Below are 144,179 nucleotides of genomic sequence, written 5' to 3' on the forward strand. Positions count from 1 at the left end.
CTTTGAAAGATTGTAGGTACTTGTATGGAATATCACACATATAAATGAAACAATTTTCATTAAATTGCCATAATTGATTTTGTTTCATTATAACAGAACCGCAATTGAATCCGAATTTATTTTAACATGTATATCTTAATATAGAATACTAAAATTATGTAGGGGACTATACAAATATTCTGATACTTACGCGGAATACTATATGCCAACACAGTGTCCTGAGATCCTGACATTAGTTAACATCTCGCACTAGTAGTGTTATTCATACCATTATATGTGTCTTGTTCTGAGAAAATTGGGCTTATTGCATGTGCGAAAAGTGTCGTCCCAGATTAGCCTGTGCAGTCTGCACAGGCTAATCAGGGACGACACTTTTCGCCTAAACTTGATTTTCGGTAAGGAGGGAATTCCTTGAAACTTAAAATACCATATAAGCGGAAAGTGTCGTCTCTGATTAGCCTGTGCGGACTGCACAGGCTAATCCGGGACGACACTTTACGCACATGCATTATGCCAAGTTTTCTCAGAACAAGACACATATTATCATACCATTACTAGATCTTAAATAAATACAGTGTTTTTAAATAATGTCAAGGTTGACACACACACACATGTAATTAATATTCACTGCGTATCAAGTCTGTCCTCGAGGATTCTGGGGCCGGAACTGCTCGCAGCAATGTCAGTGTTCCGGAAGTGGAAATTGTGACCCGTTCTCGGGCCAGTGCAACTGCCAGGCGGGGTACAAAGGGTCCAGATGCGAATTACGTAAGTGGCTGTTAAATACTTCATATTACTTGGTAAAGATGTATACTTTTGTATAATATTGAAAAATCCCATATAATGAATAGTATTGTCAAGTACACTGTAAGTTATTAAACCGTTTGTTAACCTAAAGAATTTGTTCCTTGTGTCTAAAAAAGATATTGTTATGTTTATATTGACGAAAGGGCGTCATGTATACGGTTCCCCAGACTCGAGTCCCGATGATAGATAGTTCTCATGATCTTTCAAAAACACACTTTTCCCAAACAATGTCTGTACAAGCCTAAGGCTTTGAGAAAATCGAGCTTGTTTTAACTGATATCCATGTTTTGCCATTTAGAATGTGACCAGGATATTTACTGGGGCCAAAACTGTGCCAACCTGTGCTCCTGTAACGGCGCCCACTGCGACCACCGAGACGGAACCTGCAGGTGTCCGCCTGGCAAGATGGGGCATCAATGCGAAATGGGTATGTAACAGTCTAGCTGGTGTCCACGGGACATATATTGGGTAACTGTCATATGGGTAAGTTGTTCTTACGTCCAACAGGACGGGACTAGCAGGTGTCCACCGCGCCGGGCGACCACCGAGACGGCACCTGGAGGCAAGATAGGGCAAAACTGTTGCATGGGGAATTAACAGTTGCCCATAACGACCATCTGGACGGAAACTGCAAGGTCCGTCTCGCAAGATACGGCACAACTGTGCGATGGGTAAGTAACAGTCTCTCAGTTTTCCACATGGAATGATAGGTCATCACTGTGATATGGGTAGGTGGGCGACTTACAGGGCGTGACCAGCAGGTTTCCCCCCCCCCCCCCCCGCCGTGCAAGATGGGGCATCACTGTGTGATGGGTGTGTAGCACTCGCCCACTGCGATCAACGGGACAGGACCTGAAGGTTTCCGCTGGGCAAGAAAGGGCACCACTGTGCGATGTGTTAGTAAGGGTCGAACAACGGTATGTTGTTCGTTCACAAGCATAATACTTCAATGATGGGTGAACAGGAGTCGGAACATGATTCAATAAGTTTCAAATCGTTACGTGAAATGTCTATGCATGGTAAACAATTGTGGTAAAACGTCCTTCCCTTCATTCTTACCAACACGTATTACCAGTATTTCAAGTCATATGAACATTCTTTTGGGACCAAATGGGCCACTTCGTATAGAATGATAAGATAAAATATTAAACTATATAATTGTATAGAAAATGCCACAGAAATTCAAATATATTTATGTGCATAATGTAGCAATTATACAAAATGGACAAAGCTGGATGTGCACTAGTGACGGTGTATATATATATATACATGTATATATTAAACACAATTTACGAAGACGGAATCACGATACCAGTCTAAACACGAATCTGTATTGCAGGTTGTCAGAGGAACTACTTTGGGTACCTATGCGCACAACCTTGCTCATGCAAAAACGACGCCGTGTGTGACCCGGTCACTGGCGCGTGCAGGTGTCAGCCGGGATGGGCCGGGAACCAATGTGACCAAAGTGAGCACAATGTTCAAATATGAGCCTCGCTCTGGGAAAAACGGTGTTTAATGCATGCGCGTTAATAAGTCCAAAAAGGCTTATCCGGGACGACACTTTCCGGTTTGATCAAATGTTTTGTTTAAATGGCGGACCTTGTTAACGAAGATTCAGTTAAGGCGTGAAGTTTCGTTCCTGTTTAGCCTGTGCGGAATGCACATGTATCTGGGATGACGCTTGACGCGCATGCATTTAGTCCACACTTTAATGAACGAGGCACATACAGTATCGTCGAACCATAATTCGTTATCACTTCATTAATTAGCATAGCTTATTTGAACGAACTATGGTTCCGACGATAATTATAAATGTGGGTGTCAAGTAATACTACACTGCTGTTTTATGTTTTAATTACTCTTTGAATTTTTAAAACATGAGTATAAACCCATATGATTGAACGGATAACATAGCATTTTTAAGTCTTCTTCTAACAACACAAAAGTAAGGGCGAATCACTGTTCTAGAAAAGACACGTTTTTTAGAAAAGAATGGCAAAATACGACGTAAATTATTATCTATTTTGCTAGACAGATTTGTTAATGGCTTGTAGTGGTAAAACCAATAAGTATGGCATTACTTTATTGACGTTAGTTGGCTAAATAGCACATTCGTGTACATGTACATTAATCGAAGTATACTATTTGTCTATAAGCATGTTAATCATATCATGCGGTCATCCATATATTACGTATTTATAATAAAGTCTACTTAGAAACAAATCTTTGATTTCAACAAATATTTGATAGACGAGCAACTTATTGGCAACATATTGCTTTATTGTAGTTTGTTACACGATTCTATATTAGAGATTTCAAGGTGGTAGACTTATGGTGGTCCATGCCATATCCGTATCGCCTATGACCCGTCTATGATACCTGTAACGGAAAATCGTACCTATAATGGAAACTATTGTCTTCTTGTGGACAAATAACAAAAAATGACGGAGAAAACAGTTTAAAAAATCAATTACGTCTTTAAATTAAGCATATGGCGAAAATATATTTTCCTGTGCGTGACTGATATATCGCGGCGATGCAGCAATAAAGCTTTATTTATTTCTACCTGATAAAGCTGCCATGCGCAGAACACGTACGTTATTTTGTGTATTTGTATGACGTCTTTGATGTTTATCGTATTTTCCAGACAAAGTCGGTCGTTAACTTTTGTTTGTTTTCAAAATAAAGACTGGAGTGGGATGAATAGAATACAAGGTACGTGTCCAAATAAATAAGTTAATTTACTTGGCTCGTGGCTTAGGTTTGCTAAGCCTCGCTAAATAAACTTATTTTTTCTACACTTACCCAATATTTTTTTTAGCTATGACTTTTCATTTCATGATACTTATTGCTTCGTTCTCGCATGTCGGTTCTAGCATGCCCTAATGGTTACTTCGGCGCCGACTGTGCCCAGGTGTGTCAAAACTGCTACAACGATGGCACTTGTGACTCGTTCAGTGGCACGTGCTTGTGCGCCCCGGACTTCACGGGTTCCCAGTGTAACACCTCCCTGACCCTGGCGGTAGGGTCGCCACAGAAACTGCAGCAACAAGGTGCGATAGAGTGCAGATATGATTGATGAATATGATGTGAGCTGTGGGAAAACGGGTCTTAATGCACGTCCGCACTGGCAAATCAGGGACGACGATTTTCGACTTGAATGGACTTTCTTTTATAAGTGACTTAAATTCCATTTAGGCGAATAGTTTTGTCCTTTACCAATTTTTGCGGATTGCACATATTATTCTTTGACTTTACACCTGCAGTAAGCAAATTTTTATCAGAGTGTGGCTCAATTATGCGAAACTTTTTAAGCGAATAAGGTTCTTGTATTTTAATCATTGTGCAAAATCCATTCATGTCTGGAGCAGAAAGCAGCAAACCACAATTAAAGGGGAATGCTTATGCAAGAACACAATTTTACCAATCATCAAATGTTGAATATAATACGTAACTGGAGACCAATAATTTGAATTATTAATTTGTAATGATAAAACCATGCACATTTGCCAAAAAAATCAACACATTTTTTTTGGTAATCAAACAAATTTATAATGGCGTCATAATGACAAGCATTTGCATGCATAAGACTGTATTCGAAATGTTAAAAGGTAAATGATAAATATTTGTACATTTCGTTTGAAGGAAGTCTATTCGAAGGGAAAATATAGTCTAGGCGAAAGGCGTCGTCTCTGATTAGCCTGTTCTAACTACATAGGATAATCTGTGACGACACTTTACGCACATGCAGTAAGCACGATTTTCACAGAGCGCGACTCCATTAACCGATTAATATTTGTACGAAATTTGAGTGAACATTTATCGGTGCATAATCACCTAGGGAAACATCTGGTGATAGGTGAAATGCAATTTGTAATGAGGTATATATAGTATTGTGTGACATAGTATTATCATCCCGATGTTAGAACTTATTTTAGATACCACCTATAAATATATACAACAATACGAAAATGCCATAACGCAAACAAACAGGAAACACTCACACACGCAGACATTCTATCAATAAAAGGTAATACCATTTAAGAAATGACCCAAACTTACAGTCTCATTTCAAAGTGTGGCTTATTTTCCAACGCTCGATCTTTCCAGGCAGCCAGTCAGGCGTGAATATGTCCTCGGGCCATTTTGCGGGCATGCTGGTTGGTATATCAATACTGTTCGTCATCGGTATCGTAGCAACAGTATTTATTACCCGGAAATTCGCGGAGGGAAGATTTGGGAGTAATCCCGGGGCCCAGAAATTCAGTGAAGAAGTGAGTATCCACTTGTTTGTTTAGATTAAAATTCAAATATCTGGACTTACGTAAAGTTGCAGAAATTTTATTTGGTTATTTTACACGTGTGATAACATTTTAGCCCGATCAAGCACGTTTGTATTCTGCCAGTAATATTTTCATTATTCTTGCGATTTTACATAATTGTTATTTGATTCTTTTTTTATGACATAAACCTTTTAAACAGACAATATTAGTACATGAAAACTACAATGAAAACAAAGTACTTATTTTAGTATCTTTATATTCACATTTGTACAATAAAAAAATATCAAAGTTGTCATCAATACGCATGTATACATTTCTTAGACGCCGTTACATATTAGAAGGTGAATAAATACAAATAAAATCACCAAAGTTTCAATACATCCACGTGTTTGTATTTATCAGATACTCGCGACGCACATGCCCACAGGGACCGGTTTCGTGAATCCCGTGCACCATGGATACGACGATGTTGCCATGGAAACTAGGAGCACTAGATCAGACGCCACCAGCGGGGTTCACTCCGCGAAGATGGACTCAGATGAGGACGAGGAAGATGATAACAATGGCTTCTTTAAAGACAGCGATTCTTGAAAGACCAATTCGATTAAGCGACGCGTCTTATCTGCTCATTTATTTTCATAAAATGATATTAGCGTACACTGATGTTTTATTTAAAAAGAGATAATCGTTTTTGTGTACGTGGTGCTTATATTGTGCTTACTTTGTTTGTTTTAGGGAATAGTTTTTCCTTATTTTACATGTATAATACAAAATGTATACATAAGTAGGATTTAAAGCGACTTAATCACTTTGCAGTTGCAGAAACGTAGGTCATGTTAGTAAAAGTTCAATCATACATTTGATATCAATATTTCCAACCATTTTCCGTAAAATATACTATTTTGAACTGTTTTATGTATCAGCCTCACTTAGCCCAGGGACCTATAGTATACGTCATTGCTTAGCCTCATGTATGCATTTTATTAAGACACACGCAGCAAGAATTAAACGCATCCGAAAAGCAGCCAATCATTTTGTGTTATTGAATACAAACTGCATTGTACATATATCCGCATCTTTTAGTATATAATTGAACACTTCACTATGGGTTTTACTAATAACGCTTTTTTGTTATTCCCCGCCGAAAGACTGAGGGACATAGAAATTGTAGCGTCAATTCATCTGTTTGAGCGTCCGTCAGAGACAGTCTTTTGTGCGTTATTTGTACGCAGTTCACATATAAGGGATTCAGTATACTTGGGTAAAAATAATCAGTGTTTAATCTTCTTAATTTTTTTGGTTAACAATTTCTCCGAGATACGTGTGAGAAAATCGTTGAAAGTCATTTTATTCTGTTAAAATTGCCAAATACACGTGTGAGAAAATCGTTGAAAGTCATTTTATTCTGTTAAAATTGCCAGATACACGTGTGAGAAAATCGTTGAAAGTCATTTTATTCTGTTAAAATTGCCAGATACACGTGTGAGAAAATCGTTGAAAGTCATTTTATTCTGTTAAACTTGCCAGATACACGTTTGAGAAAATCGTTGACAGTTATTTTATTCTGTTTAAATTGTCAGATACACGTGTGAGAACATCTTTGAAAGTCATTTTATTCTGTTTAAATTGCCAATCAACTTAAGCAAATACACACCTTTTTCAGGGGAATCTATTTTTAAGGAACACGTATTTTTTTGTTTTAATACGTGTATTCTGTTGAATAATTGACAAATAAAAATCATTTTTTCCATAGATCGTGCATGTACGAATGAAATGCGCGGTATTTGTTAAATAAGCCTTATTTGAAATGTTTCCGTCTAGTTAAATAATATTCCAGTAAAAATATGATGTAAGCTGATGTTCGTGTATTTATTAATTTTAACTCGACGTTTTGAAGAAAAGGCGAGCAATTTTCTGTACCATAACACATACATAAACGTAGACAATAAACGTTTACAAAGTCCGATTCTGATTGCTTTACGTTTTATTTCTGCTTATTAACACAACACAACGTTTCCAAAATGGTTGTTATATACAAGATACATGCGAAGCCCGCAACGGGCCCATCCCGCGAAAGCCAGCAATAATGCGACTCGTATGTTCGGCCGCTTAAGTAAGACTGTCTTATTACTATATATATATAAACAACGAAAGCATTGATAATTGTTACATGTACAATTCTGATTGGTCATATAAAGTCACTTGTCTGCAACATAAATATAACGTATGCAACGGACACCTAACGAATACATACGGAAATGACCGAAGATTGACACATAAGGTAAGCAAATATTCGTGTCCGGTAATTATAACCCGAGGCTATTGATTTGTTGATCCAGATGGCTGCCTAAGATTTAAGATTGTATGAAATGTGGTACAAATTTTGATCATTATATAAATCCAACAATGCCCCAAATGTGCGTTTTGTGTGCGTTATGTTACATCTCCTTGCCACGATGTGGGCGTCCGATAAGTTTTTCAATAAGTTAGTGGATTTCTTTTTTAACTTACAACATGTATTCCCTGTATTCAAATAACCTACTAGAAAAAATTTCGTTAGCTTATTTCGAAATTTGTCAAAATTAAGGGCAAATTACGATTATGAATTTACAAATACATTCTATTAGCAGTTTAAAGTTTTTCGGTAAGCTTGTTTCTCAGGAATGACTTGTTATTGAGTAATTTCATACAAACTGACAACGTGTAATTTCTATTTTAACCCAACAGGCAAAAGTTAGTTACCCTTGTTTGAAATTTGTCAAAACTTTTGCATATTTATAGTAGTATCTCAGTAATTGCTAAACAATTCTGTCAAACTGTGAACATCTATTCCTCATAATAAAATAAACATATAGGTCAAGTTGGTTACTCTTGTTTTAAATTATCAAAATTAAGGGCGTTTTTATACTAACAAATTACGTACCTGCAAATTCGCAATTATACACAATTTGCAGTTTAAATAGTTTTAGTCTGCCATTTTCTATGGAAATGCTTGAGTGATATCATTTTAACGTATAATATTTATTTGTAATTTTTAACATAGAAGCTATCGAGACTGGTTTCATCAAACTTATATATTTTTCATCAAACTTCATAGGTGGATATCTTGTACCAAGACCAGTCCCATTAGATTGCGGATGTAATGCTTGGTTTTAAAGTCAATATTACTAACAAAAATTAGTTTTTGACATGAGACCTTATACACATTTACCTTGTATATAGACCTAGCTTTGGATTGCATGTATATATCGACTGGGATCAAGGTCATGTTTAGTAAATACATAAAAAAATTACTCAATAACTCAAGAATTAATAAAGCTATGAGTAATTATACATCAAACAATGAAACTCCAGAACATATTATAAGGAATTTTTATTTTCAGTTATCGACTACTTTTAATACAAAAGAACATCAACAACGAGTATAATCATAAACTGATTTAAACAGGGATAACCACCTTGGAGTTGTCAATGCAAAGCATTTCGGTTTGAAACATCTAACATAAACTGATTTTAACTGGGATTACCACCTTTGAGTTGTCAATGCAAAGCATTGGGGTTTTAAACATCTATCATAAACTGATTTTAACTGGGATCACCACCAAGGAGTGGTCAATGCAAGGCATTGTGGGTTTAAACATCTTCGTTGGCCAGACGAAGATTAACATACCACATACTGTGAATAGTGTTTATATCAATATCTAATCCTGGTTATGGATGCATGTTGCACGCAAGGTTCAACGCCAATGTTTCTTAAAATAGAAAGTATTGGTTTCCTTACTAAATCCAAAACATATTGATCTTTTGTAATTCAGGTACATACACATTTGCGATCTATCGAAACTTCATTTTAAATTGCAGATACGATCAATTACAATGTACTAAATATAGATGCATAGTTTTCGTGAATTTCTCAATAACACAATGAGCTATTTTATTTTATGGAATTGGCACACGTACATGAATTATATAAAGATCTTACAAAGGCTTTCAATAAGGGTGTGTGTGTGGTCCAGTTCAAGTTCAATGTTACTTTATATAGAATAATTGCTTGTACTCAAATAAATAAAAACAAATTGTAATGCATTTTATTTTGTAGAATCCTTATGTCCCTGGAATGCATTTGGGATTGATGGGATCAAGGTCAAGGTCCCTGTATCTAAATATATAATAAAAGAGTTGCAGCTTTATATCTCGATAACTAATTGAGCTATTATAATAAACACATACATATTTTGTACAAGTTCATTTGTATTTGCATTTATGGCAAATTTGGTGAAGGTCACAAACAAATGTCACTGCAAGTCAATATAGAAAAATGGTTTCCACTTACACTTAAGATTAATGCGTTTCGAATGATGTTTTGCCCGTTTGAAAAGTACTAAAATACTTGATGGTTAAAATAAATTCTTAACTTTACATACAGCTTGGTCAAGTAAAAGAGCGCCAGAAACTTTGACAAAACAAAAAAGTCGAGCTTGCTGTCCTTCAACAAATTTTGTTTATAAAACTCACGGGAATCGTAATTATTCTCCTGTAGCACAGGATTAATGAACACAGTCAATTTACGCTATTAACTCGCCTACATTTCCCGTAATTATTATGAGAGACCGTTATTCAGAATGAAACAATCTTAATAGGCAAGCATTTAATGCATGGATTATACAGAACGATAAGGACATAACTAATGGATGTCATCATGTTTACCCCGCCTGTAATTCTCATTTATTGCGTTTAACTAGTTAAAGGCCCACCATCATCAGCATACATAGTAGTAATACTATACACTGACACGATGTTTTATAAGCAGTATTTAAAGTCACATCGAAGTATTAAATATGTCCAAGGAAGGTAAATACGGACGGTAAATGTGATAGGTTTTGCAAATTCGTACATCAAATTACGGCAATAGTAAAATTGTATTCACTGGAATTCGAAATAAATAATAACTAAATAAATACATGATTGAAAGCAATGCGTCTCATGTGTTCAAATGAAATACAGCACATTATTGTATGCTTAATTTTGAAAAAACTGTGGTTGTCTATGTATCCAAATTATCTGTTGGACAGGCGACAGGGGAATAAAAATGCTTCAAGCAAAAACAAACAGTATTCACGCTGACAACTGCTGTCTGATAACTTTAAGATTTATGCTTTCATATGTTGTCTTGCATGCTCGATTACCACATGACCTGAAAACAATTGATAAAACTTGACTTAACACGATGGATGATAAAACGCTAAGAGATGATTTGTCATTTTTACAGAATTTCAAAACTCTCGGGGGACGCGTTTGTTGATAAACAGACAAGACGGTGTTTGCTGGTGTTATGTTTTAACTCTCACATTTTAAATAACGTTTATTCACTTAAAACTATTTTTAAGTGGTTTACTAGAAACAACTTGAATTCAACGCACACAAGTATAACTGACCCTAACTCTATTTAGTTCATTGACGTCAACAGGTATTGTGAAACCAATGCAATACAACACCGATCGTTTATCACAACGTTCTGAAACTTACAGGTTTCACGTCGAGACATAACGTGCCGTCAGGAGGTTAAGCACTAAATTTCTGTTAACTTCCACCTTTTAATACCACTTGGAGGTTGCTTCAAATTTTTGACACTTGCGTGCATCAAGTAGGTAAATAGAGGTTGCTATACGTTTCACTTAATATTTGTAGAGTTGAAGAAATGGCAACCGACTTTTACATTGTAATTAGTTTAGCATCATATTTGTTGTGCGTCCGATATCATACAAACTGTAAATGAAAAAATGTTTTGAGAAGAAAATAAGGAAAATTGAAAAGTAAAGCTTTCTCCGTGAGACCGCTATGTTTGTCAACAAAATTACAATCAAGATCATCATCACTTTCTCCATCATTACAAGATCCATCATCAATAATCAGCTTCATTCATTATCATCTGTATCTTCGTCGTCACCGCCATTCTCCTCATCACCATCATCTTCATCACCATCAATTATCATCATCATCGTTTCATTTTCACCATCATAACATCATTATCATTTTCAACTTCAGTTTCATAATCCTTGACTAGTCAGCATCATAATAACCAGCTTTACTTTTAATGCCAATGACTCCTCCTTTCGGGATATAAAGGTTAGGATGCACATCCGATCTAGAAACAGATTTAGTGATATGCAAGCAGTCAAGCATCACAATTAGAGGACTCAAATAATATTGACTCATTATGATTAAGCTTCCAAAACATGACACTTGAAGATATTTTTTATAATGTAACACATTTCCTCTCTTCGAAAAGCTGCTTTTGTGTGTACTTATCAAACGTGTAATTTGTTGGCCTATACAAATCTATTCACAAATAAATACGTAATGTGAAGAATGGAATTGAGAAATATAAATAATGATAATATTATTTTTGTATTACCAATGTTAAACAGATGGACTATACTGCCCCGAATATAAAGTAAAGATGGTATGCTGGAATCTCGATCGACGTTTGTCCGGCAGGCTTTGACAGACCCTAGGCGCAAATTTGCCCTGTTTTGGTAAATTGACAAAAATAAAAAAAGTTGTTTCAGATTCGCAAATTTTCGTTTTAGTTATGCTATTTGTGAGGAAACAGTAAAACTGAACATTTGACATACTTTAAAATATCCATTATATGTGAAACTACGAGGATTGCTTATATAAAGTAAAAAAAAAATCCTCTCATTGCATGAGCAATGATGGCCGAGTGGTCTAAGCGGTAGAGTTTTACTCCAGGACTCCATGGGTCAGTGGTTGGAGCCCAGTTAAGGGTTACTTTTTTTTTAAATTGTATTCTTGTGTTGTTTTTTTTTACTGGATAATTTAAGGTTTAATATTAAAATTGATCAATATAAAGCATTCAATGACAAACTTCAATACATGCCAAAATCTGTGAAAAGGCCCCTTTAAAGTACAGCACTTACTAAAAGTAATTTACACACACCATAGCTTTGAAAGATTATTTTTTCACTGTCTGTTTATTTGTTGGTTTGTTGTTTTGCATCAAACTCGAACGTTTTCCATAACTTTTGCAATATTGAAGATAGCAGCAATATTGAAGATAGCAACATACTATTTGGCATGTATGTGGAGTTGAACATTTTGAGCGATGAAAGGTCAAGGTCATCCTTCAAGGTCAAATATATGGGTCAAAATCACTCATTTATATACACACTTTTCAATATTGAAGATAGAAACTTGATATTTGGCATGCATGTGTATCTCATGGAGCTGCCATTGTTTAATTGTTAAAGGTCAAAGTCAACGTCATCCTTCAAGTTCAAAGGTCAAATATATGGGGGGCATAGTTTTTCACAAACAGATCTTGTTTAATATCATTTTTAGTGTATAATTAGAGCCTATGTTAGTATGCATGGTCGAGAGAAGCATGCATTACAACGAGGGAGATTAAAAGTTACCAAGATATTGAATGTAACACTGAATATATCTATAGTTTCGTATAGCACGAAGCTTTAATATTAACGTGACTTATTCTACCTTTCTTTTGGGTAATTCTTCCACGCAAAAAGTCAGTTATACAGACATTTATTTGGTGATGTTATGCATGAGAAAATAATGTTATTATTTTGTCACGATCTTCTACAGGAATGCTCAAAGTTGTGTTGTTTTATTTTTACTCAACACACACATAAATTGGTCCTAACATTTTAATATCAGTCGAAGCACTCCGTAAAATAATTGCAGTATATAACAATGTGTGACAACTTTTATGTAAAAACACTCGATAAAAAAGTTTGCGTAACTTAATGTTCATTGTAAAAGAAAACAATTCAAACGTACGTTTTTTTGGGTAACTTTGGATGAACATATCGTTTATTTCAAAATTCCTTTTTCGATAAGATCAATGGCTTTACAATAATAAAGGACTATATTGTTTCCATTCTTAAGAATCATGTCATTTAATGCACTGGATTCCAAAATTTCTTGACGATGCGAGTGACTTTACTTTTATCAATAAATTTCTTTGCGATGAAAATTTTTGTAATTAATCACGCAATGAATCTTTTTTCGGGCTTACAAGACGATGCGAGAGATTGGAAGTTCATGTCATACGAGTCATTCTCTGGCCTCCTTGGCGAGTCGTTCTGTATCCAAATACTCCCATTCCGCTCGGTTGCTAAGGACCCCATCTAACATAGGTTGGAATGAAGGATCAAACTTTATTAAGCTCTGAAAAACATGACAATATGAAACCATGAACAGTCGTATCACTCTATTTTACGCATTATACGCATTAATAACGCCCCTTGCAACCACAACGTAAATCAAAGCGGCGGTAAATAGAGAGAGTTCAACTGATGCATGTACATGTTTGAAAAACATTAAACCATAAAACATCCAGAACTTCTTTTTTACACTCGTATTCATATGCTTCATAAATACTGCAATATTGTTTATATTCAATTTATATTAGCAGTTAGTTTCGTTGAAATCAAACTTAATCTCGAAAAAAAGTAAGTTCAATTCTACCATTTAAATACATCTTATATAAGCGCGTGCAACAGGGAGTACATATGCAGTCAAGAGAAAACAAATATACACGTCTAATATCAGATAAATATATATCATTAAAAACCACAAAACAATAGAGTAATTTATTAATATGAACAAAAATATATATAGATACCGCAGACAAAATTTATGGCATAAGCTATTCATTCCATTATCAAAATCGACATACATCATACATACTAAGGGAAATGCATTTTGTCCGATGCTGCCAGACATTCGTTCTTCATTCAAATATATATTTCGACTTAGTTACGCTATGAGAAAAAAACACGAAACATATATTTTCTGGCAAACTGTCAGGTCAGTGATGCAATATCAAAAAACACTAACCAAGAACAATGGCCGACATATTCCGTCTATCCATGCAAGCTGAAGAGACGGTAACTGGTCTTGCTTTTCTCTATCCATATGAGCCTGAAATAAAAGAGAACCATATATATTATACATATATAATCTCTGCTTGATTATTGATTATTTCATGGTAAATTGTAATCCGTCAAATCTAGCTTTAATGTGAACAGGTTAAAAGGTAACTTAACCATTGTTGTACATTTTATACTGTCTTTTAGCAGTTGACATATGATGTGTTCAATATTAGTGAGCGTTCAAGCTTTCTCACACCAAACTTATTAATTCGTTCTTAATTGACTCTAAATATTAACACTGGTTACTCTATGACCATTAAACAACAAGACTTTTAAGCAATATAATCAATTATTTAAAATAAAAATATTAAACTTGCAGTTTGTTTTGAAAACCTATCTGCCATGGTCCGCATGAAGTAAAGGTTCAATAATATGGCAGATACAAAACTCCAAGGCGATATACATGGGAAACCCATGTGTAACATATAGAAATCCATCTCCACGGTGATATACATGGGAAACCCATGTGTAACATATAGAAATCCATCTCCAAGGCGATACACATGGGAAACCCATGTGTAACAAATAGAAATCCATCTCCAAGGCGATATACATGGGAAACCCATGTGTAACATATAGATATCCATCTCCAAGGCGATATACATGGGAAACCCATGTGTAACATATAGAAATCCATCTCCAAGGCGATATACATGGGAAACCCATGTGTAACATATAGAAATCCATCTCCAAGGCGATATACATGGGAAACCCATGTGTAACATATAGAAATCCATCTCCAAGGCGATATACATGGGAAACCCATGTGTAACATATAGAAATCCATCTCCAAGGCGATATACATGGGAAACCCATGTGTAACATATCGAAATCCATCTCCAAGGCGATATACACGGGAAACCCATGTGTAACATAAATAAATCCATCTCCAAGGCGATATACATGGGAAACCCATGTGTTACATATAGAAATCCATCTCCAAGGCGATATACATGGGAAACCCACGTGTAACATATAGAAATCCCTCACATAGAATTGTCAAACTGGTCTTGCACAGATGTTTAAAGGTACCGTCAACCACGACGATGAAGAAAACAAAAGTAGTAAAATACCGTTTTTTTTAACAATTATTAGTTTATATTGGTTAAAATATCACGACTGGTATATTACATTACTTGAAAAAGTTGTTTAGTTGTCATATTTCGGTAATACAATTTTACTGGGGACCGGTACCAGGTAACTTCCACTTAACTTTAAATGACGCAAGTAGATTGATCACAATCGTCATGTGGTGAACCCAGGAATGCGAATTGTGCATGCGTAGTGAATTGTATATATATATTATATATACAAAATGATCAATCTGCTTGCGTTATTTATTGTGTGAATATCGTTATGTCACATATTTTTGCGATGTACTTTCGAGTTCACATCGCGAAATTTTATTACCGAATCTACTGAAAATACGATTTTTTTTCAAGTAATGTAATATACCGGTCATGATATTTTTATAAATATAAACTCATTATTGTAAAAATTACGGTATTTTAGAACTTTTCCTTTTTTGTCGCTGACGGTACCTTTAAAGGATTATTTGACATGTTGTGAATATGACAAATCCCGTACTCGTTTATTGTATCAAAGAAACCAGTGTTTCTACAAAATGGCGTTTGTATAAGCGTTTTTGTGTCATATTAACAGAAACGACTCCATGTGCAATTAATTTGTAATGTATAACAGAATGGAATATGTAGCAACATACAGATATGCTTAAAAGCAAATTTAAATACAATATGGAATACGACAAATATAATAATTTTTCACCATTCAACAATAATTTCGAATACTGTTGGACGGTTATTATTGTGTTACTTACTTGTGGAGTTATTTTTAATTCAGACCTTTCTTTATCTCCCTGATCAAAGAATTCGGCCATTACCAAATCTGCTACCTGTAAAAATTGTGTAGGTACATGTGCGTTTGTAAAAGATCAAAATCAAATATATCAAAATACGAAACAAATGTTGTCATCGTGTAAAGCATGGCTTCAAAAATTAAATACAAGCTCTATATTACTGAGAGTATAAATGCGTTTTAGTTATCAATATAAATGTCATAACATCAGTATAATTACATAGAAGATTGCAAAAGCTATTCAATCATCAAACCTTAAGTTAATATAATAAATGTATATGGAATCTAATAAAATATAAATACAAAACAGAGATTCAACATTTATAATAAGTGTACAGTATTTTCGAATGATATTTATAAGAGATGATACTTTTCTGGAGACCTCCCATGGCTTGGTGATGGCCCCGATGTCGCAGGTGGTCATGAGGATGCTTCTGAAGATCTCCTTGAGACCCTTGTCGTCCCAGTCTATGCGGCCCTCGTCTACCATAGCAAACCACGTCTTGCGAACCCTGTATTAAACTAAATATGTTGAACCACGCCTTTCGTTCTCCGTAATATACAAAATATTGAAAATAATGTCCCGTGTAACCTGCATTTACACACTATTGAAAACCATTTTTTGCGTACTTGCAACAAAATTATGAAACAACTACTTGTTTCTATACACATTGAGTTTACTTCCTATTCTGCTTACAAATATAAGCGCACAAGTATCGAGCCGTGGTAGGTGAATATGTAAAATGACCATTGCCCATTCTTCGTAATACCAATTCATATATATGTATATACTTATATATATATAAGTACGGTAGCTATTCTACGTCGTTTATACTACACCGTTTCTTAAATAGAGTTATGTTGAATATGTTTTCCTATTTGTACTGCAATTGTACACTTGCCTTTCATAAAAGGCTTGTGGATGTTTATTAATTATTTATTAATTTATATATGTTTTAATAGAAATAAAAAGTCCTATTCCAAGAGCAGGATATTCCAATTCATAGTCTACAGTTAACATGTTCCAATTCTACCTGCAAGATGTTCTTTTTACCGCGAGCAAAATGTAAAAGTGGACGTGATCGATGTTCTTATTTTAATCCGAAAATATGTTCATAATGTACATACAGAAAGTTCTTAATCTTACATGTAGTATAATTATATTTAAATGCATGATGTTTCTATTTTATAATCCATAATATTTCAAGGCTACGTCCAAAATGTTACTAGTCAACGCTCGATTATTCCTTTTCCACACACACACACAATGTTAACACTCTATTATAAACATTCTCCAGTTCTACATGCAAAATGACAATATTATTCATTCAAGATGTTCATATTCTACATATAAGATGTTCTTATCAAATATGCAAGGTTTTCCTATTCTATAATCAAGATAATCTTATTCAAAAAGTAAGACGTTACTATTGTGCGTTCACTATTTCCCAGTCCTTGTGCATGATATTCCTTTTCCAAACGAAAGATTGTCCCATTCTCATCGCGAGATTTTCTAATCTTGTCCCATTCTCATCGCGAGATTTTCTAATCTTGTCCCATTCTCATCGCGAGATTTTCTAATCTTGTTCCATTCTCATCGCGAGATTTTCTAATCTTGTCCCATTCTCATCGCGAGATTTTCTAATCTTGTCCCATTCCCATCGCGAGATTTTCTAATCTTGTCCCATTCTCATCGCGAGATTTTTTAATCTTGTCCCATTCTCATCGCAAGATTTTCTAATCTTGTCCCATTCTCAACGCAAGATTTCCTAATCTACGTTCAACGTGTTGATATTCTATCTACAAAATTGTCCTACTACGCGAAAAGAGTTCGTAAGATAGTTACATTCGACGTGCAATCTTATCCTATTTTACTTGCAAAATAATACTTATAGACGTGAAAGATTCTTTTATTTTACGTGTAAGTGGTTCTTATTAATCGTACTGTATATGCAGGGAGAGATCCGTGGCGAGGATAGCGTGCTTCAGTAGGTTGATAACGTTGATGTACTCCTCGGAAGAGAAGTTGGAAAAGATGTTGTTACCCTGCCAATAACACCAAATTCGTCGAATTAGATAATGACATGATAAAATACCTATATTGTACGCAGCAGATAGTGAACTAAAATTTAAGCATTGGCCTTAAACTTAAGCATTCTCATTTGTGTCTTTAATCGTGTTATAAATAATTTAAATAAGATATCTTATAAGCGGATGACCAGTTCAGACTATTTAAGGAATATTTAAAGTCTTCTGGGATAACCAGTTACATGGCAGACGACCGATTGTCCTTTAATCTTCTAAACATCTTTCTCGAAACGAAGAGTGGTCGTAAATAAAGATGCTTTCGAAATTCAATTTACAAACTCATGACCTAAGGGCATGGAATGCATTATTTGAAATTGAAAATGTCGACTTGATGAATGTAGTAATATTCTCATAGCAAAACATCAAACTGTTCTCGAAGTTTTATTAATCCTCAGAGTACACCAATTCTTAACGAAGTGACTCTGACGATGAGACAATCACATTATACAATAGATATAGAATTTTAATAGAGATCAATAAGCATACGACGCACGCTATAACAAAGACATCAATCAGACTACAGTGCACACACCTCGCTGTTCAATATCATGATCGCATGGTTGAAGTGATGATGCTCCAGTGTCGCACGGGTGCCGTAAAGTTGTGCAAGAGCTGAGCTGGTTCTGAAAATGACATCAGTTAAATAATGCCTTGTAGGCAGTGTCGAAAAACTTATTGCAATATCATTTACGTAATAAATAATGAAACAGGCATATGAAACCCATTACACTTGACGACAGTGTCACAGTATTAACTATTGTCGATGCATTAAATTAATTTGTGAAACCCACACACCAGAAAAAAGGAAAAACATAACATAATGTCCGTGTAGCCTTGTATCTAATATTTGGGCTGACATGTTTTATGAAAGTATAAATTAACATGTAAAAGTACTTACAAGACAAATTGATATTCTATATGTCCTATGTTTTGCTTATCAGAAAGTGAACACTTTATTCAAAGGCAGTTTGCTTTGATCTTCGACGACCTAATTGATTTTTGTTGACTATGGGCGTGAACAGTAACATTTCAATATTCGTAAATGGGCATTCGTTAGTTATATTATTATCAGGTTCAATGGTTCTTCATACGTAATTAAGCGTCCTGTTCGATTAAGTGAGAAATTTTGTCCTAAGGAAAAGTTCATCTCTAAACTAAAAAAATAAATAAATGTTTTTAATTCCGACTTGCAAACTTTTTTTGTGTTAATTCAATATTCTATAAAATTATATTTAGGACACAAAATCATGTAAACACATTTGAAGTATAGATTTGGTAATTTAGAAAGTGACTAAAACTTTGGATAATGATGAAAAATGCACAATAGTTAATAAAATTTTGCAATACTGTTTCATCGAGAACACCTCCTTTATAACATATATTTAATCATAAATGCAGGTTATTTAAGATGCATTATTTTGATTCGACATATGAGTTAACAACGTTTAATGTTGTTATAATTGTGAGAAAATATTTTGATAAAATGTTCATCTGCTGAAGATGAAACTGGTTTCCCTTCACTCATTTTACGAACTTTGGTTGAAAAGCTTCGATGTTAATGCGTATATTCATAAACGGAGCTTAATTGACACTGAACAATGTTAACCCACTTAAGTTAAAGGCATTGATGTATATATATAAATATCTCAATGTAACCTTTAGTGACAATGTCGTAAAAAACTAAATTTAGTTTGAAAGCTATTTCGTTTGCATTTATATTAAATATGAAACCTATAGATACCGAATCTTGCGAATTCTCTCTTATTGGACGTTAGTTTTTGGACTTACAATTTAGTAGAACCGTTATTGAAGTTGCTTATGTTAACTCACTTTTGTTGGAAGGCATTGTTGGTTCCTCGGTGGTCAAGGTCGTGGCATATACAGCCTACAATCATCGACAGGCATTCTATGCGGGTTAACAGATGGCGGAGGTTGCATTTCTGTTAAAGATATAAGGATGAATATCATAAACAAGCAGTATGTTTAACAACGACCGCTACGGCGGCAGATGCCGTTGACGTGAAATTGCGCCAAGCCATGCAATTGCTCCATTAGGTACATCATCAAACTGTTTACCGTCATGAAAATAATGAATCGAAATTCATTTGCACAAATACTTGTCTTTAAAAAAAGAATAAAACGCATTAAATAAATTATTGTAGAAAATATATATCTAATCAGGATTCGCATAATAATTTTTCATTTAGACTTATTGATAATTATATTAACCTTGAATGTATGAAACTGACGTGGTACTTAAATTATAGATAAATAGTAATATATAAAACTATAACTACGATTAATATGTAGAATATATATGTACATGTGATAGAAATGGCTCGACTAGATAAAGGAGCAAACGACTAAAATAAAGTTATAATTGAATTTCACTCGTGAAACACTTGCACGAAACACATTATAATTGATTTTTCTTGATGGAGTAACATGGAAATGGTCAGTTATGGTGCATGCATGAGCATTCAAGTATTACACGTATGTTAGTTATTTGATCGCAAATGAATGATTTATCAGTACCAGTTGTGTGTTGACTTCAACACGATTTTATAAATGACTTTAAGCCATACTTTATATTCTAAGAAATTGTACATATATCATATTGAATGCTTTTGTTTCAAACGTTGAACAATTAAATTCACTCTAACGTGCGTAGTCATGAATAAGAGTTGCTACCGTAATGTGCATAGCTTCATAGACACATACTTAAGTCCATAGATGGCGCCTCAAACACAACTTTCTTGCATGTTGCTTATGCCTCAAACAACTTACTTGTATAGTTACTTATGCTTCAAACACAGCTTAATTGCATTGTTGCTAATGCCTCGAACACAACTTTCGTGCATAATTGCAAACGCCTTAAATACGAGTTACTTGCATAGTTGCTAATTCCTCAAACACAACTTATTTGAATAGTTGCTAATGCCTCAAACACAACTTACTTGAAGTTGCTAATGACTCAAACACAACTTACTTGCATAGTTGCGAACGCCTCAAACACAATTTACTTGCATAGTTGCGAACGCCTCAAACACAATTTACTTAAATAGTTGCTTATGCCTTAAACACAACTTACTTGAATAGTTGCTAATGCCTCAAACACAACTTACCTGAATAGTTGATAATGCCTCGAACACAACTTACTTGCATTGTTGCTTTTGCCTCGAACACAACTTTTGTATATAATTGCAAACGCCTCAAATACGACTTACTTGCATAGTTGCTAACGCCTAAAAAACTTACTTGCATAGTTGCAAATGTCTCAAATACAACTTACTTGAAAAGTTGCTAATGCCTCAAATACAACTTACTTGCATAGTTGCTAATGCCTCGAACACGACTTACTTGCATAGTTGCTAAGCCGAAAACAACTTACTTGCATTGTTGCTCATGCCTCAAATACAACTTACTTACATAGTTCTAATACCTTAAACACATCTCACTTGCATAGTTGCGAATGCTTCAAGCACAAGGTACTCTTATAGTTGGGAACGCCTCAAACACAACTTACTTACACAGTTGCGAACGCTTCAAACACAACTTACTCGCATAGTTGCGAACGCCTCAAACACAACGTACTTGAATAGTTGCGAACGCTTCAAGCACAACTTACTCACATAGTTACGAACGCATCAAACTCAACTTGCTTGCATAGATGCGAACGCCTCAAACACTACTTACTTGCATAGTTGCGAACGCCCAAAACACAACTTACTTGCATAGTTGCGAACATTAGCTGGCATACGTTGAAGGCATGTCTCCAGTTGTGGTAGGCGACATTTCTGTAGTTCTTCCTAACTGTCAGAAGGAATCTGCACAATGTCTGCAAAATAGAGAGGTAACTTTACATTGAAATACGGAATTGTCGAGTTTCTCTACGTCTGTTAAATGGTGTTTTTTTTTAACAATGCAATTCGAAAACATTAAGGTCAAGTCAGTTATTGTATGTAAACGGTCTTTTATATAAATGAAATAATATTGGGTTCATTTTATTTGCAATAAACCTATACTCCATAACACAAAAAGAAGACTGTTAAAATGAAATTAGGCTAATTGTGATAATTCACTGAAAGCAATCAAAGAAATACGTTCATTTATATTACATATTCAAACTAGTAAGTGTTTAAATATGCTCGCTTAACTTCTGTATTATTTGTTCTCGTTTATTTTGTTTTGGTTGTAGTGTCTGTCCTTCTCATTAATGCGCATGCTGTGTGACTTAAACACTTACTACCTGAAACACAACACTGGTGTGTTACGTTATCTCTTTTTCTCGGCAGACTTACGTCATATTCAATTCTGCATGTCTTCATTAGCCCCAGATCTGTGAATATTCGTATTCCGGCAAGTACCATTTCGTCATTTGAGAGGGAAAAATCGTTGAAATTAAGCTCATTCAGTCGCCACTCAGGGGCGGGTGGAACGTGATGTTGCTGTAAAAAATAGCAACAAAAAGATTTTCAAGAGATTGCATCATCTTAATTATTTCTAAAACATGTATTCTTTCTAAAGGTTGTGAAAGTGCAAATCGCTCTTGAATAGTTGAAATTAGCAAAATATGGAAACACTTTCATGTTCATTGTGTTCAGCGCAACTTTGCTTCAAGCTTGACACATGTAATTAAGAAAATACTTTCGTTGAGCATCAATAAGAATACAATTGTCGGTTTAATATTAAAAAAATTATTATTCTCATAACTAACGCGTTTTTATAATAGCAAGCCTAAACAATAACCTTTCAAAGTGGAGTACCAATATCTCCTGACGCCCTGTAGTTAAATTTGCCAAGGTGTAACACTGACAAAGTGGACCCTGGGGCGAGGCCAATTTGACTCAAGGACAAATAGTTTAAAAACAGGTTGTATGGATCCACAATACAACGTACAGACACGTTTTAAACCTTTGAAACTTGATGTTTAAAAGGCATGTATATAATTATTTTGTTTTATACTTCAATGTCAATAATTTGACGCCCTGGGTGTTGCAAGTTATGACCGCATGGTGATGTTTTGATAAAACTAGTTACAGGGTAACTATATACATTGTAATATACGAAATTTAACTCATCTGGATGTTGTTGTTCCATCGATGCACATTGCCATATAATAAAATTTACAGTTAAAATATTGATGTTATAGAAATACTTATCAAAAGGGGCATATCGTGTATTATTTCTAACGAAGGACAACATATATCGCACATGACAACTTCCTAGTATTTTAACAATGGTTGCACGTTTGAATAGTGAACGTTGCAAAAGGCCTTTGAACAGACAGACAGACAGACAGACAGACAGACAGACAGACAGACAGACAGACAGACAGACAGACAGACAGACAGACAGACAGACAGACAGACAGACAGACAGACAGACAGACAGACAGACAGACAGACAGACAGACAGACAGACAGACAGACAGACAGACAGACAGACAGACAGACAGACAGACAGACAGACAGACAGACAGACAGACAGACAGACAGACAGACAGACAGACAGACAGACAGACAGACAGACAGACAGACAGACAGACAGACAGACAGACAGACAGACAGACAGACAGACAGACAGACAGACAGACAGACAGACAGACAGACAGACAGACAGACAGACAGACAGACAGACAGACAGACAGACAGACAGACAGACAGACAGACAGACAGACAGACAGACAGACAGACAGACAGACAGACAGACAGACAGACAGACAGACAGACAGACAGACAGACAGACAGACAGACAGACAGACAGACAGACAGACAGACAGACAGACAGACAGACAGACAGACAGACAGACAGACAGACAGACAGGACAGACAGACAGACAGACAGACAGACAGACAGACAGACAGACAGACAGACAGACAGACAGACAGACAGACAGACAGACAGACAGACAGACAGACAGACAGACAGACAGACAGACAGACAGACAGACAGACAGACAGACAGACAGACTGGCAGACAGACAGACAGACAGACAGACAGACAGACAGACAGACAGACAGACAGACAGACAGACAGACAGACAGACAGACAGACAGACAGACAGACAGATAGACAGACAGACAGACGGACAAACGTACATCCACGTCCCTTTTAACTTTCAATTTCGTAACTGGGTTATAATAAATCAAAATAAAAGGTTGAAAGTAGCTTCACAAATCTAAATCTTATATAAGATATGTAGGATATGTCAAAATCTCAATATATACTAACTAATAACCTTGAATTTGTCAGCCTCATCCGTCTCCACGCCAGCATGGTATGACAACACCTACCAAATACAAAAACTTAGATTTGAGTTTATCATTTTAACGAATACAATATCATGCATTAAGTAACGTATTCGATTTTCAATAGGAGATTATCAAATATTAAGTTCGTAAGATCAAACTTACAAACACACGTTTACTTATCGGAATATGAAAAAATGCTTTCTCTGATAAATTAAAATCCTCTAAGATGCCTTAATGCATCGCACATAGAGCACTTTTAGCAAAACATAGTGAATTCACCATCAACAATGAGTTTAAATAGTACTTGCAGTAGCGCTGTTTTATTAAGCTTTGACAGAGTTAAAAAATTAGACTAAGTTTTTATATAGGTACAATGTTTCAATCTTTTTAAAAATAACTATATAATAAACATATATTTTCCTATTTAATCATTAGATCTTGGAATAAAATAAAAAAGCAAACTGTAAATGCATCTCTGTATTAGCTTAAATATTTATATTATGCATTTCTCGTCAAGTTAGAAACCATTGAATCGATCCCCATTGGGTTCTGTTTTACAACAGTGACACGTGTGTCCCAATACTGACTAAATTCTGAATTGTCTTTTTTTTTATCAACCGTACGAAACATAGAAAGCAGTCGATATAACAGTGTTTCCAAACTTTTATTAAATTAAAATAAGAATGATAGCATTAAAGTTGTTAATCAACATGTTCATGATGACTATTAGATCATGAACAGACTTGAGTGTACCTACCTCGAGAGCGACAGTTTGCCTCGCCGAGGAAAGAGCTACTGTACCTACCTCGAGAGCGACAGTTTGCCTCGCCGAGGAAAGAGCTACTGTACCTACCTCGAGAGCGACAGTTTGCCTCGCCGAGGAAAGAGCTACTGTACCTACCTCGAGAGCGACAGTTTGCCTCGCCGAGGAAAGAGCTACTGTACCTACCTCGAGAGCGACAGTTTGCCTCGCCGAGGAAAGAGCTACTGTACCTACCTCGAGAGCGACAGTTTGCCTCGCCGAGGAAAGAGCTACTGTACCTACCTCGAGAGCGACAGTTTGCCTCGCCGAGGAAAGAGCTACTGTACCTACCTCGAGAGCGACAGTTTGCCTCGCCGAGGAAAGAGCTACTGTACCTACCTCGAGAGCGACAGTTTGCCTCGCCGAGGAAAGAGCTACTGTACCTACCTCGAGAGCGACAGTTTGCCTCGCCGAGGAAAGAGCTACTGTACCTACCTCGAGAGCGACAGTTTGCCTCGCCGAGGAAAGAGCTACTGTACCTACCTCGAGAGCGACAGTTTGCCTCGCCGAGGAAAGAGCTACTGTACCTACCTCGAGAGCGACAGTTTGCCTCGCCGAGGAAAGAGCTACTGTACCTACCTCGAGAGCGACAGTTTGCCTCGCCGAGGAAAGAGCTACTGTACCTACCTCGAGAGCGACAGTTTGCCTCGCCGAGGAAAGAGCTACTGTACCTACCTCGAGAGCGACAGTTTGCCTCGCCGAGGAAAGAGCTACTGTACTTACCTCGAGAGCGACAGTTTGCCTCGCCGAGGAAAGAGCTACTGTACCTACCTCGAGAGCGACAGTTTGCCTCGCCGAGGAAAGAGCTACTGTACCTACCTCGAGAGCGACAGTTTGCCTCGCCGAGGAAAGAGCTACTGTACCTACCTCGAGAGCGACAGTTTGCCTCGCCGAGGAAAGAGCTACTGTACCTACCTCGAGAGCGACAGTTTGCCTCGCCGAGGAAAGAGCTACTGTACCTACCTCGAGAGCGACAGTTTGCCTCGCCGAGGAAAGAGCTACTGTACCTACCTCGAGAGCGACAGTTTGCCTCGCCGAGGAAAGAGCTACTGTACCTACCTCGAGAGCGACAGTTTGCCTCGCCGAGGAAAGAGCTACTGTACCTACCTCGAGAGCGACAGTTTGCCTCGCCGAGGAAAGAGCTACTGTACCTACCTCGAGAGCGACAGTTTGCCTCGCCGAGGAAAGAGCTACTGTACCTACCTCGAGAGCGACAGTTTGCCTCGCCGAGGAAAGAGCTACTGTACCTACCTCGAGAGCGACAGTTTGCCTCGCCGAGGAAAGAGCTACTGTACCTACCTCGAGAGCGACAGTTTGCCTCGCCGAGGAAAGAGCTACTGTACCTACCTCGAGAGCGACAGTTTGCCTCGCCGAGGAAAGAGCTACTGTACCTACCTCGAGAGCGACAGTTTGCCTCGCCGAGGAAAGAGCTACTGTACCTACCTCGAGAGCGACAGTTTGCCTCGCCGAGGAAAGAGCTACTGTACCTACCTCGAGAGCGACAGTTTGCCTCGCCGAGGAAAGAGCTACTGTACCTACCTCGAGAGCGACAGTTTGCCTCGCCGAGGAAAGAGCTACTGTACCTACCTCGAGAGCGACAGTTTGCCTCGCCGAGGAAAGAGCTACTGTACCTACCTCGAGAGCGACAGTTTGCCTCGCCGAGGGAAGAGCTACTGTACCTACCTCGAGAGCGACAGTTTGCCTCGCCGAGGAAAGAGCTACTGTACCTACCTCGAGAGCGACAGTTTGCCTCGCCGAGGAAAGAGCTACTGTACCTACCTCGAGAGCGACAGTTTGCCTCGCCGAGGAAAGAGCTACTGTACCTACCTCGAGAGCGACAGTTTGCCTCGCCAAGTACCTACCTCGAGAGCGACAGTTTGCCTCGCCAAGTACCTACCTCGAGAGCGACAGTTTGCCTCGCCAAGTACCTACCTCGAGAGCGACAGTTTGCCTCGCCGAGGAAAGAGCTACTTCTTCGTACAGCTGAGCATTGTTGATGCCGAGTCCACAGAAAATAGTGAATGCCTGTAAACAACAACATAAATCGCTATCGATCCATCAACAGTAATGGCTAGATTAATCGTAATGATCTTGTTAAAATAAACTTAATGTTTTATGTAATTTTATATGTTTTGTCCTATTTTGTATTTGTCTTGGTCAAATGCCGTGAAAAACAGTGCACGAAAAAAATATATTTCGTTACTTCATAATATTTCAGGACTTTTATTTTTATTGAATCATGCAAAGTGTATTTACACAAACAAGTGATTTTTCTGTTATGATTTTAAGTCAAGATACTTTTAAACATATTTTCTTTAAAGGCGTGTTTACTTACATGGAATTCAAGTAATACCATGGCCTTTACATAATTTGTTGAATGTACACATTATTTATCAGGATATCAATTCTTACAATTATGCCCAACATTTCAAGACCGGCGTGATCAGGAAAAATACGAAAAATAGCAGCTCGAAATAAGATTATACTTGTGCTATGGCAACTGTATATGACATTGTAAAAGTATGTCGTTATCTTTTATAAAATCAAATTTATTTGTTCTTAAACATGTAAAAGAAACACACTTTTCATAAAATATGTTGCCACTTTTATAAATCCATATCTTTTATATAATAACCAATACTATTTCTTTAAAAATTCTTAGCAAAATCGAAAAAGTCCATTATTAACAATCTCTAGTTGTTTTCCTATTCACGAGATACAAGATAATTAATTCATTTGTTACCTCAAACAGCTGTTCGTCATGTTCGTCAAAAGGAAGTCCATCTATACGATTGATAATTTCTGCCACTCCTGAAACACGTGATCGTACATTGCAAGTTATTACTGAATCACGCCAATAAAAATGAAAAATGGGATATGCTATTTATATTGAGTAAGAAAGAGGATATCGCGTTTCCGGCTAGAGTTCAACTAAGGAAATTGCCGAGTATTATTACGATTAAAGCGAGTATTACCGTTACGTGCGGTATGCAGTTTTACACAACTGCCCAAAAGGTTAATGAGACTCTGTGGCATTTGTAATTCTTCAGAACTTACCAATAATCTGCCCGTATCGGTTTCTTATAGGCTTGCATAGAATTGAGCGCGTGTGGAAGCCACTAAGAACATCTCTCTGAAATACGTAGTTGGTCTAGTAAAAGTGTTTACTTCACAAATTATTTTAAATCTATTTAAGTGAAATATATGTCGGTTAATATTGAACTTATATAACGATCAGTTCAAAAAACGAATTCGAATGACTGCTGTGCATTTTAAAGGGATCTTTTCACGCTTTGGTAAATTGACAAAATTGAAAAAAATTGTTTCAGATTCGTAAGTTTTCGTTTTAGTTATGATATTTGTGAGGAAACAGTAATACTGAACATTAACCATGCTCTAATAAAGCCATTATATGCATCTTTTGACGATTTTAAAACCTAAAAATTATAAAGCGTTGCAACGCGAAACGATTGAATAATTTGGAGAGTTCTGTTTTTGTCGTTAAATTTTGTGAAACTACGAAGATTGCTTATATGAGGTATAAAATACTTCAAGAATGTGTACTCGGCGGAATAGCTCAGTAGGCTAAAGCGTTTTTACTTCAGGACTCTGGCAGGACTCCAGGGGTCACTGGTTCGAAACCTGCTCCGGGCAATGTTCTTTTCCTTTTTTTAATTTTTTTCTTGATTTTTTACTGGAGCTTTTACGATCCAATGTTTACATTTATCAATAGAAAGCATTTAATGAATAAGTTAAAAAAATGCCAAAATCTGTGAAAAGGCCCCTTTAAAGAGCATAATGTTTATAATATGGTGACTTAATAAGTTCAAATCAAAACTTGGTTAAAAACTTTCCTCGCACCTAAATGACTTAGCAGAACCTGTTTAGCATAGTAAATTACTAATTTCAGATTATATACTATGAAAGATAAATAAATATATCAAGTTAACTAATTAGAAAAAAAATCGTTTAATGTGACCAATCTACTTTTACGCACCTCTTTGTCAAATCGCGGATCGGAATATGCATCCGCTATGTTGATAGTTTCTTCTGTTCTAAGAACCAGTTCAGCGAGTTTGTTGCCAACACGGAGATCGGTGGTTGGGTCTAGGCTTAAAACAAAAGTTATGGAATGTTTAAAGAAAAACTTTGTCTAATTGACATGAAACAAAATATCTTCTATTCCTTACGAAATATCAAGCATAAATGTGTTATTATGTTATTTGCATTTTGCATGTGGTTTATGTTCGGAAAAACAGAAGCATTCGCCATTTATCTATTGGGATAATGTATAATACACATTGATTTGGTCAAATGAATAATATAAAAGATCATCTATTACTAATTTGCAATTTTAATTAAATTGATTTCACTTTATGATTAAAAGAATAAACATTAACGAATACTGTAATAACTAGTTAAGATTTATTATATATCTTAATTACAAATTATTAACATCATGCAGGCAATATTCAAGGTATTGCATGTACGGGTATGTAAACTTATTGTCTTTGAAATGTATAAGTAAATTAAGAAAGCGCTATATAAACACATATAAAAAGGACGTTATAAGTAAACTTTAACCTTGAACAACTCACATTGACCTAAACAATCCCGCTAAGTACTATCACTTACCATGGAAATGTACAGCAAGGTGCGCTATTTGATCGAAACCTTGCACAACCTGCTTCTAGCTTGGCTCGAGAAAACTGCTGGCGTCTTCTAAGTCAAGGAAAGAAACGACCCGATGAAACTCGAATTGTAAGCAAGAAAATGTGTTCAACTGCAAATGTTCAGATATATTGAACTTTTTAGCTAACGTCATTAATACAAATAGAAACAGTCAAGAAATACAATCTTTTCCAATGTAATATATAACCGTTTCTTAATACACTCAAAAACGAATTATGCTATTACAAATACCGCTTGCATTATGTGAAACACAACCTTAGCAACACGTCAATAAAACGTTAATGTTCCCATATCGTGCATTATTTGCAAACCAGAAAACTAATTTTATACTTGTTTATGAACGTTAAATTAGCATAGAAACACAAAAGTGATCGTTTATTCATCAACAGCAACAATCTTCAAAAGAAAATGTAATCTTTGTTTTTAGATATATGGAAAATGAATAGAATATCAATATATTATTACAAATATATCCTAGTTATTTTCTTAATATATATTATATATCATTGATATGCGTTGAGCCAAATGCCTGTTTTACACAGAAAGCGTACATTCCTAACTACCTTCAATACTTCGGTTGGTTCTAACATATATTTAGTGTTTAAGACCTGGTCAAAAGATTTGCGATCGCAGTAAAACCCAAATATGTGTTCTAAATATAAATATAAACAAAACATTTCTGGAAAACTTGACAGCAAAAATAATTACTTGTAAACATTCTTCTGATGCAAATCGTAAATGACGCTATAATGATCTTTTTTTGTGCTGAAATAAAATGAGCATGTACTGACACTGTTTTAGGTCAATGCATGAGACTGTAAATACTGAGATATTAATACCGGTTACAACGGCCATATTTATTTAACTATTAATTACTGTAACTTACCGTAAAGCAGAATGGTTGCTACTTGTCCTGTTGGTCAAGGGATAAGCGAGGTCAAACACCTTGCCGAATGTCTTCTGCAGTGAACGAAAAGGATGTGAAGGATATTAAGCAATGAGATTTTATTCCTCTAATTCGTTTATTAATCATACACATTTTAAAACTAAGAATCAAGTCTACAACTCTAAAACCTTTCAGAAGAAGTCCTACATTTCTTTTCGTTAGGAATTACATGTTGGCATTTTCATATTTTTCAAAACATTTATTTTCTTCTTTTTGTCATGAATTCCATTTTTTTAAACAGCAGTATGTATTAAACACAAACACTCTGCCGGAAAAGGTACAATATTTAGCTTTGGTATGACGCACATATAGGAATATTCCCTCTTTATTAACCTCACCGGTATCAATAGGTCGATCATAAAGTTCATTTCAATATGTTAAGCATTAAAACAAAATTTAGCAAATGTATGAACGTATTATAGTCTATTCACGACATTATGATGATACTAATAATTGCTACTTATATTTTATATCGACCATATACTATAATATATCACGCTTTTACGAATTATTTGGTGTTCATTGCTGTTGCTGTTGTATGGTACAACATCGTTTCTTATGTAATAAATGTTGTGTTTCTTTGCTCCATTTGTATATTTGTTGTCCTCATGTGTAATACATGGCGAATTACATTGAGCTAAAAAAAATTATCATCACAAAGTTTCATTATAGTGTTAACGTTTTCATTAAGAAAGCGCATTCGGAATTTAGTTATTGTTTAAAGGATGTAATTAAGATGTTCTTCAGTCTTTTTGGTAGATGATCTAACATGACAATGATAAAATAGCAAAAACAAGTATCACCTACTTTCGCGATGATGCGATTTTGAACAGTTTGGGCTAGTTTGTCTTGCCAAATTTAAGAGCTGTAATTCAGAAGCGATTCGAGTGTTCTGGATGGTAATCGATTCGGGCAGAAATTGATGCCTAAATCATTGTGGCCAAGTTTAAAGTGATATCATTGGCAATTTTCACCGTTGAATTGAGCTGAAAAGAATTAACAGGTCAAAAGAGTTAGTTAAAATGTGTTTACTGACCAATTATCTGCAACTCATCTTGCTTCCAATTGTTTATAAAAAATGTATATTATATTTGATATTTTACATGACTGGTGAGTCCTCTAAGCCGAAATGATCCGTAAAACAAAATAGTGTCTTTGTGTCGTATGAACGAATCTGTACTAAAACTAAATTAAGATACACATCGTAAATCGAATCGTTTCTGTCGTCAGTTGTCAAAACGAAAGTATGTTGATATTCAAACGCATTATTTTTCTCTTTCCGGGATATTGTTTTAGTAAATTGATGCTGCATTAATAAAAATAAGTGTATATAAAGTGAAAACACTAACAATAAACAACGGTTGAGATAGACACCTATAAACTGTTAGATGCCCATAATATCACTTTAATGTTTAAACCTAATTTTTATTGTTCTCGTTGATGTTTACCGACGTGTTTCCACCTTACGACCCCTTTTAAAACGAATTTATTATAATATTTGTTTTTAACAACTAACCTCTTCGCCTGGTTCCGCCTTCAAAAGGACAGAGCAGCGTTCACATTTCAGGAGAAACTGGGCACGCTGCATGATCTTCGAGATAACTTCCTCAAGTGACGTCTGCTCTTCGAACAAATCGTGGACAACCTCTAGCAGGTGCTGTGTTCAATAGTATACGATAAATTAATTGGTGCAAGACGACATTGACGCACATTTAGGCAAACAAACTAACTCAAATCATTAAAATAAAATATGTAGCTTATAAATTAGAGTTTGCAAATGGTATTGCTTTATTTAGTTACATAACAAATAAACGTTATGATTTTGTGTTTAAGTTGTCTTAATTTTTCTTCTGAAAAATTCAGAATTATTCATGTGTTGTAAAAAAGAAGTTTAAATCTCCCCAAAAAGATAGAATCTCAACATGTAACCGATAGAACTCAAGCCATGTTGCATGGTTTGCGTTTCAATATTTAATAACCGGCTGTCGGTTAGAACCGTAAGTAAGTATAAAAGAAATTTTGAAAATGTTTTAATACAAAAAAGTTATCGAATACAAAGATATAGTGAAACGCAAGAAATATTATCATCAGATACATTTTTAGTAACCTACGCTAGTGTCTTATTTAAGACAAGTTAATGTGTGCCTATACAAAAGAAGTGGATAATACGACACGAAACAGCTGAATGCATGAATCTGTATAATATAATACACATGAGCTGTTCCATACAAATAAGACATAATAAAATGTACTATATTTATTGTTACGTTTATTAACATTTGAATAATGATTCAAAATAAATTCAAATAAATGTATATTGACTAGAAACACGGGAGCCGCTTTCTGAGAAAACTGGGCATAATGCTTGTGCATAAAGTGTCGTAACAGATTAGCCTGTGCAGTCCGCACAGGCTAATCAGGGACGACACTTTCCGCCTAAACTTGATTTTCGGTAAGGAGGGACTTCCTTGGAACTAAAAATACCATAAAAGCGGAAAGTGTCGTCCCTGATTAGCATGTGCGGACTACACAGGCTAATCTGGGACGACACTTTACGCACATGCATTAAGCCCAGTTTTCTCAGAACGCAGCTCAAATATAGTGGGAGTCATTGAATGTGTATTCCACGCAGTTTAACAACGTCATTTTTAAATCGGTGAGACTTAAATCATATTTAATAGGAGATTAATTTTATGTGTTATTACAGATGGAACCGTCCAACTGAGATCAAATTCAATGCGAAGTGTGCGGTGTTGCATTATCATGTGCATGCTCTTTAAAGCGGCACATGCAGCTTCATAGTAATTCCACATACGAGTGCGATTTTCCAGAGTACGGAAAAACATTCAAGTGTAAAAAATCTCTGTAGCGTCACACCCGTTCCCACACCGATGTTCCAAACGTCTGTAGTCAGTGTGGGAAGGAGTTCACAACGACGTATTGGCTTAACAAGCATGAAAATGAGATTCACCGAGGCAGGACATTGAAGTATTCATGTACAGTGTGTGCGAAGCCATGTCAGTTGGGATACGCACTTCAACAACATTTGAGTTCACATTCGGATGAAAACAAATACACCTGTGAAATATGTTCGAAGTCATACAAAACTCCATAAATTATTCGAATACCTCAATGCAGCCCTCCGGACGATGGAGAAGGAAGGCATGCATGTTCAAATGGAAGCATTGCATGAAAAATCATATTAAGCAATGTGGTGTGGAAATTAATTAAGGGTAATTCAAAACCCCCTCTTGTAAAACTACAACTTTTGCCAATGTTTCACTGTTTATTATTTCATTGTTTGAATTGTTTGTTTTAAAGTTGAGTGTCAGTTTTTGCTTAATTAACGAAATTCCTATTCAAACCAAAAAATCACAATGTTTCCTTAAATTAATTTGAGTCGTATCGTCGTATTAATGTTAGAAATCAGGAAATAAACACTGGCAGTCTTTTTGAAGTTATTTTTCTCGAATGTTTTGAAACTTAAAGGCTTGCATTGTATGACATAATTTTAGGTCATAATTTTGACTGTATTACACATCCGTTCTTTTATAAATAGGAAAGGAAAAATAGATTTTAATAATTAAGTTATCACAGTTGATTTTTAAAAAGTTTTTTGTTTACAAGCTGTATGTTCTATATATTAAGAGTAGACATTCTGGAAATGAGTGATTGTTTTTGTATACACGTAGTTGTTTTTGTTCTTATTTTCCAATATGAACATTCCAATAATATGTGATTTTGTAAATTTTTCTGTGATTATAACACAAGGACACATAGATAATAAAAAACATGTATACATTGTGTTCGGATTTCGGCATATTCATTGTTTATATATTTAAAAATATTTTGTGTTGGAATTCATACAAATATTTTATATAGTATGGATTTTGGTACTAGTTAAGTTTCCTATAAGTAACATAAACCATACATTAATAACGTAATACACTTTTCTAGTCGTTTTAAGTTGGCATGGAGTCTGAGTGTGCTCACATTTTATTGTGATAAATATCCCTCCCTTCGAACCGCTGTGATTATCATTACAAATAGTAATGTGATTTTATGTTTCATTATTATTACATTCGTAAATAGTAACACAGTGTGTGTTAATACCGTGAGTCGCAGTCCGCACATCTAATCAGGGAGGACACTTTCCGCCTAAATTGGATTTTTCCTAAGAAGAGACTTCATTTAAACGAAAAATGTCATAAAAGCGGAAAGTGTCGTCCCTGATTAGCTTGTGCGGACTGCACAGGCTAATCTGTTACGACACTTTATGCACAAGCATTATGCCCAGTTTTCTCAGAAAGCGGCTCCCGTGTTTCTAGTCAATTTACATTTATTTGAATTTATTTTGAATCATTATTTAAATGTTAATAAACGTAACAATAAATATAGTACATTTTATTATGTCTTATTTGTATAGAACAGCTCATGTGTATTATATTATACAGATTCATGCATTCATGTAAAACATAAACGTGAACAGTTTTACCAGCAATGCAATTTATAAAGAAAAAAAAACGTTAATATTTATAGTTCGCTGTACTTGTCTCGCGGATTTAAGCCACAAAACGGGTAATACAACTTTTACCGTGTCACACAAATATTAGTTACTTTTAATCTCATACTGATCAACATTCCGAGAACACTTTAAAAAAGAAAACACGGCCTCGTTGAATCTTGTTATTTGTCTCTTATGCACATTATCTGACAAAGCTTTTACATTTTTTCCAGGAGACAAAAATTGTTCCCACATTGGTTTAAAGGGACTATGATAACTAAAGTGTATTCATAGATATAACAATTTAAGGAATAAAATATAGAAATACTCCGTTTTACTTAGACAAGTCTTAACCAAAAAATAACACAAAACCAAATGGTAAATGACTAAATGTTAAATTTAAACAACATAATCACTGAAAATGCTTTTATAAATAAATACAAAACAGATGTCAGCATCATGGTTAATTAACCAAGGACAATTGTGAATTTACCTATAAACACATATATCAAGTGTGGGTTATTCTCCATTTACTATTTGCGGAGATAAGTTGTTTGGAGAAAAAAGGAGGGGTCATATTCCATAATGATATTAAGTCATTATTACTTGTTCAAATCTTCAGGGTTGTACATTTACTTTCTAAATAAGCAAATAACCAATACGTTTGCATTTTATCCCCTAAAATTGTAATGAGGATGAAATTGTAATGTATAACAATTACATGTTCTTACTCGTTTCAGCGTGATACGCATTTTTCCAAGTTAAGATTAAGAATAAAATATAAATCTGTATGCTACTGGTTTACAACCGGCATTGTTCCTGAAGTTTAATCATACCCAATCTGAACCGCACAAAACGATATTGAAGAATGTTGCATTTTTATGAAATATGTATAGCTGTTCTGTTATACAAACACTTGCTTAGCAGTCTTGTGTAAACCCTGGGCAGGTAAGCAACTTACAAAAATATTTTTTAACATAAATATTATTATATTACATTCGACAGTACCTTAACAAACACATATCTGACTATATTACAAGACAATTATTTATAAATTTAGTACGGTTATATAAAATGTTGACATTTCAGAAAAGGGTAAACAACTCGTATTTAAAAAAAGTGTCATGTTCAAATACTGCTAACATGAAATAATTTCTGTTGCATTACTTTTTCTTTGCTTATACAAAATAATTTATTTATGATTAAAACAACATTGTCAATATAAATCCCTTTTTAATGTCGAAGTCACTTAAAATCAGCTATTATGAAAAGAGCATTATTTGTTTTATTTAGAGTTCGTTTAAATCATTAAATGAAATGCCAAGTCTTAAAGGTAGTGTTTTTGATTCATTAACTTTGACGTGTTCCCGAATCGACTGAACGCCTTTCGGAATTCCACCGAGGTTGCTTATCGTTCTCTTCTTTCCTTTGTGCGGAGCCCTTATGTTAAACTCATGGTTTCTGAAACATAAGTGTTAATGGCATAGAGTGAGAGAGAAATCCAAAAACTGCATTTACATTTAAATAATGCGTTATGATGTTCCCGAAGGAAGATATATAGTCTTTGCACCGTCTGTCGGTCTGTACGTCTGTCCATAATTGTGTTTCCGGTCCATATCTTTGTTATTAATCTATGGATTTTAAATCAACTTGGCACACATGTATAGAACAGAGGAATTGTCACGTGCAATTCCCCGGTCCCTATCACAAAGGTCAATGTAACAATTAGCCTGGCTATGTCATAATTAATAATTTTGCATTAATAGGCGCGTCCTGTCTATATCTTTTTCATTATTGGATGGATTTTAAAATAACCTGACTCAAATGCAAAAGAACAGTATAGCGAAATGGCGCGCGGAAGATCCAGGTACGTACGTCATAGGTCAAAATCACACTTAGACTGTCAAGGTTATATATTATGATTGTGCATTTATAGGTATATCAGGTCCATATATTTGGTATTAGTGTATTGATTTAAATAACCTTGTCAGAAATGTCGCTCACAAATTCCCTGTCCCTGCCTCAAAGATCAAGACACGCTTAGAAATTTAAGGAGTGTGCATTAATAGGTATCTCCGGTCCGCATGCTTGTCATTCATCCATGGAATTGAAATAGCTTGGAACAAATTTGAATCACAGAAAGAAAAAAAGTCTTGCGTTACGACTCATGTCCATTTCTCTAATATCATCGGGGCCATGTGTCATCCTCTGGAAACAGTTCTTGTTTTGTTCGTCTTTTTAATTTTAAACTTGATAGATGTGTCATTAAATATAACAATAGAAGCATTTAGAGATAAATAAACAAAAGGTGCGTATTATACCGAACAACAATTCGTGATATCCTCGACGAGTCCAATGCAGCGTGGCTACTGTCAGTTTCAGTCGGACGCATCTCCTCCGTGACGTCATCAGGCGTCTCGTAGCGGCGTGCTCTGGCTGTTTTCATCCGAAACGAACTGGAATTAAAATAATGTTTAATGAAATATTTGCAAAACACTTTTATTTATTGTTCTTTCTCAATTCATTATTCTCATTTTGTAAACTGATTATGAATGTATATACTGAAGCACATATTTATATATAAGTTTGTCACAACCTTCGAACTTGTCATAAATATACGATATACTTGTCAGTTATGTATTGCACATACTATTTCTAGACTTTTGTATAAAAAAAATAATTATTATATATTTCTTAGCAGAAACATTTTTAAATACATAAACTTGTTCAGACACAAAAACGCCTTATGTTCATAAAGATGTTGAATTCACATTAAAAATGTTAATAATGAATTAAAAGTGGTCTTTGTGTAAATCCCTTTATATTAAATGCGATTTTTGTATGATACGAATTGTAGATAAAATGATATTTCGATTCCTTTTTTAAGTCTGAGTCTATAAATCAGACTTAAACGTTGGTGATTTCAAGCCTTGTTTTTATGTACACATACCTAGTGTGCTTTTTGAATAAACACCAGTTACTGAAAGTGGGGGTACTCACCAGTTATTGAAATGGGGGTTTAATTTTCGAATTTTGATGCATATATTGCGATTGCCTGTTGGAAGCATCCTGGTTCTCATATAAGGTAAACTATAATGGTTTTTGATTCCACCTTTCCATAAAAACTGCTGAGAAACCCTTATATATGGCATAAACATGCACATACAATGAACCGTGTCAATCGTAAACAATGAGAATCTTGTGCATAAAGTCTTCAATAACTTTTTTAATATTGATAATTCATCAATAGGATTAATACCGAGATTAAATGGATATCAGTAGATCATCCTGCGCGTAAGTATAATGTCGAATAAGTATCGTAAATGTACAAACCTTTCAAAAACTCCGACGAAAATTCACAATTCACCCGTTTACCGCCATTTTGAACACCAGTTACTATTTTTCTCACTTACGCCACGCCAGTTACTTGCGTACGATCCACCCCCTGAATATTTTACACATGATCATTCCGGACTATTGGTATTAAACACGACAGTATTATATTTAAGAAAAGATATATTATGCATATTCAATACAGGACGAAAATACAACGCGAGCATCAATATAACAATAACTGTTGAGATATCGTATGATATAACAAATGATCCTTCCGGGACATTGTCATTGAAACCGTCTGTGATTACATGTAATATAATCAATGGTGATTATAACAGAATGGTTCATCCATGAAAGTTTTAATATTGTTAGCCTGTATTAATGTCAAACGTATTGGGAGGCACAATGTATTTGCATAATGCACACTAAGTACAAATTTAATGGCATTGAGTAAATAATAACACATCGCGTTGAGTAAGCAATTTACCATTTGTTCATCAAATGAACACAAGGCTATACCGTTTACGTACATATATGAGATTCTTGCAAGAAATTTCAAGATTATAAAACAAAAACATCATCATGAAAACAGGAACACGCTCGTGATGCGTCATAATAACCGCCTTCATGGTAGTAATTTCCCGCAGTTTTAAAACAACTAGTTCAGCTGATTAACAACACACACGTCTCTCTAGGATTGTATGGGAACCGACGTTAAAAAACATGTTGTTCTCAATATTATTTACTAGTAGTTCGTTTTTTTCAACCACACACTTTGCAGTGTAGATACAATTACAATCATGTGTATGCATTCGTATGGTGGTCGGTTTTAGTAATAAAGAAGATGTTAAAATGTTTGGTTTAAGCAAATTGATAAAGAAATCATTAGGGAAGAAAAGTTGGGCTCTTTTTATTTCAAATCGTTTGATTAATACTTTTAAGATCATTGATCGTTTGCTATTAAAATAATTAATTTAATAAAAACTAACACAACGCTTATGAAATACAAAATGTTAATGTTTGAAAAATGTTTTATTAAAGGGAAATCAATTCAACATCGATACAATGTTAAAGAGTTGGGGATGCTGACAGTTAGTTGGAACATCTGACAAAACCACAGTATGAACATCTGACAAAACCATAGAGGTACGCGTTATACGCCCAAATGATTATTCACCGCAGTGCAATATTCTTCGTTTCGAAAAGCTGACAAGATTTCCTGTCAATTATGTTATTTAGGTGATTAGATAATTTCGATTTCTTAAGATCGGTCAACGAATGGAAAGAGATTGATATTTCCTAGAAGTATATTCCGTAATTAGATTGACAGGTTAAGAAGGGGATTTGACAATAGAATTAAGGAAAATCAGACGAAATTAGAAGGATCAAGAATATTTCATGGATTCAGCCCAAAACGTTGTATGTATTCAATTAATACCCACCGGTCTTCGCACATTGACAGTTTTTTGTACTATTTTCAAGAAATATTTGGTATGGTATTTGCTCCTGATTAAATCCATAAAATTAAAAGACACATACTTTACAACTCAAGCTGCATCAGCAAATGAGAACATGTTTGTGTTCCTCTATATAAGGAATGAGACATTTCGCCAATAACATTTTAAAGCTACGCCATAGAAATAATGAAATTGCATATAGTTATACGTAAATATGTAGGCTACACAAGCTATACACATGTACATATGAGAAAATATATAAGATTACTTTAGTACTAAAGAGATCAATACCTTGTTTCGTTCATATTCAAGGCTGTATGCCTCAAAGATCTGGGCGTTGTTGATGGCAATGCCGCAGTAGGACAGATAGGCGGACAGGAGCTTAAATAGAATGTTACACTAGATAGGTTCACAACAACCGCATATTTGATAATAATACATGCTTGAAAATATGTGTACTTTTTGTTGACTTACTTGCGCACTCCAATCAAATATTATAAATGTTATAGGTGTCCATGTGTACTTGCACGAAAGATTAAGCGCTAAGAAAAGTAAACGACATCTTTCTTAACAAAAATTCAAACATATGTGCTTTCCGATATATTATTTTAACTTGCAATATAATTTGATACATCCTAACACTTTACGGAATAGACACGTTGTCAATTAATTAAGCTGTATATTGGATAAACATGTCAAGACATCGTCCACGTGGTTATTTTAAATCGCGATCTCCATAAGGTTTCAATGCTAACAAATCGCTCGGAATTTTCTTATAATAAATTGTCTATTTATTTGCAAAGTAAGTAGGTCCTTGGGAAACATCATCAGAATTAGGACTAAATTCTTTTTTATGGGTATTGACGTAATTATAGCGTTGCTATAGTTACACAAAGTGAATTATACCGACAATGCAATAGAACAAGTAAGGAAATAGATGTTTGTCGTACAAATGAAATTAATAAAGGTCAAGCTATTATGACCTTCAGCAAATCGTGGGTTATTGAAATACAACAAATAGTATTTTTAATTTGTTATAAGATATTATAACAATTGACTTAACATTGTTCCTGATGACGTTTGCTAGACCGTTTTGATAGAGGTCCTTGAAATGTTTGTTGTTTTATAGTTTGCAGATGACGCGACAAAAATCTTATATTGTCATTAAAAATCGAACAATAAAATTGAAATATACGTAGTATTAATTAAAACATATAAAATGTCCATAAACACTTATCTTTTAAAAAGGTTTACGCACTTATGATTATATTCATTAACGTCTTCGCACAGAACATTATTGGTAAAGACAATCCAAATGCCTTCTTTGCGTCACAAAGTCGGTTTATAAAGTTTGCAATCAATCTTACAGATTTAATCCAACAACACAACATAAATAACAAGCGATGTGTTTGTCACAAACACAATGACCCTTCTACACCGCTGCGAAGCAATATATTTGACCTTGAAGGATGACCTTGACATTGACCTTTCACCACTCAAAATGTGCAGCTTCATGAGATACACATGCATACCAAATATAAAGTTGCTATCTTTAATATTGCAAAAGTTATGGGCAATGTTAAAGTTTTCGGAAGGAAGGACAGCCTGACTGACGGACAGTTCAACTGATATATACCACCCTACCGGGGCCATAAAAACAAATGAAAATTAATATTATTACAAAATAGTGTTGTACCTTTTCATCTTCCTTGGTAAACTTCAGATCATTGGACTTGTTGATTACTTGAACCACGGCCACGATGTCGCTGTCAGAGTTCCGGACAGGCATACACAGCAGGGAGCTCGTCATGTAACCAGTGATGCGGTCAACCTCGTCATTGTAGCGCTCATCCTGAAATGTTTGAAGGAGTACTAGTCACGTGATCTAATGATTTATTATATGTCTGCTCTGATATCGCTCTGATACAAAAGTGATTGAGATTATTGTATTATATAACCTTAGTTGATGTTTATATCAATACAAATCTTTAGAGGTTCGACATATTACACGGAATCGATTTTAAAGTTTGCAATTTCGGTAGAAAAAATGTGATTAAAAACAACTGATACAAGATGAAGTACATTTTCGACACAACCATATTCATATAATTAAACCGAAAAAAGTATGATCGTTTTTGTTATTCTATCTAAGCTTCACCAGATATTACAAAACAATATTGCAATAATATGTTTTTCTATATACAAAATCAAAAAACTTAAAAACGCAGTGAGTTTAATCTAGCAATAACTAGTACACATATGTTAATATGCATTTACGAACCGAACAACGTAAATCTTAAATAAGCTGTCTCTAAATATTTTACACTCATTAAATATATGTACATATACACTAACCATCTATTCAATAGAATGTGCATCTGTTTGCGTAAATTGGAACAATCAGGGTTCTATAAACTGGACATATTCGGAATGGGATCAAACATACAAAGGAAACAGTACTGTCACGCGATACTTAAAATCAACAGACATCATTAGGTCGTATAACGACAAAATTTAACAAAATATAAACTCTCGAACCCTTCTTTCTTTAAAAATGCCAGTATTTCTGTTCATGCCGTTCCATGACCAAATTATAATGCAAAACAGGATATAAAATATTTTCACTTACATAGTTTTATTATTATTTTATAAGAATAGTATTTACTATTTTACTCATTTCCGTATTGAATTATATAGAAACATATCCAATATGACCATAATTACCGCAAGTCAACAAAATGAATGCTTATCTCAAACCACATCAATCTTTTTGCATTTGTTTTGCTATTTGATGTTAATACGCCGATAAGGCGTTAAGAAAACATTACCAGATAAGTATAGCTTTTGCTGAGTGTGAATTTGGCCGATCGTGAAACATATAACCACACTTTACTACCTAGAGTGGAATAGACAAATGAGTAAAAATCAAAATCTTTATCATACTAGAATATATGCATTCATCTAAAAATATATAAATCCTATGACAGATCAGGTCTGGTTCAGATTAATTTTGTCAAATGTTGAAAGGATTTTACTATTGGGTTTTCCATTTAAAAAAAAACTTTTAGAATCAAGGGCAAGTAGGGAGATGGACAAATACAACAAAACAATCTTGACGTGATCACAATTTGACTGTATCGCTAAGAAAATCTACAAATTGCTTCCACTAAGCAGTGAGACAGTTATTAGACTCACTGTATAAGGTAATTCGCATTGAAAGTGGCCACAACATGAATAGTATGTACCACAACCGTTTGCATGCACACCTTAGATGTATATTAAGTATCATCTGTTTAATCGTATGTACCGACATTTTATTGATCTGTTTCGGAGATTTTTTATTCCCTTTTATATAAACAGATGTTTTGTTTTCACTTTGGCCTTCGCTTGACTGTTTTACAGCTGTAGAAATGTTGCTATTTTTTAATCTAAATATGTTTTGGAATGCGTGGGTTTATTTGTACATCGAAATTCTGCTCTCAGCACGCTTTTAATTCCCACGGCGATGGTAAACGTCAAACAAAATTGAAAATCCACACTTATAACGTCATACCTCTGTGTTCAGGTGTACCGGAGTGCACATATAGTGGATTCGCTTAAGCTTAATACTTCGTATTCTAATATTTTAATATTCAAAACATGTAATTTACTTGTGCATACTTTTGAAAGGGCGTCTTATATAAAACTAGCTGACAGTATCGTATAACTGTATACAAACATGTATATAAACCAATATATAGTTTATTATAATTTCATTCAGACATATTGTAATTATTCATAAATCTATATATCACCGCATATGACCGCTAAGGTTAATAAGCAGGTAATAAAAAGTCATAGTGCAGACATATAAGCTTGTCTAAATAACAACCTCGAATTTCTCTTAAAGTCAATAGATACGTTATTATTATTTGTTTACCAAAAAATTATGTTGGTGAATAAGATACACGTTCAGAAAGAGTGGCACCAATACACTAACATATAAGAGCTTTATGCAATTGCAAATACCCTTTGTTTGTTCAGTATTTTTTAATGACATGTACATGGTTGGGAAAATCCCATATAATCTGTGCATATTTGTGATACAGTACATAAATACAAGTGTTGGTTCTCTTACACATACTCGTACAAATGTCGATTTGTGCTGAAATTTACATAATCCTTATTTATTTCATTGATGTACTTAGCATTTGAAATATGTGATAATTGATAATTTTCACACACCCCTCAGCAACGCTTATCTGGCCGCCATTTTGTCCGACAAACAAAGCGTGTTATACATATGGAATGGACGCAATTTTTAAGAGTTTACACAGATTTTATTTCAAATGCATGATCATTACTGTTCGATCATTATTCAAAACTGTAGGTGCTATACATACTTTATAAAAGGTTATTATTTTATCTTTATTTCTTGAACATATGAACGAGTAATGAGAAAACAAACACAATAAATAGTTTAACCACACCAGGTGTGTGTTCTATAAAACGTGTTATACCGTTTGATGCACAATATTATTAAGCAGTTTGGGCAACATAATAATTGCCACACGTGCTTATTAATCTCAGCGTAATTGTCGATGATTAATAAATAACAGTATGTTGCGTGGATCTCAGAATGAAGGAACATTACGGCATTGTTAGGTACTGTACACAAGAAAAGAAAACTATTTAATTACTTAAATGATTTCCAATTATATATTTATTTTCTGTGGATCATAAACAAGGGAAATCATTATAAATTGTTAACTTAAATATTGTTTTAACTAAAGTTAAAAACAACAAAAAGGTGATTTCAACGCGGCTTAGCCAGCTTAAAGCGACTTCAAGTGTAAAATGTACGGCTTATATTACAACAACAACATTTCTAATACAACATATATTGATACGGGGAGAAATGTGAAAATTGCAATTAACATATAAGGGCCATCTTGTTATAAATAAGCAAATGCAAATGTAACAGGTTCGCATTAAACATAAATGTAATAAAATGCATATTAGACTATCTGTTAATGAAACCACGAAATCAGGCCTGTATTAAATTATGGTTACAATAAAAATTTAATTTATATCTAAAAAAAATCGGTGTCTTTTTAAAAATAACACAATAAAACAAAGATCTAAACATTTTTAATAAACAAAAAACCCATCATGATATGGATATGTCATTTGAATTTAATAAAAATATTTTCAAAATTATATATGAATAGCCACCGGGTTCACTGTCAGACGGTTGAATACAAGTTCAAAATCAATATAAAATAAATGCTCATTTTTACAACGGATTTTTCATCACCTCCCTATATAATATGTATAAGAAACGTTTCTGATAGTCTGTCTGCCGTTAACTCATTTAGTTTTTATGATTGTATTAACGTTTTACAAAGCAGTTTAGTTTAGTGTGCGGCTTTAATAATTTATTTTATAGAAAAGAGCATAATACATCATTACAAATATAGAATTTCCCTCACGTAATCCGCTATAATTGCGATCTGCTTGTCGGAGTTTTCTAATCACTAGACAACGTGACTATGTGGGCGGAGCGATCGATAATTTGGCGACTGGTCAATTACAAGTGTCAGAAGAGAGATACAGCATACGCCTCGAGTTTTTTCACAATTCTACCTAATTGCAGCCTTGATGTTAAGCATATTGTCAAAAGTAGTATTTATATTTGTATTATATCGCATACATGTGTTTACGAAAAACTTAATAATACTGTTTCAACAAACGATTACTCTTGCTATTATTTTCCGACAAGGTTAATTACAAACGTTTTACTTACAATTCTTTAATTAATAATTTCATGAGTCTATACCGCAAAGTAGTACTTTGGTTATTGCTACGACGAAAGAATCGGATGTTTCACAATATTAACAGTACATATATTAATATGCATGGAGTTAATCTCAATAAATTATTGGCCGTGGTGTCCGAACAGAATTCTCGTTGATATTCATGGAGCGAAAATCGGGTATGTTTCAAGACTCGGAACATATCATTTTTGTCCTGCAGTTGTTTACTAGGGACACAAATGACATCAGTATAATTTTAAACGCCGATTGTCATGCTTACAGAAATTTCTTGTTTAATTTGCGTTTGATTTATTGTTCTAATTTAGTCTTGGTTAAATATTAAAATACAAATTGATGACGCTTATATTATCAGTTTTCATGACATGCTGAACATGAAGCTTTTTATTTGTTTAGTCTGGTTAACCAGTCATGTATATATACATATATTGTTTGAATGTTCTGTAGCAAATATAGTAATCAGCAATTTTAATTTACTGTCGACTTCCTTTCAAACATAGCTAATCACACAATTTTTCCAATTAGCAAATTTGAATGGAAATTATTTATGAAACAACACATTCGTCAAACTTCACACAATATAACGTATATATTATATCGATTTTTGCTTTAACAATGTTTGTTAACATGCATGTCCTGTACTTATATAGATAGCGCTGGTGCATTCACTTCAGATTTCCAGACAAACTCGATGCATATCGTGTACTTATATAGATAGCGCTAGTGCATTTACTTCAGATTTCCAGACAAACTCGATGCATATCGTGTACTTATATAGATAGCGCTGGTGCATTTACTTCAGATTTCCAGACAAACTCGATGCATATCGTGTACTTATATAGATAGCGCTAGTGCATTTACTTCAGATTTCCAGACAAACTCGATGCATATCGTGTACTTATATAGATAGCGCTAGTGCATTTACTTCAGATTTCCAGACAAACTCGATGCATATCGTGTACTTATATAGATAGCGCTAGTGCATTTACTTCAGATTTCCAGACAAACTCGATGCATATCGTGTACTCATATAGATAGCGCTAGTGCATTTACGTCAGATTTCCAGACAAACTCGATGCATATCCTGTACGTATATAGATAGCGCTAGTGCATTTACTTCAGATTTCCAGACAAACTCGAGATGCTAGTGTAGGAAAGAAAACTGTTTTGTGTTTTGTGTTTAATATCTTAATACAATGACGGCATATTTTTTGAAGAGATTAAATAATAAAAATTGAAGTATTTTTTAAGCAGCTAATGTTTTATAATCTGATTTATATTCTCTAATACATCTTTCTATGAAAACCGATACACAGATCATCGGAATAACATAGTTACACATTCCACGTTGACATAACTTCAAGCAATGTACATTAAGAACCATAGATTGTTTCTCGATATAATTTATTATATATGTGCGCCGTATAATTTTCTTTGTCATTGCATACAACTTTGTTTTCATTAAGAACGTAAATGCACGATGTCGAAAACATGGAACGAACGTTACATAGAAAGCAGCCAAGACCAATATCCTTTCAATCCTGAAACGGGCCGATGTCAATTATTTCAAAGCGAAATCAATTTATCTTCTGACAAATGCAAACACCGTTCTGATTTAATACCAGTTCGGTTTAAATTATTAAGTTGTGATGAGCGCACGCGCCACAACTATCTTAGTTGTATTGTGGAGGCTTGTGTGATTGAATAAATATTAAAGTTTGCGCTTTGAAATTGTATTTAATAAAAAAGTACCTCATTTTAAGTTTTTCTACATCAGATCAAAACAGGAATTTTGAAGCTGGAATAATTTTCCTCTCTGTACGCATTATAACAAAAAGAGTCGAATACTTTGGAAATAGGAACTGCCGTCCACGGTAAAAGAGTCTTTTAAACTGATACAATATTTTGTGTCAAATATGCATTTGCAGACGAACAAGATAGCGTCTAATAGAAATGAGACAGATTAACATGTTCATTAATGCGTATAATCTGAAACGTTACAGTAAGAATAATTCGTCGTATGAAAGATATATTCACTGGGAAAGAGAGTTCAATTCGGATGATTAATTTATGCATTCCCCTAAAGCAAATGTCGAAAATAAAATTAATTATTTTACATGCTTGCAGCTTTGTTGTTAGTTAAACTGTACATTTCATTGTTCGCTATACTTTTTTGCCGATATTATAAAAAATTAACTTGTCTCAAAACAATTAATTACCATTACAAAATGAAGATATTTCGTGGTTGCCCGTTAGTATGAGGACGATTCTGTTCCGTTAATTGATGTTTGTGTTTAGGATGTAATTTTTTGTAATGTCGAACTGCTCGGCAATTATGTCGACATTTAATTAAACAACGCCGTGTTTATAAGACATAATTCCAGTCGTGAAATTATTGAAATAGTTAAAAAAAATCCAGTATTTTTAAATGAATAATCCGTGTTTTCTTTAATTGTATTTGAACATAAATCTTCACTGTAACAGAGATATACCGCTGTTTGGAGAAGCGAGAAAAGAAAGGTGTTTTTCTTCGTAACTGATGTTGTATGCTACTTTATTAGGATCAGAGTATCAAACATGAAAAGAGCTATAATATACCACGGCAAAATGAGTAGTATAATGAGTAACAAACGGTTTGTCACACGAATAAAAATAATGGCGTAAACTTACAATTAAAATATGTTTTTTTTACGGGTAATCATTGTAAGAAATTGATGAAGTTATAAAGTGTTGATGTGGTTTTCGTTATATAGTGCGGCATTCGTGCATTTTTATATAACGTATTAAAGATGATAAGTAGTCATAACCCGGATTACAAGATGGTTAATGCGATAGTTCCTTAATGCGCATTAATTAAACGCATTTAATGACAACTTAAAAAAAGCAAAAGTAGGATTAGCCAATAAGATAATTTAATTTTTATACGCATTACATATCCTATTGTCATGGCAACATGTTCATAATTTATGTTGTATGTTAAGGCAACTTCTGCCTACAGCGAAGTATTAATGTACGGACACATGTGTTTTGCCAGAACGATAACTTTTAAAAGCAAAAACAAATCATGTGATACTCCTTGACACGAGTTGAAACAAGGCATATAAGTTGTTGAGACAATCCTGTTGAGGTCTGGATATTATAAGCACCTCAGGGCATCAGAATAAAAACACACGTGTTGCTTCATCCAGAATCAAAACATATATATTTATGTCCCGTAACATGTATGCCTTTCTGAGATATACGACGAAGGAGTGTTCTGAATTACGTAATTATATACATTATTGTCGTCTTTTTTCGTTTAAACCCAGATGTGGCTTTGAAAACAAGATGAAATCATCGATTTATTATGAAATATAAGTCTGCCGATGATATAAGGCGGAACTATATTTTGAAACGGATAATAAAAAGGTATTAATCATTGTATCTTTTTTTTTCGAATGAAAACGAAATTTATTTTGAAATAAGTTGATTTCATTTTATTATTTTAACTTTATATTTATATAACATGTGTTCAATTAAAAGTATCGTGTAAGTACCAAAAACGATGATAAACATATAGCACTCCTCATCCATCAATATATATATATATATTTATATATTATATATATATATATATATATATATATATATATATATATATATATATATATATATATATATATATTTATTTATATATATATATATATATATATATATATATATATATATATATATTTATTTATATATATATATAGCAGGTAAGTACCAAAAACGATGAAACACATATAGCATTCCTCATCAAAGCAATATATATATATATATATATATATATATATATATATATATATATATATATATATATATATATATATATATATATATATATATATATATATATATATATAGCAGCTCAGTAACAATATAATGTTCGATTCTCACGCAACATATTGGCTGGAGTATTGACATCGTTTTATTTTGTGTAAATATTGCGCTCTAATTATTTTAAATACTTGAAATAAGTGCAAATCTCGACCATATGGATCGAAAGAAATAAAAAAACGTAGCAAGAGCATTGTACGGAGACTCCTAGAACAAGCCAATGTCAAATATAGCAGGACGAAGCTTAATTGCCCTTTAACAGGTGCTTTGCTATCAGCGCCTTAATGGAAAGAAAATCCAATCAAAGCGTACAAACGGATATGTTGATTTAGAGAAGAGTAGTTAACAAGCGTTTACGTTATCTCTTTGGTATTTGTGTATGGCGCGCACGTCTGTTCGTAGTTAAATCTGGTTCGTATTACCAAGGTTAATAATTGTTATAATATCACATTTACTGTTGTTTATAATCTGTTAATGTAGGGTTTCGGACACAAGCTGGAATGAATATTATACCAGCAAAAAAAGCCAAGTATGGGATTTTAAATGGGACAATCACATAAAAACAATTCTACAAAAGAGGTCGAAATAACATTTGCAGCAATCAATCTAGATATGATTTAATGTTTCACCCAGCATAATGTGCCATGAATGATACATTATTTCCCCGTGGGTCGCAACCAACTAAAATAGTCATGCTTTTCTAAAACATGGAAAGAGGATTCAGCTTCTAATCTAGTTCATAAATCTAGGAGTTTTGATAAAAAGCTAACTGAGTATTTTGAAATACATGTATTCTTCATTTTTTAGTATTTCATTAGGCATTGATGAAAATCTCAAAGATATTACACCTTTATATAAATGATCTTTATTAAAGCTGACAACGCAGTAAACGATGAAAGTCACGAAACTCTACCGCGAATGAAAATGTTTTTGTATACTACTTTTAAACAGAAAACAAACTATAAATTATATACAACGAGACTATTGCCAAGCAATATATTTCCCCTACCGGCTCCACCATTGTCAGAACTATTTATTTTTATTTGTTGCAATGGAAACCAGAATTTTTGACGTAGGAAGAAAATGAAATGACGTGCATAATTTCCATATTGCCATCTATCCATGTTGCAAGTTTCATGAAAAAATATGAAGAACTTTTAAAGTTATTGCAGGATCCAAAAAAGTGTGACAGACTGACGGACTGACGGACAAACAGAGCGCAAACCATAAGTCCCCTCCGGTGAAACCGGTAGGGGACAATTACTAACTCTGGAATCACCGTCTGGGTGTGGTTATTGCAAAGCACTTGGAATTTTTTATAAACAGGTTTGTTAATGACCAATGAAGATGACACATTCTTTTCGTCGAATGCATCATCAAATTGTTAGAAGTATGATTAGTTAGTCCGTACATGAACAAGTAACATTTAACAGAAAATTACTTTTAGCCAACGTTGTTATTATTTAAAACTGTACGGGTTACTCTTATGAACAGAAAAATGTATGTAAACGGGCTACAATTGCGTTTTAAACACGCACATCTTAAGTTGAAATGATTGTGTTTCGATTTTTTTTATGACATTGAAATTTGATGAGATTTAAATGTAAACTATTGCGCGATTTATTCAGCATACATGTATTTTATGATTCACTGATTACTAACTCGTTTAACAAAATTACTTAAACAGTATGTGTTCCAGAGAAGGGATTTCGAGATCATGACTAATTGAGGGAGTGTTATAGTGTTGATATCACATATATTTACATAGGGCAATGTTCAATGGATATTCATTCGAATCCATCAAATTTTCTTTTTATTTTATGCTTTTTTTCACCGTTTATTTATATTGAAAATGAGTTTAACTGAATAATTTCGCTGGATTTTAGACGTCATTTCGTCGGAAAAATGACGTCATTTCAAAATTAAACAGTGAAGAATATCGTTATTTTTCACTGTTATTTTTCACTGTTTAAAACAGTGAAATACCAGTTTTATTTCACTGATATTTCTCTATAAACCACCGGAAAGCATAAAATAAAATATTTTACGTAATTTATTGCCTTACGGTGTAACTTGAAACATATTCATATGACACAACTGCATATTTATGAACATTATATGATTTTCTTAAGTAGATTCACATCTCTAAATTACATGGAATACTTCTTAAGTATATTGCTTAAAGTTCATTACCTCCAAATGTAGTCGCCTGAAACCAAACAAAAGGATTATGACAAACATATCTTGACAATAAACATCACATAAAAATTAACCAGTTTGAATATTGTCAATATTTATAAGGGATTACAGCGTTATTGAAATTACTAATAGGACTATAAATATATCACTTTCATAGAACATGTAGAAGTGCGTGACAAGTCAAACATATTTCATGTCTGATATGATACGCGATGACGTTTGTGGTAAATAGGTATAGAGGGATGAAACATTCGTTCCACAAGCTATAAACTTGATCTTTCGTCACAGTAAAGTAAGCAACACAATGTAGTCGAACAAAAATATATTGATACTACATTCATCATAGAATCATACATTATGAATCACGCAAGATAAGTTAAACATGATTTACTAACCTTTTCAAATGCTTACAGAGGTATATATTAATTGTACCCCATCATGTTTCGTATATAATCATCTGCATCTTTTGAATAAATAACACACAATAAATATACAAATATATAAATATTTTGTAAGTGTCTTAGGTCAACATTCCTTTGGGTGGTATTCAGAGGTTAGACAAAGAACTTAATATTAACGTCCACATTATATACGAATACACTGATTTCAAGCCTTTTTTCCTCCAAAATGTTGTCAACGGACTAATTATTATTTAGATGCGGTAATTCTATCCATCCATAGGCTATGAAAGTGTGTCGCTATGAATGTTCGTTTTGACATGTAAAACATGTACAAAATACGTCAAACATATGCTTCATATGATAAATAATGCATGCACCAGTTATCGCTTATGATCAGTTTATAATATGTACGTTAAGCGTTGTCATATGGACAAAAATTATTTATTTGAAACGATAAACGCGTTAGTTCAATCTAGCAACAGGTCCTATATCGGATAAGAAATGATAGATAAAACAACCAAACCCAACGTCACATAAACTCATGAATCTCGATTCTTGCTTTTGTTATTAAATACACTGCTTAGCTTTAAGAACATCAGGTAATGCTCAAAAAGTTCAATCTTAAAAACACATTTTTGTATCTGAATACAATTGGTTTAAGTAAAAATTATGCAAGGAACGCGCAAAAGAAATGTTAATGAAATCGTCATTACAAGTTCCTACAACCGAAAGCCTTACATTTCCTTCGCGTTATATAATTGGTTATTGTCAACATTCAAAGTGTCTTGTTTTGCTTTCGATATAATGATGTATGACACTTTATAGTCGGACATACTTGTTTGTAACCCTAAACACATGTACCTGTTTTCTGTATATCGAACAGTGTTTATAATTGGAAAATCGCGTTGTACAAGTGATTGCTAACCTGATATGTAGTAAGATTCAAGCAATTATATTCGGTTCGTTTAAGCATTTTGTTGCAACTTTTGCTCAATGTTGAAACATACCAGTGATATTCTCACTATTTTTAAATACCTATTGTAAAAATTTAAATATCAAATATTATTCAGCAAACCCGAATATAAACATTAAGAAAAACAAATTAACAATATGTCGTCAAAGTTAAAATATAAACGCACTTTTAAACGGTACGAAAGAGATTGCACTGTCCTCCTAACGGCAACATGTATGATCAGTCATTAAAGGGGCCGTCCAACATATTTTGGCATGTATTGAAGCCTGTCATTACATGCTTTAATTGATAGACAAATCTCCAGTAAAAAAACAACAAGAATCAGTGACACCTGGAGTAAAAGGTCTCCCGCCTAGACCTCTCGACCACCCATGCTCATGTTTAGAGCGGATGTATTTTTTACCTATATAAGCAATCCTCGTAGGATCCCAAAATAAAAAGACAACAACAGAACTTTCCAAATTATTCAATCGTTTCGCGTCGCACGAAGCTTTCTAATTTTCAGGTTTTCATATCATCAAAAATGCATACAAAATATATTTAAGAGCATGGCAAATGGTCATTATTACAATTTCCTCAAAAATAGCATAACTAAAGCGAACATTTGCGAATCTGAAACAACTTTTTTTAATTTTGTCAATTTTGAAATCTGTTGGACGGCCCCTTTATAACCCCAATACTCCGACTCCGTTCGAAGTACGTTCTGAAAAATGTGACTTAACAGGCTCGAACTGTGTGAGAACGGAGTGATCGTAGAAGCAACGTGTTACGAACTGTCTTCGAACTTTGTGGACGGCCTGGAACTGGGTTGAACAGGAGAGGTGTTTCAGAACTTTGAGCCTACTCAAAATTTTCTTCCGATCATCCCGTTCTACAATTAAACGTAGTAACAACGTACTGGAAACGGAATGGACATACTAAGAACGGATATGTCGTACTTAGGTCGGGTTAGGAACGTGCCAGAACGTAGTTCGATCGGACCAAAATTACCTGTACGATGTCACACAGATCGAGTCCGTTTCTAGTCCGTCCAATCCGTTCTCAGACAGACCGACCCCGTCCGCACTACGTCTCAAGTACGATCTTGTTTCGTGTAAACAAATAGATTGCAACACGTTCTATAAGTTCTCAGTAAGTTCTTAGTACGTTGTACTCGTTTTAATGGGTTCGCAGTAGGTTCCAAGTACGTTGTACTCGTTCAATGCAGTTGTTTCAACGTTCAAACCGTAAATACAATACGTTCAGACAATGTGCATATAAATATAGGTCTTTGTCCCAAAATTCATCATTTGTGATATACAGTTGAAACATGGACAATCTTGTAGCTGTTAATTTTTTTAATGTTGGCTTCGTGCAATTTATGTTTGAAGCAGAGCAGCAATCTAATGTTTTGTTGGGCCGAAAAAGAAGGCGGAGACGACACAGAACTTGTTGGGTGAGAAATTTGGCAGAATTATTTCTTGGAGGAATCACTAATGTACGTCTGGTCGGCTCATAGCGTGAAACATATATAAGAACTGGCAGGAACGTTATCGGTTTTATAATCGCCGTGCAGAACGTGGCTTCAACTACATCCTTAACGTACTAAGAACGTAGAAGGACGAAGTGAGAACTGCCTTTGAACGAGTTACCACTGCACAACGAATAAAGAACTGCGCACGAACGTGATCGAACTGGCTGAGGACGGGCTCGGTCTGACTGGAAACGGTATACCAACGGGAACAATGGGAAAATTGACCCGATTTTAACAGGATTAAGACGGATAAGACGTGGTCGAAATGTCTAAGAACGTGCTTGGTGTATGGGCTCCTTTAACAATAAGCGAAATCTATCTGTCAATCTTTATAAATGTTATGAATGACAATATACACGTCATCATTTATATTTCTACGTCAATGCGATCTAGTTAATTTCTCTTTGCACGTACAAAATACAAGATGGCAGTGACGTCAAACGAGAGCCATAAACAACTCAGCAGTATATCCCAAAATCTTGGAACAGGTCCTCTTTCAAATGTGGCAAGAAGAAATCTTACTGCCTTATATGATATGCAAACGTCTTGAGTAAAACGGTTTAGATTATATAGAGGAGATGAAACACACCTTATTTAGGATATTACCCTATTAATTTGATTAAGGATTTCGACTCATGTCTTGGAATGCTAAAAATTCCATACTCTGCTAGACTTATAAGAGTATTAATAAATCGGTCAGAAGCAGGTATTGAATATCCAATATTGTCTTATTACAATGACAGCTGATTCACTTGTATTATTATGTTTTTCTCATCTAAATTAAGTTTTAAATTAATTTCTTACATAATCTTTTATTAAACTCGACAATTTTGATATTCCATGATCGTGACAATGTTTATGTTTAGTGTTTTAGATACCTTTAGTTATAGTTGTTAAAACTTTCAACTTAGAAACGCACACATCTTTAACTAAAAGTCTGACGTCAAAATACACAATAACAATCGAATGTTAAAATGCAAACATATATTTATCACAATGTAAAGACGTGGTATCGAATATTAGGTATTAATTTGTCTTTTTACTTCTAATAATCGGCTACTAAACAACTATATGAACGTATTCACTTTAATGGACAAAATATGAAATTCGCACTTCAACAACTATATTGTTTAAAATTCAGATCAGACACTCATATTATTTAATCTTTCTTAAATTGCGTCGTGTATAAATATTCGAGTCGATGTGATTGGCTGAAACTTTTAGAAAGAAGATATACGTTTTAAAATAGAAACACAACAATATATATTATACCACACATCATATATTGATAGTAAATACCGCATTATGAGTCATTTCACAAAGGGGACACAACTTTAAGGTAGCATATAATGGGATTTATAGCAAACATGAAATTAAATTAAGATTTAAGTTTACGAAAAATTAATCACCCAATATATCGATGATACGGAACACAATGACGTCTATTCAATATTGGTCTAAAGCTGTGACGCGTTTTTATAACAGAATAAAAACCTTATAGTCTAGACAAGTCTGCAATTAGATATTAAAAAAAATGATTTGTGTATAAATTTTTCGTTAATTTCTTGCGCTTTGCAAGAAACATTTTAGAATGTGTGGGCATTTTCGGAGAACGGTTATGTTGTCGGTAACCAGTTAGTGTCAATAAAAACTAGTTTTATTCTTTAACGTCTTTTGATCACAGGAAACACATGCCGAACGATGACGCATACATAGTGCAAAACGGCCGTATTGACATGGCAAGTGCACATAGTAATCCGATGGGAACAATGTGACCGTTCAATAACTTAAATGCATACGTCGTCATTTACTTGCTTTGTCTTATAAACAGGCAGTTCAAAATATGAACTTATATAGAAATAGTATTTACTTGTGATAATGTAATTCGGTTAGGACAGTCAATGGTTATTATAACATAACTTAATCTTAAAATGGAGATTGGGAACTATGCATATGGGCCATGACTTGTATAAGTGAGGAACTAAAATGTAATTTAAACTCAAAATGAATGGCGCCAACTGTCTTTAAAAGGCAAAATGTTATAGTTTGATGTTGCTGTTTTTGTACCGCTGTTGGTATAACTGTTTGTGGTTATTTTTAAGTTGATTTTTTTGTTACGTTTGTAATTATGGTCGTGCATCTTGCGTTTTGGTTATTACAGTATACATTTTTAGTATTAGGAGTTCGATTAATCACGTTATATAAACTAATAAAATTATTATGTTTGTGTATTGAGCATTGAGTAATACATTTAGTAGTACATATTAGAATCAATACTTTCTACAACTCGTAGCGCACATCTCTTTGATTTTTCTTAAAGAAACATGAAAAATATCCATAAAAACATCCAAGTTCTCTAGCATTCGAAAATTCATCAAACGTTATATAATGATACAGAGTGTTTTTCCCACAGTTGTTCTCCATGTTATTAATTTGATATAATACTCTATTAAAAATGCCATCAAGGCCATTTTTTTTATCAAGCATTATGTGCTAAATTCATACTATATGTGAATTTGTTCTTTTTAGCACATAATGCTTAATACAAATTATGGGTCGTTTAGCTTCAAACGGCACACACGTTGGTTCCCATAAAATGCTGGTGTATGTTTATACATATGTATATGGAAACGCATCTAAATTGTAACAGCATGAAAGACAACATTACTTACACAAAACTCTGCTGAAATGTAAAGCATACTTTAATTTAGTTCTTGTCTGTCCGACACTCAAGAGTTTGCCTATTACACACTTATAATATATTTAACAAAATGACGAAGATACTTACAGGTATTTTAAATAGGTACTGATTTCTGCACAAATATGTTCACACACATAGTCACTTTCAATCTCTATTCCAAAATACTGCAAAAATATACTGCAAAAATAGTCATAAAAAGTCGTCTTTAAAAAATATCACATCTAACGTTTTGACATAGTGAATCTGATTTCAAACAGTTCATGTTTCTTTTCAACATCGTATATTATAATTAATATGACGTTAAGAAGTCCGAAAAAATAGACATGCGTATTATCTTGAAGATATTTATAATGTTAAAACGGGATTTGTTTTTGTCGCGTTTTGGATGAATAATAGAACGAAATTTCAAACTGTCACCCTTGACCTTTGCATCCATTTATATTTGATTAGCATCATAATCTTGCTTTACGCCATTTATGACATTTCGAATGAATTCTGTTTAACACGTATATGTTTTATTAATTGGCCATTTTCTTTCGGTTAGACGCAGCATTATGCTGTATGAGCATTGATTACCAATTACCACACAGCGATATTTATCTAAGCTATATATGGCATGCTCCTATGCTATTATGTTTTGAAGGCTTTCTACTGAAAAATACCGATTGCGAGGATTTTATCATTATGTGTCTAGTGCATCGACCGTTAATTTCCAAAGTGTGTACTGTACTTCACAGTATAACACATTTGCTTACTACCCAAAATGGTAAATGTTAAACGTAATTTCCCCGGTCTCTGCAAAGAAGCGAAGTTTGATTCAATTATGTAAACGTTTATAGACCAAGAGCTAATATATATATATATATATATATATATATATATATATATATATATATATATATATATATATATATATATATATATATATATATATATATATATATATATATATATATATATATATATATATGTGATATTTAATTATTGTATGATAATGCCATCGCTTTATGAGTGTTTATGTATAGCATATTTTATCCAAGTGGTGAAACTTGTTCGACGATAAATCAATGTACCAGCATCTCTGTCGCTCATTTTTATCTTTAATTGAATTATGTTATTAGCTGTCTATTGTTTTACAAGTCGAAGTTTAAACCAATGACGAGATTATTCTACTTTTAACCCAATTATTATAATATAGTTGAATATATACAAGCATAAAAAGGTCATACTCGACCTGGGGTGGAATGATTATTATTAAGTGGTTTTCTAAAAGTATTCATAGCTTTACATAAAACGTAAAATATATAGTCAGTACATCTAATTCCAACACCTGATTCAAACAAAGAAATAGTTAATCGCTTCCTTGACCTGAAGACACGCAGAGATAAATTTTCTGTAACAGACGCTGCTGTCAATAGAGAAATGAATGGAACCCGCCTTTTCGACAAAGGCTTTCAACAGATACAATACCTTTCTGGCAAATGCAATTACATACGTAAAAGCCGTCTCACAATAGTGGTCCAACGGGCATTCAAGTTTATTTAGACGGATAATATAAAGGTTCCAGTAAATATTGTTCTCCCGTAGACTTATACTCATCAAAAACGGTACTTTATGTCGACAGACGCGACATAATGTTGTTTTTATGGAAGCAAATATTAAAGCCTGGTTTTCAATGTTATACGAAGTATCCGTTAATAAGCTCGTGATGTTTCAAATGCTATGGTGGGATAAGAGTATTCAAAATCAATTATTGAAGTATTAAATGTCGCTGTATTACAAACATTTTGAAAAATACGGATATTAAGCGCGAATTTTAGTTCGATTACCCAAAAAATATTACTAGAAAAATATGGTTACGATATATTAATGTGTATTATGTGTTTTTTTTTAAATATGTTTGTTTATGGAAATGTTTTGTTGTAATTAAATAAACGTGACGTTTTCTTTAGCGATTATTGCCATCAGCAAATGTTTGAAAGTAAAGTTCGGGTGCTCATTAACATAAAAAGGTGTACTTTGACAAAAAACAAAACATGCATCTCATAGAATGGAACAATAATGTGGTGTCACGTAAAAAATGAAATCACAACATATATTGAATACAACAACTGAACGTGGTAAACAATTATTATAGCAGTTTGTCCTCTATTAATGTCATCGGATTAATTTCCTAACTATGTGGCACAGAAAAAATACAATACAACACATAAAACAGTCACCACACACAAACGCATGAATAATAAGTTGATCTGCGATTTACAATACTAGTTGTATTTATTACACACGAAACTGCGCAAACAAACTCTTTAACAATTATATATTGTATGGTATTAGTGCGTTTGTGGACGCTTTAATCTAAAGGAACATTTGAGGGTCATTTTGACTCCCTTTAAGCTGTGTGTCCATCACACAGTGCCTATAATGTATGACACTGTCACATTTCAATAAATAAACATTAGGTCATAGTGTGTGGACTCTTAAATCTGACCTTATGTCGATATCTTGTATGGTATTTACGTAGTAGACCAGGCAACTTCGTGACTGATTATTCCTATATAAAAAGAATCTTCCATGGACTGTAGCCACTACTATCATTCCATATGTCTATGCGATTTCAATTTTGTATCGTCACGTGACGATGTGTGGTTATAACCAATAATTTGTTTCCTTATCACTGATTTGTTTTATTACTAGGCATAGCAGTGTATATTAATGGTTGCAAAATTGGATATCACAAGATTATTTTTTCACGTATTTCTTCAACAGAGGTCTCCAGAGACTGCATACACTTTAATGTTTAAAATGTTTCGGCAATCTCAATTTCGTATTGTAATTGATCAGTTTTTACTAAAAATATTTGCCTAGAACTTGATTTATTTTATAATATGTTTAGCAATATATACTTATAGAGTATAATTGAATACAAAACGTATTGTTTTGGTTATTTAAAACGTCAAACGTAAAAAAGGATTTATAGAACAGGCAATATACTACATCACTCATACCAAGATCTGACATTCGCCAATTAACTGATTAACAAATATAACAGTTTCAGTATTCGCACTAAAATTTAATTCATATCAAGTTAAATACTCAATATCCGCATTAAACCCATCGAATTCTAATGTATCGATGCTGTAAGGTACATATAGTGAACTGTGTTTGTAAACAACGAAACCGTTGTCGCAATATTATCGACTACAGACGAATATTTTTTTATTCAAATTAGAATAGCGTCTTACATGCCAACATTTATGAATAAAATTATGTAAATATCGAATTATTGTAAACGAACTGCTTAAAGCACCAGATGCGCATATGTGCCGATTGATTCATAGATAGTAAGCCTACGAGGTACAATTACGTACTGGCAATTACATATCACACTGAGATGTGCATAGGGCGACACACAATCACTTATTTCATTTTATTTTTTGTAACAGCAAATAAAACCTTCTTGCAAACAATTCAAGTATATTATTGTTTTACGAGTGTCAGATCTTATTTATCACATGCTTTTAAATTAGCAAATTACAAATTAAATAAATATTTAACGCAAACATAATGATAAATCCCGAATGGTGGTTATATTTCGTACGTCATTTGACGTTGCAACTTCATTTCAGCAAAATATAAAAATGCGATTGGTCAATCGAACGAAAACTGAGCCAATTAAAACGCTATAAAAGTATATTACACATGTGTAAGATAAAAATATTCGTAATAGTCATATTACATGGGAAACAGGGTTTGGCATGTGATAAATCATTGTGTTACATATGTTTTAATTTGGGATTAAAATAATCATATAATATTGACATGCATGATTTAAAAAACCGGATTTATTCCTTTAAATTTGTAATAAGTATTGCTTAATCAATTGGGATATATTCAAAATAAAAGCTTAATATATAATGATTGCTGCTGAAGTATCAAATAATGATTTTCTGTCGAACATAATTTTTATTCCAGAAGTGATGACTCCCTGTTGCAAGTTACACGCAGTAACATTATAAATGAGTCTTGTTTGAAAGTAAGTGTTGCTAAGTTTGTGTAACAGGCAAAAATTACGCATATCTAATGATTTTTTCAATTAATATTGATATTTCATCGTGCATGTTATTGATTTTGATAATGTATATATATTGACAATATGAAATTATATATATATCCTGCAAATACGGACTAAATTAATCTGTGTGAAAATTAACGGTCCTTAAATACGAAGATAATTTTTATTTGCATTATTATGAAATAACGGAGGACCCCATACGCCCCATATTATTTCATTGTACTACGGCATCAAGGTACTTAGGCGTGCAAACCTAATCTGCCATTATGTCAATTCGGTATATTCCTGATGCGATAAATATGTCTAGGTCTAACCTATCATTCATCCCTTTTGTATTTCTTCAAGCAAAATGACATTGGATGTATATTGAAAGCAATGAAGGTTTGCGTAACCGGAATAACGCATGTTTTCTCTCGAAAATGTCATCCAGGTGGGCTAAACACTGGTTTATATCATCAATTTCGCCCGCTGAAACGTTTGCGTCAAAATAATAAAACTGTTAATAACAGTTTTTCATCGGTTCGACAAGAATAAATTACCTTTGTAATATTATTTCAGTTAAATGGGCAAATAAGTAATAGTGCAACACATTTGTTGCTGTTTACTCTACTTCTCAGTGTACATGTGTTAAACCATGTCAACGTTTTAATGCACAGAACAAGGTAAGTGTGTCGTGTATTTATTAAGCATACCTTTTATAAGCTGAAATAAACAGATGCAATATGAGTTTCTCACGTGAGCATGCGTTGCTCGAAAGTCATTATACATGACATTAATAAGAAACACGATCGTAACATTCAGAATAAATGCTAACAGAGTAGGTTACTCAACGTTCTAATAAATTATGTTCATTACTTAAATTTGATATATATTGAAACTTACTTTAATATTGCTATATTATGAATATTTTTGCTATGAAACAATACAACACTTTTTTGTTATGATAAAAACGTATATTTCAATACACGTAAGCTTATTAATATTGTATAGATACCGCCCATGTTTTACAATTTGTTGTATCGGTTTTATAAAATATTGTATTAAGCGATATACACTATGGTTTTTATATAAACTACGTAGTATTTGATACATTTTAACATTCATAACACAATATATTGTAAGCACTCAATTAAAAAATTATTATTTTTAGATAAGACAAAGAGAAGGACGGAAATACGGATGGCAAACCTACAGATTCTTCGTGTCAACATGAACGTAGCTAATGAGATGGTCTTACGGTGCATTCAATAAATAATAATGTGTATATGAACTTAAATCATGTGTTTAAGCATTTCGATTTATATCGATATGAAATTAACAAACGTGAGCACATGCTTATATCAATAAGTCCCTCACTGACAAAATATTGTAAGGAAGCATATGTATCCGCAATATATTACTTATTGTTTTATCCTTTACTTTTTGTCGCACAAACTAACTAGATTGTAGAACATCTAAATTTAATTTATAGTTCACTATGAAAATGATGATACTAAAAATAGATATGAACCCGCATAAAACATGAAAATTATGTTAAACAATTATTATTTATTGGTTCTATGGCATTCCAATGCGACATGGTCGTTCTTATTTGGTTTTCAAGTACAATACCTGTGCATTATAGGATACTTACATCGCACGTGACATGCCTAGAATGATGCCAGTATAGATATAAAGAACACCAAACACTGAGGGGACTTATTACATCACGAGACAATTTCCTAACGTTTGATGGCATTAGATTGAATACAACATTCGTGTTCATATGTAGCTACAGCAGTGTTTTTGACATAATTTGTGTATATGTAGGGGTAAATAGCTTCTGAAGAAAACAAATGCTTTTTTGTAACTTATTGAATACACTGCAGATTATAAAGTATGGGTTTCACGTTAAATGTTGCTTGAAAATAAAGAAAAAATGAATGCGTGTACGCGTTCAAATATGATATAATAGGAATGTAGCCGAGTGTGAAAGAAATGAATGCAATAACTAGACCATATATGACAATATATGATATAAAATATAATCTAATCTGGTTATCCCTTCTTTTTAAGCTGTTATGCTTTGAACTTTAAATTAAAATGTATATTCCACTTGGAAAGGCTATATTGCTTAGTGATCCAAACACGTGTATTACATGACCCATTAACGCTCAATTTCGAATACATAACTCCGTTAAGGGTTCACACATATTAAAATGAACCCTTGATTATCATGACTTATCGGAAACCAAGAGTACAATATTGATTTTGTTCGGTCCCATTTACATTGACATTCAAAAAAATAAATGTCAAATAAAACGTGCAATGTTTATAAGAAATGTTGAACATTTTGTATGCCAAGTAAGGTTAACTATAACAATAGTACTCTGCTTCGCGTAAGTAGTTTGTACAGTTGTAAGAGTTCACAGTAATAAGTGCAGCTGTGGAAAAAATCGTTAAACCAACGTTAGTGCAAGCAACTAGTATATACAATTTTAGTATAACTAGCCAAAATTTAAATCAATGGCCTGGTATCTGGAATTAAGTTTTTTCGTATGCACCAGACTAAATGTTATTTTATTCAATTTTGATCGTTGATTCTGCAGCAAATATCTTAAAAAATGATGACATGTTGCCGGATAGACGTGTCGCTTCACAGACCCTGACGCGTTTCGTGCGTGCGTTGTTTGATTGACAGAGCTGTTTTGTTTTGTGCGGCCACATCATGCCCGGTTTGCGACAATTCAATGAGGGGTCGGGATCTTGCCTCGACCAGGTCTATAGTGTGTCATTTCTATACGTGCCCTATATATTTGATAGGGAATTAAATATACTTCCCGAACCATAACCTCATAATAGCACTAAAATTTATATACCATAGGCGGATCCACAGGGGGAGGGGGGGGGGCGGACGCGGCGTACGCCCCCCCCCCCTAAAATCTCCAAAGTTAAGTAAATTCATTTGATGTTTTACACTTAACTAGATCTAAATCACCTATTTAAACTTGTCAAAGCCTTCAAAATCGCAAAAATCGTGGAGCTTCCGGGGGGGACCCCCAAAACTATAAACTATGCACTTTTTTGGCATTATAAGAAGGTACTTTGATGAAAGTATATAAGGCGTGACATGCTCGAGAAAAGTTGTCAAAGCCTTCAAAATCACTAAAATCGTGAAGCTTCCGGAGGGCTTCGCCCCTCTAGACCCCATAAACGATAAACTATTCATTTTTTTTTGCATTATACGAATGTACTTTGATGAAAGTATATAAGACTTGACATGCTCGAGAAGTGGTTGTCAAAGCCTTCAAAATCACTAAAATCGTGGAGCCTTCCGGGGTGCTTCGCTCCTTTAGACCCCATAAACGATTAACTTTTCATTTTTTGGCATTATACGAAGGTACTTTGATAAAAGTAAATAAGGCGTGACATACTCGAGAAGTGGTTGTCAAAGCCTTCAAAATCACTAAAATCGTGAAGCTTCCGGGGGGCTTCGCCCCTCTAGACCCCATAAACGATAAACTATACATTTTTTGGCATTATACGAAGGTACTTTGCTGAAAGTGTATCAGGCGTGACATGCTCGAGAAGTGGTTGTCAAAGCCTTCAAAATTACTTAAATCGTGAAGCTTCCGGGGGGGGGGGGGGGCTTCGCCCCTCTAGACCCCCTAATCGATAAACTATTCATTTTTTTGGCATTATAAGAAAGTACTTTGATGACAGTATATAAGGCGTGACATGCTCGAGAAGTGGTTGTCAAAGCCTTCAAAATCATTAAAATCGTGAAGCGTCCGGGGGGCTTTGCCTCCCTGGACCCCCTAAACGACAAACTATGCTCTTTTTTGGCATTAAAAGAAGGTACTTTGATGAAAGTACATAAGGCGTGACATGCTCCAGAAGTGGTTGTCAAAGTCCTTCAAAATCATTAAAATCGTGAAGCTTCCGGGTCGGGGGCTTCGCCCCCTGGACACCCTAAACGACAAACTATGCACTTTTTTGGCATTATAAGAAGGTACTTTGATGAAAGTATAAGGCGTGACATGCTCGAGAGGTGGTGATCAAAGCCTTCGAAATCACTAAAAGCGTGAAGGTTACGATGGGCATCGCCCCCTGGACCCCCTAGCAGAGCTTTGCATTGCACCCGCCAGTGGCCCTAGCGGCCCCCTTGATCCCCATGCAAATCTTTCAATATCCCGCCCACCCCCTAACCAGAAATCCTGGATCCAACCCTGTATTACTTATTGTATATCTTTTTTTTCATTTATTGTCAATTTTAGGGTTGTTTATAAGATGCTCATTTTTTAATCAGTACGTGTGGCTATTTACAGAGATGTTTCCTTGTATGCTATTAGCCTACATCGACACAAATGACATAAAATTAGACATATCTTATCCTTCCGATAAATAGCGTGTTCTGGCATATGTCAAAATCAGAAGAAACCGCGATCAATGTTATGAAACAAATGAATACAGGAACAATACATCACACCGCTTGTCGATTAACATTATTCTATATGCTTCCGCGTTTTTGTACGGAAACAAAGTTGTCATATTTTTACTTTTAAACTCGTAACATCAGCTGTAAGTCTTGCAATAATAGATTCAAAACTTGATTTCGTATGAACAAAATTCTTCTTCATATACACTTAAACAATACGAGTTTAGATTATATGTTTGAGTAATGGTTCAAATTTTTAAGATTTAATAAAAATTTAAAAAAACGGCAAGTTATAAAGATGGTAAAAAGTACAAATGACACTGTTATGCTTCCTTAGTGTAATGTCCTTACACTTATCAAATTCAGGCTAATATTGACTCATATAGTTAATACCAACTAAAACATGTCATGCAGATGCCTACGGAATAGTTTTTATTCTGCTATGAGCGGAATACTCTTAACATCGGTGCATTAAATAAGCGACCCTTTTATAATTCAACGAACACATATTCTGTTTTCTTGTGGACTAGCTATTTTGCATCTTGCAATGTCTGACCTGATATTTATGTGGCAGACCAGGGACGTTGTTATGTAAGTCGATTAAGCTTTCTCGTATATCTTCGACTATGATTTCTCCAGGGACAAACTGAACTAATATAATTCATACGTTCCGACGATCTCGATTTCGTAACATAAGGTTGTATTGTGAGCTTATAACCATACAATATTTGCCAAGGAATGCACTCTGATCATGTTTCGAACGAATTACGCGCTTTCATTACATAGTGTACATCAGTGAATAGTATCATTACGGCAAAAGCTACTGTGAATATCTTCATTGAAATGCGCGCGCCGGCCGGGAACCTCGCTCTTTATACTCAATAACAGCCACTAAACACTATGGGCGCCTGATTTGATTTTTGACGTGCTGTTTTTTTTCTGGAAATCACCATGGCAGACGAAATCAAGTGAAATTTGTTGATTGCCCCATTAATTGAGTGAAACAATAGCTACAAGGATTTATCACATCGTCTGTGGATGTTTCTGTTGAAACTGAAAGTAGATAGTGAAAGAGCGAGATTCCCGGCCTGCGCGCGCATTTCATTAAGCGAGCGGGGTGACAGCGGTTTAATTATGCATAATGACGCACTTCCGTTGCTTTAGAAAATGGGGAGTGATTTACCTTGTTAATATCTATGTACATAGTCGAACTATCTTTTTTTTTAAGAAGACGTTTTGTCGGAAGATTTTTTAAAATTTAGTATGTGTATGCATTATAATAAACAACTGGTAACTAAAAAATAAAGCAATCAATAAATTAAAGAAAACAATTGTCATTGTCATCGAGCACCTATGAGAGAAATGTGTGTCTTTGAGCTTCAGTGTAAGTGTATCATAATAACTTGCGTGTTATTCAAAGTAAAAGTCTAGATAAATCCGATACCATTAAAGTCTTTTCTTTGCAGTGTTGAGTGAAATGTCGATGTTAAATACAATTACACTGTCCTAATCAGTATCATTGTCCTTCCGAGTTTTTCCTACATAGATTAGTGTCATTTGTTAAGAAAAAAATATCACGCGTGTCAAACCCTTTTTGTCTGTAACAGTAATAAATGAACTGATACCTGAAAATCAAAACAAATGTAAGTGTTAATTCAAGAGTACTCCTGCAAAAATAACAAGGTTGTCAAATGTTTGCTTTCTCTTGTGAAGTTTTATTATAACTACACAGATTCTACAAAGTAGGACTAATATCTGCTCATACTATCTAATAAAAACAAAGCATATATGTACATCTTATGCTCCTGATATAACTCCTTCAAAAAGATTAAAAATTACATACATGTTACTCTTTAATAAATAGCATGTACGTGTGCTCTTATTACACTTTATCTACCTGATATTTATGCCACATAACAATACTGTTTAACAAGTCTCTTATAAAATAGCATGTGAACCATTACTGATACCAATCTAAAATATAATGTGTGTTAGGGTTGTAATCAATGAAACTCTGTATTATATATGGTATTTCAAATGATATGCGCATCAAACTTGTGTTTTTCGTACGTTTTATCTGATAATATATACGGGGAATCAGCGTTTTACGATTTAAATAAAAATTGTTATGCACTTATGATCACTTGAAAATAACAACAGTGTTCCATAAGAATTCTAACAGTAGTACATTTAGTGATTTTTTGTATATAAACAAGAGATTGCCAAGCAGTGTTGTCCCCTACCGGTGAAACTCCACCATTGTCAGTAATTTTTATTATTATATTTGTTGCCATAGCAACCAGAATTCTTGACGTAGGAACAAAATGAAATGACGTGCATAATCTCCATATTGCCATCTATCCATGTTTCAAGTTTCATGAAACAATATGAAGAACTTTTAAGTTAATCGCAGGATCCAGAAAAAATGTGACGGACAGACTGACAGACAGACTGACAGACTGACAGACAGACTGACAGACAGACAGAGCGCAAACCATAGGTCCCCTCCGGGGACACTAAAACAAAAAAAGTTATTCATTTCTTTATAACATTGTAGAAGCTTATATCTGCATTTAAAAAAGGGCGAATGAGACGACTTAATAAATTTTAATAACATTATATTAATTGATATCTGTATAAACGGGCAGTACCCGGCTCAAAACAACCCGAATATATGGTTTCTTGAATATTTATACGAATTCCATGTCACTGAAACATATTATAAACATGGTATCAGACAATACGTCAATATATGCAAAGTAACACATATATAAAACATATCATGTGTGGCCTTAATAAAGTTACAATGAAATATAAATAAAAGATCTGGTAACATGTCAAAATTGTACATATACAACATAAACATACAAATACATTATATCTTAACTCTTTCTCGTTCTCGCTTACCATTTGTGGAATGTTTACGAAACTCTCTCTCTAAAATCAATCTCTGCGGGTGCTGTGCTTATGCTGCAAATAAGATTATAAATGTGAAGAGTATGGGAAACTGTGAATTATAGGACTCGTTAGCACGTTAGAATGACAATGCTGCTTTTCTGAATTCAACCTCATTACTTATCAAATATGAGTTATATCAACTCACAACATAAATACAACTCAATGCAATTACAAGAAAGATTAAATGCAAAAGGTAGAAATAGAACTAACCTAATTTTGAAGTAATGGCAACTCTTAAAAGTAGATCTGAACAAGTCTGTGGCCAAGTGGAAAAGTGACCAGAAGACAAAGGCAAGAGCGGGAAAAATCACTGATCAAGCACGACTTAACATTTACCTAACCTTGACATAATCACATGCTTGACTGACTTTAATTATTGAGACTGGCCACAGGATAACAGCTTAATAAATAAACCATGTTAACACAATGAAATAAAGGGAAATAATTACATTAAAACAAAACAAAAGAACATAATAATTGAAATGAATGTTTTAACCCTGGTTACATCTGCTCTAAAACATACTACGAAAAATACTTTATTTAAACATAACTTTTCGAAAAATAATTCTGAAATTAACTATTTACTGATTGCATATGTCTGTTTATCTTTGTAATGTTTAACCAAGCTACGGTTACACATATTGTCCTTTATACTTTTTCTTCTTCTTAGTTTATTGTGTTTTTTGTGTGTTTCCGTCTACTATATGTAGATTATGCTTATGCTTTTTTTATGTCTCTATTGGGGACAAGTCGTTGTTTTCTCAGTATTGTGATTATTTCTTTTTACTTCTTCATTGTTATGGAATATTTATTTTTTTGCATCCCTAATTTTTGTTTTCTATGTCTGTTTGTTTGTATGGACATCTTATGTCTTATAATAGAAACCAACTGGACATGTTTAAAAATAGAAACTAACTAGACAAGCACACACAAATTATCATTAACATCACCCTACACCTCTTTAAATGATTGAATTATGTACTTTGAATGTAAAAGGGCTAAACAATAAAGACTAACGCATACAAATCGCCAAATGGTTAGACGAAAAAAAGATTTTATGCCTATTACAAAAAAGTCACTTGACACATACTTAAGCACAAACCTTGAAAGATGAACGGGACGGAGACATCTATCTCAGTGGAAAGCATACTAATAAACAAGGCAGTTACCTTTCTGATAAAAAATAGTATAGCGGTCACAGTCGATAACTTTAACGAAATAATAATTGGCAGACAAGCAAATATAGATATCAAAATACACGAAACACAAGTAACATTAATCAACGTTTACGGCCCTAACATAGATGATTCCACTTTTACGAAAGATTACAATCCTTTATAATTTATAATCCAAGATAAAAACATTACAGTCGGTGGTTACCTCAATACTGTTCTTATTACCATCATTAGAAAAAAGAATGTAAACCTTTACACTCATCCTAAAAATAGAAACATTTTAAATAACCCAATTGAAAACTACAATATTATAGACATCTGGACGTACAATATATCCAAACGAAAGCAAATTCAACTGGCACTCAAACATAAACCAACAATATTTTGTAGTTAGACTATTTGTTAATATCTGAGACACTTTGAAACATTATTGACTCATGTAGCATAAAATAAAGGAGAAGGATTTATGACTGATCACTCTCTAGTTGAACTTAAACTACACAAAATACAACCTGTAAGAGGCCCAGGATACTTTAAAATTAATAACATCATCTTATTAGATACACAATATCAAACACAAATAAAACAAAAAATACTCAATACAGTTCAAAATAATAAAGATGCAAACTCAAACACCTTATGGGAAGTAATTAAAGGAAATATACGTACACAACAATAAGATACACATCATTTAAACAAAAAGAAACACACAAACTTTAAACTGAAACCATCAAAATCATTGAAACACTTGAACAACAATAGCATGAAACAAACACAAACGATACCGAAGCCATTGAAAATGAAATAACATCAAAACTTCGCAAACATCGAAAAACGTAGAAGTGAACAAACAACTGTACACAAATAAGTAGTCAATGGCGAAGATATAACAAAAGAACTCAAATACTAGAAGAACAACAGTTCATTATTCGAAACTCTCTATAAACGAAAACATGTTGAAAATAACACCCTTTTTAAAAATACACATCATGCTTTAAATCAAGAGGAAAAACTACTGTGCGACGGATTACTTAATGAATATGAATGTGGATTAGCACTAAAATAAATGCAAAATAACAAAAGTCCAGGATCTGATGGCATCACAATCGAATTTTATAAATTATTCTGGAAATGATATTAAAATACAATTAATTAATTCACTTATTATTCATTTAATAACGAAAACTTAACTACGCTACAAGAACAAGGTATAATGTCACTCATTCCAAAACCTGGAAAAAATGTAGAATTCTTATCAATCTGGCGCCCGATTAGTTTACTGAACAATGATTATAAAATTGCAACTTAAAGTATATCAAACAGAATTAAAAAATATTACCATCAATCATTTCAAGTTCTCAATCTTGTTTCATTAAAGGACGTTACATTGGTGAAAACGTACGACTGATACAAGAATATGGCGTACCATTTGAGTCGAAAGTCAACAAGCCCTACTAGGTAAAAAGAGAAATGTACGTCGACGTACATTATGTACGTCGACGTACAAAAATTGAACATCGACGTTCACATATGATATACACTTCGACGTATATATTTGTAAGTCGAAGAACAATTTGTACTTCGACGTACATTTTGTACGTCGACGTACAACTTTTCTGAACAGCCAATCAAAACACTCGTCTCTTGAGCCGCTTTTCCTTCAGATGTATTCATAATAAATGTTTAAAATTTCTTTTTTAATTGAGGACAAAATGAATAAAAATATCAAAATTGAAAAACAAAAAACAAAAAAACAACAACAAAGAATTAAAATTAAGTATCTACTTGACGGTATTTATTCTAAAATCGGTTTAAGTAATAAATATCATACACTTTATTAGACAGCCGGCCGATGTCTGATCTATATGTCATAACTTGACGCTCAAAGGGATAGGGATCACCACAGCAGGTTGCTTATACACAGTGTAGGCTTCCGCTGTTTTATTGTGGTAACACGATTGTTAAGAAAGCATAGGCCAAATAATATGAAATCAAAGTTTGAAATAAAAATCGTATAAAGAGTCTGAAAAAAGCGCAGTGAATGTTTAACATGCGGATCAAAACAACAGATGTAAGGGGTCTTCTGATTGGCTAACACTCAAGGGTCGGTAAAAATTGTACGTCGAAGTACAATTTTGTACGTCGACGTACATTTCTCTTTTTACCTAGAAGGTCTTGTTGACTTTTAACCCAAATAGTACGTCATACAAGAATGCATAAATTATATCAACCAACCAAACAATTCTGGCCTCATTTTCTTTGCAGACTTCGAAAAGGCTTTCGATTCACTAGACCATTCGTTTATGTTCTCTAGCTAAGAAAATATGAATTTCGGTGAAAGTCTAATTAAATGGGTTAAACTATTTTATACCGGTATTAACAGTATAATAATTAACAATGGCTTTTACTCAAACAGTTTAAACATCGAACGAGGGGTAAGACAAGGATGTCCACTTTCATCCTCGCTATTTATTATATGCATTGATTATCTATCACACTATATCCAATCAAATAAAGATATAAAGGGAATATCGCTAGAATCTGACGAAGAAATTAAACAGTCCGTATTTGCTGACGATGCCACTTATTTTTCAAATGACAGTAGTGACTCATTCAATTATTTTATAGAATCGCTAACCCTTTTTGGAATGGCATCGGGTCTTTAACTTAACAAAAGTAAATGCACTGTGCTACGAGTAGGCAAATTTAAATGAAATTCAACTGGACATCATATGAAGCAACAACGTTAGGAATAATCTTTACAAACAATGAAAATGAAACAATTCTAAAAAACATATTGCTTTAATTACAAAAAATATAAAAAATGTTTAAAATCATGGCATCATCGCAAACTTACACTAATCGGAAAAAACACCGTGTTGAAAACGTTTGCACTCCCTAAATTAATGTATACACTAACAGTTCTCCAAAACCCACCAAATGATATTATTGAAGATATAAAATCAGAAATATTTCATTTCATATGGAACGGTAAACCTGATAAATTTAAGCGAACTGAATTAATTCAATCAGTAGAATATGGAGGTATCAGACTAGCAGATATAGATTCATTTCTAAATGCAATCAAATGCAGCTTGGGTCAAAATATATTTAGATTAGTACCAATACGAGTAAATGGAAATTATTCTGCCAGAAAATTCTTAAAACAAATGGTGACTCGTTTCTTTTTGAATGTAATATCGACAATAATATCTTGGATGAAATTTCAACCAAAAACATATTTCTATCGAATGTACTATCGGCATGTTGTAAAGTTACTCATAATTAAGGAACCAAAATAAACCGTAAAATCATTCTGTGGAACAATAAAGACATAACTACTAACCATAAAACGTCTTTTCTATAAACATTGGTTCGAACAAAACCTAAAATACGTAGATCAATTGTACGACTACAGAATAAACGACTTCTATTCTTTTGATAGCTTATGCTACATATTCGGAATACCTACAAGTAATTTCCTGATGTACTACACATTGATCAAAAGTATACCCATACATATTAAAGCTATAACCAATACAAATAACACACCATGTACTCAAAAAACCTTCGCAGAAAACATAATTGCAAAACAAAACAGAACGAACAAAATAGTTTACACACTTCAAATTAAAAACCCTGCCGAAATACTCTAAAGCTCAAACAAATGGCAAAACCTTTTTGGAGAAAAAGAATTTAATTGGAAACAAATATTTGTCATGTCATATAAATTAACTACTGATAGCACACTGATAAACTTTCAATATAAATAAAATACGTCCAGAGAATCAACAAATATAGCTACAAATAAACACATTTTTAAGTGCAACCTATCCAACACAAATCCATGTGATATGTGTAGTGAACATATTTAAACATATAGAACACCTTTTCTGAGAGTGTAAACATATTCAATCTCTATGGAATCAATTGGCAACCTTTCTAGAGAAACAACAATTAAATGTTAAACTATCTCTCTAAGACATCAGATTAGGGGTAAATACCTTCAAAATACAGGAGGTTAATAACGCTGTGAACATATATATATTAATGAAGTATTTTATATTCAGCTTGAAATACAGAAAACAAAGACCTACCATGAGCTGTTTTATCAATTGTTTATAACTGAAGATTCAAATTGAAAAAGAAATTACCCTAAACAATGATACACTTCATATATTGGAACAAAAATGGAAACACATTAAACTTTCATAAACAAGTCCAGTATGCTTTCTTACCACTTTATGCAACTTAGCCATATTCATAACTATTATGTTTATTTTAACAAACAACCAAAAAAAAAAAGAAATTGCATATTAACCTTTTTTTTAACAAAAGGAAACCACAAGAACAAAAAAGTATATATTAGCATAGCTTGTATAACATGTTTGAACAGTATTGCTGCTACGTGGTATCACTTTGTTTTATGATCATATACATGTATACATTGTATGTCTTATATTGAATTAAAAAATGATTAACGTCTCGAAGATGACTTCCAATGGAAAAAATATTCATGAAATATTAAACGCAGCTGTTACCTAAAAAGTAATGTGTCTATTTCTGGCTTAACAAAATAAATCAGCTGCGTTCACAGATAAACCTTGAATTCCGCACATGCTAATATAGGAAGACACTTTCGACATAGGCTCAATTTTCGTTTAGAAGACATGCCCTTTTCACGAACCATTCTAAAAGAGCGGCAGGTGTCGTCCTTGATTTGAATATGCCCATATCTTATAAAGTGAGGAATATGAATGATATAACACCACTCGTTGACATGTTTATTTCATAGTTGAACTTTAACAGCTGTATATGGCAAGGCATACTTTTAATAAAGCATTGATTTTTTTAAGAATGTTTTTTTTTTACAAAGACAGTTGAAATGTATTCATGGTTAGGTAATTTCACGCCAAGCATGTGGTATACCTTTGAATGGCATACTCTTGTTGTTAATCTAGATGTTAAGCTTGTTAAGCGTGTGTTCTTACAACATTAAAAGCATAGTGCCATACACAATTTGATGTAAGGAAATCGTGGGACAGGAAAATGGATGTGCCTCGCTTTTGCGAAAAATACATACATTGTTGCACATACCAGAGGTCGGTGTCCGAATAAATGAATTTAATTGCCGTAAGCTTTCAAGTTACGTAAACGAACCAATCTAGTACAGAAACTGGACTGAAATGTCAGAGGTTTAACAAACTTATTACTTCCGAAATAGGGATTCGCTCTAATATTAATTTTATGTCGTTTCCTAATGACCAATACAATTATGAACATTGAACATTGTCATGCGAAATTGGATCTTATACACAATTTAGGCTAGTGCCACATAATGACATACAATCCGTATACGTTTTAGGCGGCTCATTTATTCTTGTGTAGTATGGGCTTATCATCGGGTTTCGTAATAACACAATATTTACACTAATTATGTATTAAAGCGAAAGATATACATACTATTGTGTTTTGTGTTTGACAAGTCAATATGGTATGTGTAGCTTTTTATTGTTAATATATCAGTAGCGTTATGTATTATTTATGACCTGAAAATTTTAATTACAGTGAGATATTTTGTTTTCCTTCAATTAAAGAAACGAAAAGACTGAATACCTGGCATATATTGCAAAAACATGAGCGTGCTGTTTGGTTGGATTATCCGTTTACTTGAAGTTACACACACACAAACACAAATATATTGAGTGCGGGTTAAAATAAAATGCCTAAACTATACGAATTGTGCAAACGATCGAGGTGCAATTTTTGTGATTTTTAAATCGAAATAAATGTTCGCATTGGTGTGTTGTTTTATTTTTTGTTCATGTTTTTTTTGTAACGGCATTACACCATTCGACATGTCCAACTTGAAAGAGTATATATAATGAATGTCACAAAAAGCACGTAAAGAAATCGCAAATTAGAAATTGGTGGTTTATGCCATTTCGAGAAACATGTCTTGCAACTCGATAACTTACATATTTCCATATTTCAAACGTGCAATTTTCTTGTTACACTCTTTTAATTAAAGAACACATGCACTCGCGAATCAATAATTTGTTGCCATGGTTTTATCCATGACAACGGCGCATTATGTAAATTATGGGTGAAAGATTGGCCGATTACATATTATAGTTTTTTTTTCTCTAAAAATTGTTAACCAATAGTTTTTATCATGTATCTTTTGTTAAATGCTTTTATAGTTGTCTACACTTTTAAGGAGAAAGCTTGTAATATATGATATTTTATATGATGCTTTAATTTGTTTTGTTTATGTTGGTTTTTAACGAAACATAATTTAACTTTAGTTTCGGCAATGTGTGAAATACAAAGCACGTTGTTACAATTGGCATTTTAGATGCATATTGTATATGTTTGCTCTCTGTGTAAAAGCGATACGTTCACAAAAATAATTATTGTATCATGGTTGTAATTTGTAAGAAAACACATTTTATTTTATTCAAATTCAAGAATAGATTCAGATCAAATAAAAGCACATTAACCCTTTTTATGGAAAACGACGAATTTTTTTATTTTAAATATTTTTAAATGCTTTAGTTCTGAAACAACTATTTGTCATACATCGCAATTTCATAGCAAAGATTTAAACTTATTGATATCCCGTACGCAATTTTATTCTGCTATAGCAATTGACATCGTTGCATACAAGTGATGCAATTGATTTTATTTTTATTGCTTAATATTATTACTTTTACATATTCAAGGCACGCCACATGCGCAATTTACTGTATGCTTTTATTCCAAAATATCGGGGGGGGGGGGGGCATGCGTAGCCTGTAATTTACGCTATTTAAGTGAGGTTAGATGGAACTTACCTTCGCCTTTCCAGAAAAAGTAACATAAACAACACATAATGGCTTTGAAACCTCTTTACTCCGTAATTACGTGTACTGCCGTATTTATTGTATTTAATATGCTAGGTGAAAGTTTTGCACCGACTAGAAATTTACTAACTGTTATGTATGTGAAGTTGTTTTTTGTTGTTATAACGCACATTAGACCTTGGTTATTTGAAGGATGAGTATTACATCACGATGTGCATTATAAAGCTCTTGTTTGGTGTGATAAGACTCCCTAACTTAAGCAAACATGACAGAGGAAATTGTAGTCCCCGATAAGCCGATGCGGACTGAATATGCTAATTGAGACGGCACTTTATGCACATGCATTGAGCCCAGTTTTCCTATAACAAAGCTCAATTTTACGTCGGGTAATATAAGGGCCCGCTTATTTTTGATCTATCCTCTAAATACAAATTTCACGATTAGTTATTCATAAGAGCCTGACAACAAAATGCACAAGTCATCTTCTCCGTCTATTCTGCATTCAGTTTACACCAAATTCACACTGATTAACATCTGTCTTTTCGTTGCAATAGATATAAAAGTAGTTTAGATAATACAATTACAGTACCTATTATTCGTGTAATACGTATGTTTTTTTAAATAATTTTTGTAATTTGGGTCATGCAAACGAATGGCGCCCAGCTAAACATTGCGTTGGTGTGTAAGATTTGCATGTATCTTAGTAGCAGAAGCAATACCTATGCTAGCTGAACGTTCAGAAGTGGATTTTAGATTTTCAGAGCAGACATGTATTTGTCAGAGAAGACATGTATTAAATGGTGTTTACATTTATTGATTGTTTAATTAATTGCTTGCTTGTTTGATTGATTAATCAAGTTGTTGCTCGTTATCAAGATGCAATATTATTATATTCGATAGCTACAAGTATTTGTATTTTGTCGTAAATATTGCATATTGCGTGAAGAAATACACATCAATAAATAAAGAAGAAACTATAGAACTCATTTTGAATGGAGGTGAATAATGGCAGTTCGACCAACTTCGTAAACAAGTTGACTCTTATATTGATTGAGACTGTTATTTGATCACGGTTAAAGAACTGTCCCTAACAGTCATTGGTTGACAAACGTTAAAACCGATATTCCAAAGACTATATGTCTAATGTATATCATATCAGATTATTCGATGGTAGCTTTAATTCAATTATCCGTTTAATTTCGTTGTTCTTTCTATTTTATTAAACCATATCTAATACTTATTTACATGCACAGTCAAAAATTATTTGCAGAAATAGCATTGTTAAAAAGTATTAGAGCCCGTTTAAATATATTACCGTTTCATCGACACAGTCTTAGCAGTTTAGTTCTTTAACAACCATGAAATCTGAGTTTACTCATGTTGCAAAAAATGTAATAGATTTTCTACTATGGATTAACTTGATAAAAATTATTTTAATACTGAAAATGATATGTATATTGCGGTAACATATATAGCACCCGAAAGTTCGCCTGTTCACGCTCGATTTGATGGGGATATTTTTAAGATTTTTGAGTCGGATATTAATAATTTCAGCGAACTAGGTGCGGTTTATGTAACGGGGGATACAAATTCAAGGATTGGGCGAAAGTTAGATTATGTTGCGTATGATCGTAGTTTAATTTATCTCGATTTCATAGTATTACCATCTGAATCCTCTGAAGGATTTCAATCTTCTCTGAACAATTTGTTTGAGTATTGCACGAAGTGGAATATAACTGTCAATGTTGACAAGACAAACATTGTCATCTTTCATAAAGGTAGATTAAAAAGGGATATAATTGGATCTATAACAACAATGCTCTTGTAATCGTGAAGGATTTTTTATTATCTAGGAATAGTTATGTCAAGCAGTGGCGCGTTTATACAAGCCACACATACTTTGTCTGCCAAAGCGCTAAGGGCGATGAACTCATTGTTTACGATTACAAAATCATTGAATGTACCTGTTAAAATCATGTTTAATCTGTTTGATGCACATGTTGCCTCGATTCTTAATTACGGAAGCGAGGTGTGGGGATTTACTAAAGCTAGAAAATATTATGCGAGTCCAACGCAAATTCTGCAAATGGCTTTTAAATGTGAAAACCTCTACAAGTTCAAGTGCTTTGTATTCCGGAGTTGGTAGATACCCGATGTACATATGTAGATATTTACGAGTAGTTAAATATTTCTTAAAATTGTTCAATGAAAAATCGTCCAACTGTATTTTAAACAATATTATTCGTACACAATGTAAAGAAGCATGTGATTACCTCCAGCTCAAAGTCATGGGCATCAAACGTTCGAAAACTTTTGCAAGAGTCAGGTTTTAATGACGTGTGGAATTATCTAGAATCTGTTAATGCTAACAGCTTTATTGTATTGTTTCGCAATAGATACATGATTTGTTTATTTCAAAATGACGAACTGATGTTAATGACACTTCATCACTATTTCTTTACAAGGAATTGAAACCCATCTTTGAAAGATCCATTTACTAAGAAAAAATTGAAAATTCTAAATTTAGAAACATAATAGCAAAATAAGACTATCTTCTCATGTGCTATATATAAAGAAACTGGTAGGCACCAAAACATTCCAAGAAATGAAAGACTTTGTACATTATGTACACTTAATGAAATTGAAGATGAGTACCATTTTGTTTTGATATGCCCGTTGTATGATAATTTTGGAAATGCATTTATACCTGATGTTTACAGAAGAATACCAAGTATGTTTAAATTTTCACAATTATTGAATGAGTCTAGAAAAGCTATACTGATAGGTCTTGCTAATTTCTGTATTTAAGCATTTAAACTTAGAGCCGAAAATGTATAGATAAGTTTTTTACCCAGAATTGGAATTGTGTATGTATTATCTAGCCGCATTATTTTTCTCAATAAATTACGGATTTTTGCATCAATTTAACTTTTGTTAAAAATTAATAAAGAGCCTTCTCTTACATATTACATTCTCACAAAAATCATATACTAGTAAAATGCATAAACAAAATTGTTGTTATTTTGACGCATGAGTATTTATGTGTATTGATTATTGCTATATTGTTATTGTGACGATGAGCTGTATATGCTTAAGTCGTAAATAAACTTTCTGTTCTGTTCTGTTCATGAATCTGAAAACAATATCAGAAAACATCAAAGGATGTATAGCTTTTTTTATTTGGGCCCCGTCGTGCGAATATGGGTCTAATGTTATGTGCGCAGTCTGGTCAGGAGTAGCCTTTTTCGCTTATCTCACGAAATCTCACGTGACTGTATAGCTCTGCCCATTTTTTAAGCCTCAACGTTATAGCCCTTTTTGCACGAAGCGGGTCATTAAATGTGTGATATAAAATGTTACAATTCTAGCGCATTATTAAAATAGTAATTAATAATGCTATTCAATATTTCATACAAAAACTAAATATCGAGGTGAAGTGACACTATAAGTTCTCTCCAGTGAAAACACTATTGCGTTGAATAATGTATCAAGTAATCTGGGCTAACGAGCTAACAAGCGCATGTGCATCAATCTACCGTTGAGACATATCAGACTATGATTTAGCTGTACATAATATATGGCGTTAAACAAGGTATATGCAATTGCGTAATTATTTTGCGTTAATTATATAATGTGCTTTTTATGACAAAAACTTGTTAACTATCAATTAATCAAGACTTCTTTATAGCTGTATTCTAACGATGGCTGTGACATGGAGTGATCTATGTTAAATACGAAATATGTTTGCTTGAGCTTTGATACAAATATAAAGGTTGAGCCTTATCTATGTTGACTTTAAATATTGAAGACAATTCGTGTTATATTCATTGGGTCCAACAACAAATTTCAATCCCCCTACCTTTTGAAGCAACGCATCACACATATATAAATATAAAAGATATTATTATAAAGGTGGTTAATTCACCTTTTATACAGTTTTGACATAATGGGATACATACATTCTAAATGTCTGATTGTACTTCTAAATGGTTCGTTAAACAGGTCACATTAGTTTCACATCATTTCCTCTTATTAGTTCGCATGATTTCGAATATGGCCGATTATTGCTTGCGATCTAAACATCATTAATATTTAAGGAACATAGGGAAAAGGCCAAATTGCACGCTCTATTATCAGCTGCATGTATATGAGGTACCTAGAACACAATACATATTTTTCAGCAAAACGCATGAAAATGTATATACAGTTATTTAGTATGCCCCTGTTAATACACATTTTATACAGTTTTGCCATATTTGTTATACATTCATATTGTACTCAAAATGGTTCATTAAGCAGGTTCAATTTGTCCACATCGTTATCTTTTATTAGTTCCAATAATGATTTCTCTTTTGACCGATTCTTGCTTGCGTTCTGAACTTCATTTAAACAGAAAGAACAAAGTGAAAGGCCGAATGTCACGCTATGTAAGCCGCGCAATATAGCCTATATGGGATTAATAAGGTGTATATCAAAGGCATTATATATATCTGTTGTAGTTTTTCCAGCATCAGCATAATCATAAATTGTACCTTTACCTGTAACAGAATAACCAAGTCTGTTATATAGCATTCTAGATGCAGATGTATGATTTTACACATTGTAAATAAAGCGTCGTTTTAATTAAACATGTTCTCTGTCTGAAATTTTCACATCAATACGAATTAAATGTTTTTCAATATTATGATATAACGTTAAAATTTTAATTAAAGACGTGTTGGAGACAAGATTTAGTTGAAAGCAAGAAAATGAAGATCATCTTACCTAACCTTCAAACAAAACGTATTTTATGGCAAGAAAACTGTAAACAACAATGCAAGCCATCAATTTCTTTCGAGCGCCATGTGGTGCTTTAGTACAGAATTAGGTTAACACAGAATATGACATGCTACTCTAACGGATTTGAGAAAGTATTTTTCGTTTAACTGTATTATTTATGGGTAATGCAAGGTCTCCATACTCAATTACATCATGTCTATCATATATACGCAAAATGAGCATACAGCTGCACAAGCAGAAATAAACGATATAACACCACGCGGTCCTTTACATATGGCGTCAAAGCAAACGTCGAACATAAAGTCTCTGCGTGAAAATATCCTAGCACTAATTGTACGGCTTTTGGTCGGTATTAACAAAGCTCCTAAGTGAAATCTTTACTTAAGTTGTACTTTGGGGGAAAAGTTTAGATCAATTTTTTTATGAAAAAACCTACGTTTTATGCAATCATAGTGATTGCAGATTAACCTTGTTAGGCAAGTGAACTTGTTTGAGACATTTTAATGTAAATACATTCAAACTTCAAACAGCCATTGATTTAAAGAATGTTAAGAATATAAGATTTTTATTATTGTGTTTTTTACTAAGGAGTTTGTGAATACGGACCCTGGTCGACACTAATAAGCTATGGCATCGTTGTTTTATCAATATATGAAAAGTATCACTTAAGTAGCGTCTTACGTCTCGTTTGAAAGACTAAAACGCTTCTTTACGCCTTGCGAGTGGCTTCATTTACAGACCCACGAGAGCATATTTATATTAATATTCAACTTCTACATGCAAAATTGACAGTGGTAACAAATAAACTCCACTTCACGCACTCAATACCTCATATTGTCTACTTGACAGCAGCATTCGATGTCAATATAAAACAAATATGAAAACAACATAAGGCATAAAAGAACGATATTTCCAAAAATGCACGAAATAAACAATGCAATTTAATGAATGGATTTTTACATTTTTCTATTAAGAAGGAAATCACAGCATTAAGAGGATCTCACAAATAACTATTATCGCAATTTATACATGTACTTAAGTAGGGTATATCTATGTATACATATACATCAATATACGTTTATTAATCAATGAATACTTGTTCAAATATAACTTCATTGCGTCAAAATGTGTTTGCTCATAACACAACATGATTGCAACGTTTTCTTATCGATAAAACATGGGAATAAATTAATGATTAAACTTCACATCTGTAAATAAAAGGCTGATATCACATTTTGATGCACCAGATACGGGTATGTTAAAGCTAATAATTTCATTATTGCTTAAGTACACAAACGTGTATGTTTGTTCTCGATGATAGTCTTTTTCTCATAAACCACACGGAGTCATCTGTCCACTATAAATGGGAACGAACCTTTCCATAGTGCACCAAAACCTGGATTGTTAATATCTTTGATATGCAATTTTTTACGGATAACTGAGTTAACATATTCTACAACATCTTAATAAGACATATGTATTAGATATTATATATATACTATTTGATACGTGTCTCTATTGTAAATTACAAACCAGAAAACCAGGAAGACGCGTAACTAGGGAATGTTATTGTGTACTTATTTTCACCTATTTTTACTGTGTTACTAATTACAGTTTACACTACATATATTTCCTTCAGTGTATCATGTGTAAATATCGCATCACCTGTGTCATATATAAATATAAAATACTCATAAGCGATGAGTTATCTACAGCTGTAAATTATGTGTACATATTACATTCTCATAAACGAAATGTGTACATATTACATTCATATAAGCGACACAAATTAACCAAAGCTGCATTGTGGGTAAATATTACATACTAAACGAGAAACATTACTATACACAACTATATCATGTATAAATTTCACATACTCATAAGCGAGAATGTATCAAACCACGAAGGACAAGATTAACACAGAATATCAATCAAATCAGATAAATCATCCAAAATGCAAAATTATTCATGAAATTCTCACGAACTGATTTATCCTGAATGTTGGTCGAACGCTGATGCGTGTTAACGGGCCGTGATGCGGAATTAATTCATTACGATTACGTTCGTACCAAAAAATATATTTGTTCATTTGATTTGCCTTATACCTTTATATGATAAATAAATAGCTGTGTATTAATTGTATTCGTGCAATTAATAAAAACTTTATTTGCTATTTTGTATTCGAGTTTTTATATTTTTTACTGCGGGAAGCTTTACAACGCTAATATTGGTAATGTCTATATGACTGTCAGCGAATATCACCTCAATATTAATAGTAATTAATATGAAAACGGTTCTCAAACTCGGTATTTTTAATATTCCAGTGCTGCACTTGTAATGTTTCGCAATAAAACAGTATTAAAGGCGTGTTTCCTTCGCATTATTCACACAGACATCACAACGATACGCACACCACGCCTTTATTTCGTGTTAATAATTAAACATGATACATTTGTTTAATTAGAAGTACGAACTGTATCAAATTACGCGTTTTTCATGTCAGTGATTATATGCAAAGAACACTTTGAAAAGGTATTCATTAATAAATATGATATTGATTACTTCAAACACTTAAAGGCTTCTAAGGTAGCAACATCTGTCAACGATCAATGCTTACATCGCTTACCTTTGCATAGTGCATAAGAAAATGGATCGCTTTTATGTTCTCGGGTTGGATTCTTAAATCCATATGAAAATTGAGGAACACATATTATTCAACGGTAAAGTTGAAAGTCCGCCTGCAATGTTAATTCATCATCGTCATGCGATTGCTAAAGTTAAATGTTTTGTAAAAATTATTATGTTCATAAGTTTTGGAGCGTCAAACCGTTTGCATATTTATTGATGGTGCAGCAACTGTGCATGCTTAGCACCAAATCACTTCAGAAATATTGCAAATATTTGGTAATAAAAAAAATAATCACATAGCGATACATCAAACAAGATATCATATTAAATATGTGGTAAAATCATTTCAAGCCTGTACTGCTGCAGACAGATGTTTTAAGTAAATTACTTAACCAACTCAGCTGCAAAAAAATGTATTACTTTTACGAATCCGTGTCTATGTAATATTGTATGACTATTGCATTTAAGCTTATATTTCCAAAACATGCGTATTTTTATTGCTTGAAGACTCGTTGTCATCAATCATGTTTGTACAACTGGAAAAACAGTGGGAATTTATATAATTTTTAACGAAACACAGTTCACATACCCTGATCTCTTACCTTACTAGCTTCCACCAGGTTGATGGGCTCACCGTGCTCTGCAACGTATCCAATGATTCCTTTTCCCCACGGAACAAGAACATGATTTGTAAGCGTCTTTGTGGGCATAATCTGTGTACCAGCATGAACGTCAAAGAGTTTCGATACCAGGGATGGCTTGGCGGTGTTCTTTCCTTCAACCACAAACACCGACGCATGATCAGCATCACATAACACACTCACATTTGCAACGATCTTTTCACTAAGACTTAACAGATCAAGGTCATTTGAGATATCCTTTACTATGTCCATGAAAAACTCCATCTCGTTCATATGCCTTTCGTCCCTCTTGCGTTCAATATCCTTGCTTGGAAAGCGTGGGAGACGGATTTTAGACTGTATAAGCATACTTAATAGGTTGCTAGAGCTCGGTGGTAGGGACCGAAATATTTTCATCTCCTTAAGACTGTTTCGACGTTCGACGGACGACGAATCGGAAGTCACAGCGGGCTCACAGGTTCTGAACATGTTTCTACTCTTTGAACTCGCGTAGTCGTGTCTTAGATGCTTCTTTGAATTGTTCCTTCTGAGTTTTCCAAAGAATGCTTCGTTGTTATGTTCCTTTGGTGAGGTTGGTGACCAAAGCCCGTCCGATTGGGTTGCATTGGCATTGACCACAGAGCAATAGCCGTTCTTTAGCAGCCATTTGTTCACCAGGTTAATGTGGGCTTTCTTCAGGAATATATCTTCCATCACTGCCGGATTTCTTTCGAGAAAATTCTCAACTTGTTGAGTTTCCTGATCTTCTATCGTAATGTCTATCGACATTGTATCCAAATAAACCATTACCCTAGATACGAAATCAACATATATCGAGAAGTACCCTAGCGTAGCCGTATCGAATTTGATTACTAGTGATTCATATTATTACCGCCTTTCTTAAAAAATACAACGGTACCATGTTATCACATTATGAGCATATTATGGCACTTAATAATAATTTTCAAACACATCGCTTGATTGATTGATGTGCGCAAATTATATATTTTTTGATTTTCTAACGCTCGTTTTATATACATCCATCTTCATCACAGTGTAGTCAGAAGAACACGCGTATTCCAACTTTCAGCTAGAGCTATTGACATAAACATCTTTTAATCACCTATCAAAATATTTGACGTTTACCTATAATTATTTCGACACACATTGTTACAACTAAATTAGCTCTAAATATTCGCTCGGCAAATTATACCATGGCAATATTGTCCTAAGGTTCAAGTGCTCAGCGCGTGCAACTGTTTCCACGATACAGGAAATATAGCGGACTAGACCATATTTCATGTTCTATAGTGAATAGATTTCCAATAGAAAGCCGATGAAAGACGCAGTAGAACTTTCCCCGATATTTCGAAAAACTTCACTTTTTTGGTTTTATATTTGCATGATACCGTAAGTGTCCAAAATACCCGACGTGTGTTTGAACATTATTGTGTGATATTCATGTAGTAAACATAATAATTAAAATTGTAATTACAAAACAGATTTTTCGTGCTTCATATGTTTCAATACCATTAATATCGTTTATTTGTACACCATGTGTTTTTGTGTTTTATCAATTTGTAAATATAGCAAAGTGTGTTTTCAAACTCTAATACTTTCAAAACACTGTTGAAATGGTCACAATATTGTTTTAATTGTTTAAGAAGATGGGGATATAAATAAAAGCTGTAAACAGAATGTATTTGTCAATTCTTTGGTTAAGTTAATTCAGCGCGTTGCTCGAAGACACAACATTTTAAACTTGGTCATACAATTATTCCCTGTTATTATTTTAAAGATGAATATATAAATCATAGCTTTATGGTTATGCATCATTTGTGAAGGAATTAATTGCAAGATATATTCCAGTCGCTAACAGGCTTGAGATGCGCTGATTATTGCCAAATCAAAATTAGAAAAGGCGCGATATACATTAAGTAAAATGTATGTATTATAGAGTCACCACATACGATAAAGTGCGGGCAAGCTTTGACTAGTGAGTCACATAAACTCCAGATTCCTATACTTAATGCCGGCCTCTTGAGACGACAGCTTTTGGTATACCTCGATGTATCGAGCTGCTGTGTAATTTCACAACTTTTCTGAATGATGCTCGAACCATCCACCTCACGTTCCATAGGCAAACGCCCTTTCAACTAGGCCGCGAAGGCGCTTGACGTTGACGTATGACCCTCAATTGACGTGCAAGACCCAAAATGATTGATGTAAATTTAGGATTAGTTATGATTAAACTTGAATGATTTTCTTTTTGTTATATTTTCAGACTTTGTTTGTTGTTATTTTTATATGATTTTATCTTGAAATTAAATCTTTATGTTCATAGTTGAAAACAAAAATCGAATTTGTTCATTTTTGCATGAAATATGACAATGACGTTAGTTAAAAAAGATGTAAATATATATCGATATGACGTATTTGAAACCCGTTGTCTTGTCTGCTGATGAACAAACGAGTCCTCTGAGAATTCTGCAACTCTGTAAAATATGACAAACAATCGCTGAGCGAATTATCATCTTTCTTGTTTCGTGAAGATTTATCAGTTGATTTCAAATCTTCTGGTAATCGAGAATGCAAGCCAGATTATGAAAGCATAAATATAAAGTTATCAGACAGCAGTTGTCAGTTTTAGAATATTGTGTTCATGTTTTTAACATTTGTCATCCTCTTCTATTCGCCTAATAAACAATTCATTTACATATTCAGCAACAGTTATTTCACAATTATTCAGAACACCAATTGAAAATTATAAGTATTCTTTTTAAGTGTAATTGTTACGTTAATTGTGTATTTTAGTTAAACAAGTGGTACTATATGCTTGTAATAATGTGATAAGTTAGTTTTATAAAAAAAGTGATGAATGTACTTATCAAACCTATCAACAAGCCGCCCTGCTTGGCCGTCCCTGGGACATACTTGCTGAAGACAAACCAATACGATGTACCTTTTAAACTTGTTTACAAACATAGTGTTATTGCGGAAACGACAAAACAACTTAATATCTAAACAGATTTTAGTGGAATTTAAACAGATAATACACACTAAAACACTATTACGACGTCGTAAACACAGTAAGTACATAAAATAGTTATATTATTTTTGTTTATGATTCACGAATTAAATGCTTGCCTATTTAGATGGATATCTTCAAATTTCGTTCTGAATAATGGTCGCTCACCATAAATACGGGAAGTGTTGGCGTATTAATGGCGTGAAATTACAGTGTTCATTAATCCTGTGCAATAGAACAAAAATTATGATCAACAGAAGCAAATCATACTGAAGTTTTATTCACAAAAACTGTCAAAGGACAGCGAGCTAGACTTTTCTTTTTTTAGTCAAGGCTTCTTGTGATTTTTAAAAACCTAAACTTTTGTTAAACAGATGAGTTACTTAAGCTATAAACGGGATTTATTATTTTTAAAATTTGCCAAATATCGAACAAGTACTTTGTACTTTTATATTTATAGTGGATGCAATCAATAGTTTATGTCCTGATGAAGTTTCTGGAATTTTGTTGTATGCTACATTACCCATAACTTAATATATATATTTTAGTTGTTGATCAGAAACAATTTTTCTATGATTACTTAACACGACTTTGGCCCCAAGCGAATCATCATGCAATCCAAAGCTAGTCTGAATACGCGTGATCAATGCATGACGTTTCATTAAATTAAATATAATTCAATTTTTATCAAAAAATTAAGTAGATTTTTAGTAACAGTCCCCTTTACGACAATACTCTAATACGCAGCCCCATATGGACAATTCATTTGAATGTAGAGTGCGTGTTGATATTATATTATATTGATATAATGTTGACAATACAATCAGCAATAACATATCTATGTTATCCCTTCGGTATACTGCTTTTTAATTCATCGAATAACCATTGCGCAGATTATACAGCGTAACACTTTGACATTTCACGTCGATATTCACATACTTATTACTTTTAAATCGCAACCAAGAATAGGTCATATGAGAAATCATGTTTGGAACTAATAAGAGGAATTAATGTGAAACTAATTGACCGTATGTAACGAACCATATACAGTACAATATGCCATTTGGGATGAATGCATACTTATCATGGTAAAACTGTTTGAAAGGTATATTTAAAACGGCCTACTTATACACTGTAGATATACATTTGAATGCGTTTTATGAAAAAGGAGATTTAATTTGCTTTTGTAGGCATCACATATACAATGCGCTAATTATATAGCTTTACAAGTAGCTTTCTACCTTCGTTTTTTAATATTAATGATTTTAGATCACACAAATTAATCGGTCATTTGCGAAATCTTTATTGGAACTAATTAGGGAAAATATTGTGAATCTAATGGAACCTGTTTAACGATCCATATAGAAAAGCATTATGCCATTTCAAATGTGTGTATACCATCATGTCGAAACTGTTTAAAAAGCATCTTTACCATGGCCTACACGTATCTTTTAAACTTTCGATATATACCTACGAGTTGTATAAAGTGTGTGTGTGGGGGGGGGGGGGGCGCGATAAGTTATTTAACCTCTTAGATTGAACTCGACTCATCGTAACCTTTTAAAAACACTATAGCTTCGGCTCATGGTTAATATTTGTTTAAAAGCTTAGGTTACCATGTTAAGAATTTTTACGTAAATATTTGTTTAAAAGCTTTTGCGAACATCTTAAGTATTTAACGTGCATATCTCCACTTCACAGCGCTTGTTACAATTATAATGCAATATTGTTTAATTGATAGTCCCATATGTGTTTGTCCTAAACAAACTAAAAAAAACATATCATGGATAAAATAGTTAAAGCAAAATAAAATTGAATTTGCAAAAACGTTGTTTAACGTCATATAGCATGTCAAGTGCAGTCTGATATGTCTCAACGGTAGGTTGTTGCAGATGCCTGTGTTCGCGCGATTCCAGATTACTGATACATTTTGAAACAAACAAACCTTTTATTCAATTAAGAAAGAACCAATTTTGACACTTCATTAAGCTTTTCAATTTCTAGTTCGTAGATGATATATTCAATGTCATTGGTGTACAATAAAACATTATTATTAATCCGTTATATTCGTAACATGAACAAATGGTTCTTATGTTAGGTCTATTAAGCTTGTAAGGAGCCATAAAGGCACGCAATATTTCATGGTCTATTTAGCAGACAGGATAGCTACTGACCAGAATGCGCATTCTGCGTAAGACACATTTACACATGATGCGGCTCAAAGATTCCTTTCAGGTGTTTAAGGGTTTTATTCAGATTCATTTCCTAATTTCAATTTCCAAGAGGTCAGAAGACTAAACAGTATCTCCGGACGGTAATATACGGGAACGTTGACTATAATGAACGATGATATTTCTGAAAATACAGCCCCGACTGTGCATATTAAACAAGTCTTAGACACATGGTTTAATTAATGTAACATACAAACCATCAACTGATACAATTGCTAAAACTATAATAGAATAATCAGAAGTTATATTCATTAGACAAATTAGAAATGCCCTGTAGTTGACGTCGGAAAGCGGTTTTAACTTGCGTCAATCAATTACTATTGTTGCCAGTACTTCGACCGTGTCCAAATATACAGTTTTAAACAAATTTGAAGACATATTCGTGCATGCGGAATAAGTCAAAGTTCCATAAATACTTCTCGATTCGAAAGGATTTCTACGGCGTGCTGTTTATGTATTTCTTGGCGGTATTTCAGCACGCAATTAGTATCTGATATAAACTGGAATAAAACCATATGAACACATGCGGATCATATTCGATGGCTCCCCAATCAATATTTGTTATAAGTGTAATAAGGCTTCTAAATTGTATTGAGAGGAACAGCCAACACATCCGCTGCCTCTTACTGGAACCTGTATGTGCCTTGTCATTCACTTGATGTTTTATTGATGTCTTGTCACTGTGGGTCTTCCATCAATGGTGACTTGAATTTAAATTCTTTGTGTACAGTCAACAGAGGCGCATGTAATGTCTCCAATATGCAACAAAACTTCACACAACGAATCAGAAAAGTATAAAATAGCAGTAGCTTCACATATCCATAAGGGATTTAAAGAACTCCTTACCGAGGTTTGCATCGTTTGTCCCTCATACACCGAATGGTACTTAAACCAACTAGTAAAAGATAAACAACGCCACGTAAAACGTTGACTGCAATGGGAAATTACTGTTTTATTTTAGTTATTTTTCTATTTATTTATATTTACAGAACTATATTTGGATGATATCAGCAATCACTTTTGAAAGTTGCGTGACACAAAGTAATAAAGTATGACAATAGAACTATATAATATCTGAAATCATATTTTTTTCCGAAGCTATGAAGCTATGAAGCTTATTTTTGAATGAAGCACACCCTAAATTGAGCCTGTTGCATGACTTGTATATTATTGACAATACGGATGTATGAATATAAACATGAATTAACTTGCGTCTCTTGCATGCCAGTATAACATTATTCACAGTGGCTTTGTTAGAATAAAACTACCACTTGGTCAGTCTATTTGTGACAAGTAGTCAAAATAGTTCAAATAAGGTTAAAATCCAAAAGAAGCCAGAGTACATAAACACCTTTCACGTATCCTTTTAGTTAATGAAAAACAGTGTCTTTATGTTGCCAAAAATATGCTCATAATATCATTATAATTATTGTCTTAACCCTAGTTATATCAATTTATTACATACTATTTTACTTGTACTGTGTTTGAATATTGTAGCCGGTATTGTTTAATTGCTTAAGTTTCTTACAGCATTTTTATTTATATCACACACTTTTAGATTATTAATCCTTTAATTAATGCTGCATAATAGTATCAATCAATCTAATATTTTATCAATTTAATGTACATATATATGTTTTTTACAACGCCATTCAATAAAGTTATATAAATAGGCGTTTCATCAAATTAGCAAGTTTCAAGATATATTCAATCGCTAACAGACTTGAGATGTGCTGATAAATGCCAAAATGGCTGCGCAAATCAAAATCAGAAAAGGCGCGATATACATTAATTAAATATAGGATCTGGCACGAGTTGTCATATCATACCATATTTTATTAAACGAGTTCATGAATTTTGTTAGTAAGCGAGCCTATTGCGAGCTCACTAACGCATTTCCTGGACGAGTTTAATAAAATATGGTATGAAATGATAACGAGTGTCAGATCGTTTTTATCACATGCTTTTAAATGAGCAAAGTAAATAAATATTTACGCAAACATAATAATTAATCCCGAATGTTGTTTACATTTCGTGACGTCATTTAACGTTGCAACGTCATTTCAGCAAAAGAACGAAATGCGATTGGTCAATCGAACGAAAACTCTGAAAAAGTATATTACACATGTGTAAGATAAAACTGTTCGTAATGGTTATATTACATGGGAAACAGGGTATGGCATGTGATAAAATGTTTTTTATAGAGTCACCACATACGATGAAGGGCGGTCCAGTTTTGTCTGATGAGTCACACTTACTCCAGATTCCTTTACTTAATGCCTGCCGCTTTACACGACAGCTTTTGGTATCCCTCGATGTATCGAGCTTCTGGGTCATTTCACAACTTGTCTTAATGATGGTCGAACCATCCATCCCACGTCCCATAGGCGTAAGTCCTTTCAACTAGGCCGCGGAGGCGCTTAACGTTGACGTTTGACCCTCAATTGACGTGCAATCCCAAAAATGACTGATGTGAAGGTTCGATTATTTATGACTAAACTCGGATGACTTTATTTCGTTCATGTTATTTTCTGATTTTGTTATCGTTATTTTCCTATTATTTTATCTTGAAATCAAATCTGAATGTTCATGGTTGAAAAAACGAAATTGTTTATTTTTGAACGAAATATGACACTGGCATTTAAAAAAAGATGCAAATATATATCGATATGACGTATTTGAAAACCGTCGTCTTGTCTGCTGATCAACAAACAAGTCCCCTGAGTGTTCTGCCACGCTGTAAATATGGCAAATAATCGCTAAGCGAATACTCATCTATCGTGTTTAGTGAAGATTTATCTGTTGTTTTCAAATCTTATGGTAATCGAGCATGCAAGGCAGATTACGAAATCATAAATCCACAAGTTATCAGACAACAGTTGTCAGTGTGAGATCATTGTCTTATTGCTTGAAACCTTTGTAACTCCCTTCCATTTGCCTAGCACATAATTAATTTGCATATTCAGAAACGTTTTTTTCAAAATTATTCAGAACAAACATTTAGAACTATATGATAAGTATTTTTTTAATGTATTTGTTACCCATGAACTGTAGTTTATTAAAACAAGTGGTACTTTATGTCTGGTATAATGTGATAAGTTAGTTACTTTTCAATAACAAATGATGAACGTACTTGTAAAACCTATCAACAAACCGCCATGCTTGCCGTCCCTGGACATTCATGCTGAAGACAAACCGCTACGATGTAACTCTGATACGTATTTAAATGCACAGTATTATTTCGGCGACAAAACATTTAAATATCTATACTGATTATAGTGGAATTCAAACATGTAATACAAAATAAGAACATTATAACGACGACGCAATGACATCTACAATTTATTTTTGTTTCATTGTTTATGATTTATGAATTAAACGCTTGCCTTACCTATTTAAACTGATTATATCTGATTTCATTTTGAATAATGGACTTTCACAACAAATACAGGAAGTGTAGGCGTTATACTGGCGGGAAATTACCGTGTTCATTAATCCTGTGCAACAGAACACAAATCATGACCCACAGAAGTAAATCATACTGAAGTTTGAGAAACAAAAACTTGTGAAGGACACCGAGCTAGACTTTTTGTCAGGGTTTCTTGTGATTAAAAACAAACAAACTTGTGTTAGGCAGATAGGTTATTGTAGCTATAAAAGTAATTTATTATTTTTCAAGTTTTGCACAATATTCTACAATACGCAGTTTCAGTGGAAACCATTTTCTACATCAACTGAAAAAGACATTCACTATTAATATTGATCCGATTTGTTTCATTTGCACATAAAAATGAAGTTGTTGCATATGATTAAATTGCAATAACTTAATTCTTTAAACATATATTTAACCAACATCATATTTATATATTTGGTTTAAGTGACCTTGACCTTCATCCTTTCCTACCCACACTGGAAATAAGGATTATAATGTATACAGTTTGTAATTTATTTCCAATAGTTCAATTTGTTTTCAAGTTATCGAGTGCAAACAATTCATCTATATCTATTTACTGTGACATTGACTTAAACCACACACTCTTCAATTGAAATTCTTTGTTAGATCTTTTGAATGTTAAATGGAGCATTTTCACAGATTTGGTACGTATTGAAATTTGTCAATTAAAGTTACAAAATCTCCAGTAAACAAAACACAAGAATACCATTTGAAAAAGGAAAAAAAGTAACCCTCAACAGGGCTCGAACCACTGACCTTTGGAGTCCTGGAGTAAAAAGTCTTCCGGCCAGACCACTCGACCATCCGTGCTCATGCTATTAGTGGATGCATTTTTTACCTATATAAGCAATCCTTGTAGTTTCCCAAAATATAAAAACAACAATAGAACTTTCAAAATTATTAGATCGTTTCGCATTGCAACGCTTTATAATTTTCAGGTTTTCATATCGTCTTAAGATGCATAAACTGGATATTTTAGATCATGGTAGATAATCAGTATTACTATTTCCTCACAAATATCATAACTAAAACGAAAATTCGCGAATCTGAAACAACTTTTTTTTAATTTTGTCAATTTACCAAAACGTGAAAAGGCCCCTTTAAGACTTTTATGCCCGTAGTTTAAATAAATCTATATATTTGTTCTTGATTTATTTACAGAAACAGTGAATCTACTTTTAGTTACTATGGCCTTGACTCCATATGCTTTCTGAAATGAACTTCCGATAGAACGCATCTATGTATGCACTTGCATGAAAACCGGTTCATTAATTTTTCGATTTTCTATGAAAACCGATGTGTACTATATTGTAATTGACAGTGCAATGACATTGATCCATCCATGCTACACGCAACAATAACCTGGATTAGATATAGAGAATAATAGGTTGGTGCCGTGGATGGAGAATGGTTATCTGTCAAGTCGGAGGAATTGGTCGAGTGAGCCGAAGGCGAACCCGATAAGATCCTCCGACGAGCCAGATAAACATTCTCCATCCACGTCACCAACCCATTACTCTTTTTATCATGTCACATTTATTTCTTTTTATTTTATGCGTGTTTTTACCGTTTATTTACACTGTACAAGAGTTTAACTGGAGAGTTTCGCTGGAATGTTTTGACGAAATGACGTCATTTCACAATAAAACAGAGTGACTAACGGATATTCGAGATAAATTTGGTACATGTATGATTCAAGTAATGTGGTCAGTGTGAGGTTCGACTATCCCAAAGTGCGGTTTCATTCCAAAATTCTTTGTATTGACCATTCCATTGCAGTGATCCCAGTTTTAAACACGTTATGTTAATGTACTTTTAATGGATACAATCACGTATTGATGAGCAAGTTTCTGGAATTTCAGTATTAACTATATTATCCATAACTTAATGTATTTTTCAGTTATTGATCAGAAACACTTTATATATACTGACTTTTATCCCAAACGACTTACATGCAATTCATAGCTAGTCTTAATACGAGGTATATTGTTATGATGTTTCATTATACACTCAACTTGTATCCATAAATTAAGTAGATTTTAGGTAGCTGTAACATTTATGGCAATCATCTCATACGCAATCCTATATATGAGGGTCTTTGTACAAGATATATTCACATAAAGTTTGATAAAACAATATCTTAGTTACATAGGAATACATATAACCTGTCTCTATAGCTTATATGTTATGTAAATATATTGAACATGATTTTCTTTTTAAGTTTGCATTACATCACCAAATCATTTACTGAGAAACTAGCTGATCAAAACACTTAAAACTGCCTTTTTAGTACATATGCAATTTTCTAAGTATCACCGTTCCATACGGTTTTCGACAAAACGTTAAAACAGGAGTGCGCAAACTTGGCCCATGTGTTCAGTTTAATAAGAAAAATGAATATTCAAATTTGACAGAATTCCCTCAAGCAACTCCCGAGAAACTAATGTTAACGTGTACAAGTTTTTTTTCTATACGAAAACCAAGTATAGGCGCAAATGTCGTCCCTCATAACATCATGCGGACTGCGCAGGCTAATATGGGATGACACATGCATCAAGTCCGGTTTCCCGAAAAATGTGCATCTTATAAGATATATAATTTTTAACGCTTTTCCATATACGTCTCTTGTGGTTAAATGGACTGTTACAGTTTTTGGACGTCAGGCAATTTATAACAACGGAGGAAACAAAGTTTTTACATTAAGATAATATTTCTAGAGTTTATTTAAAACTCTTATTGTGCCTTATGTACTTGTGTGTTAATAAGTTAATAGAACAACCTTTCTCACAAAAGCTGTCAAAACAATATATCCACAGCACCACAGGTCAAATCCTAAATATGTATGGCAATCCAAATGTGTTGTTTATTTTCATATTATTGTTTGATATTTTCATATATTTGTTCGAATAGTTCATATATGTATGTACCATTTTCATGTACATGTGGTTAAATTCTGATATTTGTTTTGCATACTTTACAAAATACGTGTGTGTCCTTAACGTCCATATGTTTGCCTCATATTTCCATATAATGGTTGTATAATGTTTATGTGTATGTTCCATATAGCCACTACACACCATTTTCTTTCTCAGCAAAGCTTATCATGCCATATATGAAAGATCTTTTCATGGGAAATACATATATGCAATTTGAACAAAAATCGGAACATTTTTGACAAAGTTATGGCCCTTTGAAATTTAAAGAAATGATTTTTTTGTCTGCCAGCATTCCCGAATTACAAATATGTCTTTAAAATAGGTGGAAATCTATTAAAAAGAAATGAATTACAGCACAGTTTAGTAAAAACATATTACTGTGATTAAAAACACACATTTACAACAATGTTAATGAAAATAAAGCAAGGAACTAAACAAGAGCACCGCATAACGGGTGCCAACGCTCGGCTTCTAAAGCTTGTAAGATTATTTTTTTTAGAAGTCAGTGACCTTGACCCTTTGACCTAGAGACCCCAAAATGGGTGTGGCGTATAGAACTCATCAAGTTGTATGTACATATGAAGTTTATAGTTGTTGGTGGAAGTACTTTGATTTTAGAGCAAAATGTAGAGGTTTAAGCACGACTCGGACGACGACGGACACGACACGACGAGCTGGCTATGACAATACCTAGGGTTTTCTCAGAAAACATCCGAGCTAAAAACCATCAAGCCATTCATGTACTTCAATTTTTTATAATGAATTAGGCAAATTATATTCAGAAGAAAAGCACATTACACATACATACTGATGCATGTTTCTTAAACTGCAAATTACAACATGTATGAAACATTCAATTGCATTAGAGCTATTACAAAGCTTGATAATCAACATATCAACTGTAAAATTAATCAACTCAATTTCTTTCAGGCTTGAAAGACAAAATGCGATCACATATTATTTTAATTCTTTTCACACGAGATAATGAATGAAGAGGTCAGGGACAACACTTTTCGCCTAAACTTTATTTTTGGTAAGTACGGACTTCCTTAAAACTAAAAATACCAATAAAGTGGAAAGTGTCGTCCCTGATTAGCCTGTGCAGATTGCACAGGCTAATCTACTACGCATAAAGCCCAGTTTTTTTTTAGAACGCGGCTCAATTTATCACAAACTGACTAAATCTACCTATTACGTTATTTCCACTTCTCCGGCCTGGTAGTCCTTGGCAAGTTCCAAAGCATAAAGGGCTGGGTCGTCCGTATTCTTAACGTTGACCCTGGGACCTGAAGTATAACAATAATATTGTTAAATCTTATCAATACATACATGACTAATTTGAAATCTTTATATATAGTAACATATTGATTCCAAATGTTCACCTGTGATATGACTTTATCAGTGTACCATATTGCATTGCCATTGTCGAGCCATTTATGCTTAATGAGTCTGCCAACTAAAAGGTGAGGGTCAGATTTTTCAGGTGTAGGAATTAAACATGCACTTTTAACAAGTGATATGACATTCAATTTCCATTCCTCAACTGATAATTGCACTCTTTTGAAAAGTTGTATTTTTTTTTGTTTTAACTGGTTTGTTTGAACACATTTTTCCTCAACCTTAATTGAGTTTTCAAACCTTCCTTCTGATCTTTTTGTGAATGTAATCGACCTAGCCATTCTTCAATCTTGGTGAGCAAAAGTTCTGTAATAATTAAACAAAAACAGATCAGACAATAATTAAAAATCATTGAAAGTATAAACCAATTACCTGTGACGTTCACAATAACCATTAATTGCTTTCTTTTTTTCAAAACAATCGGAATTTCGAGACTCTATTTTTGTTTTGCCAATGAATGTTAATTCTGTTTCCGGTCTATATTATAACTTCCGGTATCTAAATATATGCTTTTCTGACCTTGCCCTTGGCTTTAAAAATAGCGCGCATTCATTTGCGCTGCAACTTTTGGTCATGTGAACGTATCGGCGGGATAATAAAAACATCAAATTACGAAAAATAAAAAAAAAATGGTTGCCAGCGCATTTACAGACATTTCAATTATTGATTTTTCTGACACCCGACAGTCTAAAATGTGCTCGAAAAAGCATATAAATGGAAAAAGCAAGCAAAATGTACAATGAAAGGTGCGCTGATCTTATGTTCATCGAACTGTTGTTGCTGGAAGCCAATTAAACCGCCAAATATATCGAAAAACGAGAAATTTATCACATGACCTGTTATGGTCAAAATGGCGACCACGAATACGGAAGTAAACGAAAACCGTTGAAACAAACCGCGATTTCGAAATAATTTCTTTACCGATCGCATTAAATAAACCCTGATGATCCAAAATTTTTATTTTCTCTGCATAAAACAATAATATTTGTTTGTAATAACCAACTTACTAGTGTGATGCATAGGCAAATTCAACATGATGTTTACAATGGTAGTAGAAGGGGAGGTAAATATCGGGCGATGCATGTAGTAGCTATTCAATAATTTACACTTCCTGTCCCTGTAGGCACGTTTGCCTGTAATACAAATACACAGTCATGCACAGAGACTTTTAATGGTTTCACTTATAACTTCACTTTTATTGTCAACAGCTTCTACGAAATATGCACGTTGGAAGATACAGATACTTTAATTATTTAGTTAAAAACTTAAAAAGGTTTATGTCATCAAAACGGCATCCCATATCAATTCTATTAAGTCGCATGAATAATTTAATTATAACTGATAACATTCTAACTGACAATTGGCTTTTGACTTTGTTCTGATAATAGTAATTTTGTTCACATAACAAGCAAAAATCGACCATTGCGAAATCATTATTGGAACTTAATGCTAATGATTTCTATGGCGTGCTGTTTATGTATTTCTTGGCGGTATTATTTTCTGCACGCAATGTGTATCTGATATTAACTGGAATAAAACCATATGAACACATGCACATCATATTCGATGGTCCCCCAATCAATATTTGTTATATTATTAGTATAATAAGGCTTCTGAATTGTATTGGAAGAAACAGCCAACAAATCCACTGCCTTTTACTGGAACCAGTATGTGCCTTATCATTCACGTGATGTTTAATTGATGTCTTGTCTCTCTGGGTCATCCATCAATGATGACTTGAATTTAAATTCTTTGTGCTCAGTCAAAAGAGGTGAATGCTACGTTTCCATACGCAACATAATGACCAACAACAAATAAAAAATCAATAATAGCATGAGTTGCACCTATCCATTAGGGATTAAAAGAATGCCTTACCGAGGTTTGCACCGTTTGTACCTAATACACCATTTTGTACTAAAACCGACAAGTTAAAGATAAACAACTCAACTTAAAAGGTTAATTGCATGGACAATTACTGTTCAATATAAGTTTTGTTCTATTTATGTATATTGACAGATCCATTATTGGGATATATCAGCCACAACGGTTTTTTAAGTTGCGTGACACATAGTAATAACATATGAGAATATAACTATATTATGACTAAAGTCATGACATTTTTCCGAAGTGGTATTAAAAAATAACTATGAAGCATATTTTGGACTAAACATACACTAAATTTAGCCTTATTCATGTCTTGTATATTCTCGACATTAAAAATATATGAATATAAACATAAATTAACTTGCGTCTATTGCATGCCAGTATGGGAACTTTATTTCCAGTTGCTTTGTCATTTGTCCTAGGACCCAGTTTCGTATGTTCCACATTGTATTGGGAATAAAGACACGAAATAACATTTATAACTGAACGCCATGTTTGTGAAGTCAAAAGTGTGTTTTACTCTCGGATTGTTTTGGTCCAGTTACTGTCTTAGTGGTTCGCTTATGTTTTTTCAAGGAAAATAGCCTAACGGCGGACAATTTATTCGGACATTGACCTCCGATATGTGTTACAACTTAAACTATTGTTTGCCAATGCGAGGCATATCAAGTGTCCTCTTAAAATATTTACTTAAGGATTTAATTTTGTATGAGACTCTGTTTTGAATGTTATAAGAACTAACGCTTTACAATCTAAACATGTAGATCAACATGAAAGCGTTTGCCATTTAAAGGTATACTACAAGCTTGGCGTGAGGTTCATTAAACACGAATGCATTTGATCTTTCTTAAAAAGTCATTATACACAAATGCTATATTAAGAGTATGTCTTTCAATAAAAGCAGTTTGTCGAAATAATAACGCCGTAATTTATATTTGACGTCAATAGCTAAATACTTCCAAGGTTAGATGCAATGTTTTTTTCAAAAATAGGCAATGTTATTATGTGTTCCATTAATAAACATCTTAAAATAAACGGATGCTGTCATATTTGCATGAAACACTTTTAAGATTACCTTGAGATCATACATTTTTGTAAATTGCTATAAATATGCAGTGCTTTATGCAATAAATAATACAATGATGTTCAAGTTGATTTATTAAATAAATACATCAATATGTGGTGTAAACCTCATTCATATTCTTCACATATCATATACAGGCACATTTAAATAAGGGTAGACACACCTCACTCTGTAGCTGTAAACCTGTGCGTAATTCAAGGCTTATCTGGAACGACACTATATGACCATGCATTAAGGGCGGTTTCCAGATTAATTTTGGTGTGCCAGAAATATGCATATGAATCACGCATTACGTAACTGCGAGGTTTAATGTTTCATGAATAATTTTATATTGAAAATCACCTCCGAGCTTCGAGTGGTACCGGATAAATCTAGAATTTTATATGGAATATTACGCCAGTTTTTATGATGTACTTAAATTGGAGCTAAAAGACACACAATCCTCTTTGAACATACACCGAATAAATTACAAAATGAAAGCATATTTGTACACATTTTATATTCTAATGTCTTAATAGACCATAAGTAAGTTTAATCTATGTGTAATAAGTTAGCGTTCAAAAGTATGCACATACTTATGACAATATATGTTATTCACCTTGCAAGGTTCTACTTCGTACGTAAGCCAAACCGTTTGGGATGAACTTTCGCGGACTAAGAAGCATGACATGGCCGTCACGTATTTGATATGAGCCGCGCTATGTGAACAATCCAGCTGCGTATACCTGTGCGTATAGTACCGTCCAAGATAAGCCGGGGCACGCAATGTGGAAGTGAGTGAGAAAAATGTGTATACACTTATCTTAAGCAGTAATGTAACAGAGGATGGTGTTATTTTATTGTCAAGTATGAGATTTCGATATAAGGTATAATATGATGAACATCAAATATCGGTGTAAGTTGTATTAATTGCCTTTTGTAATGATTATTAAGAACGATTTAACAGATAAATTACGAACAGCACAGTGGCTTATTCCGTTGACAACAATGCTATTTTCGGCTATACATAATGAGGTAGGTTATTTAAGCGCGTCATTCGTTCGAAACATGATCAGAGTGCATTACTAGGCAAATATTGTACGGTAATAACCACACAATTCAACCTTATGTTACGAAATCGAGATCGTCGGAACGTATGAAATTGTATTAGCTCATTCTGTCCCTGGAGAAATCATAGGCAAAGATAGAAGTGAAAGATTTATCGACTTACATAACAACGTGACTGGTTTGCCACATTAAAATCAGTCAAGTCAGACATTTCATACGAGTCAAGATGCAAAATAGCTATCGAATTAGAAGGAGTAACGAATTTAGTGCACTGGTCTTAAGTATCCCGCTTGTAGGGAACAAATAAATATTTCGTAATCATGTGAACTTAATGTTTTTTTTTCATTGTGTATTATTCTCTAGATAAAGAATATATGACACGTATAGATTTATACATGATACATTATATATGTATGGTCCGGGCAGGAGACCGACCCCTAGCGGGAAAGTTGCGAAACCGTGCCGTGTTTCTGAGGTGTCGAACCAAACAAGACCGAGAAAGATCGTACACGGTTTATACATTTGAAACATAGTAATGCATTTGCTTAGATTAAACGACTCGCGGTTTTCATTGTGTATTATTCTCTAGATAAAGAATATATGGCACGTATAGATTTATACATGATACATTATATATGTATGGTCCGGGCAGGAGACCGACCCCTAGCGGGAAAGTTGCGAAACCGTGCCGTGTTTCTGAGGTGTCGAGCCAAACAAGACCGAGAAAGGTCGTACACGGTTGGGCCCAAAGATGGTAAACTATGCATGGGTAGTACGAAGTCTGATGACAATACGATACATCAACAGAAAGATGAAATACAAGCAAACATTCCCTCTGTAAAGTATTATTTGAAACGTTGTCGATCGGGAACAGTAAATATATGCCAGCATTCAATACAACTTGGATAATGTTAAACATTACCAAAAAAAGCACAACAGTTCTATTTGCACTTGTGTAGGCCATTTCTTTCTCAAACTATTGGCATTATTTTGTTCAAGTATATATTTATACATACAGTACATACGGTATTATAATTTGTACCGTTACATAAGCTTATTATTTCGACTCGTATTGCGTTTATTGTATTAACATAATAGTTTTGCTCTAGATTTCATTTTTTAAAAGTCAAAATGGCATTTACGAAACATCAATTAATGACCAAAAGTATTACTTAATGTCCGTAGATAAACATTTAAGAACATGGAAGTATGATATTGAACAAGAGGGTTTATACATTTGAAACATAGTAATGCATTTGCTAAGATTAAACGACTCGCGGTTTTAATGTGATATTGACTTATTACAGAGCACGCTAGTTCTCGTTATGTTCAGTTGTGTCCAATTGTTATGTTATTTGTGTCGTTGGATAAGCAACATGCAGTATACAATTCTGTTAATATAACAATACACACACGTAGGGATTTTACAAAATAAGCATCTTATACAATACTCTATAATTTGCAAAAGATACAATAAATATAAGGGTTAATATGTGTTTACAAATCGGGAAGCCTAAGATTAAATGACAGGCTTTGTTATACCACACTTTGCAGGTGAACCTTACGTTAAAGTATTTTTACAGTTTTATTGTACTTAACCATGAAACAAAAGTAAAATGTGTTGCTTTCATTTAATAATTGAATAATTACTTCAATTAAGGTCTTAAACAAGTGCAATTCATAATTGAGTTAAAACCACGTAAACTTAAATTTTGTATCATATATCGAGGTATGCAAATCACCTATATAACCTTATATTGTCTGAAGGAATATCATACACATTGATAAATGAGTCATATACTATATGCCACAAATCTACCGTTTGATATATATAGGATCTGGCACGAGTTGTCATCAAACCATATTTTATTAAACGAGTTCAGGAATTTTGTAAGTAAGCGAGCCTTTGGCGAACTTACTAAAGAATTTCCTGGACGAGTTTAATAAAATATGGTATAATATGACATCGAGTGTCAGTTCTTTTTTATCACATGCTTTTAAATGAGCAAATTAAATAAATATTTACGCTCACATAATGCTAATTCTCAAATGTTGTTTACATTTCGTGACGTCATTTGACGTTGGAACGTCATTTCATCAAAAAACAAAATGCGATTGGTCAATCGAACGAAAAATAAGCCAATGGAAACGCTTAAAAAGTATATTACACATGTGTAAGACAAAAAAATATTTGTAATGGTTATATTACATGGGACACAGGGTATGGCATGTGATAAATATATATATATATCATTATTATTCTGTTTGTTGTGAATAAGTCTGTGGCAGATGCTTTGATGTTAGAATTGACATCGTCTATCTTGTTTGATCTCTCAAAACGGAAGGAAAAAATACTTCAGCAAAGATCGCTTACATATTGGATGATTATTTTTTCAAAGACTTCTTTGATAATGAGTTCGCAAGAGATCACTAATTAATCCCATGCATTCATACCAATGCTTTATGGTATATTAGTTATTGAAGGTTTTGTATACGGTATAATTTTGATAAAGTGAATAAAGTACATTAAAGAAAGCAAATCACTCTTTCTTTTTGGAAGCCAAAAGTTTTTTCTTTGGAAATATATCTGTTTTCTTTGGAAAAATATATGATTACAAAATCTTTAACAAAAAAAACACACACAAGACAAAACGTAGTAGATGCTGGCTTATATATATCTTTCCACAGACGTAGCTAGTGGTGTTTTTATATCGTGATGTTTTGAACATTTGTCATTGTGTTGATCTTGAGAGACTATTATGGTTTTAATTGACACCGTTTCACAGAATATTTCCTAGTAATATACAGTGCAATGCGGTACACATTTAAGTTGTACCATTCCGTAGTGCAAAGCGGTGCATAGGATAAAAGCACTATGTTTCTGATAGAGAAGTATATAAAAGACTCAAGCTATGACTTTTTTGGTACTTTATATTTGTTGTAAATTAAACAATTGTCAATGGCGTCGGTTTCAATTCCGTAAAAACGTTGATTTCGGAAGACGTCATGTACGCAGTCCAGTTATGACGCTGCATTAAACATACTTTTGAACCGACATCATATAATGCATATCTTGATTCCCAATAAAAACAAAATGTCTTCCTCGAACTGATCTGAAATTCTATGTTCATTTTGTGAAGATACAAATAAGACAGTATGCACGATCACCGAACCTTTACCGTTCGAATACTAAATAAACACTCAAAACATCGTGTTTACAAGTGAGAGTAAATAATTCAAGAATGGATATATCGCATTAAGAAAGCAAATATCACGTGAAAAGATTTTTATTATTATTAAGTCGATAGCAGAAGATTTATTTGTCAATTTGGGATACAAATGCTGCTTTTATTAAATTTACTTCTGTAATACAAATACAACCATCATAATCATGAAGCAAGTATGCTTCTGATTGTAATCGATTGACTGTTAATAGTATCAACAATGTGGCATCCAAATACGGTGCAGCTGAAAAGTTGAAACTATTTGAATGTTTCAGAAGCAACCCTTGGTATTAAAAGTCAATATTTAAGACCAAAACAAAAAAAAACTAGCATAATGCTAGTGGTCCGCGCGAGAATAAAAAAGAGGTATACTCTTTTTCCGTAAGATAGAACCGAGACAAATGACATTATGTTTTGATTTATTTAATCACGATAGACACATTTTTTGGTTTGAAATGTCAAAACGTTCATGGAATTTTAAATTTAAATTGATAACGTAATTACTTACTTCAGCAATATAACGCTCGTAACTTCCATGTGGAAAATAAGTACTTTAAAATCGATAATTATGTTTAACACTTCTTACATTTTTGTTTTTGAAAAGCTTTACAGTTAATAATTGAGAAATTCTCAGATTTGATTAAACTATATGATGTCATATTTGAAAAGGTGTATGCATTCATTTAGGTCAGAATCGATTATATTCTCTATGAAATCTAATTGAAAAAGCAAATACATGCTTTTCTTGTTTGTTTTGAAGCTAGAATTCAACGATTACGACTACACTTTGCAAGGTGCTGTGTATTCGTTACGTTACAAAACGAAATTCCCATTTGACCACTTCAGCCCATTTGACAACTCCACGCATACACAACATGTCGATAAAAATGCAGCATAGAAACAAGAATATTTCACTGATTCTTAAAAATGATGAAATACTTTTTGTTCAGAAATGAATTTTTTACTCGCACATACATTTTGAGTTTAAATTTGTATCATCCAACCATATTTCACATGGTATTGGCTAAAAAATAATAGTTCAAACCATGCTATTGATAAAACCATAGCAACCAGGTTATAATTCATCGCAGCATATGCTTTGAAGTGTTCATGTTTTTGTTAAGCCTGTAAATTTCTACTGAAACATTCGACCTAGTTTAGTTACAGATGATATACTTGAGAAATGTGGGTGTAAATGAATTCTTACAATTTCTCATGTTTCCCGTTGTCATTAATTTAATAATATATATCATACTATTGTGACATGTGTTTGAGTTTCATGCATATTCAAATAGTCAAGAAGTTATAATCCGCCACATAAATATGGGCCATGCTGTGTGAAAAGGGGGATTAATGCATGTGCGTAAAGTGCCCTCCAAGATTAGCCTGTGCGGCCCGACAGGGACCACACTTTCCGCCTAAACCGAATTTCCACTAAGACAGAATTTTCATTTTTAACAGAAAATATCATAAAAGCGGTAAGTATATACATTTGTTTTAATCATTGAATCATTTAATTTTTTATCATACATAACGTAAACAAATATAATTAGAGAATATTTAATGATTATCAAGTACATAAAGCTTACACAACATATTACGTGTCCTGTCGTAGCCTACAACAGGAAAATTACACACTAAGCAAGAAGCTTCCAACAAGAAACGATGTTTCTCATATATAAAACATATGAGGCTTTCAGGCCAGGTCAATGATCTACGTAATACAAGTAAAAGCTATCAATTCGGTACAACCCACATTCCTATATTCAAGACGTCTTGGTCAAAGTTCTAGAACATTGTTTTAACTAGGTATTTTGATAACTGTCTAGTGAATCAGCTGGAAGCACACATTAGAGCATGGTATAGACGATCGCCGTTATGGCGAAATTGTCCGAGAAGTCCCGATTGAGTTTTCCGCAAAGTCCAGCGTTCGGAGTGACGGATATGAACGAAAGAATGCGATATTGCACGAAGTTCATTAGAGTGCTAATACCTTAAAAAATATACCAGTAAAAAATCTTCTTACTGTCTCCGTAGACACTCGTATATTTTCGGCCTAGATCGGCAAATATTGTGTTTATGTTGTGTTGTGATTGACATTTTTTAACAGATAAGATTTTTTAATCCAGACTTAACAGGTGATTTTTCTTCAAAGAATAAATACAATACTTTTTTATTGATGTGCATGAATTTGAGTACAAAATATCAACAATGTGTATCTTGTGTTGTTTTTCCAATCAGTCTGTCATCCATAGGTAATATATTAAGTATGAGAAGGGAATATTTTATTTTTACATTTTTTATTGTTTCTGCACACCATGTCAGATACATGAAAAATATATTTTATGCCCCCAACGGGCGGCATATTGTTTTCGCACTGTCCATCTGCCAGTCTGTCTGTTCTCCATTACACTAGTCTTATTTATAAGACGCGCAATGAATTTAGAGATACTTTTTATATGGGCTAAATTCTTTGGAATATTCTCCAAATATTACCAATATAAAAAGTAGCTTAATATTTGAGAGCGTCAACAAGTTCGACTACCGTAACACTTTTCGTGTCCACTCTCTAATTCAAGTAGTTCTAAACCGATCTCCAAACTTGGTCAGAAGTTGCATCCGGATAATGTCTAGGTCAAGTAAAACATGGGTCATGCTGGGCCAAAAACTATGTCATAGGGTCACTTAGTGCGTTTCAAACATTCAGCATAGTGTCCTCTCTCTAATTCAAGTAGTTTTCATCCGATCTTTCCCAAACTCTGTAAGAAGTTGTATCTACATAATGTCTACGCCAGGTGTGAACATGGGGCATGTCGGGCAAAACTCTAGTTCACTGGGTCACTAAGTGCGTTTTAAACATTCAGCTTGGTGTCTGCTCTCTAATTCAAGTAGTTTTCATCTGATCTTCACCAAACTTGTTCACAAGTTTTATCTAGATGGTCTCTAGGCCAAGTTCGAACATGCATGCGAAGAATTGGCAGAAAAAAACATCTACAAACTGCAGCAGATGCCATATGTAACAAACAAAATATAAATATTGAACACCTGTTATGTAGCAAACTAATAGTTAAATAAAATAAAGGCGATGTATATCTCAAAAACATTTGCACACTTATGCTTTTATGTAGTGACAAAGTTACAGTTGGGGGCATCCGTGTCGTGTGGACACATTTGTTTGATTAATGATAAACAACTCATTCATAGTGATCTAACTATAAAATGTTCTTTACACGATAAGAAATACATTGTATTGTATGCCTGCTAATATTGTGGTCTTAAAATAATATCACTAATACTGTTGTTCATTTCAACATCAAGATATGTGATGTTAACGTATGTGTTCATGTTATGTTTGTATTTGATTTATTTTTACATGTTAATGAACATTTTGGTGTTTAAAGTTAAATCTATAGTGAATTAATTAGTGACGTGTGCCATTAAATATGTAGTGCTTATTGCTTTTATTTTGTTTAAGTTGAAAATCATGTTTTTGAATCTCTACGTATGAAATGCACTAGTGAATTTGGTTTGACACTTATGCGAAGATTAATAATATATTAACTTCAAATACATTTTTGATCACAAACAGCATGTATATGCAATCCACAAATTACTGTTTCCATAACTTAATGTATTTTGTCTACTTAATTTTATCAATCATGGAACAAAATTGAATTGCTAAATAAACAAAATAATGTCTGGCAGTACAGACACACAACACAAATTGTATCATGAGGAGTTATTCGTTTTAGTTTTAAGTTCATAGCTGTACGAAATGTTCAATTTCTGAATTCACACCTTTTTCCAGAAAATGTGCATATATTTATGTATATAATAAACATGTTAATGATGTTCCATATCTGTCCAGAACATATTTTGTTGATTTTCTATGCCTATTTTGGCTTAAATTCTTTAAAATGGTAATAAATATGAAAAAAGAACATTTTTTGTTCCCATTGCAACCATGAGTATTTACGGATTAATTTTGGTACAATTAATTCCGTACTTTGAAATTAATTATGTTCATCCAGATACGCGATCAATCGAGATATTATCAACACAAACTGATCAGCATAACAAGTACCGATACTGGTTGAATAAGGACGTCATTTCATCCAAAACGGGCATTCAGCATTTATGACACACAAAAAGTGACAGACCCAGATGGGTCATAATCTCGTTCCCAGCCACATATCTTCATCGCCTATGTAGGATGGACATGACTTATTGATCGACTATCCATTGTGACTTTTTGAAAAATGCAGCTGCAGCCTTGATTTTTATAAACCTGTTTATAATAATGCATACACATACTAAATCAACAAAAAAACTTCCGACAAAACGTCTTCTTAAAAAAAATATAGTTTGACTATGTATAAAGATATTGACAACTATATACATAGTCGAACTATCTTTTTTTAAGAACTAAACTTCTTCCCAAGCACACTAAATCTAGCCCCAGGCATTCAGCGCCTATGGTGCTTTGATTTTTTAATGTTATTGTTATAGCAATAATTGTTAAATAAATTCTATCCAAACAATGTAATCCAAAAAATAAATTGTTCGAGACCTTTTCATGTTTTGGTATTTTATTTAACACTTTATGAAATTCAATACTTATCACGTGTCATGCCTTAATATATGTTACTATGTTTAATCATGTATAATCACGGACTGTATCTGTATTGTATATATTGAAGAAACCTAACCTATGTTATTAAAATTTGATTATATTGGCCCACATTTGTACGGGGAACTAGATGATATAAACCGCTATTGATCCCAATATGTTGGCATTTTCGAAAGAAAACATGCGTAATTAGATGTTACTGTCCTGATCATACAAACGCGATGAATGACTAATAATAGAAGGTATGTCATCTCTATCTAATTCGGTGGAACCATAACATATGTATCGCTAGAGTAACAGAACGTATTGACGTGAATTCCATGGTAGCTTTGCGTTTCAGTTCGGATTGACGTGTCTTGATACAATTAAGCTGCGGTAATAGAGGTTTCACTACCGGGACAAATTTAGAGGCGATAATTTTACCGAAGACATGCAATGTCGGTATATGCAGCTATTTATTTCTTAAACATGTTTTGGAACAGTTCACATTAATAAATATTGCACATTGTTCAATGGACACATATTATAATTTTCAAACTTAACAACATGAACTACTTATGGTCAAAATAAGTTGACAAGTATCATCACACTGTGTGCGTATTTCTGTTTTTATCAATAACTATACACCAATGCCTATATAAACAACAAGCAATACTCAGACATGATATTTAATGCGTATAATTTTCAGCGGGAGGTTCCCTTTTAGTGTAAAAATATTTGCAATTGCAAATCACCTTTTAGACTTTAGCAATAGTACCGGTAAGTATATTTCAAATTTTTATTTTAAATATATGGTCAATGCGTAAGCAATACTCGTTACATCTGGAAGGCATTCGTCCTATATTAACATTGTTTTAACTTGTTTTAAGTAAGCGTTATGTTATGATAAAAGAAACTAAAATTTCATTATTTTAAGATAATGTCTGATCTTGGCAGAGGATAGATCCGATATATATTTTATGTTGCACCATTTTAGGACGTGGTCTCAATCGCGATGAACCAAGTGTTTAATTCGCGCAGCCAGGGCTTAACACGCTACTTCATCGTTAACACTACTTCGATATTTAAACAACCAATTATTTGCTACATTCCGCTACACCAGTATGAGGGAAATCTCATCACAGCATGAGTTTTTGTTTTTATTGTTTTCCCTTTTACCCTTGCATACAAGTCTGAAACAAACGCTAGAAAAATTACACACAAAATAATACACAACTGAACGAAAAAAAAGAAGAATACAACTGGGATGGAGATTATGATTAAACGTTTAATAATTTAAAACTCTTTATATTTTAATGCATTCAATTATAAAAATAAATTGTGTCCAAAGGAATAAAAACCATTTAAAATGATGTTCAAAATTGCTAACTCAATATACTTCAGTTTGTTATTCTCTTTGTGTTAAAGCAATTGGTTTTCGACTATTACTGTGAGGGATTATAGCGCGAGCAATTTGTTTTATGAATGAGTGATATCTATAAACAGAAAAGAAAAAAACGTCCACAGCGAAGACATTCAATGATAACTGTATCAAATCCGTCTAGGTCAATGTTCGTAAAGAAAACTTTTAATTTATCCCGATAATGCCCATAGGTCGAATATGAAATACTTTTCATGAACGATGTTGCTTTTGTATAGTGTCAAACAAAGCGATTTAATGAGGCGTTTTGTCTCCGAAGCTTCTTACCGAAAACCGACTTACAATCTTTTTTTTTCTTCAAATGTGCCGTATATCGTTAATCCTTTGCTTACGAAGCTGAAGATTCCCATTTTACCGATTTTATTGTGTCAGGCTTTGATTTCGCACATTTATGTTTGTTATACAAACATACAGTCTTGCAAATCTGTATCTACTTTATTTTCATTTGGTTGTGTGTCGCCTGTTAAAGTATGCTTTATTGTAGTTTTTACTGTATCTCACTGTGTGGCAATTGGTGCCGTGTCATACATATATGACCAATTGAGACAATCGGGGTTTTGCCCCTATAGTTGCAGCTGAAGTTTCACCTTGTTAGAGCTGATCTTGCGAAACAGTAGGGATAATTGTGGACAAACGCATACAGTTTACCTACGAGTAAAATCCAGCGAAATTGCGGTAAGTACACCAACAAGTTTATATCGCTATTCTTTTTATTCGCCCGGTTAAGCAAAATCATTTTGTAAATGTAAAACTCAATGCTTTTGATTGTAATAATTATATATTGTGGACAGTTCGGATCATTTGTTCACGTATATGATTGTATAATATATATATAATATATATATATATATATATATATATATATATATATATATATATATATATATATATATATATATATATATATTTATTACTTAATAACAAATTTGCCTAGATACATGTATATCGTTTTAGTCAAAATTTAACTTTTTTTAAAATTAAACGATCACCTAACTTTGCTGCCAAATATTTGCTGATTGCAGAAAACGCTAGACTATCAGTTTAGGGAAAATGAGCTTTTTTAGATAAAACATTTAACTGTAAAGTATAAAAACGAAGTGAGTACTTAAAATATATAAATATATCGTTATTATAAATACACACTATTCCAAATTTGACACTTTCAAAATAAAAAAATCTTTAACAAAAATAACAAATTTTCAAGAAACTTTAATTTAGAGTTGTCTTATGCTTACATGGCAATTTCTAACTTCACTCGCACAAACAAACACTTCGTGAAACCTTGAACTGCCTGGTCAAAAGTGCTTGTAGGAAAACAACATTGTGTCGCGTCTATCGACATAACATACTGTTCGGGATGGTAAATTGGTTTTTATGACCGCCAATATTCATTGGAACCTTCCAATCATCCGTGTGGTGAACTAAAAAGCCCGTTGGACTGCTATTGTAAGACCGCTTTACGTCGGTAATTGCATGTCCCAGAAAGCAATTGTATCTGTTGAAAAGCCTGCGTCTCCCTATTTTTTTTCTATTTTTCTATTGACAGCATCGTCTGTTGCTGAGAACTTATCCCTCCTTGTCATCGGGTGTAATAAAGTAAAATATTTCCGTTTCACCGAATAATAATATGAATTTATTATATATTTATTTTTTCATGTTATGCTATGATTTAGTTTAAAATATCGGTAAATGATTACTCGATCATTCCACTCTTTCTCGAGTTGAAAAGAATGTGAATAATCGTGTCCTAAGTTTAAACTTTGATTTGTTAAACAATAAAAAGCACATTACACATTTTCAAGAGTTGAAATCAATAATTGTTAGCGTTTCACGTAATTTGATTGATCGTAAAAAATCACCACTCGTGAAAAATATAAATTATATAAACACATAACAATGACACGATCATACAATTATGAAATAGTCGCCATATACTACTTTTTTGTCAAGAAACGTGTACATATTTGAATAGGGTGCTGGTGGTTTCGGTAAATGACAAGTTCGGTAAATTGATTTATATAGTAAAAGCCGTGGAGGTTTCGGTAAATTGATTTTATAGAGGAGGTATACCTACAACGAGGTGTTAATGACACCTATTATCGGCTTACAATAACATTAGAGGCATTTATTTGCAAACTGTGGATTAATTTTGAGTTGAGTAATTAATGCTATGCCTAAGGTAAAGAATTAAGGGAAATGAATGAGCTACCTCTGAAAAACGAATTCTGTTAGGAAATTTTTGGTTAATTTTACGATTTAAATAACGCAATACTGTTGTTTTTTTAATTAGTGCTTCTATTTAAATAACATAATAGTAACATAATAGTAATAAGAAGTAATGATTTATGGCGGAATCAATGTCAGATCTTCAATTAAGTTTAATGCTATTTTAAAAAGTTTCTTGTAAAATATGATTTAATAAAAATGATTTCATGTTGAATTTTATATTTATTTATATGTTTTATTATTTCTTTCTGGTTGAGAAAAACACAAGAAAAAAAACAATATATAAAATTTAATACGTGTACGTAATTAATAAAAAGTAATATAATGATACGCGTTATATTTTGTAATTATGTTAAGTGCGCGTGCCATTGAACGTTGAGTTAAGCGAAGAGATACACATAATTGAAAACTGATAAAAATGACATCTAACACAACGCCAGCAGAATGAATACACTGTGTAATAGCAAGCTGCCGTGATGATCATTATCTTATCAACTTAATACACAGGCACCTGGCTACTGTACTGGAACAATGGGTTTTACGGCCAAAATAACTGATATCATTTTTTGCCTAAACAAATCGGTTCAATAAAAAATAATAACTGATTTACTTTGTAATCCGTTTTATTTAGCAACAAGTAAAACATGGATACAATATATATATTTGAATATTTCATGTCATTTAAAACAATAATGAGGGAGTAATCACATATTAATAAGATACATTTTTGACACACTACAATATTAATACGACACATTATTATCATTCAGATTTTCCGCATGCTGATTTAATTTAATTACATTTCTAATACAAATGAGATACATGTACGACACAATTCAATTTAATGTTACATTTCAACCATATCAGTCGTTCATCGTTCAAGACTCGTCGTCGTCGAGCATGTGGTGGACCGCTGTGGATGGTCCCAGGGCATTGATGTGGCTGATGATCATTTCTTAGTTGACAATGACCATTATAATTTTATAATTACCCAATTACATAATACTGTTATTTTTACCACAAATAAACATCCTTTGATGTCACCACCAGTATTTTTTGTAAACATGATTAAAGAAGGAAAACGTTTGTTTATTTCACAGTTTGAAAGTTACTGGTCGTGTATGTAAAAACTCGGCCACCACTTTACGTGTTTGTAGACACCCTGGGGGCCGTTTCTAAGAACAACGTACGTTCAAAAATCATGCGTAAGTGCAAAACATTCAGTTAGTAGCGTTTCTATAAACTTCGTAAAGTAACGTTTACCGTAAGTTTGCACTTAAAGTTACGGTTGCTCAAAGGCTCACGTAACTCAGTTATTTTGCGTAAATATGGCGGCGTATGTACCGATATTTCGCAGACGCGAACATCTTCCTCGAATTTATAAGAAAATAATCATCCCAATTGATGAATTAAGAGATTCGGAAATCGTTGAACGATATAGACTCACACGTGAAGCGATAATATATGTGCACAATTTGATCAAATACGATATATCGGCATTCACTGAGCGCAACTATGCGTTGGATTCGATGACGAAGGTATATGCTATTTTCTTATTTAAAACGCTATGTATTTATATCTCTAAGGTATAAGGAACGCTACAACTATTTAGTTTATGTAAACCCTTTATCTATATTTAGACCTTGTAATACTGTAATACTGTATGGCATGGGTAATTTTAGTCCAAATAATTAGACGTAATCTAGTCGATGTAAATCGACCTCATATTTATAGGAGTAGGGAAATTTCTGTTGCGGAAATCCTGGGTTGATTGTTGACGATTGTTGACAGAAAAATGATGTTGTGAATAGGCGATATCGCGGATTTAAGTTTGGCTACACAAGAATTTCAACATGTTCGAAGCGATTGTTGTTATGATTTGTTCGATTTTTCTTTTGACAATTCATTCAACTTTCGTTTTTAACATGGCTATATTCGTCACACGTTGAAAGTTCATCAAACTAACTCGACGAATGTTGAGTGAAAGTACTTTTATTGTTGGATAACTTTTTACTAGCTTATAACGTAAGTGTGTTTACACATTTGTATAAATATCAATGGTTCAATCATACAGTAATATATGCACAAATTGATCGATCCATATGTCAACATCAGTTTACAAACTCTTAATTTTGTGTGGCACAAACTGTGTATTGTTATTGTTTTAGGTGCTAGTTACTTTGAGATACCTTGCGAAAGGCGATTTTACATTGAAGTCGGGGATCTACATTGGATCAGCAGGAGTTCCGTGTCGAGATCGATTTCTGTGGTAAAAATATCATGAAAATATTATGTTGTCCTCACTGATTAAAGTGTACTGTACTTTTGTCTATTTTGTTTACAACCAGTCGCCAGCTCAGTTGATAGTTGCCTCTATTGTATACTGCAGTCAAGTCTCAAGTCCAAAACACTTGCCTTACTTTTCCAAATGGTTATTGTCGAAATAACACTTGTTACATACTGCAGAATTATACTATAACAAGAAATGTGTTTGTCAGAAACACAATGCCCCGTTCTGCACCGCTTTAAAGCCATATATTTGACCTTTTACCTTGAAGGATGACATTGACATTGACCTTTCATCACTCAAAATGTGCAGCTCCATGAGATACACAGGCATGCCAAACATCAAGTTGCTGTCTGAAGCTACTTATAAGTTATGAGAATATTTCTAAACCTAAACTCAGAATTCTAAACCTAAACGCAGAACTTAAGTTCAATGTCAAGGTGAAAGGGGTAAAAATTTGTGTGCATATGGAAAGACCTTGTCCATATACACTTGCATACCAAATATGAAGTTTACATTTGAAGGGACATAAAAGTTATAAGGACTTTTAGAAACCTAAATGCGAAACCTAAATGCAAAGTGTGACGGAAAGACAGACGGACGGATGGTCCAATCACTATAAAACATGTAATAAAAGTTAGAACCGTTAATTAAAATAAATGTAATCGTGTATTGAAAAGTAAGAACAATTCGTTTTTCTGAATTATCAATTAAAATTAAAAAAAATTAGATTCAATATCTTTTATTTTATTCTTTTTAATACAGTTACCATGCAAACGAACATTTTTATAGTTTGATTGTGTTCATTCTTAATATTGACTGTCTGGAATTTTGAATTATTCATTTTAAATTAGTGTTGCTCTATTGGTCCTTGTTGGCTCGGGTACTACTCAAATGTACTCTGGGTACTCTTAAAGTATTCTTCAATGTACCCCAAGAAAGCTTAATATACTTAAATGTACCTGTGAATTATAACGTTAAGTTGGTCGTTGTTGGCTAATGTTTTTAAAATAATTGTGTTCATTATTATGTCAATATTTTGTCAAATAGCCGGCATATTATGGAAACACATACTCAAAAAGCAGGTTTTGTTCAAAGAGAATTTTGTTTCGTATTCCGAAGCGCATTTAACGACATCAGGTTTTGTGCGGAAATAAACAATTATAATGTAATTAGCCTTATATAGGAGCTTAGAACTTTTTTTCTTTAAAGGTGTTGGCAGCGCTTGAAAAAAAATTGGACACAATCCATTTTCCAATAACAGCTGAAGACTTCAGAAGAGTCAAAACTGTTTTTTTTAGGCTGGGAAAAAATCCAAATGTTATTGGTGCTGTTGATGGAACCTTAATACCCATAATTGCACCAAGTGAGGCGGAGGAGGTGTATGTTTGCCGGAAGGGCTACCATGCTATAAATGTTCAAGCGGTCGTGGACCATGAAATGACGTACATTATTCTATGTTTGCAATTTATTATTTTTTTAACTATTCAAATACATGTATCTTTGTTCTTACCATAAACAGTTAATCATTGATAATAATGGATAAGGAATAGTTTAGTTTAGTTTAAACCTATTTATTTTAGCTCGATTGCATAGAAAGTAATTCCTACTTATTTGAAATGCTCTCGAGTCCGTTTCCTGGGCCTAGAACCAGTACTTGGTGTCTATATGGGAGATCGAAAGAACGCTCCCACAGCGGGAATCGAACCCAAGACCTCCCGGTCGCTAGGCGGACACCATATCCATTACACCACGGCGACCTCTAGGAATAGTTTGCCACTTTGTTGCTTAAACATTAAATGGTATGGGTTGCCTTTTCAGATCAGAATAAACAACAATAGCGAATATTAACTAAAGTAACAAATACATGTATACACCATAATTTATTGCATTCATTCCATTTTTCATTACATAAATCAAGAAAATTCTCACACATGATACATATCATTTTAATGAAATATACTGCAATATCATTATGCATGAACAATATATATAACAATATTACTGTTGTTAAATATTCGTTATGATTTTGAAAGACTATTTTAATAATTAATGAAATATATGTTACAGATTCACTGATGTTGTTGCCCAATGGCCAGGCTCAGTTCATGACAGCACAATCATGGAAAACTGTGCCTTGAAGCAGTGGCTGACAACTACTAACAACAACTGGCTGTTGGGCGACAGTGGTAATGGTTTAAAACCGTATCTACTAACACCAATTGGTACACCAAGTACACCATCAGAGGTTCTTTACAACAATGCCCGTGTTAAAACCAGACTAGTGGTGGAGAGGGCATTTAGGATATTGAAATCCAGGTTTAGGCAAGTATATGTACATTTAAATAAATGTTACAGGAAAGTCAAACAATTGTTAGACAGTTATTAAATTATAATAGTTAACATTTAAGGGTACTATATTGTACACATTTGAAAAAAAAAAGTTTTAGTTTATTTTAAAGCTATTTACATTTTGTAAATCATTGTTATAATATACAATAAACAATTTTTAACAACAAATTTCAATATTTCATGTTGATTTTAAATTTTAAATTACTAAAACAAGTAGTATTGCCTTTATAGATGTTTACACAAAAGTGGAGGATGCCTCTTAGTCAAGCCCTCAAAAGCTGCACAAATTGTTAGTGTATGCATGAGATTACATAATCTGTGCAAGGAAATGAATGTTCCAACCCCACTTGTCTTGGAGGAGGACGACCATAACGAACATGTGTTTGATGGGCCACTTAATGGCAATGGCGTGCAAACGCGGCAAAGTGTAGTCAATTTATTATAAAACTTAATGAAGTTGATGAAACAGCTCAGTGAGTCATGTATTAACAAGAACAATGTTAACTAAACCATAAAACATCATATCCAATGGATCTGTTACACATTTTCATACAAAATGTGATTTTATGTATTGAATATTTGAACTATGTATTTGTAATATGTCGATGGGCTAATTAACGCTTGATTGGTCATTGTCGGCTCGGGTACTACTTACATGTACCCCGAGTACTCTTAAGTATACTTACATGTACCCCGGGTACGGTAAATATACTAAAACGTACCCGGGAAATTTAAAGCTGAATCGGTCGTTGTCGGCTTTTTTTTTTAATTAAATATATTCACATTTATGTTAAATTTCTGTAAAATGGCCTCTATATTATCGAAACTCATACTCACAAAGCATGTTGACGCAGTTTAAAAAAAAAGAGAAGTTTGTTTAAGATAATCGGTAGCGCGTTTTACGATATAGGATTTTAGGCGGGGATACAACTCTAGTACAGTCTAATATCGACCGGGTACGATTAAGTATATTTACCGTACCCGGGGTACATGTAAGTATACTTAAGAGTACCCGTGGTACACGTAAGTAGTACCCGAGGCGACAATGACCAATGGAGCCTAATTAACATGTACTTGTTCATAGATAAGATAACACTAGTTATGTTAAGAATTGGCATTTTGAAAATTCTTTGTTTAAGATACATTAATCATTCTTCATTATTGTATGATAGTGATTTTTAAATTAAAGTTGTTCACAATCATTTTTGCATAACATATGATGCATATGACTAATCAAACAAAAACAATAACTATGCTAATATGTAAATAATATAAACTATTGTTACGGGTTGCAAGAGGCCAAAGTAGTGACATTGCTTATAGAGCTGATAAAGCTATTTATGTTATGCAGCTCATCTCTAATGTCTGCCTGAACTTGCAACTGCTGGCGCATTATCTCCAGTTTTTGTTCTTTCAAAGCCAGTTTTTGCTCTTCCACAGCCAAAATTCGCTCTTCATCTGAAATACATTCACAGTTTTGTTTGCATGTATGTGATAGCAATACTTTTAGCTGGACTAATCACTGAATAGTTCCAGCTAAAATATTTACCTACATGTTGGTATCTGACAAACATGCACAACCTTCATATATTTGTTTTCTACGACATGTATTCGATTATAATTCCTTACATGTGTTTTGGGTCATTGTTAGAGGTCACTGATCAAGCTCTATAAATCTAACATGCAATTTAGCAGAGTTATTTCATACTGTGCTAAGAAAATTCAGATTAAGATTTGCATGTTAAAGCTCCTTTCACTCTCAGACATGAAAACAAGTCATAACATGAAGTTGCATTTATGACCAGTCTATTGAGGGTCAAGATCACTGTTGCTTAAATTAAATATAAATTTTGTGTTTTATAAATTATATTAGGATGAAGCTCTTGAGCTGAAATTTTGAGTGTAGATAGGTTACATGTAGATCTAGTGAGGGAATATATTTTGGGCAGCAGGGTCACAATTAATGTTTACAAACACAAAATAAGTGTCCAGTCAATAACTTTACTTTGAAATTTCTGAGTAGGCAGTTTTTATGCAGACCTTGATTATGGAGTAAATTAAATTCAGCTGAATTAATTATTAAAAAATGTGAAAATATTATTTTTTTTAAATTGTAGAATTTTTCATTCATTAAAAAAAATCAATTAGTTTCTTTCATATTTTTTATAGCAACTAAAAATATTTACTTTAAAAATTGTCATTTTGGTCATTATATTATACGACTTACAGACAAATTGCATCCTAACACCAAAATGAAACAATCAAATTGAAATAAAATAAATAATTTTTTGTTATGACATATAGTATTGTCAGTTTGTTCTTACATGTTCCACGTCTGTTGTTGTTATTATCTCGGCTTCTTTTTCTACCTGCAATATAAATGTGCAGCCTAAGTATAAGCACTCTATGTCAATATTTAAATAATTATCTGTTCATGTGTTTGATTATAGTGCAATACAATGTGTTTTTAAATACCAAGTGGATATATTAAATTGTTGAAACAACAAGAATGTGTTTGGTTTTGATTATTGAATCAATTTTGGCCATATCTACAGTATGTAACATGCCATTTGTACAAAAACAAATTTATAGGTAAAAAAATATTGAAATAATAAAATTTTTGCTTATAAATATCTTTTTGTATTTTAACTAAAATTATTTAAACGAAAAATTCTTGCTCCAAATATTAAACACCTATTGTATACATATACCTTAGATTGGGGTGTTGAAATGGATGAGGTGTTTGCCTAGCGATCGGGAGTTGGTAGGTTGGATTCCTACTCAGGGAGCGTTCATTAGCTCATCCATATAAAGACACCAAGTACTGGTTCTTCCCAGGAAACGGACTTTACCATATCTGCCTATAATAAGCCTTCCCGTAATAGTCAGTAATTGACGTAGGAAGTATGAATTATAAGTACCTTTTTCTGGTGCACTTCCTTTTTCAACGTCCGCATTCTTCCTCTTTGAAGATGTGCTTGCAGATATTGATGACTCTGGAGATTATGTTAATAAAGATTGTCATTTACATTTGAATAAACATGACGTTTAAAGAAAATATTTGTTAATATATTATTGTTCATGGCATTATGTTACTCATCCTCAAACATGCCTGTCCACAATGGGGTTCAAACAAGTGACCTCCCTGTTACAAGGCTTACAATCTTCCTCATCGCTATAAAGGCTAGGTCATACAGCATGGCATTACATGTACTCCTTATAGCTCAACCTACTGCAATTATATGTATATCATGTTTTATATAAATATTTAATAGTTTTAATAATATATCATTATAATGTCATTTTTTGGAATAAAACTTTTCATGAAAGGATTTAACTTGCCGTAAATGCTTTTATTTATTTTAAAACAATATAACCACTGCAAAAATCAAATATTATGTATGTTTAAGCTATACCTTTGTTAATTGCACTTTCTTTTTTCACAGTTTTTCTTTGCTTTTTCTTGCAATGAAGCTGTTCCATCTGATTATAAAACATGTTCATATTAAATTTTTTAAATACTATTATGTATTAAATAAAAATGCATTATAAGCATTGTGAAAAATGCATCAGAAACATTGTGAAAGACAATCTGGTTTAAGTTAAGGCTTAAATTAAGAATATCACACTGTCTTATATATTTACTGGTATGTGAAATAATTTAGCATATTAAATTCAACATGTTAATTTATATAAAAGCAAACACAAATTTAACGTATAATTGCAGAGAGGAAATACAAGTAAATATACTTTCTTTGGCTATAAAATATGAAGATAACAAATTATAAGCTATTACATGTGTGTGTATATATATTACGGAGGTTGAAGAAAGGAAATATATAGTGGGAGATAAACATTAAAGTATTTGCAAATACCTTCAGAAAGTTCTTTGTCTTCTGCATTAAAGGTCGTCTGAACTGAAAATGTATGGTATATTTGATTAATTTTTAATCTTTCATTTTGCTAATGAGTGAAACCTTAGGAACTAATTTAGTATAAATAAAACAAACAGATATAATGAATTTAATATTTAAAATAAATGAGGTTTCAATATATATATAACGTAACAAAGTGTAACATATTATTTAGCAACACAAATGTAATGTATTGCACTTTTATTTGATATTTGTTATATTACAATTGATGAAACTATAGTGATTTGAAGATATATTACCTTTGAAGTTATCAATTCCTGGTAAACCTTCTATGGAGACCTTGGGAAGTGCACTCAGTAGCTATTTAAAAATGTGTAGAACATTTGTACACACAAATATCACAAATGAAATGACTTTTACGCAGATATCATAAAGACTACAATAAATATATATGACTATTTTTATTTTTTACATATATAAGTATTTAGATAAGTAAACAATAAACTAGAATAAAAAATGACATATTACATCATTTACATCTGCTTACTGGGTTTGAGTGCATTAATTATTTTATATTAGAGGTCATGTTAATTAAGAAACATGTACATGTAAATCAGTAGGTGTACCTTTTCCTGCCAATCTTTTAGATCAGCGATGGCTGGACCTCCCCCTGTAGCCCGAGCTTCTCTTAATCTTTTTCTTTCCTGCTGCCTGACACCTGTTTTGATGTCAGACAGCTTCTTTTTTACTTCCTCCACTGACCTTTGCGTGAGGGACTGACTGTTGATACTGCAAAGTTTAATTAAAGGGGTACCTTAAAATTATGTTTTTAATACGTAGAAGTAGATATGCCATAGATCTATATATATGTTGGTAGTTGAGACGTCTCTGTAGTCGCTTTTTCCTATTTTAAACAGAAGACGACAAATAAAATATTTAAACCATTAAATCTTGATATTCCTACAAATGCACTATTGATGATATGTAAATGTTAGAATTAAAATCATAAAAGTGTGGCTATAAATACTGTATGCAAAATGCAAAGTATCAAACTACTGTAAGTTTAACAACATTTACCTTTCTGTAAGATTTTCGTAAAGCTCGAGCTTTACTTTACTTGTCAATTGATTCGACAACTTTCCTTCTAACACCTCTTGATACTCAACGAAACCGTCTACTAACGCGTTAATCTCATTCGCCGACCAATTCATCTTTCTTTTCTTCGCTGCTTCCATTTTGCAAGTCATCGTTTTACACGGGAAACGACACTGTCAAATGTTCTCTATAAGGTCCGCGCAATCACACGACTTCTGTTTAGAGATTATTCTAGCATAGCAACTAAGTTTTCGGCTACGTTCGGTTTATAGAAACGCACTTACGCATTCGGAAAATTGTACGTAACTTTATACGTACGTACATTTTCGTCCGTAAAGTTACGCATTGTACCAGAAACGGCCCCCAGGGAAAGAACCTGTAAGAAATCTGTTATAATTTCGTTAGTTAGCGCAAGCGTTATACGGTATTTTGCAGAACACAAAATTAATGAACCCTTTTAACACTTGAATGGTCGATGCATTAGAAACATGATGATAACATCCACGCAATTGTTATTTTTCAGTAAAAAGCCATTAACAATAATAGCATAAAAGAATGTCAAATACCACCAAGATAAATATCATTGTTTGGAAAGTGTTAATCAATGCTTATACAATATAATCCTGATTCTAACCGCAAAAAACCGACCAATTTATAACACATAGGCGTGTCATATCAAATTCACATGAAATGCCATTTATGACATAAAACACGATTTAATGGAATTAAATTGTAAGTGGTTGATAACATCAATCTAGACCGTTTGAATTACACAATTTCTTTGTATTATTTGTTAAAAATGCGAAATAAACACAAAACGCTTTTTAAGTATACATATATTTCAGATAACGCGCATGTCTATCTTTTTTCGGAAATAAATTATTCTTCTTTGTTTTGATATGTTTTATTCCAGGCTTGTCTAGACAATAAAGTTTTATTTTGTTGTAATAACGCTTCACAGCTCTATAACATTAATCGACAGTCGTCATTGTGTATCGTGTAAATGAGATATTGGGTGATTAAATTTTTACGGACTTCCGATGACATGATTTCTCAAGAGAGCTTTATTTGATTTCACGTTTGATATCAAGCCCGTTATATGAAGGCATGCTCTCTTTGTGCAATTGCTCATATTATTGTTTTAATATATTATTTGTATTATCATTAATATTTTTGTGTTGATATTTTTAAAATTATATCTTTCTTTTTTATAGTTATTCATAGAGACACGACTATCAGTACAGTATGCTCTTTAAGAAACATTAAACAAAAATTAGTAGGTGACCTGTATTTAAACCATTACAAAACATGCATTTTGTTTTCCCGTAAATAAGAATTTCAGGTTCATTAAAGTTACACGTTCATTTAGCTGTTAAGAAGCCAATTATGGAAGTAAATAGTCTTTACGAAATCAAAATCAATACTTTATATTCGATAACAAGCGTTTAATGTGTGGTTATTTTCGTTTGTATTTTACATTCTATTTTAATTGTGTATTTTGACGAAACACAGTTAATTAGTGATTCGTGAATTTTTGAGTTTAAAGTAACAACAAATATATACACTAGAACTCCTATCAATACTATCACTACTTTCCTCAAATATAAAGCAAATATGTTTTTTTTTAATTTAAATATTTAAATGTTTGCAACTTATATATAGACAATCGAATACTGCGTTGATTCAACTCGACGGTATTTGATTCTTTATTTGAGGTTCATCAGCATCCTACTTGCTACAAAAACATTAAACATAATTACAATAAAGTGAAATGCTTTAACAAAATAACTAGATTTAATTTTTGATTTGTGTATGGGATGTTGAGAGGACAATAAGAAAGTGTACCAGCGACATACGTGAACACGAGTCCGCCTCTAATGACATAAAATGCTTGACAGAGCCATGCAACCGTTTGATGAAAGCCAATCCACGTCTAACATTGCATATTACTATAATGCCATTGCATATGTTAGAAAAAATATCTTCGCCCTTTTCTCGATTCCCGCGACGATATTTTCCGTTTAGATAGAACTCATCCGAACTTGGGGTTATGATCATACATGGAATATATAAATATATATATTGCGCTTAGGCGAATAGTGAAATTGCGTTCATAGCGTTTAACCGTGCGTTTATATTTCAGCATTTTAAATATTTTATTGGTTTTTTTTTTCTGGGATTAAGATGATTGTATTCAAAGCTTGCATACATAGAATTAATAAAGCAAAACGAAAAAAGCATGGCAACCATAAGAGCAACCTAGGTATAGGGGCATAACTTTATTTCAGCCGCGCTCTGTGAAAAGGTGGTTAAATGGATGTGCGTAAACTGTAGTCCCATATTAGACTGTGCAGTCCGCACAGGCAAATCAGGAATGACACTTTCCGATTAAAACTGATTTTTGCTATGAAGAGACCTTTTTTTAACAAAAACTGTTTACAATTTTTTATTTGAAAACTGCCAGAATACCACTGGTATGTTTCTCAAATGAGTACCATGGAAATCCTTTAACGAACCAAATATTTGCATGTATCTTATTACATCTCACGTTTTTTATAATCTATAGGGCGCGATTGGGCTTTCATAAACAATTTTCGTAAAACAATAATTTACTCTTGTAAGCTTTGAAAATTGTCAGTAAACTTGTGCAACTCAGTATGAATTTATCTAGTTTCTGTGATTAAAATGGCTTAAATAAGTTAATACGAATATATGTCCATAACTAATGAATGAATTATCGATATTCTCCTTGTTTTGCAACATTTTGTTGCTGACTTGTCTGTGGTAGAAGATTAAGTATATATTTCGTAGAATAATAGTTTCATCCATCTAATTCAATAAACCACACGCGTCATATAGGAGATATTGAATGATTAATTTGTCACGCACTTCTAGGAAAATGATTTCTCTATGGACCTTTACTTAATTTTAGTACTGGAATCATTCCTGGTAAATGTTTCATTAAACAAATGTTACCTGAATAATAGTGTATCATGCGATGTTTATTATCGATATATGTCTGGCACAATCTCTTTGTTTTGCATAAGAAATAAACATGAGATTTAATTACTATACTAAAATATTCAGAATCAATGCAAAATGTAAATACCAAATCTACTCAAGACTTAATCATATCATTTTCATGCTCATGGAGTTGTTATGTTTTAGGTTACACTGCCAGGCAGTGCAATTGTTTATAACTAAATTAATCAGTATGTCTCGAGGCTGACGACCCAGTAAAGCAGACGATTAAACAGACGATAGGATTGCATTCCCATAGAACAACATAACTCAGTGTCACGTAGATGCAAGCGTCTTAATCAAAATTGTTTGAGCTTTTATACAATTTGTTTGTTCTTGAAGGTAAACACATTTAGTCAAAAAAAGAATTCTTATCTGATAGCAAGTGGTCATCTTTTGTTTGGTGTTTATGAATTTTATAATAAAAGCATAAATTTGACACTTGTGTGTAGCATTTGGTTAAACGAAAATGTAATTTTAATTAAATAACTCATATTAAAAAGTGTATCATTGGCATTTGGTAATTCATCGTATTCGTTTGCTACTTTAAAATACCTTTACAGGTACTTAACACATACAAAGTGCGCGATATTGATTGTTGAGCTTTTGGTCCAATCCAATACTATCGTATGGCAAGAATAATGGCAAACACTATTTCTTTAATTTTCAGGGGTAGGGTATTGTATTGTCCTCTATTGTACAGGCATTTGTAATTTTCCTTAAATAAATCACACGCAGATTATCGACTTTTGTGGATGTCTTACTTGGAGAACCCTTTTAAAACAAATTCAAATAATATTTATTGAAAGGTTTAAAGAATAGCAAACTGTAACATCGAAATGTGTACTGAAATTTGAATCTGAAACTTAAGAAAATGTAGAACAGTTGTATTTAAGCATTCCAATGTAGCTTTTGAACACAATGATTAGATTTAGAACACTATTTCACATCAATCGTTAAGCTAAATCTTTTAGGAAAACAATAAATTTTAGGTTTATTCGACCCACAGGATTGAAATCCATCACAAACCATTCTGGATGGATCATTTAAACATAGATTGATGGCCGCGAATGCAAGTTCAACCACTTACGTAGGATAGATTGTTTTTTTATTGAATACATATATTTGAAATATATCATATCGGTTAAATAACTTGCATCGCAAACATTTTACCCTATTTACAATTCAATAGACGTCATTTTCTGTGGGTGAAGCAATCATCCGAGTGTATGTACATAACTACCAGAGGAGGTAAACACGTGATAAACAAAATGGCGACGTCAATATCGAAAGAGTTATTATTTTAGCCTTTAATACCCATTAAACCCTTCATTTCTTTTACAGATTTTCAAAATGCCCCTATCGCTTCCAGCCATATTAGCAAGAAAGTCATTTGCGTTTATTTCCTATTATTATTCGCTCTAAATATTTTAACTCTCTGCTAAATTTCTTATCGGTGTGACCTAATAACAGCAGAACTACGAAAATTCGCAGTGAGTAAAGTCGAGATGTAAAGGGAATTTTAATTCAAAATAGATCACTTTCTCGCTTGTATTGCTAGAAAGTCATCGGAATTTAAACAATCGATACAAGTAATAAAGGGTTTAAACCGGTAAAAAAATACCTTTCACGTCATGGATGTCGCAATCTTGTTTGTCACGTGATGACCCCCTCTGACAAGGAAAATTTAATTTGCAGATTTGGTTTACCGATGATGAGATCAGATGAAGGAAATGTTAAAAATTAGACATGTAATCTTGACATGTTAATTATACACATACCCTGGATTTGATAAATGTATTAAATGAAAATCATGAGTGCAACTATAAACTTCATGATCTTTTCTTAAATGAAATGTTATGATTTTTCAAAGGCACTTACTTCAAACAACTTATAAAAAATATGGCAAATTGAACCTTTAAAAGTCTGCATTTATTACCACTAACGCTACAAATGTGCTGCAAAACCCATATTTGACACATAAGTAAGGTTTAGATTATTACAATTATAAACCCCAAAGCATTTCAATTATTAGTTCCTTGACAATGCGACCAAACTCTAACTAGGTACAGGTCTAACTTGGTACAGACGTGCACGACATATGTTCAGACAAATGATAAAGTAAACACATGTTAACTCTCTGAATCAATCACAACCGTTGTCCGAGTTTATTGACATTGGTTTCTACTAAGGCATTGGAAGCCCCGGTCAGAAGGCAATTACATTAGTCTTGCCATGTTCGACATTGGTGTGTTGCAGGAGTCTCAGTAAAAGGCTCTTGCTTCGTTGTTTGTATCTTGGGGAATGCGTTCCTTTCGCGTTTCTTTTCTGTAGTGAAGAGAACTAGATCGCAAACAATTTGTTACGGGGTAAACTGAAAACATATACATGTAATTACTTACTGGTTATTTATAAAACGTAAATGAGGACTAAGCCATGTAATTTATGGTATGAAACGTGTAATATTCTTTTCATGTCACTTACAAGATAATGTTAAGTTTACTGATTAATAAGATTGATAAGTTGTTATGTTTTGCAAAAATCAAATGGTAACATAATAATTAGAGCATGAAGACAATTGCATAACAACACACTGTCCCATTTGTTTAAAAATAAATTGAAGACTTTATTCTGCTGCGTTTCACTAAATACATTGTATCAATTTGTTTAGATTGACCATTATTTAGGTAATTATTCCCGACAGTTTCACACTAGCCAGACTTTTGACTTCTTTTTTAAATTGCAAATGACTTGCATATGTTCCATATTAGACTCTCCAGAAATGACATAAAAGTTAGTAATCTTGATAAACATAATTTTATAAAATCGAGGATATATTAATCCGATTTTTTTCTCAGCGTTCAATTATACGTTTTCGTGTTTTCCCGGCCACATTTCTAAATCAAATAAGTTGCCACTCAAAATAAAAAGAGAAGACAGCACCTTATAACAATTAGTTATCAATTAATCAAATTATTAGTTATCAAAATATACTTCCAATAAATTATATTTCAAGGAAAAAAGATCGGTGAGTTCATTTTGTTTACAAAGCCTCTTCTGCGTATACATGAAACGAGACGACAATAATGTTAGACATTCGTCAATTAGGACACCCTTCTACCAGCCTTTCATGCTATGTGACATTAATCTATGGGTTCATCTTGTAAACAAAGCATCATTTGTGTTTACACTCGGAGGCCCTTACGATCTCTAGACCTTTACTTGAGATGCTTAAAGTTGTTATAGTTCAAGCAAACACAGTCGTCTGTAAATTAATGCTTCACCGTAATAGTAAGTCGAACCAACGTAAAACACTCCATTGAAATATTTAAGACGAGCATGCTATGGACGGTTCTATGAGTATAACAGATCAAATGATAGTCTCGTCATAAAACTTTTTAAAAACAGCAATTATATAACACACACGATATCAAACGTCACTAAGAATACTATTGTCACTAAGACGCTGATGCATATTGCAAATATGCACAACCATATTATGTGAAAGCAGGACAACGCTATCCGATCCGTGTACATAATGAGTGAACACATGGTTGTTACTCTCGGATATTTCATACGTATGAAAAATACAACCATCTTATTGGAAAAAACTAAGACTTTGCAAGTTGGGGTTAGATACAATTGAAAAAATGATGTCATCGCTCGCTTGAAATGCACGTGTTTACAAAATTTGGCATTTATTTTAAAGCTGACTATTATTTTCGTAATTTGATACATATGAACTTAAGAAGCACTCTCAATATCCACTCTGTTATCCGAGCAATGCTAGCACGTCATTTATTTTATTCCTATGTACACAATGAACGAATTGTCACACCATATAACGAAACCCAGAGCAACAATTGATAATTCTTCATGATTGTCTAACGATGATTACCCATAAATGAATGAGTGTTTTCAGTAAACTTTACATAATAAGTGTTATTTCTGTGATAAAACGACAATAGTATGAAGTCCCTCTTCTAATCTTGTTGAGACTGAATTTTGAAACTCTTAACTGTTTACTCTTTATACAAAATGTAGTAAAACTGAAATAGTGTACAACAAGAATTATACAGGAAAACAAATGTCTGTTCTTACTTTTCCAAAGAGCAATATGACTTTTTGAAGAAAAGTTTCAATGTTGCCTAAGATATAACTTCCATCAACGCTGCTCCTCTTTATAACATTACTATATTTATTTGCATATGAATATTATTTCAATATTCTAAGCTAAAACCAATAAATTTTATGCTTGTTAAATAACGAACAAACAATTGCCTAGGAATTCGATATAACAGCAATGAATGGAACAGAGGCTACATAATTCGAACGGTCAAATATAAAAAAGGTTTAATTTTTAATGGTCATAATTACACAGTATACACATCAATGTTGCCAGTCGATTTAGCGAGCTATGAAATTTACCAGCTAAGCAGCCACAACGCAGCATTAATGAAAGAAAATGTATTTCATTGTCGAAATTAGCCTATAGGGAATATATAATTTTGTGTTCCGACTTTATATCTCATTACTTAGTGAATATATCATTAATACGACGAAAAATTCTTCCTGTAACCTTCCCAATTATACGGATTTATGAACATGTAAATCAGTCTCAGGTCTATCGTAAGATAGCTTGAGCGTCTGTAAACGCATATTTGAGAAAAAATATCATATGTGTTGCTCTTTCATAAACACTCTTTTCTCGCTTGACGGCAGTTTTTGTTGGAGAAGTATTCGACTCGGCTTGTTCTAATAAGTACAGAAAGGCACACAAGTCCAGCTCCAGCATATCGATTGTTCATCAGATGTACAAAAAAATTCACGGGTGTGATTTTTGATTAAATATAATTAAAATAAAAAATCGTTAGCGATTCAATCACACAAGCGATACAACTTATATAATTCAGGCGGCTGCGCTCATCACTACTAATAATTAAAACTGTACTTGTATCCCATGAATACGTTGTCTGCAGAACACCAAATGAAGACAATTAATTTCGTTCTGCGATATTTGACATCGGTCGGTTAAAGGATTCACAGAATATTAGTCTTGCCGAGTTGTTTATTTGTTAAGATTCACGTTTTCGATCTAGATAGTGCATGTAAATTGGTCAGGAAAACGAATTCGTATGCACTGACGAATAATATTTTAAGGACAAATACATATACGTAAAATAAAGTTGTCAAACAATCGATTGTTCTCAATGTGAATTAATTGACGGACAGACAATTTGGTATGTGTTTTGTCTAAAATATATGTCTGTCATCATATTATTAATTGAAGTATCGGTTTTCTTTAAAAACAAAGGGTACGTAAGATGTATGCCAAAAGACAAAAAAAGATACTAAATATTACAAAAGGAGTTTTAATTTGGATTATTTTACCCGTTTAAACAAATGTGCACGCATATTTATTGACATAACAAAGAAAAACCCCCATTTTTTTGCAATAACAATTTACACAAGCATCTCGGATTTTTCCAATTCTAAAATATTAATGCACCTGAACCCTTTATTTAACTACAAAGGAAACATGTTAACAAACATTTGCCAAGCAAGTATCGATGTCATACGTTATTTCGTGTGAAAGTTGCAAAAATAGTTGTTTGAATGATTTTTTTTTTCATTCAAATGGGCCAATTGGCAAGGTTTGGTATAAAGCTAATCTGCTACAAAAGGTCATTATCAAAGTTGATAATAGAATCAACTAGTAGAGATATATATGTAAGTAATTAATTTTCTTTCATGTCGATTTTATTTGATTGTATGAGATTTATAAGTACAATTTGAATGACTGTTCAACCGAATAATGCACGCTTGAAATATATTTTCGTGGTAGCCATATCGATTCTTGGAAATGACTTTTCAAGTTTGCTGTTTGAAGACCGCTTTACAAAAGACTTACTAGGATTAATTTATTCATGAAACATGAAGTCTTCCTCGTTGTTTGATACCAAGATTTTGCAAATCGGTTGAAAACTGATGGAATAGTGAGCTTCGGCAATTTCTGGTGTGCCGAAGTCAGCATTTCACATTTTTTGTATTGATATTTTGTATAACAATGGACAATGTAGAGGGATTTGACAGGGGGTAGAAGCTGTGGGGAGAGGAGTAGCCTAGAGAGAGAGAGAGAGAGAGAGAGAGAGAGAGAGAGAGAGAGGGAGGGGGGGGTGTAGCAATTACTGCCGAGTGCCTGTGATAAAATTAAGATTATCAATGTTGGGAGCAGATTAATTAAATGTCGGTAGATACGATTATCCATGTGAAACTAATCTCAGTTTTAAAACATGTTTGCTCATGCATACGGCAGTGATCTAAAATTTATGTTATTACCATTTTCAAATGCAAATTACCTTACACAAATAATATAAGAAGTGCATATCGGAGGCATAATCGAACAATCAATTGTATTATTTCGTTTGTGTTTAACACATGTTAGAATTTCTTTAAAAAAAAAACAGTTATTTTATAATTACGTTAAAATGTACTGTTCGTATTTGCCCACCTGTCTATTAGACGCTGATTCTTAAAGTGTAATTTGAACGGTGAGCCGTATGGTAAAAGCTTTTTACCATTTGACAATTCGGAACCAGACTTGATATGTAATAGTATTTATATATTTATAAATGCACACATTTGCTGTTGTTCTTAAATGATAAAGAGTATGCTTTTTACACTTGGTTCCCAGTTCGTAAAGCCATTTGTCTATCACGTGTTAGAGAGTAAAGTGCGGTAATATGTTTCAGGAGGACCGAAGTCACTCTCAACAAAAGCTTCACTTTTCTAGTAATGTTAACCTAACGCTTCATGATTCATTAATGTATTTAAATCTAGTATAAAATTGAATAAATGTGAAAAAGATGGATATATTTTGAGTAAAGCATTTAGAAAATGGATTTCTTTGCCACTTAATTGCGAAGGGATGTGACAACGACTTTCACAAGTTTGTTATTCATATGTTGTACACAACAATGATTTTGTAGACTTAATGGTGTTGTCATGTTAAATAAATTTTTAGTAATATTTATAAAGGGTAACGTTTGCAATCGACAAGACATTTCTATATACTATAAATGAAACTCTTTGTATTATCATCTTTTTTTATTCGGTCATGAAAAAAGTAGAATAAAAATAGCTTTTTCACGCAATAACAAGAACAGAAATAGTGACATTATTAAAAAATAGTGTTCGATAGTCAGCCTATCTGTTAAATGTAGAAGTTATCAGACAAAATGATGTGCTTTGGATTTCGGAATCTCCTATCAAAACTGTTTCTTTTGTCTCATTTTTTCATTCTTAATCTTTCAAGTCAATATAGCGTTATATTCCAATTAATTACAAACAAACATTTACACATTCACATTAAATTAATGGAAAGCGTATATGTTTTTTAAATTGCATGTTGAAAATTATTTAGAGTATAACGCTTATTAAACATTTACGCTATTCAGTTTGTTAAAGGGACCGTCAACAACGAATGACGAAAACATTACTTGAAAAAAGTTCATATCTTCAGTATATTCTGTAATAAAATTTCGCGATGTGAAATCGAAAGTACATCGTGAAAATAGGTGACATAACGATATACACACTTTAAATAACGCATGTAGATTGATCATTTAAGAAAAATTATATATATAATTCACTACGCATGCACAATTTTGATTCATGTGTTTACCACGTGACGATGATGATTAATCTACTTGCGTTATTTTTAGTTAACTGGTAGTTACCTGGTACCTGTACACAGTAAAATATATTACCGAATATACTGAATATATCAACACTTTTTCAAGTAATGTTATATACCAGTTGTGATATTTTAATAAATATAAACTAATAATTGTAAAAAAATACGGTATTTTAGAACTTTTCTTGTTTCGTCCCTTTAATGCATTTATAACTAGTTTAAATACTTATAATATCTCAGGTTGGTTTTTAACCTAATTTACTTCCTAGTATTATGATGCTATAAAGAGAATAATATGTAAATGTCCAATTGTTTTGTTACACTATAGGTGGAAATTATAAAACAATAACACCGATGATTGTTTTTGCTGATTATTATACATCTACGCCAACAGTTTTAAAGGCATGAAATACATTGAATGGCGGGAATGAATTTGTTGCATAACGTTTTACGTATTTATAAAAAGTTTATGAGCAATTGAATATGAGTTCTATACGTTTTCGCTGTTTTTTTGTTGTTGTTTAAAATATACTTAATCTTTTATCAAATAATTTTTTGTTGAATCTGATTTATATATACTAAAATTGGAGTATTTATAGTTCATTCCAAGTAATATGTTGTACCTCCAATCATTGACTGATATGAAAGTCTACGAGCCTCATATAAACATTCATACCAGGCAAATTTGTATCAGAAAAGATAAATCATTAAATCACGTTACTTACACACCTTAATTCCTTTCAGGATGAGCGCTACAATGTCGAGGTTGACCGCATCACTGGTTACATAACGAGCTCGCTGTTGTGTATGCCTGTCCGGAACTCTGACAGCGACATCGTGGCCGTGTTTCAAGTAATCAACAAGTCCAATGATCTGCAGTCGAGGATGATGAATAGGCAGAACAATGTTTTTTTTTAATTTGTGTATTTTATTTATTTTGTGTTGAAACTGAAATCTGAAGGATTTAACTGTACATTGACTTTGTAAAGAAGACCATTAAATGGTCGTCATTGATCAGGTTCTAAGTGAAAACTTTCAATGATTGTTATGTTAAGTATACGCGTCAACTTTTTAAACATAGAAAAGTTTATTACATATGTTTATCTTTACATTGATACTTCTTTTATTATAATGCTGAACTACGATGTAAGTCGACAATGTGAGATTTTGCCGCAAACTATATACTATAACTAATCCAAGGATCTTTTTCTAATCGGATTTGAAAATTTTAACAAGAGCTACGTTAAATCTCTTGGTGGTATTTGATGTTTTTGTAACATATGTGACATATGTTTAAAAAAGAATAAGATAACTTGTTTAACAAAAAAAGAGTGGTCTAACATATAATTTTGCGCGTTTTCAAAGGAATATTAAAGGATAACACCAGTTACATACATACATTACCTAAATCGAAATGTGTTTTTAATAAAAATGATGTTCCCGATACAAAGTGATATGGATACTTTAACACTTGTTTTTCATGTAATGTAAACTGAAAACTGGTAATTTACCCAAAAAATGGACATGAACGAATATAAAACAAAGATTAAATGCATGGTTTAATCGGTATAATGACCAAACTGATTGATGTCTTATGCTTAATTAAATAAGTCAAGTCGATCACTTTGTTTGACAGGTTTACACAGACACCTGCATTAAGGATCATTTATTACAGGTATACAGCTCTAAAACTGCAAATACCGGCAACATGTCTGGATACAAATAATACGATACGAGAAATCAAACCATACAACTATAATATACGAAATCGACACTATTTCTGTCTATCTTAATACAAAGATTTAATGAAGGTCATAATAACTTAGGCTTTCATAATGTTATCTGAATGACATTCATTTAGCCATGACGAAATCCTAACTTGTTTTATTGCAGCATTTATATTATTCCCGTCGTGAAACTATACCTGCACTTTTATGACGTCAATACATATTGATACACATTCTAATGATGTTTCCCAACGGACTCCTTACTTCGCTGATGAATGGACGATTTATTTTAAAAACATTTAGAGCGATTTATTTGACTTGTTTATTGCAACCTATTGCAGATAGGGATACAAATTAACCACGTATAAAGATGTATTCTAATCTTAATCCCACATACAGCTTACTCCAATCACAATCTGTCTTTAGCGTTAGTTGTTAGAAATATACATCATTACATTTTATTGATAGTTAAAATGATGGTTTGACTAGCACACATATGCACAAGTTTGTTGAGAAATATTGTAGTTGATTGCTCTTACAACTAAACCCTTCAAAGTTACGAAAGCAAGTACACATACACATTCAACACATTTAAAACATTGGATTTGAGTGCAAATCAAGTACAGAAAACACAGTTTTCATTGAAAATAAGTTACTAATCAAATATGCTGCTGTTGTTTACCTATCTAGTGTAACATTCAATGTCAGCTCCTGTCTGCTTATCCGTCATATTGCACCTCGCAATCTACAACGCTTAAATCGTTGAAGCATTCAGCCTGGAAAATGAACGAAACAAGGTGTTGGTCTCTTGTGTATTTATTAAATCTCATATATTTGCTCTTTCGTACTGGTCTATATATATGTGTAAATGAATTTTCTTACAACTTAATGTACTTAAATTATTTCTTTCTTAACAAATTGGTAATTTGCAATTTTTTTATATTCCGTCAATAGAATACCGACTCAATTTGTATCACTTGTCTATGTAGCTGAAGTTTTATAGTGTGCTTCTCCCAGATCATGGAGTCTGTCGGAAGCAAATAACATGCCAAATCCGTATTCAACATATTACGCAAACTGACAATATACGTAGGAATTGAATAAACAGTCGAAGCAGTTTGGGGCTGAATACATGCAAGACAATCGACCCTTCTAATTTCGTCTCATTTTCCCTAACTCAGTTGTCAATTCCCGCACTTCACCTGTCAATCTCATTACGGCGCATACGTCTAGGATATCAATCTCATTCCACTAGTTGAGCGACCGGTCTTAAGAAATCGGAAACATCTAAGCACCTTACTAGAATTACCGATAGGAAATCTTGTAATCTTGTTATCAGTTTGTTGAAACGTAGAATATTGCAATGCAATGTCAATTGGGCGTATGAAGCGTACACATATGGTTATGTCAGGTATTCCAACGTATCTTAAAAGATCCCCTACTATTACAAATTGTATCAACGTGGTTTGCATTTTCCGTATATGAAGCATTTTTCAAAAATAAACATTTTGTATTTAATATGTATTGTTTTTGTTTTTATTGAATGTTTTGTTTTACAGCAAGCAATTTATAGCGATGTTAAAAGAATTCATGAATGACTTTAAACTAAAGGTTTCAACCAATAGACTTAAAGCAAGCATTATGAATAATTCTTTATCAAACATACTTACAACCATGTATTTGCATACCACAGGATTTTTATTGTCTCTTAACTGAGAATGATATTTTTTAGAAGACGAACTAGATAATTATGTTCACTACCGTTTAATTTGATGTCAGCTCCCACACAGTCTTAGCAGAGGGACTCTGGTTTTGTAGAGCACTAGGCGACCTGAACCATTTGCTATACGTGTTGTTTATTATTACCTTGAGAGAAGTTATGCCTTTTTGTGACAGGTATCGCGTGTAAACTCGTTACCAATAATTAAAGATGACGTAGTTTGTTTTCTTGCTAATCTTGAAATGTCTTGCAAGAACCTCATATGTGTACGTTAATTGTATAACTATTTGGTTTCGTTTGATCTACAAATGGTTCATTCTCTATTCCAAGCAATGTGTAGTTATTACACTTTACCATTTAAACTGTTATGCATGAATCAAACACAGGAATTTCGCTCAATACTTTTGAAGATAATTAACTGAAAACCATACGTGTCATTTCATGAATGAACAATGCATTTTTAATCAATATCAATATATTAATCTCAATGCCAATTGCCCGGAATGGTTATGCAGCAAGTCAAACAATATCCCAACAATAATAGTATTTTTGCTTATTATGTTGTATGTCTCCACATGTATTGCATAGAGAAACGTTAAATTTTGATAAACACACGCGTTGGTTTATAAGAATGTCTTTCATAATAATGTTTCAAGAGTTCATTTTTCTTCATTTCTTATTTATTCATCCTGTGAGTTAATTAAAAAATGATGTTAAGGTGTTAAGATAAATTACTTCTATAGTTTAAGATTTAAATGTTAAACTCAAATATTTACAATGCATGTATAATGCGATGGTAATAAAACAAAAGAGAAATAATGGCTGGTAAATCACAATTGCAAAACCTTTCTATATGCGATTATTAAATTATATACCTCAAAACAAATATTAGTTTAAACGTATTAATTCATTTCGTTAATCATACAACTCAATACATTGTTGCAAAGTTTAAATTCATGGATAAGAAAAAAAAGCGTTAAGGTTATATTTTTCCATGGTGGAGCTGACTCATATATGTTTTGCATTTAGGCAGCCACAAGAACATGGATGCGCTCACGTAAATGTTAGAATTGTGATTTGAGCGGGTTCAAAGTTAAAACGGAATCATGGTAGTGTGGATATATGTCATACAAACAAAATGGATAGTTGATTAAGAAGTTACTGAGGCGACGTGTCACAGAGGCCCCTACTAGGGTCGGGTCAGCGTCCACAGCAGCATCGTTCTACGAGTCAAATCGTTTAGTTGCTTCAATAAACTGCTGGACACGAAGAAATAATATAGTAGTTTTCTTGATAGGTAAAATGTTCGTCACCAATTAGAAGGTTATTTACGGTTGTTGCTCATGGAAGATTAGTAAAACAATGTTGTCGCATGTGCTGATACCTTGGACAGTGAAGCAAGAAGTGAGACGGAGTTTCAATGGCACCACATATGCAATCCAGTGAAGACGTAAGGTTTCTGCGATGGAGATCGTAGTTCAAGGAGCTACAGACAAGTCGCTTGAGAATGATAGATTTGTAATCTTCTATCACCAACGTTGAATAATAGACACGACTATGTTTGACATTGAGTAATTTTTTCGTAAATTCAATTGGAGTTTCTGACGTCAGGAGAAAGATTTTTCCAGTGGAAGGAAGGAATTAGAATATACATGAAGTTGAGTATTTGCGTAAACTGGAGGTATGTCGTTTTGGGAGCGGAGGTCATAGGCCTGGGATGTGCGAACTGGGATCAAGTTACATAGATAGAAGGGTGCAATATTGTTCTGCATTTTGTATATTTGCATCATTCTATGTTTCTTTCTTCGTTGGGAGAATGATGCCCAGTTTAGGTCTTTGAGAAGGCGGTTGATGTTGCAATATTTTGTAGCACCTGTCGAGATCCTTGCGGCTTCAACTTGGACATATTCAATGTCATTATTTTAGAGCTACAGAACAGTTGTCCCAAATGATGTCGCCATGCTCAAGAAGTGGTCTTATAAAGATTATGTACATCTTTTCAAGATTGGACCTTGTCAGTGTGTATTTCAGGCTTCGAAGTATACCGATTCTCTGCCAGGATTTTGCCAGGATAAATAATATGTGAGAAGACAATTTTGAGTCCTCAGAAAGGACCAAGCCTAGGTGGGTGTGAGATTTGACTTTGGCAATCGAAGTTTGTTCCATTAAAAGTGGCGAATGAGTAGGTTTGATGCGTTTTTTCGACAAACAAATATTATGTGTTGGAATCACATTTGTTTTAGAATTAGTTCAGTTATCCTGTAAAGCCTTCGGAGTTCTGTAAGACGATATCTTATTACACCAATCAATTATGAACATACTATTGAATACAGCACCTGCGAGAGATGGTCCTCGTTAGTTTCGTCGAGCAGACGCTGCTTGAGGAAGTTATCTCGAAAATCATGCGAAGGGCCCAGTTCCTGCTGAAATGGCAACGCTGATCCGTCCTTTTGAAGGCTAATCCAGGCAAAGAGGTTATTAACGTTGTCTGCTTTCTAATCTCAATAAGTATAAATCTTATAACCATCAAACTTGATCAATATTACCCAGGATATTTTAAAATATTTTGTTCTGGCGCTCAAATATCGTATTATGTAAGTGTCTTTAATTAAGTATATTTATTACTATTTTGCTTTTGAAAAAAAATAAAGCAATAATGTGATTTTGTTAAGTTCAATGCTACTGTTATTGGTAAGTTAACCCAATAACACTTGATTTGTGAAACACTCATTTTATCAAAATCATTGTTTTGCGTTTACACCGCATGGTATAATATCGTTTACATCTTTTGCAATCACTTCAGAGGAATTTCGGCAAGGCGTTTGACATCGCTTACCCCTTGACCAAAGGGGAAAGAAGCAGCTATCCTGCTGTACAGTAGGTTACCATATTCAATCGCTTTATAAATGTTACCGTCGTGACCGGTATTAACATATGTATTTGCATTCTCGTGCATGGAATACGAGCTGCGTCAGTATTTGTTCATTTTATTTTGTCACAAAATATTAATTACAGCCTCATATTCGATTCGCATGAGGCGATTGTTTGCAAGTTATTGTTTTTAATGTTACGTTGTAAGGAAACTGTGTCTTTATCGTTATCCTATCAAACACAGTTTTGTTTCACTGCAATCGTGTATCTTTGGACACGGTCGTATTCTCTATAATATGTTAGCTGAAGCCAAATTACGAATCGTTTAAGGTATTTTATTGTTTTGAAAACATTCATTTTGGCTCAGCGAAAGCGAACGCTGTATTACATATATTAAGAAAATAATGAGCATTTTTATGGACTGGGACATTGATTTCTAATAATAATTCATGAGGCAGAAAAAACAAGGTAACATTTTGTTAAACCATTATTTTGTAATATGGTGGTGTTGATGGTGAGAAAAAACGATGTCTTCTGAACGTGTATACACGTGTATATTTGGAAATTACTTTTGCTAGGTTGACAATTATTCACACAAATAGATCAAAAGCGTTTCACTTATTTCTTATTAAGGGTGTTTTTCACATAATATAACCGGAACTGTCATGATATAATTCATTTTAAAGTTAATTTAAAATCATTATAAGATAATTGTAATTTTTACATTTATAGTTGAATTGATGATGTTATATTTGTCGTTATCTATAGGGTACAATATATATATAACAGTTTGCAGTATAAGACTTTTTGCTAATAATACAATCGAGTCTCATTGTGTCGTTTTTCCCCCTTAACTAAGCAGACGCCAGCAGTTTTTCTCGAGCCAAGTAAGAGGCCTTTTGTGCAAGGTTTCGATCAAATAACGCACCTTACAGTACATTTTTATGGTAAATTATGCTTCTAATCTGGAATTATTTAGGTCACGGTTAGTTGATCAGGACATATAGTGTATCATCAAAATATTCTTTATATATGTATATGGCGCTCTCTTAATTTACATAACACTTTCAAAAAGAATAAGTTTACACACCCGCTAATATCATTGATAATGTATACATCATGATGTTAATATAGGTTATATAGCTGCATAATCAGTACCAAACTACGTGATACAGTATTTTTCATACATTTGTACAATAATTTAATCATTATGTGAATTCAATCGAAATGAAATTCGACAATAGTAACATATTTTGTCATATATATTACTTATTTGACCACAATTCTTGCGTATTATGAATTTTATCTCAATTAATATCCAAACCTATTCTTTCTTTCCGAAAATAAACCAGATCGCAAATAATATTATCCTTTTAAGGAACATATGATATTACATTTCATGTCAATTTGACGTAGTGTTTCTCCAAATAGTTCCATAACTGATACGTTGAGCTTAAAAACAACCGCTGATCTCCGTGTAAGAAAGTTACTCGCTCAGCTGGTTTTAAAAACAGAAACTATCAACATCGCAGATGCATATTCCGATCCGCGCTTTGATAAAGAGGTTTATAAATGCATGGCTAAAGTAGACTTGACATATTTGTTTTAAGTTTTTTTTATTATAGTTTATTTAAAAACACAATCATAGGTATGTCATTTTACTTTATTTAATAGAATATTCCATAATAAGTTTAAACATCTTAAAGTAAATAACTTTTTTAGGTTCTAATTTTTTAACGTCACTCAGGTGCAAGATACATGTAATTGGTGAACAGGGTTTTGATTTTACTTGAACTAATAAAAATTATAATCATGCACTTTAAAATACGCAGCAGTTGTTCTGACTCGTGTTTTGTACTTTTCTTTAAAGAAGTTAACAGCTCAATGACAGCCTACATATACCTTACTCAAATATATTTTCAAAGAATTTATTATTAAGAGACAATAAAGGACACACGTGTTCATTTAACATTGAAATAACCGGCAACGTCAATAAAACCGGATGTAACGATAGTTCAGAGAAATGTCTTCAGTGGCTTCCACACGCGCTAAATTATATGTAAGCCTATTATAAACCAATACGGACATATAATAGGTTAGTTCTTAGGAATTGCCAATGCCATTTAGCACCATTGGTCCTTTGTTCAGTAAATAAAGTTTCACTTCAACGCACTGAGCAGTAATGCTCGTTTAAATCGCAATAATACTCAGCAATTACTTAGCTGAACCAAAGCCGTAAACGCAATCCCCTGTGACAACTGAGTACAAATAGCATGTGTACCATTATTCATTTTAATCGGATTGGTCATGATGGGGCAATGACTTCCTACATACATTCTCGTTATTGTCAGGAGTGGCAGAAAGTATTAATCGTATAGATGGACTTCCATTTGATGAACATGACGAACATTTGTTTCAGGTAACAAAGGAATGAATTATCTTGCAACACGTAGAAAAAAAATACATTGTTAATATTGGTTGCGTTTAGATCTTGTTTACACAAACGCATTCAAACAAGAAACCGTCGGAGACGGGTGATGCTCCCCAAAGTTTTTTTGTCACACTATTGCAATATATTCAGATAAAAGGAAACGTCTTGAGGGGCATAACTTTGGATAAAATAATACGATGGATGGTTTAGCAACGTAAAAATTTCAAAGGGCCATAACTCTAACCATGAACCCACTAATAACATGCGCATCTCCTCAAGGTAGTTAAGCTGCCCATAAAGCTTCATTGTATTCCAGTCAGTAGTTGGGGAGAAATAGCGCGGACAAGAATTGCACTTTATGTACAGTTTATAGAAAATTTCAAAGGGCCATAACTCTGTGAAAAATAATCCGACTATAACCGGCTGATAATATGCACATCTCCTGTTGGTAGTGAAGCTTCCCATAAAGTTTCATTGAATTCCCGTAATAAGTTGCTGAGAAGTAGCTCGGACAAGAATTGCACAATATGTACAATGGACAATTTCATAGGGCCATAACTCTGTGAAAAATCATCCGACGAGAACCGGCTGATAATATGCACATCTCCTCTTTGTAGTGAAGCTTCCCATAAAGTTTCGTTGAATTCCAGTCATTAGTTGCAGAGAAATCGCCCGGACAAGAATTGCACTATATGTACAGTTAATGGAAAATTTCAAAGGGCCATAAGTCTGTGAAAAATCGTCCGACGAGAACCGGCTGATAATATGCACATGTCCTCTAGGTAGTGAAGCTTCCCATAAAGTTTCATTGAATTCCGGTCATTAGTTGCTGAGAAATAATCCGGACAAGAATTGCACTATATGTACAGTATATGGAAAATTTCAAAGGGCCATAACTCTGTGAAAAACCATCCGACCAGAACAGGCTGATAATATGCACATGTCCTCTAGGTAGTGAAGCTTCCCATAAAGTTTCATTGAATTCCGGTCATTAGTTGCTGAGAAATAACCCGGACAAGAATTGCACTATATGTACAGTATATGGAAAATTTCAAAGGGCCATAACTCTGTGAAAAATCATCCGACCAGAACCGGCTGATAATATGCACATCTCCTCTTGGTAGTGAAGCTTCCCATAAAGTTTCATTGAATTCCGGTCATTAATTGCTGAGAAATAGCCCGGACAAAAATTGTGCACGGACGGACGGACACACGGACACACGCACGGACAGACGTAGCGGCGACTATTTGCTCCCCCAAAACATTTTGGGGAAGCATAATAAATCATCTAACCAGAACCCACAAATAACATGCGCATCTCCTCAAGGTAGTTAAGCTTCCCATACAGCTTCATTGAATTCCAGTCAGTAGTTGGGGAGAAATAGCCCGGACAAGAATTGCACTATATGTACACTTTATAGAAAATTTCAAAGGGCCATAACTCTGTGAAAAATCATCCGACTTTAACCGGCTGATAATATGCACATCTCCTCTTGGTCGTGAAGCTTCCCATAAAGTTTCATTGAATTCCCGTAATAAGTTGCTGAGAAATAGCTCGGACAAGA

General features: G+C 33.3%; 3 protein-coding genes across 3 annotated transcripts in view; 2 read left to right on the forward strand and 1 right to left on the reverse strand.

Moving 5' to 3' along the window:
• LOC127859290 (uncharacterized) overlaps positions 1 to 7,056 on the forward strand; it is a 72,698-nt gene extending 65,642 nt beyond the window's left edge. The window contains exons 43-48 of the mRNA XM_052396532.1: positions 640 to 768; positions 1,106 to 1,234; positions 2,147 to 2,275; positions 3,687 to 3,863; positions 4,921 to 5,084; positions 5,496 to 7,056. Of these exons, the coding sequence (XP_052252492.1) occupies positions 640 to 768; positions 1,106 to 1,234; positions 2,147 to 2,275; positions 3,687 to 3,863; positions 4,921 to 5,084; positions 5,496 to 5,684 (917 nt within the window). The 3' untranslated portion in view covers positions 5,685 to 7,056. The remainder of the gene's footprint in view (positions 1 to 639; positions 769 to 1,105; positions 1,235 to 2,146; positions 2,276 to 3,686; positions 3,864 to 4,920; positions 5,085 to 5,495) is intronic.
• A 5,720-nt stretch (positions 7,057 to 12,776) lies between these two features.
• LOC127859755 (dual 3',5'-cyclic-AMP and -GMP phosphodiesterase 11A-like) lies at positions 12,777 to 85,766 on the reverse strand. The gene is made up of 20 exons (XM_052397264.1): positions 84,960 to 85,766; positions 41,719 to 41,874; positions 40,314 to 40,403; positions 32,242 to 32,382; positions 30,666 to 30,739; positions 29,723 to 29,809; positions 29,085 to 29,199; positions 28,145 to 28,220; positions 27,831 to 27,898; positions 27,020 to 27,112; positions 24,273 to 24,323; positions 22,333 to 22,479; positions 21,762 to 21,869; positions 19,862 to 19,971; positions 18,564 to 18,654; positions 17,889 to 17,989; positions 16,314 to 16,455; positions 15,906 to 15,980; positions 13,974 to 14,057; positions 12,777 to 13,301 (listed from the first exon to the last, which is right to left on the reverse strand). Exons 1-20 carry the CDS (start codon positions 85,764 to 85,766, stop codon positions 13,188 to 13,190), a joined length of 2,730 nt encoding a protein of 909 aa, XP_052253224.1. The 3' UTR covers positions 12,777 to 13,187.
• Positions 85,767 to 102,678: 16,912 nt separating this feature from the next.
• LOC127859756 (putative nuclease HARBI1) lies at positions 102,679 to 118,623 on the forward strand. The gene is made up of 4 exons (XM_052397265.1): positions 102,679 to 102,876; positions 117,039 to 117,271; positions 117,897 to 118,151; positions 118,410 to 118,623. Exons 1-4 carry the CDS (start codon positions 102,679 to 102,681, stop codon positions 118,621 to 118,623), a joined length of 900 nt encoding a protein of 299 aa, XP_052253225.1.
• The last annotated feature ends 25,556 nt before the right edge of the window (positions 118,624 to 144,179 follow it).

Source organism: Dreissena polymorpha, chromosome 15, assembly GCF_020536995.1.
Source record: "Dreissena polymorpha isolate Duluth1 chromosome 15, UMN_Dpol_1.0, whole genome shotgun sequence".
NCBI classification, from domain to species: domain Eukaryota; kingdom Metazoa; phylum Mollusca; class Bivalvia; order Myida; family Dreissenidae; genus Dreissena; species Dreissena polymorpha.

Bases quoted from the DNA above. Each gene is read 5' to 3' on its own strand.
- LOC127859756 (XM_052397265.1), top strand. From the start codon at position 102,679: ATGGTCCGGGCAGGAGACCGACCCCTAGCGGGAAAGTTGCGAAACCGT. The intron at 117,272-117,896 runs GTACATTATTCT...TATATGTTACAG, and splicing joins GTCGTGGACCATGAAATGAC to ATTCACTGATGTTGTTGCCC. The intron at 118,152-118,409 runs GCAAGTATATGT...TTGCCTTTATAG, and splicing joins ATATTGAAATCCAGGTTTAG to ATGTTTACACAAAAGTGGAG.
- LOC127859755 (XM_052397264.1), bottom strand. From the start codon at position 85,766: ATGTCGATAGACATTACGATAGAAGATCAGGAAACTCAACAAGTTGAG. The intron at 19,972-21,761 runs GTAAGTTGTGTT...TATCTTTAACAG, and splicing joins TAATGTTCGCAACTATGCAA to AAATGCAACCTCCGCCATCT. The intron at 17,990-18,563 runs GTGTGTGCACTG...TGTTATTGGCAG, and splicing joins TCATGATATTGAACAGCGAG to GGTAACAACATCTTTTCCAA.